Raw genomic sequence first — 121,896 nt, 5'->3', positions numbered from 1 at the left:
TTGTTTAAAATTCATTGTGAAATGTTTTAATATTCCATTCTGTCAAGTATTAATGGACCATAACTGTTGTTGTAAATTTATAATACGGGTTTCACACAAACAACTAAGGTGGCGTCACAGCTTGTGCCATCGTGAGCTGCCGTTCAAACAGGACACAACAAATTATATGTAGTTGCACGGCTTTCAATATGGCGTCAGTGGAAATCATATGGGTGTTATGAATGTTATAGAACAAGTTATGGCATTAAAACTTTGACAAGAGTAAAACGCAAGGAAGATGATACCCAAATGTTGGATCCGAAAAAGGATGTCGCGCAGGAATAAATCAGGGCCCACAAACACATTTATAAAAGAAATAACACTCGAGACGAAAATGCTGTCAGCTACGCCAAAGTAACCATAACCAACAGCTGTCAGGTGAATATCATCTGCAGACACGCCACTCTTCCAAGATTTTGGAATTCGTTGGTATAAGCATGTCGAACAACTAATTTTTAGTTTAACAGCTGTCACATCACTCTCAGGAGCTACCTATTTGTAATCCACAATTTATATAGGTCTTGGTCTCACTGATCACGAAGCGTATGCGACTCGCTTTTTAGGTTGCACATAGTTTATTTATTTATTCATCAAAAATTTAGGATACGTCATTGGTTTGCAAGTATCGTGCACACACACAAACACTGATGCAGATAATCAAATTTTTTTTTTTAGTTCTACAAATTGCGAAAGTGTACCTGCCGACTATTGATTTCAGTTCTTTTACTAATAAAAAGGAAACACAGTGAAATCGAATAAAGTACAGCAACAATTACTCCACGTTATCTGCGAGAGAATGCTCGTACTTCGAAATACTGCCACAGTGGGGCAATCAATGGTGGAAGGAAAGTGGAGTAACAAAGTACAACCAAGCTGAACTTTTTCTGACATGACAAAAGTTGCGTCTCTAAACCTGCGCAGTAGAAACTGGGAATTCACACATGCAAATACGTTACAACTGCAGTATGCCACTAGCTGTGCCAACACTTTGGTTGCGTGTGTGAACCCGGCTTTACACGATATGATTGTACTTGTGCTAGGTCATAAGTAAATGAGAAAAATAAAATAGAAGTATGCACAAGAAATACAATGCACGAATCACGAGAATTCGGTATTGCTTTCCTTAGCGGGTGGAAGGCTCTCGAAACGTCAATGTTGGTTGCACTGTAAAACATAACACAACACAGTCACTGTTTGAAATGTAAAGATTTATCTGGAGGTGTTGATAATTTAGTGAAGTGTTCTGTATATGTAGTGGTTGGATGTGGAATAAATGTTAATGTTTACTTATTGGTATTGTTAAAATACTGTGATTACCCTTAGATAAAGGCAGCAGAAATCACGGCAACTATGAAAAATGCAACGCTTCACTTGTAATCATCTAGGTGGGTTCGAAATTTGCCATCGAAGGAAAAATGGCACATCAGTGGTTATGAGTTGTAATTATGTCGTGTGTTGCATGCTTTTAAATGTTTTCCAGACGCAGCTGTTTTTCAAAGGAACATGTTGGAATGATTCTTTTCCTGTCAGTGTCGGCGACCTCTATTTGCCTGAAACGTACCAACTAGGTCTAATTTTTCAGTCAGCAAATGTAATGATCGTGACAATAGGAGCATGTAGGCTAACTGTAAATCAATATATTTAGTGCTACACACAGTTCAATATTTTTAAGGATACAGTTTTTTTCTGACCTGCGCAATATACGTTGTAAAAATTAACACCTCACACCCATTGTCATTCATATCGTGTTAAAGAACATAGGCCACACATCCTCAGAGAAAAATACCACTGTAACGATCGCCGCAGAGATACTCGTTATTTATTACTTGATACTGTCCTTGTGTTTACAAAGGATAGAGTACCATGAAGAGCTGCATCAAACCACTCCCTTCACTGAAAACAACAACAACCATCCTCGTAAATTGATTACATACAAAATTAGTGTTGTCAGTGTTAGTGGGATGTTGGGCTCAGGAAAGCGAAAGCAGTTAGTTCTGAATGTCACAAAAATCTGTGTCTGTGATATTGTGACATAATGGTCACAGAGTTTCCTAAATCCTTTTTAAAAAATGTCACAAAAATCTGGGTCTGTGATATTGTGGCATAATGGTCACAGAGTTTTTTAAATCCTTTTTAAAACTCGTATTTAGTGGCGTGTGTGTAATGTGTGATAACTTGTTCTGTCGTTGTATTGGCTGATGGACAGGAAAGGAAATATGACAGGTGATGGTGATTACACTGTGAGATCCTAACTTACGTTAGGAGAGGTGCTGATGCCTCTCATTTGGCTCTTTCAAAGTAATTTTTTTTTTACATTTTAGGGCTACATAATCTCACTACGTTTGAAATACTCTCTGTGCACTGTGATCCTATTCTCTTTATAGAACATAGCTAGTGAGTGCAATACATTGAAGTGCGCTGGCTGACTTTCATGTGAGGTGAGCCCCTTGAGAACAGTGTTCGACTCTTCCATGTTGAGGGCTCGCTTTATTTCACTCCCTGCTGCCATATACTCTTTGTCAGATTTATCTTGTTTCGTCTGTGTTCTTCCTTCTAAATAATACCTAATTGTGATGTAATCACCGAGTATGTAACAAGTTTGGAGCATAGCAGTCTGTATCTTTCTTGGTGAACAGTGAGCCAACTATACTGCCATTAAATAGTAGTAGAATTATATGAAGTTAATTTACGTATCCCGTGGATCATAATTGGAATCGCTCACTTTGATGTGGAACAAGCCAGTTTTACAATTATAATTTATAGTGACAATCTCAGTGGGAAATACAGCAAAATGCTGAAAAAATGGGGGATAAAGTTGTTTATACTTGATTTACTTAGTTTAAGTCACATCATATTCTTATCATCATCTGGTCTCTAGTACATTAGCAGGTCCTTTGCATATCTACCGGGTGGTAAAAAAATCAGTATAAATTTTAAAACTTAATAAACCACGGAATAATGTAGATAGAGAGGTAAAAATTGACACACATGCTTGGAATGACATGGGTTTTTATTAAATCCACCCCATATTGCTAGACACGTGAAAGATCTCTTGCGCGTGTTGTTTGGTGGTGATCGTGTGCTCAGCCGCCACTTTCGTCATGCTTGGCCTCCCAGGTCTCGAGACCTCAGTCCGTGCGATTATTGGCTTTGGGGTTACCTGAAGTCGCAACTGTATCATGATGACCGATATCTCTAGGGATGCTGAAATACAATATCTGACGCCAATGCCTTACCATACCTCCGGACATGCTTTACAGTGCTGTTCACAACATTATTCCTCGACTACAGCAATTATTGAGGAATGATGGTGGACATATTGAGCATTTCCTGTAAAGAACATCATATTTGCTTTGTCTTACTTTGTTATGCTAATTATTGCTATTCTGATCAGATGAAGCGCCATCTGTCGGACATTTTTTGAATGTTTGTATTTTTTTGGTTTTAATAAAACCCCATGTCATTCCAAGCGTGTGTGTCAATTTGTACCTCTCTATCTATTCAAATTTATACTGACTTTATGATCACCCGGTATTTCATGCGATCTATTGCTTCCTTCTGAATGCCGTTACGTGTGCTGCCATCTACCACATCATCCAGGACCTGAATTGTCTCTCTCCCTCACCTCCTCTGTCCTTCCACATACCCTTCTAAGACTGTTTTTATATGACCCTCCTCATTTTGTAATATAAGTCCAATCCAGTTTTGTTGCCTTCTTTTTATTACATTCAGTACATGTCTTTGATCTTCAACTCTTCTCAGTACCTCTTCATTTTTCAATCTGTCCATCCAGCTTACCCTTTCCACTTACTACCATGCCCACATTTCAGAAGTCTCCAGCCTTGCTGTATCTTCTTTTCACATTTCAGCACCGTATAGGAGGACACTCCATGCCAAATATTTAATTAGCGGATACCACTGAAGCTAAGGGAAAGATTCATGGAGTGAAAATAAATACAAAGGAAACAAGAATAATGACACTGGGAGGAAATAAAATGGTAAAGATAATTTTGAATGTAGAAGTATTAGAACACGGAGAGGCTTTAAATACTTTGGAAGCAATATAGAAACAGACTGGAAGAGCAGCACAGAAATAAAAGCCAGAATAACAATGGCAAAATAGGAATTTTATAAGAAAATAAGAATATTTGGCGGTAAAGATTATACCTTTTTTCATCTGGAAAATTGTTTATGGATCATCATCATAATCAGGATTTCCTTCCAGCGAGCCCGGTAGGAACTTTGTGAACGATATGCCTCCATTGGTTTCTGTCCTGGTATAGCTTTTCCCTCTCCACTGCATCCTTTGTGACTCCTCTTCTCTTGAGATCTTCATTAACGTGGTCTGTCCATATCTTTCTAGGCCACCTAATTGGCCTTCTTCCTGGTACCCCCATCTCCAAATACTGGGATGGAGTTCGGGTCAGGTGCATTCACTTCACATGACCGAACCACTTCAGTCAGAAAGCACTCATCCTCTCCTCTGTAGTCAATGTCACCTGCAAGTATCTCCTTACAAAATCATTCTTGACTCTTGTCTCCCCTAGTTTTTTGTAGAGATGACCTAAGGAACTTCATTTCACATGCTTGTATTTGACACTCTTCTTTCTTATTTGTGACACAGGCCTGTAGACTGTACATCATGATTGGCAGGAGGGAAGTTTTATACATGGTCTGTTCGGCTCCTTGAGGCACTTCCTTGTCCCAGGTTAGAGTTCATACTTGGTGGAAGAAGCTAGATCATTTTTTTATTCTGTTTAAGAATTCTAGTTTGGAAATTGCATTGCGTGATATGATGATACCCAGATAATTGAAGCTTTTCACAAATTCAACCTTCTTCCCCTCCGGTATGGTGTGACAAGGTGTGGGTGTCCTGCTCATCTTCATTGCCACTGTCTTGTTCCTACTTTATGGATCCGTCCATGTAAGATCAGTCAGTGATCCCAGATTTTGATCATTTTTGCACACTTATAGTAACAGTTGTTTGCATGAAAAATCCCGGTTTAAATTTTTTTGGTCCTTTCACTATTGAGCTAATAATTTTTAAAACTTCCAAAATGATGAAATTTTTGTTACAATTCAAAAACTTAAAATTACCATATCTCAAAAACTGTGTGAGTTAAAGACATTAAAGTTGTACCATTTTATTTAGTTTCTTATAAGCTTTAAAATTTTGTGCTAATTCGCGATATTCATAACAATGCTGAATTTTCCCTATTTGTATATTTTTTGTTAATGTGTGTGTGTGTGCGCGCCAAATTTCATGATGGTGTTCCAGTGAAAGCATATTAAAATAAATTTTATTTTGCTAGTAAGTGCAACACCTTATGCAGAAGCTGTAGCACTTTGGGCTTGTTACTAAGATGGAATATATCTCTAAAACCAAATAATGCTGTCAAGTCATTAGCTTTTATTTAGTACCAATCAGTTTATTACATTATTAGAATTATAGACTTAAACTTAAATTCACATGTGGCTTTCCCATGTTAACTGTGAAGATCACATACACAATAGCAGCTTATGCTTGAAACAGACTATGAATAATTTACGTAATTATACCTTCATTTTACAGACACATTAATATTAATCAATATCATTAGTTATACAAAGGTATAGCTGTTATTGTTTAACAATGTGTTATCATAGCACCGTGCAAAGAGAAATTTTTTACTCCTTTTCCAGTATAAAGAAAGAAAAAGCTGGCCGACGATGGTGTGTCAATAGATTTACTTATCCTTTTTCTTGAACTGAATGGACAGTATCTTCAAAGGAGAATATAAGATGAACATCAACAAAAGCAAAACGAGGATAATGGAATGTAGTCGAATTAAGTAGTGATGCTGAGGGTATTAGATTAGGAAATGAGACACTTAAAGTAGTGAAGGAGTTTGGCTATTTGGGGAGCAAAATAACTGCTGATGGTCGAAATAGAGAGGCTATAAAATGTAGACTGGCAATGGCAAGGAAAGTGTTTCTGAAGAAGAAAAATTTGTTAACATCGAGTATAGATTTAAGTGTCAGGAAGTTGTTTCGGAAAGTATTTGTATGGAGTGTAGCCATGTATGGAAGTGAAACATGGACAATAAATAGTTTGGGCAAGAAGAGAATAGAAGCTTTTGAAATGTGATGCTACAGAAGAATGCTGAAGATTAGATGGGTAGATCACATAACTAATGAGGAGGTATTGAATAGAATTGGGGAGAAGAGGAGTTTGTGGTACAACTTCACAAGAAGAACAGACCGGTTGGTAGGACATGTTCTGAGGCATCAAGGGATCACAAATTTAGCATTGTAGGGCAGTGTGGAGGGTAAAAACCATAGAGGGAGACCAAGGGATGAATACACTAAGCAGATTCAGAAGGATGTAGGTTGCAGTAAGTACTGGGAGATGAAGCAGTTCGCACAGGATAGAGTAGCATGGAGAGCTGCAGCAAACCAGTCTCAGGACTGAAGACCACCACAACAACAACAACAACATATCCTTTTTCATCTTTAGATAGCACAGAAGCCAGCCACCATTTGTTGTCATAGATGCAAGCAACAAGTCCTGTAATCTGTTCAAAAGCATGCAGCATCTGGATGTACTTGCATTTTATGAACATCAGAATCCTTACAATCAGAAACAATTTGTGATTTGCCTTTGACTTTACTCATTAGAATAAATACATGATACTTATGTGTCCCTGTGACTGTTGTTTCTTTATGAAAATATTTTGCCAATCTCCTTTTTTTATGCTGCATGCTCGTCGTTGCTTGCTGCGTCGTTTATGCTGCATGACCGATAGCATATATGCTTGATCGCACTCAAACAACTGGAATGAAATTAACCATGTTGTGATTCAATAACTGACTAACATGAGTGTTAAGAAAACCACTTTGACTATTATTTACTTGCATGTATTAGGCCACTGGCTTCATTCTATATGAACATCCTCAGGTGACAGAGTGGCACAAATGTGCCAGTGTCATGATTTAAAATGCTTGATTTCCCAGTAAAACATTGAACCACTCATGTCAGAATATGACAGGTACAATATTCCATTTCATTGGCTGTGCTTGGTACTTACATCGTACTCCAGCACGTGCCTTTCCAGATTTTATTGGGTGATTAAGCATTTTAAGTCATGACACCAGCATTTTTCTGTTGCTTTGTCCCCTGAGTGCATATGCTTGATGGGTAATATATGCACAGAGGTGACTAATTCACACCAGTGCTTTGCTAATTTTGTCACCTCATTTCTGCTGAACACGCGCGCGCACGCGCCCACACACACACACACACACACACACACACACACCCACACACACACACACACACACACACACACACACACACACACACACACAGAGTTCTATAAATATGAGCTACCACCATTGTAAATTAAAAGTTATATTAAATGGAAAATGTGCACTATCCCTTACATTATTTATGTTAATTCTTATATGGCATAGTTTAGTACAATTTTTAAATGATAAATGATACAGAAAAGTGTGTTAATTAGTGCTCAATAATTTCATTTTAACAAATCAATGGAGCCAGCTTACAAACCAAGTACAGTTGAGATGCAGTTGACAATACAAATAGCAGTAAAATAAAATTGTTTTCTGTATGTTCCCAGTGGAATAATATCATGAAATTCGGCATACACATTAACGGATTGTGTGTGACTAACACACATCTTTTTCAAAAGAAAACAACTCTTTATTTTGAATTTTTCAAAATTTAAAAATGTTTTGGTTTGATAAAATTTAGCATTTCAGTAAATTTGGTCAAGCAGCGCATATCTTTAAAACATTTGATAAACTGAATAAAATGGTATAAATTTCAGGACTGTACATCAAATACTTTTTGAGGTTTCAGAACTTGGTAAAAATCCCACTATTTCAGGAACTTTAAAAATTAGTGGCACAGAAATGAAGTGCCCAAAATGTTGTTAATTTTGCTTTTTATCTTAGTTTTATAGGTAGAATAAAATGACAAAAAAATTGGAAAATTCTAAACCATCAAGGCTCAAATTTATTTTTTATTGGTGAATTTCACATGGAATGAGCTTTATTCTTTGTGTGTTACCTACTGGTACATATTGAAAGAATGGAATATATAAAACTGCAGCCATAGTTTACATTTTATGCAATAGTACAAAGACAAAGCTCTTACAAATTGTGCCCCTTGTGACATGGATATCAACTGACACTTAAACTTGTACTCAAAGCAGCTGTGAGGTGGGTATGCTGGCTAAAGATGATAGTTTCCCTTCTTCCCCTGAAATATTGATTGTGGTAACGGATGATCTTTAGCATACATGGTTAGGGTCGAAGATGGCAGTTTGGGTATGTGTTGGCGAAACCAACAAAGTTTTATGTGAAATGAAGGCTGTGCTAAGAATTTGGTCAGTAGAATAGTCTGATGTCCACATTTGTGTCATATTTAGCATCTGCTTCATTTCAAAATTGAAAACTGCAAGGTAGGCTCCTAAAAGTTGTATTAATTAAAAAAAAAAAAAAAAACCATTGAGAATTTTGCTGCACATTATGCATGTGAAATGTATGTATGAAAATGGCAAGGGAGAGGGGGACTATGTAACTCTTACCAAATATGGGCACAATGTACCTTTATCTTAGCAAGTGTCGTTTAAGATTCTGGAATATTTACATCTATATTCTGCATACCACTGTAAAGTAATGGCAGAGGCTATTTCTCGTTGTACCAATATTTTAAGGCTTCTTCCTATTCCGCATGTGTATGAAGTGCGGGAAGAATGATTGGTTAAACACTTCTGTGCGCACTGTATCTATTCTGATCTTGTCTTTTGCAATCCCTATGGGAATAATATATAGTACATTGTAGTATATTCCTCGAGTCATAACTTAATACTGGTTCTTAAAGCTTACTAAATAGACTGCTTTCATGGGCTAGCTTACAGCTGTCTTCAAGAATTTGCCAGTTCAGTTCGTTCAACATATCTCTGTCACTCTCTTGTGGGTCAAACAAATGTGTAACCTTTCATGCTGAGATTTGTTTTTCATTCAGTATTTACTGTTAATCTTATTTTGTACTGGTCTCACATACTCAGACAATGTTATAGAATGAGTTGCATGAGTATTTTGTAAGGAATTTTTTTGTAGACTGATTGTATTTCCCTAGTATTCTGCTAATGAACAGAAGTATGTCACCTGCTTTACTTATATTTGAGCTATATTATCATTTCATTTCATATCCCAACAGCTGTTAACCCAGGTATTTGTATGAATGGGTTGATTCCAATTGTGAACTATTGATATTTTAGGCATAGGCTGTTCTGTTTTTGTGTTTAGTGAAATGCATGATTTTACTTCCTTTGCCTGCATGTTTAAATCAATTTCCCGATCTTGACACAACTTTGAAATCTTATCAAGACTTGGTTTGATATTTGTGTACTTTTTTTTCCCCAGGCGGCAGTTCATTATAGATCATTTGCAAAAAGTCTGAGACCCCAATACTGGTGCTTATAAGATGATTAATATACAACATGAAGAGCAGTAGTCCTGAACACTCCCCTAGGGCACATCTGAAGTTAGTTTTTTGTATGCAGACAACTCTCCAAAGTTAAATGTTTAGAGTCCCTTATTCAAATAAAACACAACTGCCACTTTATCTAGTTTACTGACCACTTAAATCTTTCTAGTTGTTTAGTTTCCATTTCTATCTTGGTTGTCACTGTTGCTATTACCCCCATTGTCACTGATATCAGATTAGACATGGATATCTTCAAAGAGGTCAGTTGTATTTGTTGCCATTAGATGGAATTTATTTCCACCAGGAGTGGGCTTCTGGAACCATCTATTGCAAGCAGAAGAGAAGACACTATTCTTTCTCAGGATGTCTTGTTGCTCCCATCATTTACAAAGCTGTAATTATTGCAATTGGTTGTTGGAAGATTAAAGTCTGCTCCATTGATAACAATGTGATTGGAGAACATTGTATAGAGACCTGAGGTTTTTACTGAAGTTTCAAGTTAAAACTAGGTGTGAATCTAGTGGATAATAGGGAGAGCCATACTAAGTTTGTGTCCACCCTTGATGTTGCCCAATTAATTTTGCAACTTGCTTCAGTTTTGACAGTTTCGAGGTTCTTGCCCACTTTGACAAATACAACACCTCAATTTCCCATTGGCCTATTTTTCGGCACACAGTTAAATTAGATCCAAAATCTCAGTGCTCTTATCTCCACACTTCAGCCAGCTTTCTGCACCTAGCACCTTGTGAGCTTCATAGCTTTTTAACAGCATTTCAAACAACAGCATTTGTTGCAAATGCCCTGGCAGTTGATTACTAGATAGTACAGGGAAAAAACTGATAGTGAACAAAATCAGAAACACAGAACTGCTTTTTATTTTAAAATTTTTCTTAACAAATGAAAATCCAGGAGTGAGTACATTTCTTTAGATCTCACACTAATACTTTAGAGTCTCATACAACTATCATTTTATGGACTGCATGGAGAACAAGTCTATTAATAATAATAATAATAATAATAATAATAATAATAATAAGTCCCTGATACATTTACACAAGGAATAACTTATCTGAAACCTAAAGATCAAGCAGACACAGAAAACCCAGCAAAATATCGCCCCATAACATGCCTACCAGCAATATGCAAAATATTAACTTCAGTCATTACACAGAAATTAATGACACATACAACACAGAACAAAATTATAAATGAAGAAATTTGAAACTCAAATACTGACTACAAAATATGGACAAATTGAGAGAGTTCCATTCTTTAAATACTTAGGCGAGGTCCTAGAACCCACAGGGGGAGAGAAAACTGCACAAAAAGTTCGACTGCAAAAACTGAAAAGAGCATACTGGAAAACCCACAACATCTACAATAAAAAGTGTCTCTCCATTCACTCAAAAATACGACACTACAATACAGTAATCAAGCCCGAAGCACTATATGCCAGCGAAACACTCACACTCCATAGAAAAGGCGACCTGGAAGGCATCCTGAAAGAGGAACGCAAAATTATCAGAAAGATTCTTGGCCCAAAAAGAACTGAAGATGGATACAGGTTACAGTCTCGGAAAAATACAGAAAAATTATCTAACCTCGCCGCAGACATCCGGAAAAGAAGACTAAAATTTTACGGTCATATCCACAGACTCCCAACACCCAGACTCTCCCACAAAATTTTAATATACATTGAAAAATTGAAAACCATACCCTGGATAAAAGAAACCAAAACAGATCTAGCAAATGCACAAATAAATTCTTCAGAAGTTATAAACAGAAATGTATACAGGCAAAAAATCAATAGTTGGAAAGTACAACCCGAGAATGAAGTTTGCAAGAGACAGGGGACAAAATGGACAGAGGAAAGAAAGAGAATTCATGGGGAAAGAATGAGAGAAGTTTGGAGAATTAAAAAATTGAATCGGAAAAGCTTTGCGTGATCCGTATGGGTCCAATCGCACATAATAATAATAATAAATAAATGAAGAACGAAAAGGCTGCTGCAAAGGAGCACGAGGATGTAAAGAGCAACTGACAACAGATGTAGAGGTGACATATCAAGCTAAAACTAAACAAAGGTCGCTACACTGCGCATACATTGATTACCAAAAAGCTTTTGATAGTGTACCCCACTCATGGTTACTACAAATTGGAAATATTCAAAGTAGATCCTAAATTGATACAGTTACTAAACATAGTAATGAAAAATTGGGAAACCACACTTAATATCCAAACAAATTCAAGTAATAGCACATCACAGCCAATACAGGTTAAGTGTGGAATATACCAAGGAGACTCATTAGGACCTTTCTGGTTCTGCCTTGCTCTGAACCCACTATCCAACATGCTATATAATACAAATTATGGATATAACATTACTGGAACATACCAACACAAAATCACACATTTGCTGTAAATGGATGATCTAAAACTACTGGCAGCAACAAATCAACAACTCAACCAATTACTAAAGATAACAGAAGTATTCAGCAATGATATAAATATGGCTCATTTGGAACAGACAAATGTAAGAAAAATAGCTAACACAGCCACACATCGATCAAAACTCATCCAACACATGGCTAAGAAATGGCAATGTATACAGTTAGACGGAAGGATTCATGATTGCAGTACAGGATCAAACAATAAAAACCAGATATTACAGCAAGCATATTATTAAAGATCCCAATACCACAACAGATAAATGCAGACTTTGCAAACAACAAATAGAAACAGTAGATCACATCACAAGCGGATGTTCAGTACTAGCAAATGCAGAATACACCAGAAGACATGACAATATAGCAAAAATAATACATCAACAACTTGCTATACAACATAAACTAATAAAACAACACGTTCTCACATACAAGTATGCACCACAAAATGTACTGGAGAATGATGAATACAGATTATACTGGAGCAGAACCATTATAACAGATAAAACATCACATAACAAACCTGACATCATACTCACCAAAAAAAGAAAAAATTAACACAACTAATCGAAATATCCATACCCAATACAACAAATATACAGAAGATAACAGAAGAAAAAATTGAAAAATACATCCAACTGGCTGAGGAAGTCAAGGACATGTTGCATCAGGATAAAGTTGACTTTATACCAATTATACTATCAACTACAGGAGTCATACCAATATCCACCATTACATTAACGCAATACAGCTACATCCAAACATATATATACAACTACAGAAATCTGTAATTTTTGATACGTGTTCAATTACCCAAACGTTCCTAAATGCAATGTAACATATACTGTACAGTTAAAAGGAAGTCACGCTTGATCCAGGTCCACGTCACTTTCCATTTTTAACCAGACATAATGTCTGAGAAAGGAAAGAAATAATAATAATAATTTGTGTGAACTCAACGCACATAGAAAGTTACCTGAGTAGCAACTTGTGATGTGTAGTGTACACCTGATCCAGTTAGGGAGACCCTAGAGTTCTCAGTCCTTTGGTGGAAGCCTAGACTGTGACAGCTTTGTTTGTCATTGAATCTTTTCTTGTTTGGTCCTTCTACATGGCTCCTACATGGCTCAGAAGCTGGGGTCACAGTTTTGAGGATAATCCTGCAGATTGTGAACTTCATTAAGGTTATGCAGCAAGGCTTGCCAGTCTGACCTCCACTGTCAGATGCTGGAAATATCAAAGTATGACCTCAAAGCCCACATGACAGGCATAATTCTCTCCAACATGTGTCAGCCCCATCAAGCTTCACAACTCTTTTGTATGTGCATGGGCCCACTGTTCAATGCAGTACTTCTTCCTGCAGGTCCAGGGGTTAGAATAGGCCCGAGGTATTCCTGACTGTCCCAAAGAACAAGCCAGTTGGGGAGGGGCACCTTACATGGTGCATAGTCTCCATCATGTGCTGAGACCCCTTGCATCCTTCATCGACATGGATCTGCACTTCTGCTAGTTCTCCAGCTGTTGATCGAGGTCACCCTCCTGGGTTCATTTTCCTCCACCCTCTGTGCAATATCGCATTCCGCGCTGTTGACAATAATGAACTTCTTAGCACGCTTGCACCTGATATCAAGCACAATAGCCAGTTTGTTGTGGTGGGGCCACCATGTACCCTGTTGGTTGTAGTCCCTTGACAAACTCCCCACATATGCGAAGGAGTAGATGCCCGTCACCCTGGGGATTGGTATTCCCGGCAGTGGCCATCCTGCCAGTGCCAGGCGGCCTTCGCTGTGGCTGGGTGGTGCTGTGGGGAGGGCCACTGGTTGGAGTGGGTGGCATCACGGCGGATGACACGGCATGGAGCGTAGTACATCATCTCTTGCTGGTGGCCAAGCACCAGCAGTTTCTAAGCGGTCAAGGTCTAACTTCAGTGCTAAGGAATACGACCCAAAATCGCTCCCCCCCTCTCCCCCCCCACCTGGCCACACCATGGGAGGAACGCCAGGCTAAGTATGGCAGCGAAGCTTATTCGCCCTGGTACCTCATATGTACAAGAGTTGATGAGGAATTTTTCTTGTCAATGAAACCTTAGTTTTTTTGTGAAGCATTTAGAGAACAAGTTTGGGGAGGTGGAGGGCTTGTCCAAAATGTGGTCAGGGCCTGTCTTGATCAAAACAGCATCCTCTGCCCAATCACGGGCACTACTTGCCTGTGGTAAGCTGGGGGATGTTTCTGTTTCCATCAGAGCTTAAATATGGTCCAGGGTATCATAATTTCGCAGGGGCCTTCTTTTGCAGTCTGACGATGAGCTGCGTGTCAATTTAGAGTGGTGAGGTGTCCATTTTGTCCGGCGCGTCCACTGGGGTCTGAGGGATAACCAGGTCGCCACTGGTGCCTTCATCTTGGCCTTCGAGGGTGACATTACCCGAGAAGGTCAAGGTGATGATCTACCGTTGTGACATAAAGCCATATATCCCTTCCCCGATCCGCTCGTTAAGTGCTGGAAGTTTGTCTTCCTGTTGTACTTCCAGTGTCACCTGTCGGGATTGTGGATGTCCTTCACATCCCAATACTCCCTTTTCCCCACCTCCCATCTGTGTCATCTGCAGAGAGCGCCATTCGCCTTGCTTATCAGACTGCAGGATTTATCAGAAAGAAAAAAAAATGGAATACAAGACCCTGGACCGACTGACCTACACTGAGGCTAAGAGAAAATATGAGAGGCATGTGCATATGACATCAACCTTTGCCGCCGCTATGACAACGGTTCTACCATCTTCCGTTCTGCCGTGTACAGTTGGCCCTCAGAGTTGTCAGACTCCACCTGTCACCTTGATGGTGAGGGCCACTTCCCTCCCTGTTGCTTCTGCACATCTTGCTTCAGGAGCAACACTCCCTCCCCCCTCCCCCAACCATCGGGGTCGTCGATCCCCACTTCTCAGCCGGAGTAGTGTAAGTCTTCTTCAGATCCTCTCGCCAGGAAGGGATTCCTTGAGTCACTCCCTTCCCAGGTTCCTACCAGTGACAGAGCTGACACCCACCAATGGCTGAAGCAACCACAGGTAGCTAGTCGTAGGGCTTCACGGTCCTCAGTCCATGAGACTGACTCAGTGAAGCCCTCCCAGCCGAACAAACCTAAGGAGCAGTGAGAGAAACCTAAAAAGAAAGACCCCAAGAACCAAAGCGCTGCGGTGGCACCAACAGCACCACTACCTACAAGCTCTGTGTCTGAGGATGAGGTGGAGATTCTGGTGTTCACTGAGGACCTAGATTTTGCTGGGCCCTCAGACACAATGGATGTCGATTGCACAGGTACTAATCTGGTGGCAGCAGGTGACCCTGAGGCATAGACTGCCTCATTGAATGTGTCATGTCTTCCCAGTCTCACAATCACGTAACCTTCCAGTGGAATTGCAGCAGTTTTTTCCACCACTTGGCTGAGCTACGACAACTGTTAAGATTTTCACCTATTTTCAGCATTGCCCTCCAGGAAACCTGGTTCCCGGCAATGTGGACCCCTGCCCTTCACGGCTATAAAGGGATATTACAGGAACTGTAGCGACTAAAATAGTGTCAGGTGCTTCTATGTATGTAGTGAATCTATGCCCCTTCAAACCCCTTTTGAATCTGTGGCTGTCAGGATAAGGACGACACAGGAAATAACTGTCTGCAATGTATATCTTCCTCCAGATGGTGCAGTATCCCTGAACATATTGGCTGCACCGATTGATCAACTCCCTAAATCTTTCCTACTTTTGGGAGATTTTAATGCGCATAACCCCTTGTGGGGTGACACCGTGCTTACTGGCCAAAGTAGGGAGGTCGAAAATTTACTGCCACAACTCGATCTCTGCCTCTTAAATACACGTGCGCCTTCCCCCCCCCCCCCCCCTCCCCACATTTCAGTGTGGCACATATTTGGCCATTGATCTCTCGGTTTGCAGCCCTGGCCTTCTCCCATCTATCCACTGGAGGGCACATGACGACCTGGACCTGTGTGGTAGTGGCCACTTCCCAATCTTCCTGTCACTCCCCTGGCATCATGCCCATGGACGACTACCCAGGTGGGCTTTAAAAAGACAGACTGGAAAGCCTGATCCTCTGCTGTCACCGCTGAATCTCCCCCACATGGTGCCATCTATGTTGTCGTTGAGCAGATCACTACAATGATCGTTTCTGCGACGGAATTCTTTAGGGTGCCCCTGTGAAAGACAGTTCCTTGGTGGTTGCCAGAAGTTGCTGAGGCAATTAAAGAGCGTTGGTGAGCTCTACAGCGACAGCCTTCCCTAGAGCACCTAATAGCCTTTAAGCGGCTCTCTGCCTGCGTACACCGGCTTATAAAACGATGGAAACAGGAGTGTTGGGAGAGGTATGTGTTGATCATTGCGTGCCATACGTCACCTACCTATGTCTGGACGAAGATCAGACGTCTTTTTGGGTACCACACCCCAACAGGTGTCCCTGGCATTAACATCAATGGCATGTTATCTACCAATGCAAACGCGCTTGCCGAGCTTTTTGCTGAGCACTGTGCTCGAGTCTCTACATCGGAGAACTACCCCCCAGCCTTTTGCATCCTCAAACAGTGGATGGAAATGAAAGTCTTCTCATTCAATACATGCTACAGTGAACCCTGTAACACCCCATTTACAGAGTGGGAGCTCCTGAGCGCCCTTGCACATTGCCCCAACACAGCTCCCAGGCCGGATCGGATCCACAGTCAGATGATTAAACATCTCTTGTCTGATTACAAGCGACATCTCCACTTCATCTTCAACCGGAACTGGTCTGTGGTTTCTGGTGCTCAAACCCAGTCAAAACCCACTTGATGTGGATAGCTACCGGCCCATCAACCTCACCAACTTTCTTTGTAAGCAGCTGGAATGTATGATGTGTCGGCGGTTGGGTTGAGTTCTGGAGTCATGTGGCCCACTTGCTCCATGTCAGGGTGGCTTCCGCCTGGGTTGCCCTACCACTGATAATCTTATGTCCCTCGAGTCTGCCATCCAGACAGCCTTTTTCAGACACCAACATTTGGTTGCCATCTTTTTTTACTTGCGTAAAGAACACAATACGACCTGTCAACATCGTATACTTGCCATATTGTATGAGTGGGGTCTCCGGGGCCCACTCCCAGTTTTTATCAAAAACTTCCTGTCGCTCCGCACTTTCTGTGTCCAGGTTGGTGCCTCTCATAGTTCCCCCCCCCCCCATATTCAGGAGAATGGCATTCCGCAGGGCTCTGTATTGAGTCTCTCTCTATTTTTTGTGGCTATTAGCAGTCTAGCAGGAGCTGTAGGGCTGTTGGTCTCACCTTCTCTGTATGCTGATGACTTCTGCATTTCGTAATTCTCCTCCAGTACGAGTGTTGCTGAGCCGCGCCTACAGGGAGCCATTCATAAGGTGCAGTGATGGACTCTAGCTCACAGCTTCCAGTCTTCAGCCGCGAAGTTGTGTGTCATGCATTTTTGTCGGTATCACATCGTTCATCCAGAACCAGAACTGTACCTTAATGATGATCCGCTCACTGTTATGGAGACATATCAATTCTTAGGACTGGTTTTCGACACTGGATTGACTTGGCTGCCTCACCTTTGTCAGCTTAAGCAGAAGTGCTGGCAGCACCTCAATGATCTCCGTTGCCTGAGCAACACCAATTGGGGTGCATATCGCTGAATGCTGCTGCAGCTCTAGAGAGCCCTTGTCCAATCCCGAATTGACTATGGGAGTGTAGTTTATGGTTCGGCAGCACCTTCTCATTGCATTTACTCGACCCTGTGCACCACTGTGGGGTTCGATTAGGGACAGGAGCTTTTAGGATGAGTCTGGTGATCAGCGTACTGGTGGAGGCTGTTGTCCCTCCACTGCAGATCAGACGTGCGCAACTGCTCGCTAGTTATGCAGCACACACTCATAGTTCCCCTGAGCATCCAAATTACAGTCTCCTTTTCCCGCCCGCAGCAGTCCATCTCCCGCATCGGCAGCCCAGATGGGGGCTAACGATTGCAGTTCGCATGTGGTCCCTTCTCTCTGAACTGGAGTCCTTCCCTTTACCACCTCTACTTGCAGTCTGTTCACGTATGCCTCCATGGTGTATGCCTCGGCCACAGCTTTGTCTGGACCTTTTGCATGGCCCTAAGAACTCTGTTAACCCCGCTGCTCTCCGCTGTCACTTCCTCTCGATTCTTGACGTGTTCGGGGCTCTGAAGTGGTTTACACTGACAGCTCAATGGCTGATGGTCACATAGGCTTCTCATATGTTCATGGAGGACATATTGAGCAGCACTCCTTGCCAGTTGGCTGCAGTGTTTTCACTGCGGATATGGCGGCCATATCTCATGCTCTTGAGTACATCCGTGTATGCCCTGGTCAGTCATTTCCCGTGTACTGACTCCTTGAGCAGCCTACGAGCTATCGACCAGTGCTACCCTCGCCACCCTCTGGTAGTGTCCAGTCGGGAGTCCATCTATGCCCTGCAACAGTCTCGCCATTCCGTGGTGTTTGTGTGAACCCCAAGACACGTCGGAATCCTCGGCAACAAACTTGCCGACAGGCTGGCCAAACAGGCAACGCGGAAACAGCTTTTGGAGATAGGCATCTCCGAAACTGACCTGCGTTCTGTCTTACACCACAGGGTTTTCCAGCTTTGGGAGACGGAATGGCATAATAGCACGCACAACAAACTGCGTGTCATTAAGGAGACTATGAATGTGTGTAAGTCTTCCATGCAGTCCTCTCACAGGGAATCAGTTGTCCTCTGCCGGCTCCGCATTGGCCATACGTGGCTAACACATGGTTACCTTCTCCATCGTGAGGACCCACCTCAGTGTCACTGTGGCTCACAAATGATGGTCGTCCACCTCTTGCTGGACTTCCCACTTCTAGCCGCTCTGCGGTGGACTTTTAACTTTCCCAGCATCCTACCTTTGGTGTTGGGCAACAATGCCTCAACAGCAAATTTTGTTTTACATTTTACTCATGAGGGTGGGTTTTATCATTTGATCTAAGTTTTAGCGCATGTCCTTTCTCCTCTTTGTGTCCTGCCCCTAGTGCTTTTAGGTTGGAGGTTTTAATGTGTTGCAGAGTGGCTGGCTTCTCCTTTTTATTCAGCCAGCCATGGTAATCTGTTCTCTTGTTTTGATCTTTTCTACATGTTTCTTTCTTCCCTCTGGTTTTCTTGTCCGATTTTGTCCATTTTAGTGTTTGTTGCCCTTCTGCCATTCTTGTGGTTTTCTCTTTTCTTCCAGCTGTGTTTTGTGTGTCTCAATTATTTTACTACACCCTTGTGGAATTATTTTAATCGGAATGAGGGACCGATGACCTAGCAGTTTGGTCCCCCCCCCCTTTTAAACCAACCAACTTTACTTACAGTTGATCTCTATTGATTTTGTTTGTGTATTATTTCAGTTTTAGCTAATGTGTGGGTCCCACACTCAGGTTTGATCTTCTTTTCAATAAATGGGCCATGTGGTGAAGGTCACCCAATAACCACAATGGTAGCCAGCCCATGTGGTGTGTTGTCAGGTACCCATTACAAAAGTAGTAGTCCCGGTAACTATAAAGGGAACTCATGATTGATATCTGACTTTTTACTTCCCTGCACATGCTGCCCATTTAGGATCACTCCGGGCAGTAACCATAAAACCAGGTGGCCATGGCTCTGTCTTAGAGACACCCTTAGGGAGAATAATTTTTTTGTATGTGGCATCAGAAATCTACAGACCAGTAACTGTATATCAGCCAGTGGGTGAAGGAGTCGTGCACTGCAAGCCACACCTCTTTAGCTCCTACCCTTGCAGCAGATAAGCCCGTCCATGTAGTTAAAGAGCTAAAGAGAAAAAGCAGAAATATCAGGACATGATAAAATCTCACAAATTTAAAGGCTGTCAATTTGACTAAGTTCCTAGAAAGTACAATTATGACCAACTTAAGTTGTAATGGTCACATAGATAATGTGTGGCGAAGGCAAGCCAAAGATTGTGTTTTATTAGCAGAGCACTTAGATAACACAATGGGTCTGCTAAAGAGACGTTATACAACACTTGTTCTTCTTCCACAAGAGTATTATTTTGCAGTTTGGGATCTTTACCATATAGAATTGGTAGAGGACATTTGAAAAGTTCAAAGGAGGACAGCCCATTTTGTATTATTGTGATCTTGGGGGGAGAGTGTCACGGATATGGCAAGCTAGTTGGGATGCCAATCATTAAAACAAAGTTGTTTTCATTGTGATGAGATCTTTTCACGAAATTTCAGTCACCAGCTTTCTTCTCTGTATTTGTTAATACTTTATTGCTGCCAGTCTACATAGGGAGAAACAATCATCATAATAAAAATCTGAGCTTGTGCAGGCAGACCTAAATTTTAATTTTAACCATGCGCTGATAGAGATTGGGACAGTAGAAAAATTGTCTGAAGGTGGTACAAAGAATCCTCTGCCAGGCATGTAAGTGTGAACTGCAGAACAGTCATGTAGCTGTGAATGTAGAAGGCTGTTAGATTGACCTCTGAGACACCAAATCCCTCGCACATTTGGAACCTAAATGTATGTTTGTCAACGTTGTTCCATACCTGACAGTGATCCTGGAAAGTGACCTGCCCTCTTGGCTGCTTCATACCTAACCAGGACACTTGTAACATACAAGTCAATGGAACTGCAAAAGATATTATTGTCACCTGCCAGAACTGCAACAAATAATCTCCTCGAGTTCTGCGGTCAGTGTTGCTCTCCAAGAAATGCATTTTACTGATGATTATCATCCAGTCCTTCGAGGTTACTGTGCATTGTGTCAGAAATGTGGTGGCCTTGAGAGAGCATCTGGAGGGGCACGTGTTGGTTCGCACAGATTCTGTTAGTGAGTGGAATTCCCTCTGTACCACAATGGAAGTAATAGCAGTAAGAGTGTGAACGATCCCAGCAGTCACTGTTTGCAACCTTCATTTACTTCCTGGCATGGCACTGACATACTTTAGAGATCATCATTTGAATCCAACAACACTCTGCCTCACCTGCCTCCCTCCCTTTTTCCTACTTTGATACTTCACTGCACCGCCACCCTCCTCTGGGCAAGTACCATTTTGTCTGGTATGGGCCTTCTTTTTGGCCTGTTTCTTTTTAATCTTGATCTCTGTCACCTCAGCGATGTTACCCCTACTCACTTCAGTGATACACATGACACTATTTCAGCTATTAACCTTAGGATTCGTGGTCACTATATGTCAGTTTTTGTGGTAGTGATCACTTTCTGGTGATCCTGTAATTCCTTGTCAATGTGCGATGGATTGGTTGGCATTTTGGGCTCTCCTGAGGACCAGTTGGCAGTTTTGTACCTTTGCCATTGTCTTGGTCCCTCCTCTCTCACATTGCACCAATGATAAATATTCATATCACTAATAGGTGGTACTTCTATATCTAATACATCTGATGTCAAAGAATTCACATTAATTCAATAAATTCCAACCAATGACTTCATGGGAGACTTCTCATTGTGATCCCTTGTGCCACTGAAACTGCTGTCACTCTCTACGGACTCCCTACATCAACAGTTGGTACCGTGGTGGCCCAAAGATATTGCAACAGCTATTCATAACCATCAAAGACCCCACGACATCTCAAATGAAATCCTTCACACACCACCATCATCACTTTTAAGCAGCTCCGTGCAAAGGCTTGCTGCTGTCAGGGGCTCGGCATTCATTTGCCAGGTACGGGCATGGCGACCCTGCGGTTCCTGAACTGGGGACTGGTAAGCACTGCCAGTCCTCTGTCATCGTAAGCTCTGGGCATGCTTCAGCTACTGCTGTGCGGCGCTGCAATGGAACATTGTGTTTCTCAGGGAATGGGGATCTAGGCTTGACTGCCCAGATTGCGAGGACGGAATAAACCTCTGTAAAAAAAAATCCTCAACATCAAGGTGTGCTGCGCACTGATGGGATGCATGGCTGTTGAGGTGAAACAGTCATTAATGGGCATCATCTGGGGAACCTGCCACACCTCAGTTGTATAAGGCATACTCGGGCACATGGGGCTCTGTCTGAGTGGACCCTTATTTCCCTAGCTGCTCATGGGACAAAAATGGATCCTCTGAAATTTTCTTTGCCCCCTCCCAGTGGAAAGGGTGGGCCACTGGAAGGTGCCGACACCCAGCCTAACAAGAGGGCTCATGTAGCCAGTCCTCCTGATTCAGTCACTAGTAACAGAATGCATGCTGTTTCGCAGAATGTGTTTCTTATAGCTAAAAGAAAAGAGGGGAGTTTTGAAAAAGTTTTGCCATTTTACATACAGAAAAGGTTAGAAGGCATTGCTGGCACCTTAAAATCTGTTAAGCACTTGCGCAATGGGACCCTGTTGGTTGAAACATCTATCTCCCAACGTGTCAAGAACCTTCAGAAAGCCCAATGCCTCAGAGAGTATGCGATAGAAACTGAATTGCAAAACACCTTGAACTACAGCAAAGGTGTTATGACTTGCTGGGCTCTAGTTGACTACTGAAAAGAACTGAAAGCCGAATGGCCCAGGAAGGCATTGTCGACATGCAACACTTTATGAAACTGGTAGATGGCGATCTCGTAAAGTCAGACTCTTTTATCATGAGGATAAAAGAGTCTGACTACCAGAGCATGTGAAGATAGGTTTCCTACGTCTCAGTGTACGACCGTATTACCCAAATCCAATGCGGTTTTTTAAATGCCAGCACTTTGGGCACACTACTGTGGGCTGTAAAGGAGAAGCCATTTGTGGGAAACGTGGTAAAGCCATCAATGAGGGAGTTGGTTGCTCCTCTGCTCCGAAGTATGTCAACTGCTCTGGGGATCACCCTGTGTGGAGCAGGGACTGCAGAGTTTTCCTTGAGGAGCGGAAGATCCAGGAGATCAAAACAACAAAGCACATCCCGTATGGTGAAGCCAAGAAGCTGTACAAATCCATGTAGCCACCCACATTTGCTGCATCCTTTTCTTCCATTCTGAAACAGCCAGTCCTAAAAACGGATGCTGCTATACAAACGGAGGTTGCTACTATCAGCCTTAGCACCTGCGTTTGTCAATGCACATGTGCTGCTGCAGTTCCTTTGAAGCCTTCTCCCCCCCTCCCCCCTCCCAAACGTCAGGCAAGGCCGTGGTTGTTGACATTGTGGACCTTCCTGCCCCTCCACTGCCCAGCACGGCTACACCCCCTACCACTTCTGAGGTAGTGGCTCCAAAGCTGTCTCAGACCAAAAAAATCAAAATTGAAGTCGAAGAGTCACCTGCTGAAGGAGACAGGCAGTACACAGTCCGCATGATGTCGATGTCATTCTATCTGATGTCTCTCGAATCTTCTTCAGAGGCGATAGAGGTTGATGTCGGGCTGGAGCAATCGTCTCACCCCAGAACTGAGGCTCCACCCATTGTGGGCTCCCTCCCTGGCATAAAGTCAGGATGAAAGTACTACCACCCTGATAGATGGCTCCCATTATACAGTGGAACATGAATGGATTTAGGACACATATGAAGGAACTGAAACTCCTAACACAGCAGCATCACCCGTGCTTATGTTTAGAGGAAACACATTTAAAAGTATCTGATGCTTCTGTACTAAGGGGCTGTACACTATATCGCAAGGATGACATGACTGGGGAAAGGGCCAAAGGAGGGGTTGCATGTTCGTCAATAATAGGCACCACTCCTCTGCTCTTCCCCGGATACTAACCTGCACACAGTTGCAGTTGAAATTCATGCACATCAGAGACTTACAGTTTGGTCTCTTTACTTACCTCCACTTAATGCAGTACACTCCGAGGCTCTCACAGATCTCATGGAACAACTCCTCTGGCCATTTCTCCTCTTGGGAGACTTCAATCCCCATCATGTCCCGTGGGGCTCAACCTCTACTCGCCCTCAGGGTCGAGTCTTGGAGAGCCTCCTTACATCTCGAGAGCTGTGCATCTACACTAGTACTCAGACTCATTTCTGTGTTGCTACTGGGTCATTTTCAGCCATTGACCTATCCTTTGCTCTCCAGTTTTCACTGCCTCTTTTCACTGCGATTTCATTGATGACCTCCATTCCAGTGACCACTTCCCCATCTGCATTCACCTACTGGATGGTGTGTTGTTGGAACAGAAGCCACCATCATGGAGTGCCTTAGCCACAGGTCTTGTAGAGCAGACAGGGCGCATCTCCTCCAGTTTTATCTGGTTTTTGTGCGTTCGCTGCTGGACTACAGGTGTACGGTGTATGGGTCAGCGAGGCCCACTTATTTGCGGATAATTGTTGCTGTCCAAAATGAGAGGATTCGGCTGGCCACAGGTGCTTATCAGACCAGTTCCATACCCAGTCTCTGTGCTGAGGCAGGGGAACTGCCCTTTACCATCTGGCACCAGCTCCTCATGGTGAGACACGTGTGTAAGTTCCTTGCAGCTCCAACGTCACCCGCACACCATGCTGTTGTTCGTCCACATCTGGAGCGCCTTCCACAAGTCACAATGCCATTTGGGGTCCGTGTGCAGTGTGTGCTGGAGTCACTCGGTGTGGTGCCAGTCTGACCTCAAATCCAGGGTTTTGACTGTCTGCAGCCCTGGTTACTGAAAAGGCCCAGAGTGATTTTAGATTTGGTGCAGTACTGGAGAGATAGCACTTCTGCTTTTGTTTTTAATACAGTATTTTCTGCCGTTTTATCTGAGCACTGCAACCATGTAGCTGTTTTTACGGATGGGTCTAACCAGGGTGACTCCATTGGTTGCTCTGTTGTTTTCCCGGATCGTGTCCTGAAGTCAGACTGCCTCCTGAATTTACCGTCTTCAACGCAGAATTATATGCAATCTTGCGGACACTGGAGCAGATGAGAAATTCTCCCAGTGTTAGATTTCTCGTCTGTTCAGATTCTTTGTATGCCCTTTACTCTCTTCAACGTTTGTACCAAGCAGAGAAAGTAATCCAGAATATCCAGGACTCCCTCCTCCAACTAAAGCAACTGGGGAAGGAGCTGTCTTTCTGCTGGGTAACAGGGCACGTGGGAATTGCGGGGAACGAAAGGGCAGATCGAGCAGCCAAGGAGGCGTGTCGTGATCGTCAGGTCTTTCGGTGTGCTATCCCACTGCATGCTCTCACCTCGCTGTTGAAGAATAAAGTCCTGTGTCAGTGGGAAGACAAGTGGCCAGAAGTGGCCGACAACAAGCCCACAACTCGGCCATGGAGTACTTCCTTCCAGCCATGTCGATAGGACGAGGTCCTTCTTACTCGTCTTCACATAGGCCACAGCCCTATGACACATGGATTTTTACTCCAGCCAGAGGACTTTCCAATGTGTGATGTTGTGACGTGCAGATACGGTGCGCCCATTGTATTGGACTGCATTTTATTTGCAGGCGGATCTGTAGTTTATTTTATGTAATGTGGTTCCTGTTTTAAAGTTTTGTGAATTGTCCAACATTTCTAACAAGATTTTGGGGAGATGTTTTTAATGTGTCAACAGACTGGCTGGCTCACCCAAGTTTTTTGTAAGTGGTCAGCCAGTCACATTTCGCTGTGCTTTTCTTTTAGCTCTTCTGTCTTTTATTTTCCCTCTATTTTAATTTCTTGATTAACTATCTTCCCTCCTCATTTGTCTTAGTGCACTTGAGACAGAGTAACTGTGTGGTCATTTCGAGTGCATGCATGTATGACAGTTTTAGTCCTTCTCTACAGTAATTTGTTTTAATAAGTGTTAGGACGCCGATAACCTCGCCGTTGGGTGCCCATAAGATCCCAAAAAGCGCGCGCGCGCGCCCACACCCACACCCACACCCACACCCACACCCACACCCACACCCACACACACACACACACACACACACACACACACACACACACACACACACACACACACACAGGCTTGCTACGTAATTAAAATGCAGTAAAAGGGAATACTGCGAGGACTAAGTCTTCCCCCTTGAGGATATGTGTCACTTCATACCAGGGCCAAATTACAAAGTCTATGGGGCCACCAAAGATCAACAGCTGTTTTGGGTCTCCTCCTTCATTGTGGTATTTCTAATAATGTGCAACAGACTTTGTCTATACCCCTTTTCATTGCAGGTGTAAAAAATACATGTAAGGCATATGACTTGACTCTGTGTCATCATATTTCACTTATTCTCCATGACTAGGGTTTTTGAGGCTCCCATCCTATGTTTAATCATCAGTTTTTATGACATCCACTTTTTTAGGTTAGAGTTGGTACTACTATGTTCAGCTTCAAATGGATCCCGGAGAACAATGTCCCTCCTGGCTCCGTGGGGGTATTCTGATTATTACACTTCATCATCTCCACCAACGGGCTGGTGCCTCTTTCGGACTAGTGCAGGGATGGCCAAGATTTCGGCTTGGGAGCCTTGCCTGGACACGAGTGCCAAATTGCACAGCCTTGCTTCACATTTCCCTCACCACCATGCCTTGCTGTCTGAGTGTGAGGAGGGGGAGAGAGGAAAACTGTGAATGTGCCACATCTAAATAGCTGTGCAGTCATACTGCATGCTTTTTGGTTTTTTATTTCACATTTCCAACAACATGGGTAAAAAATAAAGCGAGTTTTCAGTAGTATTTAATTATTTTTGGTGTGTTGAAGACATAATATAATTTTTGTCAGGTACAAACTGTCGGCATACGGGCAGACACAGGCAATTTCAGTGTGTTTCACACTCGAGTTACCACATAATCATGACTTATTTAGTTGCATGATCTGTTAAAGGTCTTTCACACAAATATGTCAATTGAAATTTCGTCACAGGGTTATTTGGCAACCGTGATAGCGTTACGGAGATGTTTAACAAACTCAAGTGGCAGACTCTGCAAGAGAGGCTCTCTGTATCGCGGTGTAGCTTGCTCGGCAGGTTTCGAGAGGGTGCGTTTCTGGATGAGGTATCGAATATATTGCTTCCCCCTACTTATACCTCCCGAGGAGATCACGAATGTAAAATTAGAGAGATTAGAACGCGCACAGAGGCTTTCAGACAGTCGTTCTTCCCGCGAACCATACGCGACTGGAACAGGAAAGGGAGGTAATGACAGTGGCACGTAAAGTGCCCTCCGCCACACACCGTTGGGTGGCTTGCGGTGTATAAATGTAGATGTAGATGTAGAAATATTGTAGCAATTTTGCAAGCTCTTTATGGAGACTTCGAAACTGTACCTGAGGAAAGCGATGTAGATGTCCTGGACAGTTTTAACATAAAAATATTTGTCATTAAAACTGGAATTACCTTGCAGGTCAATCAGTTACATTGGCATATGCACAGGGCCACTTTCAACTGAAATGTCAAATTATCTCAAAAACAGCGTGGAAACAGATGTAAGATTGACACTGTCCTCAAAATCATTATGAAACTATCATTGTAATTCTTTGAAGGCCACTGTGAATTCTTTGGACCTCATGTTTTCTTTTATGGCATTCTTTGTCAGAATGTGTCCCTTCTACTACATGATTTTCTTTTTAAATACATCCCCATCAAATTAGAAAGAAGTTACCTTGCAGTGTGTTACTGTGGGCAATTCCCAGTCAAGTCCACTTAAAATGCAAAATGTGCAGTCCATTTCAGATGTCCTAGTTTTCGTTCCTTCACTCCTTTTTCCTTCATAAATTCATTATAGCGAGTTTTAAATTGAAAAATCATTCCAGACATTCAATTTGCAGCAATATATGAAGTCTTCATACTCTTGATTCAGTTCCACTGAAAGTGACTGCAGCTGACAATGGAATAATGCGTATGAACTCAGAAATTTTACTATTAGTACAACCATTTTCTTCACCTACTCCAAGCCTGCGAATTTGGCACAGAGTGCTTCTTGATAAACAGAACAATGAATCCTGTCAGTCAGTCGTCATAATTTTTTGCTCTTCCATTGTCATCTAAAAGTTTACATTCATTCTGCATGGTTCTATAATGTCCTTTCGTAGCAAATAAGCAGTACCCATCACTTAGACGAATTGCTCTCGTACCTCCCTTCTGACACTCCCATTCATTTTGAATGACTGTGACGATAGATTGCTAAGCTGCCTCTTTTTGTGCAAACAGCCATTCGACCTGTGAACACTCTTTGTACCACGAAGAAATAGCAGAGGTTGAATAGTGCTGACAGCACAATTCTGACAAACTTGGAGAGCTGTGCCATCTGAAAAATTTCGCAGTGCAGTGCTACCTGAAATTTAGTGCTGTTCTTGGTACTTATGAGAAACAGGCAGGGTCTTGGCCTGCCCGCAACCCGCTCCTGCTGCACTTGTGACCGGCCCTGGACTAATGATTACTATCGAGCTGTATGTTGATAACTTTCACATTTTTTTTATAGCTTCCAATCTGTATTTGTTGTGCCGTGGTTCGTATTGACCCAAAACTCCAGGATACCCAGAGCATAGATGTTTTTGTGCAGTCCCTTCCGCTTTTTGGGGCTCCTCTTTGATAAAATTCTGAAATAGCTGTGTACATTTGTCTATATAAAACTAGCTGCATGCAAAAGCTAAATCTCTCAGCTTCCTTGCACGCACCTCTTGAGATGTGAATTGCACTACTTTATCTAATATTTGCTGGGCCCTCATTTCATCCCGACTGGACCCTCATTGCCAGGTTTATTGTTCAGTGGCACCTTTGTCTTCGAAATTATTATACACGGTACATCAAGGAGTAAACTGGTGACTGGCTCCTTCCAGACTAGTCCTGTAAACAGTCTCCTTACCTCTTCGTTCCTGATGATACTAACTCCTTCTCACTTGTGCAGTTGCCACACAACAATTTCTGTATCGTATGACTTACTGATAGCTTTTTTCGTACAGAGATGTTGACCCTGATGCTTTTTTCATACAGGTGTGTCGACCCTTTGATGCTCCCTCTCAGTACCCCCTTAAAATAAGCTCCCCATGTATTGTTATGCACTTCTCTTTGTTTAGCATGCCATCCATGAATTAGAATTATCTACTCCAAGGATCAAAGGGGGCAGTCACCTGCACGAACTTTTATCCTCTGTTCCTCTCAGTTCTCCAGAAGTATCGGGAAGCTCCTGTCATTTACACTGATGATTCTAAAATTGTGCATAATATAGGATATTCCCGTACATCACGTGCTAATCAGAAACAGTATTTTTTGCTAGGAGCATACAGCGTTTTTTCTGCAGAGCTGATAGCCATTGACAGAACCGTATGTTGTATTACACAGATCTCTCTCAACTGTGTTTTAATTTGTAATGACACAGTGAGCAATGTCTATGCTATAGATCAATGTTACTCTTGTCGCCATGTGATATTTGCTACTCGTGATCTTCTTCTGACCTTAGTCGTACTATCTGCTGAGTTGTCTTTCTTTGGGTTCCAAGTTGTGAGTATCCCAGGGAATGTACTGACATATGACTACAGCAGTGATTAATCACACAGTATTCACTTTAACGATCTCAGGAGCAGGTTAAAGGATGCAAATAAGACCTGTTCACTGAAGAAATTAAACAGCACCTGTGGGTTACTGCTGTCTTTAATAAACTCTGCACCATCAAAGAGTCTAGGGCTGCAATGCACTCCTTCCATTCCTCCCAGAAGGTGTTCACCATTCTTTTTTATTACCTCCACATTGGTCATACCTGGTTATCTACAGTTTTATTGTATGTAATGAACCACCTTCACATTGTGATTGTGAAGCATTACAGACAGTAGCTCAGGTCGTGATGGAATGCCCCTCTTCCTGGCTCTCCACACCAAGCATAGTCTTTTGGATTCTTTGCTTACAGTGTTGGTGGACAAAGTAAGGACAGTTGAATGGGACCTTTGTTTACTCCAAGAAATTGATTTCTACTCTCAAATCTAGCATTTAAACAGCTATTGGAACTTCTGCCAACTGTCCTTTACTCTGTTTTACTTACTTTCGATGCAGTTAACCCCTTTTTTTGGCACCTGGTTTCTATTCCCATGTTTAACACTTTGAATATAATGGATCGGGGGTGAGAAAGTTGTGGAAGGGATGCCCTCCACCATATGCTGAGCCCCAGGGGACACTCGACTGTGCACACTCTCTTATTGACATGGCTATTTGTCTCACCTTTGCTCTCTGACATTCAAACTGACCTGACTATTGTACTTTCATCTCCCTTTACATTATTCGTCATCTCCAGTGTCAATATTGCTTTCAGTGCCTTGTTTTACCTCTCCTGAATACTACCACAATTCAATAAAATTTCTGGTTCATGTCACTAACTCCAGAAGGACAACACCTTGAAAGATGGACTGATGAGATTTCTGTTTAGTCCCAACCGACCACCCATCTACCCACTCACCCACCCAGTATGTATCACAATCTGTTGTTAATTGCACGTTGTGCCCTCAGATGCTGCTGGAGCAGCCTCTTCAACATGTTGAATGAGGCCTGTGGCATACGGACAGATAGTACAGCATAATCCTTCCTATCGCCTGCTGCCATTGCCTTAAGTGGTACCTTTATTCCCCATACATTTGAACAACTGACAATCAACTGACTTTAACCTTTCTGTGCCACAGGACATAGCAGGTGTACCTTCAAGTGAAGTGTGTTTCACTGGCTCAGTTTCATTGTAAGACATCTTCTCATACTTGTTAGGTGGTTGAGTGTAATATCATGAGTTCTCCATGAGCCTTGTACAATCGAGACCCATGAAGAATTCATTTTGTCTGCCCTGCCTCCCAGTGACACACCACTCACTGTCAAATGAATGTGTGTTGATAGATCCTGTACTTCTTGCACAGGAGACAGTATCCATAGCAGAGGGCAGTTCTTTAGGTAACTTTGCTGTGGGACAAAGCAAGTTTACCGTCAAATGAAATGTTACGTTGGCTCAGATTCAGTGGAAGACAACTTCTTATACCTGTAATTTTTTTTTTTTAACAAGAAACAAATAACTTTCAGCTAAGCTTGTTGTTTATCTTTTAATTTCTCCATCTCTTATGCAACAAGGGAATGTATATGGGGAACACTCAGTTGTATGCCTTCACTTTGTCATTGAAGCAGCATGAAATGTAGCTTGAGAAGTAGCCAATTTCTGATCTCATTTTATGGAAAGAGCAGATTTGTCTGTTGCAAAAGATAAGTTGTAAATTGTTACAGTGTGAGGTGTGTTGAAGTCTCTTTAATTCAGTGAAGGAATGAGTATACAATGACATTTGTGTATTCAGAGTATTTCATGATCTACACTGTAATGCATGAAAACTACGTATTACGAGGATGTAGGGTAGCATGAAGCAAGGGGGCAGTTATTTGTTATGAATAACTATCTTCATAGAAAGATAAAAAAGAACACAGAATTAGTATCACAACTAAATACAGAGGTGCATTCTGCGTGTTGTGACCTGCTAAGAAAAACAAATGTCTGTTTCTACAAAGTTATCATCATACTTATATGTTTACTATAATATAATCGACTGTTCTTGATGAGAAATAATTTATGAAAAAACAAGTCATACATTTTAGGAGTAAAATACCCATTTTTAAGTGTTCAGTTAAATCAGCTATTTGGCATATCTGTCATGTGCTGCGGGAGCTTCTTGGAATGAACAGTGCACTTCGTTCTGTTTGTGAATTCTTGACAGAGTACACTTACCACTGAACTCACAAAGTTAACAGCAGTGTGAAACCACTTCTCGTAAGACAATATTTGGTACATATAATATTGGAAGCTCATTTGCAGACTGACAGTGTGTAATAAGACTACCGATCCCTGCCGATCTCTGGTATTATTAGTAAAAATTTAGCTTTTTGCTACACTTGGTATATTTCAATGATGATGAGAGTGATTAAGTAATAATGATGTTTTTCCAGGTTACCGTACTTAACTATAACCTTCATTAGTTTCTTACCTGCTTGTGAGACTTGCTGCAAAATGTCAGAGCCGAAATTGGAAGAGGAACTGGAAACTGACTGGAGAGATAAGCCAGACAGTGGAAACAAGAAACATACACTTGATTCTGATGAAGATGATGATGACATTGAAGAAAGTACTTATGATGTCATGGCAGAAGATGATATTGAAGGTTGAGTATACATAGTTTCACATATCTCTATAGCTTGCATGTTTAGTTGCTTACTTTTAAATGTTGTATGGCATGTAGTTTTTTTGGGTATAAAACTAATTTCAGTAGAAAAGGGAGGGGCACACTGTTATTTAATTTTTCCACTTCTTTAAAAAACCTTACATAAAACATTATTTAAATAACACCCTAAGTCAGTATGAAAATTGATACTTAAATGAACTGAACCTTTCTGACTACTATAACTTATTAAATGTTACTTTACTGATGTGTTTAACAGAACAAAATGCTGTGGTGATGTCTTAGAAGTATCTTTCAATAAAAGCTAAGTGTTTCATACCCTTAAAGTTTGTAGATGATGTTAAATGTCAGCTCTAAAAGTGCACTTAAAAATGAAATTTTGGTTGCGGCAAATTCACTATTTGTAAAGGATGCTGCAGTTCTCCTTGAAGTCATATTTCGTTGACTGATGTGTCACACGGTTTATAAATCACTACCTGAGCATAGAATTTCAAATAATACTGTGGTCTGTGAATGTAATACTGTGTGCAGGTCAGGAAGAAGGAACAGCGACATTTGATGGAGATGTGCGCATTACACCTTTCAACATGAAAGAAGAGTTAGAAGAGGGACATTTTGATACACAAGGAAATTATCACTGGAAGAAGGAGGGAAAGGTGATACGTGACAGCTGGTTGGATAATATTGACTGGGTCAAGGTATTGTGATGAAGTTGTTAATAATAATTGAAATCTCTTAAATATTTCTGCCAAGAATTTTCTCACTGTTTTGTTCTAATCGTTTAAATTAATGTGACATGTAGTGCAGCTCTTCTTCCACTGCAGTGTTGTTTTGAAAGAGATAAAGCTGTACCAAACTTACCACGTATTGCTCTTTCTTTTGCAATGTGTATGTGTTTTTATGTTTTTTTATTTATTTTTGGCCAGGAAGGGCATTATAAAATTTCTTAATTAGCTTTGTGGTTATAATAATGAAGAGTATGAATGTTGACTGTTAGGACCAACTTCAGAAAAATACTTTTTATGTTTTCCAAAACCAGAACACTAGACTTGCATTTGTGAGGATGACAGTTTAAATCTGCGTCCAAGCATCCAAATTTTCAGTTTCTGCGATTTCCCTAAGTCACTTTGGGCAAGTACTGGGGATAGTGCATTTGAAAGGGTGCACCTGATTTCCTTCCCCATATTTGAAACAATCCGAACTTGTGCTCCATCTCTAATGACCTCATTGTTGATGGAATGTTGAACCCTGATTTTTCTTTTTATTTACAAAACATGTTTTAGCACTGGTGTAGCATCACCAGTGGTATTTCTGTTATTAGGTCCGGTAATTCATGGTAGAACTTTCAGCTTTTGTGAGTTTACATTTATATGTCATTGGCATGATTCTCTAAACTGTTATGGCATTATTTGGAACATTGAACATTTACTAGGTTATTAATGTACACATAGGTGCAGCAATCACCTGCAGACAAGATTATATTTTTATTGTGGGTTCTGTACAGAAAGTGTTCCTAAAAAAAAAGGTTGTTTTTACTTCCATAGCTAAAGCTGCATATGCCTTACTATTATCTATGTTGCAACTGTGGTGACATTTGTATTTCGCCGCAAAGCAACAACCAGAGAAGTAAGAGTAGTGTGTTATGGTGTCAAGGAACTTGTACTTTTGGTGAAGAGCTTTTGTTGTTCATTCCTTGGTTGTTTAGTTGTTACTATGCCTTAAAGAAAGTACCATACTAGATTATATCATTCTGGTTATTCTGACTAATTGTGACAACCAAAGTGGTGACCCAGACATGATTTGTCATAAACGAATATTTTGTTTTTGTGGCCTCTTTTTTATTCCTTTTCTTTTTTTGACCTTCTGTAGTTGCACACATACAAGTTGAATAGGCTAATTGCCATATTTAGCAACTGTAATAAAAGACTTCTATTGCAGTTGCTAAAAAATGGTAATTGACCTATTCAACCTATATATTTTTTCTCCAAGAGAATGAATGAATGATACACTGCACAAACAACTCCAATAGTAGTCAAAGTGGAACTTATTTGTCAAGCTGAAAGTTCGATGAATCATCTGGGGCATGTCAAGCTTCCGCCATTGTGGACCGACTGCCCAACAACTGGGTTTATGCATGTTGAGCATCTCTTCCAACAGCATGGCGTACTTACAAACAAATAAGTGCATCATCACGATGAAACATTTAGAAGGCACCGTGATAGAGTAAATAGATGACGTCCTATTGCAGCATTGACACACAGCATCAAAGGAGGCACTCATGCAATGATATACGTTGTTCCTGGAACTCAGACTACAGAAGCCTTTAACGATGAACCAGTGAGTAACCGATCTCCGTTTCAAGTGATGTGGGCCTTACATGCATTTGCAGGGCCAGATTTGTTACCTGAACAGTCATTGTGCATGCTTCGGCTATGCAAGTTGACTGTGAACATTCACACAACAATAGTCACGTATCAAAGTTTGTTGCTATGAGAGCTAGCGGAGAAGGCAGATGTCATAGTGAATAGCTTGATGGAAGTTTCCCCATCCACCACTGTCAGAAACAAAAGTAATAATGATCAAGGAAGAGGCACAGAATTGACACAAGCCATCAGCAAGTCATGCGGACAGCATACAGAGGAGCCGATGCAAAAACAAAGAGTAGAACAGTTGGAGGAACAAATAGCACTCATGAATCTAAAATTATTGGAATAGCAGTACAAGGTACAATGCCATTATGAGCACACACTCGAGAAGCGGACTGTGCACAAGAAAGATGAGTAATGCACATCCGAGATGGTTATGGATCAATATTGTTTGTATCAAAGGCATTTTGGGGAAGTCGCGGATTACTGTACTACAAACTGCAGTTCCCCAAACGCCATGGGCGTATGTTAAATGATGCCAATGTCAGACACCAGCAGCTTGGGCGTCCACAGAAGAAGGTGCAAAGACTGTTGACAAATGCAGCATTGACGCAGGGGTAAATCACAGACATTATTTGTAAATGACCACATTTCCAGCAAGAAATTTTTGGTGGATTCTGGTTCTGATGTGGATGTCTGTCTAAAAGGGCTAAATGTCAAGCCTATCATATTGACGCAATATGGACACACAACAGTAAATGAGACGGCCATCAAAACCTGTGGAGAATAGAGATAGACACTGGACTTCAGCTTTTCATTCAAGCCCACATGGACATTCTTTGTTGCAAATGTCACTGACCTCATACTTTGTCACATTTTGACCTGTTGCCGGATCTAGTCAACAGGTGGTTAATTATGAGTACATTGAATCGCAGTTCAGATCCAGCAAACATGTTGACACAATACAATGTCTGACGGATTGAAGGCTTTTTGCATACTGCAGCATATGCGGATGAGCACTTTGATGGGATAATCCAAGAGTTCCCATCACTCGCCTGCAAATTCACTACCAAGAGGGGATTCAGACAGTCAGCAAGGCACTACATCCGCATGATGCCAGACCAGCCCATTGCAGATAGTCCAAGGAGACATCCACCAGACAAATTAACGGTGGCACAGGCTGGGTTTGAAGAGCTCTGAAAGCAGATAGAAAGTAGGTAGATCAGACAGGCCTTGAATATCTCCCTTACACATGATGGGAAAGAAAGATGGAGCATGACGATTGTGCAGATACTATAGAGCACTCAGTATGTGGACAATACCTGGCTCTTGCCTGGTGCAAAACATAACAGACTTCAACAGTGCTGTCGCCCAAGATCAGTTGTTTAGCGTAGTTGACTGTACAAAGGCCTATTCGCAAATTCTGATATCAGCTGGTGATATACCAAAAATCAAAGTAAAAAACATTTCAGGCTTGTTCAGTACAGATTTTTCCCTTTTGGGTTGAGAAACACTGCACAAATATGGCAGCATTTTATACACAAAGTATTAAAGGGACTGCCATTTTTCTACTGTTACGTGGATGATATTTTCATGTTTGCATCAACAGCCAAAGAACATGCATTCCCTTTGTGGCAGCTTTTTCAGCCTCTGCAAGAATTTGGCATAATAGTTAATCCTGATAAGTGTGTATTCTGAAATGAGAAGTGCACTTCCTAGGGTACGTCATCTCTTCAGCCGGGATGGTACTGCTGCCGGTATGGGTCAAGGCAGTAAAGAATATGCCCCTACTGACAACTTATAAGGAATTACATCGATTTTTAGGGATGGTAAAATTCTATTGATGACACGTTCTGGGGCTGGCAAGATAGCAGAAACTGTTTACCATGTTGCTTGCAGGCAAACACATGGCTGGCATTGGAAAGTATCTTGCTTGCCGGCAAGTGAAGTTGCATTTCTCACAATCGAGCATTGTATGGCGCAAGTGGCACAATTGGCTCATCCATGAATTAACACTCTATTGGCCATCATGGTTCATGGTGTGGGTTCCTGTAGTCATGTCCTAGCTCATGAACCACGGCAACGTATGAGTGGCCAAGTAAGTGGTCCTGACAGTCGGGATACCAGTTACTTTGGAATAAGGCTGGGCATCTCGGACATATTCTGAGTAGTGGTCACATTTGTGCTTATACGGCAAAGACTACCAAATCCACCAGTTAGTCCATTAGGGGTAAAACCCAATGGGACTCGGGGCAAGTAAGGCTAGCAATCTGCTTTCCTGGTACTTTAAATATGATGCTGGCAACAATCAGAGCAAAATGCCTCGGACCTTTGGAGGTGACGGAGTCCCATCTCTAACTGACAAACCAGGGACTCCTAAGAGACTTGGCAAACAAATGGTAATGAGATGGGGAGCTATTAATATCAATGGGGGCTACTCTGGGAAGAAGGTAGAGCTGGCAGAGGCTGCAAGTAAGATGGGGCTGGACGTTTTAGCTGTTAGTGACATTTGGGTAAGGGGTGAGAAAGAAGAGGAAGAGGGAGAATAAAAGCTCTACCTGTCAGGAGTCAAAGCAGGAATAGCACAATGGGGTGTAGGGCTTTACATCAGGAAAGAAATGGAACCCAGCGTAGTTGCAATAAGGTATGTAAACGAATGACTGATGTGGATAGATTTGACAGTGTCTAGCGAGAAAATTAGGATTTTGTCAGTATATTCGCATTGTGAAGGGACAGATCAAGATAAGATGGATAGTTTTTATGAGGCACTCAGTGATGTAGTTGTTAAACTAAAGGACAAGGACAGTGTTCTGCTCATGGGTGATTTTAACGCCAGGATTGGAAATCGAACAGAAGGGTATGAAAAGGTTATGGGTAAATTTGGAGAGGATATGGAGGCCAACAGGAACGGGAAACAACTCTTGGATCTCTGTGCCAGTATGGGCTTAGTAATCACTAACTCCTTTTTTAAACATAAGAACATTCACCGGTATACTTGGGAAGGCAGGGGAACCAGATCTGTCATTGACTATATAATAACAGATCAGGAATTCAGGAAGGCTGTGAGGGACACACGTGTATTCAGGGGATTCTTTGATGACACTGATCATTATTTAATCTGCAGTGAAATTGGTATTGTGAGGCCGAAAGTGCAGGAGGTCAGGTCCATATGTAGGAGGATAAGAGTGGAGAAACTTTAGGATAAGGAAATCAGGCACAAGTACATAACAGCGATCTCAGAAAGGTACCAGTTAGTTGAATGTAGTCAATTACAGTCATTGGAAAAGAATAGACAAGGTACAGGGACACAGTACTAGAAGTGGCTAAAGAATGTCTTGGAACAGTAGTGTGTAAAAGTAGGATGAAGGAAACAGCTTGGTGGAATGACACAGTCAAGGCAGCCTGTAAAAGGAAAAAGAAGGCGTATCAAAAATGGCTACATATTAGAACTCAGGTAGACAGAGAAAGTTATGTTGAAGAAAGAAACAAAACCAAACAGATAATTGCAGCATCCAAGAAGAAATCTTGGGAAGACTTTTGAAACAGGTTGGAGACTATGGGTCAAGCTGCTGGAAAACCATTCTGGAGTGTAACTAGCAGTCTTCGAAAGGGAGGTAAGAAGGAAATGACAAGTATTTTGGACAGGTCAGGATAACTGCTGGTGAATCCTGTGGATGCCTTGGGCAGATGGAGGGAATATTTTGAAGAGTTGCTCAATGTAGGTGAAAATACGATCAGTAACGTTTCAGATTTCGAGGTAGAATGGGATAGGAATGATGATGGAAATAGGATCACATTTGAGGAAGTGGAGAAAATGGTCAGTAGATTGCAGTGCAATAAAGCAGCTGGGGTGGATGAAATTAAGTCGGAACTCATCAAATACAGTGGAATGTCAGGTCTTAAATGGCTACACAGGATAATTGAAATGGCCTGGGAGTCGGGACAGGTTCCATCGGACTGGACAAAAGCAGTAATCACACCAATCTTTAAACATGGAAACAGAAAAGATTGTAACAACAACAGAGGTATCTCTTTAATCAGCGTTGTGGGTAAAATCTTCTCAGGTATTGTTGAAAGGAAAGTGCGAGTATTAGTTGAGGACCAATTGGATGAAAATCAGTGTGGGTTTAGGCCTCTTAGAGGTTGTCAGGACCAGATCTTTAGCTTACGGCAAATAATGGAGAAGTGTTATGAGCGGAACAGGGAATTGTATCTATGCTTTATAGATCTAGAAAAGGCATATGACTGGGTTCCTAGGAGGAAGTTGTTGTCTGTTCTACAAGATTATGGAATAGGAGGCAAACTTTTGCAAGCAATTAAAGGTCTTTACATGGATAGTCAGGCAGCAGTTAGAGTTGACAGTAAATTGAGTTCATGGTTCAGAGGAGTTTCAGGGGTAAGACAAGGCTGCAACCTGTCTCCACTGTTGTTCATATTATTCATGGATCATATGTTGAAAACAATAGACTGGCTGGGTGAGATTAAGATATGTGAACACAAAATAAGCAGTCTTGCATATGCGGATGACTTAGTTGTGATGGCAGATTCGATTGAAAGTTTGCAAAGTAATATTTCAGAGCTAGATCAGAAATGTAAGGACTATGGTATGAAGATTAGCATCTCCAAAACGAAAGTAATGTCAGTGGGAAAGAAATATAAACGGATTGAGTGCCAAATAGGAGGAACAAAGTTAGAACAGGTGGACGGTTTCAAGTACTTAGGATGCATATTCTCACAGGATGGCAACATAGTGAAAGAACTGGAAGCGAGGTGTAGCAAAGCTAATGCAGTGAGTGCTCAGCTATGATCTACTCTCTTCTGCAAGAAGGCAGTCAGTACCAAGACTAAGTTATCTGTGCACCGTTCAATCTTTCGACCAACTTTGTTGTATGGGAGCGAAAGCTGGGTGGATTCAGGTTACCTTATCAATAAAATTGAGGTTACGGATATGAAAGTAGCTAGGATGATTGCAGGTACTAGTAGATGGGAACAATGGCAGGAGGGTGTCCACAATGAGGAAATCAAAGAAAAACTGGGAATGAACTCTATAGATGTAGCAGTCAGGGCGAACAGGCTTAGGATGGTGGGGTCATGTTACACGCATGGGAAAAGCAAGGTTACCCAAGAGACTCATGGGTTCAGCAGTAGAGGGTAGGAGGAGTCGGGGCAGACCAAGGAGAAGGTACCTGGATTCGCTTAAGAATGATTTTGAAGTAATAGGTTTAACATCAGAAGAGGCACCAATGTTAGCACTGAATAGGGGATCATGGAGGAATTTTATAAGGGGACTATGCTCCAGACTGAACGCTGAAAGGCATAATCAGTCTTAAATGATGATGGTGATGATGATGGCCATCATGGTGGATGCAAGTCAAAGTATCATAGGAGCTGTGTTGCAGCAAAAGATGGAATGCAGGTGGCAAACACTCGCCTTTTATTCACATAGTCTCATGCTGCAACAAAAAGAATGGATTGCCATTGATTGGAAATTGGCAATCTACATGCCCATTAAACACTTTCAACCATCAGTAGAAAGCAGATATTTTACGATCCCCGCAGTTTACAAACCATTAATGTCCTTCTTCCAACATGCCACAGATCATGACTCACCACAACAGTTCAGACAAGCAGAGTATATAGCACAATATACGAGGGCTGTTTTTTTCAACCTCGAATCGTCCATCTAAACAAGTAAGAGGTAGGGAGGGGCCAGACCTGCGCGTCATGCGATTGTGCAGCTCCCCTACCACAACCTCTGCCGTTTTCAGCTGCAGTGTGTCAGTCGTAGCCGAGCTACGTCTGTGTAAACATGGCTGTTATGCTCGATGCTCCCGCCAAATGTGAGTTACGAAGTGTAATCCGTTTTCTGCAAGCAGAAGGATGTAGTGCTGCGGAAATCCATCGCAGAATGAGCAACGTGTATGGTAACAACGTTATGAGTGATGGTAGTGTTCGGGAATGGTGTCGAAAATTTAAAGGACGACGAACAGACGTCCATGATGAAGGTGGACAAGGCCGCAAGTGTCGCCACTGTAGGCCTCATTGAGCGTGTTGATCAGGCGGTGAGATGCAAATGAAGGTTTACAATTAGCGAACTGTCTGATGAATTTCCAGACATTTCAAGGTCTGCTTTGTACACAACTGTGACTCAAGACCTAGGCTATCGGAAATTATGTGCATTTGGATCCCAAAAATGCTGAGTACCGACCGCAAAATGCAAAGGATGGCGTCAGCATTATTGTTTCTCACACGTTATGCCAATGAGGGAAACGTTTTTTTGAAGTCGATTGTTACTGGCGATGAAACGTGGGTCCTCTATGACAATCCTGAAACAAAGGAACTATCAAAGCAGTGGATGCACACAGCTTCGACAAGCAAGCCAAAAAAGTTTAAACATCCACTGACGAAAAGAAAAACAATGGCCACTGTGTTTTGGGACCATAAAAGAGTGCTGCTGGTGGACTTTATGGAGCAAGCTACGACGATAACCAAGGAAGTTTATTGTGAAACTTTACGTCGTCTCCGCAGAGCCATTCAAAACAAACACAGAGGAATGCTTTCATCTGGCGTTGTTTTGATCCATGACAACGCCCGACCACACAGTGCCAACATGACAAAAGACCACCTCAAAAAGTTTAAATGGGAAGTTTTTGAACATCCTCCGTACAGCCCGGACCTAGCACCAAGTGATTATCACATGTTCCGAGAACTGAAGTCATGGTTAGGTGGGCAGTGCTTTGCTACTAACAAAGAACTTCAGGACGCTGTCAAGACTTACCTGTCCTCACTGGCGGCAACATTCTTCGAGGAAGGCAGCGAAAAGCTTGTGTCACGGTATGACAAATGCCTCAATCGTTTTGGCGATTATGTAGAAAAATAAGTTAAGACTTTACTGTACTTTTGGTAATAAAATTATTATTTTCTGTACATTTTTCTTTTATTTACAGCCAATCGGAGATTGAAAAAAGACAGCCCTCGTACAACCGATTTGCGCCTTTCCAGCAAGGATTGTAGTCGATTGTCTATCTTGGATTTGTGCTAGTCTACAAGCAGTACCTTGGGTGGAGAGCAGCGAGATGATACAGTTCTAAATGACTTGTGCACCAGGGAACTTACATCTACAGAAGGACTGGAGAATTTGAGCATGCTCATGGCTCGAGTGCTGTCGCAGCAAAGTTTGTCGACAAGCTTTTACACCAGTTACGCTGTTACTAACACCATTGATCAGATTTTCCCACATACAAATGGCTATTGTTATCTGATTAGTCATAGATCAGGTCTTGATATGCCAGAGGCTAGTTCTGTACCAGACATCTCAGGGGAGACACTGGGGAAGGCGTTAGTGACTGGACGGTTTTGAGATTTGGTATTTCTCACTCAGTTACAACGGATCATGGACATCAGTTTGAATCACATCTTTTTGCAGAAATGCTATAGCTATGTGATTGCAACAATCTGTGCACTACTAGCTGTCACCCGGAGAGTAATGGGATGGTGGAAAGTCTGCACTGATGTTTTCTTCATCTACATGTTGGAGGCACTACCGCTGGTATTGCTGGTTGTGCACATACAATCAATGGTTATTTACAGTGCTCAGCAGCTCAAATTGTCCACGGGGAGCAGTTGAGAATGCTGGGGAAGCTCATAAGCCTGCCAACAGTTCAGACCTCAACACCAGAATTAACAAATGGCAGCTCAGCACATACATAAGATGTTTGTGTGCAAACCCACCAGTCGGAGATGGATAAAGATGGATTTTCATTCCCAAGGATATACATACTGCATCACACACCAATCTGTGAGATGATACAGTTCGCCTGCCATTACACCAACCATATACTGGGACTACGAGGTACTTTCGAGGGACACAAACACTTCAAATTGACCAGGACAGTCGACACGACAAGTCTCTGTAGACCAATTGAAGCTGTCGTATCTAGCATGGAGGAACTGCCACAACACCGATTCATCAATTCTACATTGACACAAGACAATCCGACAGCACCGAGTGACGCAGAGGGTTTCGCATTGACTCCAGAAGTGTTACCATGCCAGAACCTCTTTGGGCTGTCGTTACGAGGGTTGGACACCAAATCAAGCACCAGTACCCCAACATCACTCCTGGGGCACTGGGCTTTGAAAAATGGGGGGGGGGGGGGGGTTAGCTGGTGTGGCGACATTGGTATTTCACCACAAAGTAGCTATCAAAGAAGTGATAGTAGTACATTACAGTGTCAAGGAACTTGTATATTTGATGAACAGCTTTTGTTGTTTATTCCTTGGTTTTTCAGTTGTTACTGGTTGCGTAAATACAGTAGCATACTAGATTATCTCATTTCTCGTTATTCTGGCTAATTGTAATTGGAAGACAGTAATCACCAAACTTTTTTAAATTGTTTACTGCTCTTCTTACAGAACTGGCTTTTTGTTCCTGTGAACAAATCTTTTACGCAAACACAAGTATTTTTTGCTTTCTGTTTCCTTAGCGCTGCACGCAGTTTCAAGGTGTATATGCCGAGGGATAACTGGGAAATCTGGGGAAAACCTGGGAATTATTTAGTATTCTGGGAACTTTTGTATTGTTTTAGTTTTCAGTTAATTTTTTGTAGTTTTGACTGGTGAGAACAGACACTCTAACAAAAAATTGCACTTTAGCCCACTACAAATGAGAAAATAACATCAAAATAAAACTTTAGTTGCAAAGAGGATGCACCATTTATAACAACAAAATACAGTGCACAAACAAGTGTCTGCCGACAACAAAATGTGTCAGAGGCCTTAGGACGAAGACTATGCAGCCACTTTGAAAAATTTCGGGCCCAGAAGACCAACCATTTATGCCATTATTTAAAATTTTATTGCCACATTTGTGTTTGATAAGCTGAGGTGACAAAAGTCATGGGATACCTCCTAATATCATATTGGATTCCCTTTTGCCTGGCATAGTGCAGCAGCTCGATGTGTCGTGGACTCAACAAGTTGTTGCAAGTGCCATGCAGAAATATTGAGCTATGTTACCTCTGTAGCCGTCCATAAATGTGAAAGTGTTGCCAGTGCAGGAACCGACCTCTCGATTATGTCCCATAAGTGTTCGATGGTATTCATGTCGAGTCATCTGGGTGGCCACGTCATTTGCTCGAACTGTCCAGAATGTTCTTCAAACCATTCACGAACAGTTGTGGCCTGGTGACATGATGTCAGGAAACGTAGCTGCAAATGGTTCCAAGTAGCCGAACACAACCATTTCCTGTCAATGATTGGTTCACTTGGACCAGTGGCCCCAATCCATACCATGTAAACACAGCCCACACCATTATGGAACCAGCACCAGCTTGCACAGTGCATTGTTGACAAATTGGATCCATGGCTTTGTGGGCATCTGTACCATACTCGAACCCTGCCGTCAGCTCTCACCAATGGAAATCAGGACTCACCTGACCATATCACAGCTTTCCAGTCTTCTAGGGTCTCTACCGACGTGGTCATGAGCCCGGGAGAGGTGCTGCAGACAATGTTGTGTTGATAGAAAAGCCACTTGCATCGGTTGTATGCTGCCATAGCCCATTAGCACTGAATTTCGCCACACTATCCTAACTGATATGTTTGTCATATGTCCCACACTGATTTCATTAGTTATTTCATGCAGTGTTACTTGTCTGTTAGCACTGACAATTCTACTCAAATGCCACTGCTCTCAGTCGTTAAGTGAAGGCCTTTGGCTACTACATTGTCCATTGTGAGAGGCAATCCCTGAAATTCGGTGTCCTCAGTGCACTCTTGACTCTGTGGATCTCGGAACATTGAGTTCTGTAAAGATTTCCGAATTGGAATGTCCCATGTGTCCAGCTCCAAGTACCATTCTCTGTTCAAAGTCTGTTGGTTCCCATCATGTGGCCATAATCACTTTGGAAACTTTTTCACATGAATTACCTGAGTAAAAATGACAGCTTGCCGGCATTTTGGTCTGACTGCCAGAGATGGCGGACATGTGTGCATGAGGTGTGCATGAGGTGTGCATGCTTGTGTGTGTGTGTGTGTGTGTGTGTGTGTGTGTGTGTGCGTGTTTTCTCTTTTTATGATCAAGGGTGTGGCCGAAAGCTAAGTGTAAGTGTCTTTTGATCATACCTGTCTGCAGCTTAATATGTCATCTCTACAGTAAGTAGCAGCCTATCGTTTTCCTTCATTGTTACTAAGATTTAAAGTTTTACTAATGAGAGTTTATTGGCTTCTGGAAGTATTTAAATGTTATTCTCCATGTACTAAAATAATTTAATGGATTTGGTGAGCAGCAATCTGCGTCTGTTTGCTGACTGTGCTGTAGTGTACAGGAAAGTGTTAGCGTTGAGTTACTGCAGGGAGATTGTTCGTGTAATGTTGGAATACAGTATTAGTGACGTGCTGCTTGGCAGTCATTTCTATTAAATATCTAGGTGTAACATTCAAAGTAACATGAAATGGACACAGCTTTTTATATGCCCCATCGATCAACAACACTAGATGAACTAAAAAACGAAGTTACAGTTGTGGTAAACTAGGTGACGCAGGACATCTTGCATTTTTGTGGAATGTATTCAGCTACCTTGTGATTATTAACTGTGCAGTTCTTGGAGACTGTATTTAAAATATATAAACTTTGATGTGAATAGTCAAATTTAAGTAATGTCATTCTTATACACTATGTGATGAAAGGTATCCGGACACATGGCTGAAAATGACTTAAAAGTTCGTGGCGCCCTCCATCGGTAATGCTGGAATTCAATATGGTGTTGGTCCACCCTTCACCTTGATGACAGCTTCCACTCTCACAGGCAAACATTCAATCAGTTGCTGGAAGGTTTCTTGGGAAGTGGCAGCCCATTCTTCACGGAGTGCTGCACTGAGGAGTGGTATCGATGTCAGTTGGTGAGGCCTGGCACAAAGTCGGCATTCCAAAACATCCCAAAGGTGTTCAGGTCAGGACTCTGTGCAGGCCAGTCCATTACAGGGATGTTGTTGTCATGTAACTACTTGCCACAGGCCGTGCATTATGATCAGGTGCTTGATCGTGTTGAAAGATGCAGTTGCCATCCCTGAATTGCTCTTCAACAGTGAGAAACAAGAGGGTGCTTAAAACATCAATGTAGGCCTGTGCTGTGATAGTGCCACACAAAACAACAAGGGTTGCAAGCCCCCTCCATGAAAAACACGACCACACCACACCACCGCCTCCAAATTTTACTGTTGGCACTACACGCACTGGCAGATGACGTTCACCAGGCACTTGCCATACCCACATGTTGCCATCGGATCGCCACATCGTGCACCGTGATTCGTTACTCCACACAGTGTTTTTGCACTGTTCAATTGTCCAATGTTTATGCTCCTTACACAAAACGAGGCATTGTTTGGCATTTATCGGCCTGATGTGTGGCTTATGAGCAACCGCACCACCATGAAATTCAAGTTTTCTCGCCTCCCGCCTCACTGTCATAGTACTTGAAATGGATCCTGATGCAGTTTGGAATTGCTGTGTGATGGTCTGGTTAGATATCTGCCTATTACACATTACGACCCTCTTCAACTGTCAAAGGTCTCTATTAGTCAACAGACGCGGTCGGCCTGTACACTTTCATGCTGTACGTGTTCCTTCACGTCTCCCACTTCACTATCACGTTGGAAACAGTGGGTCTAGGGATGTTCAGGAGTGTAGAAATCTTGTGTACAGACATATGACACGAGTGACATCCAATCACCTGACCACATCCGAAGTCCTTGAGTTCTGCGGAGTGCCCCATTCTGCTCTCCCATGATGTATAATGACTACTGAGGTCACTGATATGGAGTACCTGGCAGTAGGTGGCATCACAATGCAGCTAATATGAAAAACATATGTTTTTGGGTGTGTCCAGATACTTTTGATCACATAGTGTACTAATGTTTGTAAAAAGATGAAGTATTTTGAATCACCTAGTAAATATTAAGTTTTTATTTTTGTTTCATCATCATTTTCTAATGCAGTTGTAGTGTGGCTAATGAAGTCTGTCATTCCCTAGTTCGACATATTGTTGTATATGTACATAGTGTTAGCCATTCGCAATGTTTCTTTAGTCAGTTCACTACATTTTAGCCTAATTTCTCCTTCATTTCCCTTTGTGGGTGTTTCTTACAAGATGCAAAACATGAATTGCATATCTCTTTTGGCTGTGTAACCTACTCGATCTGCCTTCTTGCATTGTACTTGAATTTGACATGTTCCTTTCTTTCATATCAAGTGAATTAAAACATATTAATATGCTATGATCGGAAATAATGATAGTCCAAACCTAACCAGCAATGTATCACATGTAAACTGTCTGTATCAGAAAGCTGTAGTTTTAACTGGGCAGGGGTGTATGGATCTAGTGTGCAGCAGACCTACCTTCTTGGTTTTGCATCTTTGAAGTCCCACTGCAGCATCCACACCTTTCAGACTTGTCTGATTGTATCTACAGAACAGCTAACAACACACACACTAGCGTAACTTCTGAAAATGAATGTGCTACAGAAATAATTATCTGGGGAAGTTGTTACACCTGTAAATCACAGATAATTCTGGTAAAAGCTTAATATATTTTGGAGGCCCACTGTCCTCCATTTTTTAGATGTACTTTCATTATAGCAATACAGATGCTTCAATCAGAATTCACTGTGTTGTTGTGAATGTAACTGTTGACTCTCAACTCAACACTACTGACTTTTGAAAGAAAGTTACATGCACGAGAATGCACAGTCCGAGTCTCCCATAGTTCTACTATGCTTTGACTCCTGTGCCTGCTACATGGGTGTTTTTACTACACTGCCAGGATAGTTTAGTAGATGCTGCCACTTTCTCAATGTTTAAGTCTGCAACTTTGTCAGTGCTCAGAAATTCTTATCATCATTAGTGGCCTATACTTCTTAACAGAAGATTCAAGTAGCATCACACAGGCATTTTCTTTGGCGACTCAGAAGTCCAGTGGGAGAGTCCACATGTCGCCAAGATGTGGTGGGGCAAGTGTATACCACGCTAAAAGAGTGGTTCATCAGAGGCACCTGTCTACATGCTCAATTCCCGGCTAATTTATTGAGATGGGCTCTGCCGTGGAACTTGCTGACGTCCTTGATGAGTTTCTTCCGTCTGCTGTGTTCTTTGGCAAGCTCCACCCATTTTCACAGCCAATGTTAAATGTGTGCATATTGCACTTGATGCAGTCTTTAAAGTGCAAAGCATATCATCTCTTGGCACGTGCTATATCACTACGTAGTGTGCGTCGGGGAAGATGGGAGTGGTCCATATGATATAAGTGTCCTAGCCACCACAGGTGACGTTCCTTGAGTGTGGTGGTGATACACAGTAGATTTGCAGCATGCAGGACAATATCATTTATCACATGGTCCCTCCGTGTTATGCCTAGAATGTTTTGTAAGCACTGTAGATGGAAGGTGTTCCGAACTTCTGCTCTTGCTTGTCATACAGTGTCCTGGTTTCAGCACAAGACTGCTCAGCACATGCCCTATAGTTGAGCATTTTTTATGGTCACCATAAGGTGTTTGGTGTCCCATACTCTTGTGTGGAGCTTTTTGAAAGTTTTCACCGCTTTGCACGTGTTTGCATTTATTTCATAGTCTGGAGAAAGATCTTCAGACACTGAGGTAGCAGAATTGGTCTACTTCATTCAACAAGGAGCCTTCTAATCTTATGGCAGGCATATTGTGTATTCTTGCACCATAATCACTGTCTTCTTTATAGTCACAAACATGGGAAAGAGCTTGCATGCAGCAGCAGATTTGTCCCTAAGCCTTTGAAGGTTGTCTTGAATACGCACTATGAATGCTGCATTGTCAGTGGATAAAAGGTTACTTATAAATAAGTCCTCATGATAGCGCTTGGATCTGAGCAATGAGATGCTGTCTTCACCAGCAGACCTGGTATGTAGATGGATGCCCAGGTTTGTTTCGCCGAAAGCAACTTAGAGGAGTAATGGGAAGAATGTGCCAAACAAGGTAGGGGCGAGTGCACAGCCTTGACGAACCCCTCTTTGCATAAGAAAAGGATCTGATGTGCTACCTCCAATATTACAGCACCCTCCATATTGTTGTGAAAAGCCCTGATTATCTTCAAGAGTTTTGGAAGACACCCTGCCTTCACTATTAAAGATTCAGTCCCTCCCTACTGACTGTGTCAAATCCCTTATTTAGCTCGATAAAAGCAATGAACAGTGGGACCTTATGTTTGTGGCATTTTTCCTGAATTTGCCAGTGTGTGAAGACCATACCAATAGAAGATTGGTGTGGCTCAAAACCCACATTGAAAATCTGGGTACACATGCTTGGCAAGCTCCTCCATTCTGCCCAGCATCATATGGTCAAATGCTTTTCCAAATGATTTTGAGCAGTGAAATTCCATGGTAGCGATTGCAATCACCATGACTGCCTTTATCTTTGTATAGAGCAGAGTCCTCTTGGGTAAAATAGTCCCCCGTTCGGATCTCCGGGCGGGGACTATTCAAGAGGATGTTGTTATCAGGAGAAAGAAAACTGGCGTTCTACAGATCGGAGTGTGGAATGTCAAATCCCTTAATCGGGCAGGTAGGTTAGAAAATTTAAAAAGGGAAATGGATAGGTTAAAGTTAGATATAGTGGGAATTAGTGAAGTTCGGTAGCAGGAGGAACAAGACTTTGGGCAGGTGAATACAGGGTTATAAATACAAACTCAAATAGGGGTAATGCAGGAGTAGGTTTAATAATGAATAAAGAAATAGGAGTGCGGGTAAGCTGCTACAAACAGCATAGTGAACGCATTATTGTGGCCAAGGTGGACACGAAGCCCACGCCTACTACAATAGTACCAGTTTATATGCCAACTAGCTCTGCAGATGATGAAGAAATTGATGAAATGTATATGATGAGATAAAAGAAATTATTCAGGTAGTGAAGGGAGACGAAAATTTAATACTCATGGGTGACTGGAATTCAAGAGTAGGAAAAGGGAGAGAAGGAAACATAGAAGGTGAATATGGATTGAGGGTAAGAAATGAAAGAGGAAGCTGTAGAATTTTGCACAGAGCATAACTTAATCATAGTTAACACTTGGTTCAAGAATCATAAAAGAAGGTTGTATACATGAAAGAATCCTGGAGTTACTAGAAGGTATCAGATAGGTTATATAATGGTAAGACAGATTTAGGAACCAGTTTTTAAATTGTAAGACATTTCCAGGGGCAGATGTGGACTCTGACCACAATCTATTGCAGGGCCAGCCAAACGCTGCACAGTGTGCAGATGTGCGGAAGTGATGCACATGCGCGACAGCGAGCGACAGCGACATCTGTTATTAGACATGTGTCCTAAACGAACGGCGACGGCTCCACTTCCCAGTTTATGTGGTACAAGCAAGAGCACAACATACCCAGTCTCGTTTACCCCTGGTAACCGTAACCTTAACAGAGAAGTACTGTGAAAAAGCAAAGGACGTCGTTTAAAAATGACTGGGAAATGCAATTCTTTTTTGTAGCCGTTGCTGAAAACTCACAATGTTTGCTGTGCCGCCGAATAATAGGCGGCCAGCGTAAGTTTTAAATTGAAAGACACTACAATACATATCACAAAGACGAGTGTAGTGTACTCATCCGTGAAGAAGGCAAGCAAAATTAAATGTCCTTAAGAAAATGGATGAGACACATCAAATCGGTTATCATTTCTCATGACCATTGATAAATGTGTTTGGATTTATTCCTTTCATAATTAAAAATTATTGTTTACTAACTGTGCAGTATTGCCTCATTCTGCTCAATGTTACATTATTATCAGGAAAGTTGGTCATTAAACCGATTGTTCCAATGTATACTTACATTTAGGGTTTTTTTTTTTACTGTGTGAAGAGCTACGCTCAGCTGAAGTCGATAAAACATAACATTCATCTAATTGTCGGTTATTATGCAGATTTCAGACGTAACTGATGAGAGACATAGCAATAATGGTATTGAAATAACAGGTGATCATTGAGAGGTCTGCGGTCATCATTCTGTTCAGAGGTCAATGAGACAGAAATTATGTGGGTGTAACTGAGGGCACCGAGAATTAGTTATAGGAAACCTTGCATTAGTTTAATGTTATTTGAAATCATGAATAAGTTTCGTTGGAAGTCTCTAACTGCTCTCTTTCTTAAATACTAGATCAAAAACATTACGCGTATTTACCTGCTGTCAGTCAAGCTGCATTAATAAAAACCTACCGTTATTAACTGTATTACTTGTCTTACTGGGTTAAGCTGTTGACATAAAAGTAGACGTCTCAATGAGTAGACTGTGACAGTATTTTAAATGTTTAATACGCGAAATACCTTCCCATGGTTGGCGGCAAGCTCTGAAAAGAGCACTAGAATACACCGGTACATCAAATGGATAAAGCGACACCTGTGCGTAAAAACATGTACTACATGAACGCTGACGGCTGCGGCGTGCACACTGTGACCCGGAAGTTGCACGTGTGCAGGAGCACTGCACGCGTGCAGAATTTCTGGCCGGCCCTGATCTATTGGTTATGAACTGTAGATTAAAACTGAAGAAACTGCGAAAAGGTGGGAATTTAAGGAGATGGGACATGGATAAACTGACTAAACCAGGGGTTGTACAGAGTTTCAGGGAGAGCCTAAGGGGACAATTGACAGGAATGGGGGAAAGAAATACAGTAGAAGACGAATGGTTAGCTCTGAGGGTTAAAGTAGTGAAGGCAGCAGAGGATCAAGTAGGTAAAAAGACGAGGGCTAGTGGAAATCCATGGGTAACAGAAGAATATTGAATTTAGTTGATGAAAGGAGAAAATATAAAAATGCTGTAAATGAAGCAGACAAAAAAGAACACAAACGTCTCAAAAATGAGATTGACAGGAAGTGCAAAATGGCTAAGTAGGGATGGCTAGAGGACAAATGTAAGGCTGTAGAGGCTTATCTCACTAGGGGTAAGATAGATACTGCCTACAGGAAAATTAAAGAGACCTTTGTAGAAAAGGGAACCACTTGTATGAATATCAAGAGCTCAGATGGAAACCCAGTTCTAAGCAAAGAAGGGAAAGCAGAAAGGTGGAAGGAGTATATAGAGGGTCTATACAGGGGCGATGTACTTGAGGACAATATTATGGAAATGGAAGAGGATGTAGATGAAGATGAAATGGGAGATATGATACTGTCTGAAGAGTTTGACAGAGCACTGAAAGACCCGAGTCGGAACAAGGCCCCGGGAGTAGACAACATAGCATTAGGACTACTGACGGCCTTGGGAGAGCCAGTCCTGACAAAACTCTACCATCTGGTGAGCAAGATGTATGAGACAGGCGAAATACCCTCAGACTTCAAGAAGAATATAATAATTCCAATCCCAAAGAAAGCATGTGTTGACAGATGCGAAAATTACTGAACATCAGTTTAATAAGTCACAGCTGCAAAATACTAATGCGAAATCTTTATAGACGAATGGAAAAACTGGTAGAAGCTGACCTCGGCGAAGATCAGTTTGGATTCCGTAGAAATATTGGAACATGTGAGGCAGTACTGACCTTATGACTTACCTTAGAAGAAAGATTGAGGAAAGGCAAACCTACATTTCTAGCATTTGTAGACTTAGAGAAAGCTTTTGACAGTATTGACTGGAGTACTCTCTTTCAAATTCTAAAGGTGGCAGGGGTAAAATACAGGGAGCGGAAGGCTATTTACAATTTGTACAGAAACCTTTTCCTTGGAAAGTTTGGCTATGTCTGCTTTGTATGTTGTTGTTTTTAATGTCAGGCAGGATTCCAGGTTCTTGTCAATAAGGTGGTTTGTCAGTTTACTTTTTATGATGTTCGTGATTGAAAATGATTGTTCTCATGAGTTTGTGTAGCTGAAATGTGACAGAACAGCAAATGCTAGTTCTTTTAACAGATGGAATGAGTCTGTAACACTTTTTCAGGTGTTAAAAATTACCACGTCTTCCTCCTCTAGGTCTGTCAGAGCAGACCATTTGTACCGTGAACTAATATCACATTTTTGTCTCTCTAACTGTGCCAAATCAGCATTAAGACACTCAGATTTGGAGCTCAATTATTCCTTGCTTTTTAGCTCTAGCAGTTGCATTTCAAAAGTGCCAATTTCAGTATCAAAGGGAGCACTGAGTGGATTTTTAACAAAGGCTAATGACCCTTTGTTTTTGCTGAACTCCTGAAACCTCTGCAGGAAAGTCTCTCTCATGTTTGTCATTTTCTTTCCGATATTTCAGAATACTTGGGAAATGAATTAATGTTCCTCTCTCCGAATCTTGTGCCAGAGAGACAATTTATTTTCAAATTAAGTTATGTCTTCTAACTCTGAAAAGACTGTTTTTACATTCCCTTGTAGTTTACGTTTCGGCTCATTTAGATGAGCTGTAATGTCTATCATAAAACAGAATTTTTGGATCCAATGCACTTGTGTTAGTACAGGATAGTCAATTCCCTTTTCTAGGAGAATATTTTAAGTTCTGGTAATAGGAAGTGAAACACTAAAATGTATCCTCTTGTAAACCAGCATACCTTCCATTATTATGTTGACCATCTCAATGACTAGGTCCATAACACTGCCAATTTCTTCTGGGAATGTCTGGGCACAAACCACTTATTGACAGATGATGCAATGATAAACTAATATCTCGTGGCTTATTCCTTCCTTGAAAAGAGAAGCAAATCATTTTCTCACTCCCGCATACTTTTTGCCCCGCCTGTTGCAATTGAAACAATTTTATCGAAGTTCAAGCATACAATGACACAATTTGCAGTATCCTCACCACATGTTTGACCTTTGAGTAGCAGCAATCCTAAAAGCTATTATTTAGGATCTACAGGTGAAATAAACTACACATAAAGTGAAATTTTTCCTTGTTCTTACAATTATGGAACAACTCTTTGGATGCATTTAAAAAACAACTTTTTATGTATTCACTGCCTGTGTATGGTTTTCCTCTCTTAGCAATCTCTTGACTTATACCAAAGTTGCAAGATTAGTACTCTTGAAAGATTGTGCTCAGTTATTAAATATCGAACTTGATTTTTCTTCATTCATTTGAAGTTCCTGAACAGCTTTTTCTTATATCACTAGCGGAATATTTTACTCCCAAACTACACATGTTTGGTTGTTAAGTGCCTCTCCAAATTTGATTCTTCTCATGTGCCAGTTTTTCTTAACAAATGAGACAGGTTGGAAGACTATTTGAGTTTCGTATGATGATCACCTATCCAACCGCTATCCAAGCCCGACAGCGCTTTAAATTTGGTGGTCTGACGGTAACCGGTGCTACCACTGCGGCAAGGCTGGCGGCTCATCTCTGCCTTAATGACTTGTATTGTCTCTGCCAATACTGCTCCACTCTGCGACAGTGATAGAGACTGTTCACTTTTGTCACACATGAATTGAGATCGATCAGGTGAATTAACACTTCAATATGTCATGATCCACTACTCTGATCACATTGCAGTTTTCACCACAATTATTCTAATTAACTACTCTGTACAGCTAGACATGCTTATACTTGCTCAGTTCTTTCTTTAATTATTTTAATTTATCCAATTGTGAACAAAGTGTACCATGAGCATGGCTAGTGGATGGACATATCTCTGCCACACATCAACTGCATTACACAAAGAATTCAGAATCTATTTGTGCTGTGCCACTTTGCTCCGTAAAGCAATACATTTACATCTACATCCATACTCTGCAAAACCCTGTGAAGCATATGGCAGAGGGTACTTTCAGTTGTCCCAGTAATCAGAGCTTTTTCCCCGCTCCGTTCATGTGTTTAGTGCAGAAAGAATTATTGCTTAAACTCCTCTAGGCATGTTGTAATTAATCTAATCTTATTTTCAGAATCCATATGGGAGCGATACATTGAGGGATATAGTGCATTCTTTGACTCATCAGTTAATACTGGTCCTGATTAGGCTTTCACGGGATAGTTTGTAACTACGTTCAACCATTTACCAGTCCAGTTATTTGAGTGTCTCCGTGACGCTCTCCCATTTGTCAAATAAACCTGTGACCATTTATATTGAGAATTTCCATTCCCCCACTATATTACGGTGGCTTACATGAGGATTTTGTAAGCAGTCTTCTTTGCATACTAACTGCATTTCTATAGTATTCTGCCAATGAGTTAGTCTTCCACATTCTTTACATATGGCAGAGCCTATGTGATCATTCCATTGTAGGCATAGAAAACTATATTTTTTCATTTACTGCTGCTGTTATTGAATAAATTACTTAGCATTCAAATTATTTTCGTTGTTAAGATAATAAGTACAAAACAGTCAGTTTCAAATACCCGAAAATTGGCTTCATTGTTAGTCGAACTTACTTTTTGACGTTGGCAAGCAGTATCTGACACATACAACTTGTTATTCTAAAATTAGTTTATTATTATTATTATTATTATTATTATTATTATTATTATTATTATTATTATTCACAAATGGGTGAGGTACAATCAGTCAGTGTTGCTTTGGTGGTTGGCTTTCCTTTGTGTCCAATTTTGTTTCATCCTTTCAGAATGAAGTATCTTTCATCAGACCAAGGTGTTCCAGTCCGTTTTCTAATTTCCCACTTACCAAGTTTCCGATCACATATCTTTTGTCTGAATGTTTTTCTGTCTCTAATGTCTGCCTGAGTTATACTGGCTACTTTACAATCCTCCTTAATTACAGGAATCCATTTAATTGGCTCAGTTTTGGCCTTTCTTCTGTTTTCATAGAATTCTACTATTTGTTTTGTCAACCTAGTGGGTGCCATTCTTTTAATGTGCCCGTAAAATTTAAGTCTTTGTTGTCTCATGTCACCTTGTATATCTGTGTATTCTTCTGTTTCCTTATTACTTTTCAGCCTATAAGTTTCTCCACCAGTAATTTTGGGGCCTTATATTTTCCTAATAATCTTTCTTTCTTTCTTTTGAATTTCTTCAATATCCCACTTTCTATTTAAAATTAAAGTTTACACTCCATAAAGACATTCAGATTTGAATACGGTGCTGTAATGCCCAAGTTTATTGAATTTAGAAAGTTAATTTTGTATTATAAATATCTTGTGTTGATCTTAACGCAGTTGCCATTTTTTGACAGCGAACTTTGTTTGCAGCTTTTTCCAGACCGTTTTCTTGTACGATTTCTCCCAAGTATTTAAATTGAGAAACCCTTTTCATTTTTCCATATTAAATGTTCAAAAACATTGGTGCTTGTTTGTTTCATGTCGTATATTCCGTTTCTTTTTAATAAAATTTGTAACACTACTTTTTCTGTAACTCCTTTAAGAATTTCAATTTGATTTTGAGCTGTTGTAATATCACTAGTTAAAATTGCCAGATCATCTGTTAAGGTGAGGCTGTCTACTCTAATATCACTTCTAACTAACTTGGTATATAACTTGATTGATTGAACTATATTTTGACTCTACTTTTGCTCTCACCATTCTGTAATTGCCTTTTCCAAAACACAGTTAAACAGTAATGGGGAGTGTCCCTCTCTCTGTCTAACACCATTCTTTATATCAAATGGTTCAGAAATTTCCCCCATGAATTTAACTTCAGATCTAGTTTTGGTTAACGTTTCCTTAATCAGTGTTATAGTTTTAATATCTAGTTCTTGTTCCTCTAAAATTTGGAGAAGAGATTAACGATCAACCAAGTCGTAGGCTCTTCTAAAATCCACAAATGTATGTACAATATTGTTACTAGAAGTCCTTTGGCACCTAAGGATTAGTTTTAAATTAAGAATTTGTTCTGAACAATATCCGTTTGGTCTAAAGCCTGCTTGGTATTTACCAGTTTTAGGTTCTAACTGTGCTTGGGTTCGATCAAGTAAACATTGTGAGAGAATTTTGTATGTGATCGGGAGAGAGAGATTCCTTGGTAATTATTAACATCAGTTCTATCCCCTTTTCTTATGCAGTGGATTAATTAGGCTAGTTTTCCAGTCCTCGTGTATTTTCTCAGTTTGCCAGATATGTCCTATTAGTTAAGTGATCTCTGTTACAGCGTTAGGACCAGCTGATTTTAGTAGTTCTGCAATTATGCCATCTTCTCCAGATACTTTATTGTTTTAAGTCTCTTAATTTGTTTAGTCATTTCAGTTTCATGAGGTTATTTAGAGTTAGGTTTGGTGTTATTAGTTTGCTGTGCTTGGAATTTATTCACTGGTTCTGGACAGTTTAACAGTTTTTCAAAAAATTTAAAACAATTAATTAATTAATACTAAAATCAAATTGGGCAGTCAAGTCTGAGCTGCCGAAATTGGCAGTCTTGTTTGCATGAGATTTGCTTGCTTGTGTGTATGACTTGTGTGTGTTTCTCTTTTGCCGATGAAGGCTGTGGCAAAAAGTGTTATGTAAGTGTCTTTCAGTTGTACCTGTCTGCAACTTAACGTGTCTTCTTCACGGTAAGTAGCAGTCTCTCTTTCCCTATGTTGTTGAGATTCCTGTCTGGAGTTTCCATTATTTAAAATCAACATAACTTTTATAAAGTGATTTTTCATCGCCTTACAGTGTATAATAACCATCGTTTTACCAACTTTGTGTTTTGTCCCAATAGCCGACATATTTGTCCCGAGAGAATCAGCAGGTGTATTCAGATGTAAAATAATTCTCATTTTTTTCAGGTTCAGTTGCACATTTTAATTACATGTTTACAATTTAATTAAAATGAGCAACTAGACGGAAACATAAATTATATGTTTTCTTTTTTTTCCATCAGAAAAAATATTCCCCTTTGTCTTAGCTTTGATAATCATCCTACTTGCAGATAAAAGAGGCAGACAAGCCTGCAGAAGCAGAGCCCGAGAGTGACAGTGACGTATCCAGTGTAGCATTTGATCAGATTCCGGTTTATCGGAAAATGCTAGAGTATATGAAACCTGGAGAGACAGTTGCCAAGTCACTGAGAAGATTGGGTAAGTGAAGCTCCAAAACATAGGTTTGTAAGAATGAAGACAAGTTTATTTAAATGTAATTTGTATTATTCTGGAGTTTGTTATGAGGTAGTATAACTTAACCAATTAACGTGAACTTCAAAGAAGTCTAGATCAAAACCATGAACTGTTAAGTGTGTTGGTATATTTTACCGATTTCTTGAGCACATTAGCAACAGTTAAGAATAGCAGTTTGTTTGCTTAATGTAAGAAAGCATTTTTTTTTAACATAATACACAAGAAAGTGACAGTGATGTATCCATTGTAGCATTTGATCAGATTCCGGTTTATCGGAAAATGCTAGAGTATATGAAACCTGAAGAGACAGTTGCCAAGTCACTGAGAAGATTGGGTAAGTGAATCAGGTTACGGGTTTGGAGTTGTGGGTGTTTAGGAAGGATTCCTCCAGATGGCCCAGGAATAATACGAGTGCCCATAGATGTACCCCGGATTTGTAAGTGTTAAGTATTGTGATGACCCATTGAATTTTGAAACAGTTATTTTATGTACAAAATTTTTAAGGTAAGGTCTTACCAAACAATGGAAAATCCAGGATGGAATGTAACAATATTACAAAAAGGATATTTGCTACTCACCATATAATGGAGAGGCCGAGTCTCAGATAGGCACAACAAAGTGTCAGAAAGTGAGCTTTCGTCCAACTAGGCCTTTGTCGAAAATAAACAGTACACACACACACACACACACACACACACACACACACACAAACACAAACACAAACACACATGACCACAGTCTCTGGCTGTTGAAGCCAGACTGTGAGCAGCAGTGCATGATGGAGTAAGGAGGAAGCTGTGGTGGGGGTGGGGTGGGGAGAGAGAGAGAGAGAGAGAGAGAGAGAGAGAGAGAGAGAGAGGTGGGGGACAGTAAAGTGCAGTTTGTGGGAGCATACAGGTGGGGAGAGGAAGGGCAGCTAGGTGCAGTTGGGATGGTTGGGAGGTTAGGCAGAGGTCTGGGGGTTAGCAGAAAAGGACAGAAGTAAAAAGACTGGGGGTGCATTGGGTGACTTTGTAGTGCTGGAAAGGGAACAAGGAAGGGGCTAGACGGGTAAAGACAATGACTAATGAAGGTTGAGGCCAGGAGGGTTACAGGAACATAGGATATATATTGCGGGGAGACTTCCCACCTGCGCAATTCAGAAAAGCTGGTGTTGGTTGGAAGGATCAAAATGACATGGAAATGAAGAAAGTTGTGTTGGGCAGTGTGCTCAGCCACATGGTGGTCCAGTTGTTCCTTGGCCACAGTCTGTCAGAGGCCATTCTTGTGGACAGACAGCTTGTTGGTTGTCATGCCCCCATAAAATGCAACACATTGGTTGGAGATTATGCTATAGATCATATAACTGGTTCCACAGGTGCCTTGCTTTCGATGGGATAGTTGGTTGTGACTGGACTGTTGTAGATGGTGGTGGTGGGAGGTGTATGGGATAGATCTTGCATCCAGGTCTATTACAGGGATATGAGCTATGCTGCAAGGGGTTAGGAACAGGAGTTGTGTAGAGATGGGCAAGGATATTGTGTAGGTCTGATGGGCAGCAAATATCACTGTGGGGGAGGGGTGGGAAAGGTAGTGGGTATGATGCTCTTCATTTGAGGGCACAACGAGAGGGTGTTGAAACCCCGATGGAGAATGTGGTTCAGTTGCTCCAGTTGTGGGTGGGAATGAGTCATGAGGGGAATGCTCCTCTATGGCCGGACAGTGGTAATTTGGTAGGTGGTGGGTGGCTGGAGAGATACGGCATGGGAGATCTGTTTTTGTACAAGGTTGGGAGGGTTATTACAGTGTGTGAAGGCCTCACTGATGCACTTGGTATGTTTTGAGAGGAACTGCTTGTCACTGCAGATGCGACAGCCACAAGTGGATAGGCTGTATGGAAGAGACTTCTTGGTACGGAATGGGTGGCAGGTGTCAAAGTGGATGCATTGCTGGGGGTTGGTAGGTTTGATATGGACAGAGATACTGATTTGACCATCTTTGAGGTGGAGTTCAATATCGAGGATGGTGGATTGTTTGGTTGAGTAGGACCAAGTGAATGGGGGAATGTGGATTGGATGTTCTCACCCTCGATCCAGATCATGAAGACATCATTAATGAATCTGAATCAGGTTACGGGTTTGGAGTTGTGGGTGTTTAGGAAGGATTCCTCCAGATGGCACAGGAATAAATTGGCATGGGATGGTGCAATACGAGTGCCCATAGATGTACCCCGGATTTGTTGATAGGTAATGCCTTCAGAGGAGAGGTAATTGTGGGTGAGAATATAGTTGGTAACGGTGATTAGGGAGGAGATTGTTGATTTGGAATCCACCGGGTGTTTGAAAGGCAGTGTTCAATAGCAGTAAGGCGATGAGTAGGGATGTCAGTGTAAAGAGAGGTGCCATCAATAGTGACAAGCGGAGCATCCTGTGTTAAAGGAACAGGAACTGTGGAGAATCAGTTGAGAAAATGGTTGAAGGAAGATTGCGGCTCATAGGCTGAAGGTGTTGGTTTACAAGAGCAGAGATTCTCTCTCTGGGGGCACAGTAACCTGCCACAAATGGGGTGTCCTGGGTGGTTGGGTTTAAGGACTTTAGGAAGCATGTAGAAGGCAGCAGTGCAGGCAGTGGTTGCAGTGAGGAGAGAGATGGTCTGCGGGGAGAGGTTTTGGGGTGGGCGTAAGGATTTGAGGAGAGACTGGAGGTCCTGCTTGACCTCTGTAATGGGGTCAGTGTGGCAGGGTTTGTAGGTGGATGAATCTGACAGCTGGTGGAGTCCTTCTGCCAGGTAAGCCTTGTGGTTCAAAACCACAGTTGTGGAGTTTTGTCAGAAGATAGCATTAAAAGGTCGGGATCAGTTTTAAGTGGTGGATTGCATTTCTTTCTGCGAATATAAGGTTAGTTTGCATGTTGAGGGATTTGGGGAATTATGCTGAGACTGAGGCTGAGGCAAGGTTCGAGGTTAAGAAATTCTGGAAAGTTAACAGGGGGAGATTTGGGGACAGTGGGAGTGGATCACGGTTGGATGAAGGAGTGAACTGAGTCAGGCATGGGTCAACACTGGTCTTTGGTTGAGTCTGATCGGTAGGGTTGGTGGTGAAAAAGTGTTTCCACTTTTGGGACCGGGAGAAGGAGAGAAGGCCTTTAACAAGGCCTGCATGATGGAATTTGGAAGTGGGGCAAAAAGAGGACTTTGGAAAGGAGTGACACATCTACTAAGGTCTACATTTTACAGTAGTTTGTATCAAATTGTGTGTTCACCAAACGAGGGAGATATGATGTTCATTTTCTGAAACTGCTGCCTTCAACAGAATGATCTCCTGTGATTCAGTAGGCTTTCTACATAGTGGATGAAGAAAGAAAAGACTTGTAATGGGCAAGAGTCAATCTGTACGAACATTATGATACATATTCAGTGTTATTTTTGGTTAAGTGTTGACAGTAGCATGTGAATTAATGTGGTAAGGCAGTAAAAGCAGCTATGGACCATCCAGTGTGATTTCACTCACTCTGTCCACTCAGTATTTTAAAATGTGATTTATAATAGGTTCCTGCAGTAACAGCTGAAGGTAGAGAGTTTGCAATGATTGTCAAGTTGACATCTTGGTTCAGGATATGTATGGTCTCATGTATTTACTTTTGCTACCGTGTCATCTCTTACTGAGGAGAGCAACCAGCTGTTAAGGCTGGATAGGTTAATGTGTGTTCGTGATTTACACTAGCTTATATATTTTGTGTTTGAGGTGGGTCACACACTATTACATATTTGCTCGCAGCTGTCTCTGAAAATGAAACTGATTTCGCAAGTGACCATGTGCGGGAAACAAACTGGAGTCAGACTAGTTTATCAATTTAAATAATGATTTGAATGACTGCAATACATGAAGATCAATGATAATAGAGTCATGCAAAATGATGGCCCCTATCAGTGCATTCAGCCATTATAAATTATCTTGCCTGAATGTTGTACCTTGACTCATTTTGCAGTGAAGATAGTATGGAAATGATGTCACTTTATTTCAAGGAATAGTAAAGTTTACTGATCATCATGTTCCTTCATAACAATATCCCAGAACTTAGACTGAAGTACATTTTTAAACCTGTTGCTACTGATAGAGCCTTGGATTTGCATTCTTGAGATGGAAGCAGATGGTGACTTGCCATTTGTTGTCCTAAACAAACCCATAAAAGAATACCCTGGTCAGTGTGATAATTGAAACACTTCAGGGCATTTATAAAAAGAAAGGTTCTGACTACAGGTAAACTGCATCTGTACAAGTGCTTGAATTGCATGTTATCCTCACTGAATTCTTCACCACATTTTCCATAGTGATGGAGAAGAGATGTATGACATTACACATTGTGCATGAAATATTTGCAAAATTTATATTAAAATCACCACACAGTATGATCTCCCTACCTTTGTATTTGTAAAAATCATTACACTCTCTAGCCCATTTGGAAACTGGTATATGTTGACATCAGTCATGCAGTACATACAGACAGTTAGTACATTGGGCTGCTTGATCTCAAAGCACAATATTAAAAGTGATTATAATATGTAAGTGGCCAGTTTTGTTGCATGTGCTGAATTCTGTGCCCTCCTAGATAACTTTTAGGAAACAATGTCCCTACTCCTCTTATTAGAGCTTTAAAAACTGCCTCCAACTGCATAATTTGAAAAGTTAATGAACAATACGTTTTCAGTTGGGAGTCAGTACTGAGAGAAACAAATAACATCAATCTTGAAACTAGTGGCTGACAAGTAGGCTTCAGCTTCCAATTGCTTGTTATGTGTTGACTGTATATTCTGATAACATGTAATGAAAGCTGAGTCAGACATCCGGAAACGTTAGTTTAGGTAATTTAAATTGTAAGTTTCTTTTTGTGACAGGTTTGTGCTTTCATTTTGGTTTGACATTCTAAGCACACTAGTACTCACTTCATTTAATGTGAGTTGGTGTTTACTACATTGTTATTTACATTTGTCCTCGTAATATTATCAGCTCTCTCTCTCTTGTTACAGACAGCAGTTTTTTACCTCATATATAGATTTGTATGTCTGTATTTTGTTCATGAGGCTTCTGTCATTGTTGGGTCTGTTTCTGCAGGAATTCATGTGCTTTAGTAGTTTCCCATTGGAGGACCACCTAGCATAAGTACAGACTTGCTTTTACTTTCATTTTCTTGGAATATTTTCTGTAGAAGCTGATTTATTTCTGAGGACAGTCCCCTATTTTGATGCTGATATAGGTGCATGTCATGTTTAGTGAAATGACTTCTTCATGGCATAAATGTGTTTTAGTTGTTTGTTGGTTAATCTAATTTTTTTGTTTGCGCAAGACCAATATGGTAGGTTGTACCTGAGGAACAAAGTTGGTACAGAAATAACAGTAAATTTTGAAATTTGCACCATTGTGATAAGTTTCATAAGAAAGCTGTTAGTTCATTTTTACAGATGTTTTCACTCCTATCAAAATAATGCTGTCATTTTTTTGAAGGTTGGAACATTTATACTTAGACCTTTGTCAAATTTAGCTCAGAGTTAAACACGTACATTGTTTCTGGTACAGCTAGTCATCAGATTAGAAATGTTTCATGCATTATTAAAACCAAACAATTTTACCTTTTTTTTTGCAGTTGCATTTTAATGTCAGTATTCTTTGTAAAATACTTTGCACTTATTACCACTTTTAGCTTCAATTTTATTACAACCTTTTTCAGGTACAACATTTTCTGGCACCAATTTTGAAATCATTATCTAAACTTGAGTGTTTTATTTTTGCAGACAGTAGCATAATTTTGAAGTTACTCACAGTTTAGTATGCCCATACTTTAGTGTCATAGGGGACAGTGTACCCAAGATCTTTTAGTATCAGCCCCCCCCCCCTCTCACTTTTCTTTTATTGATTTTTAATTTGTGCATTTAATTTGAAAGAAATGGTGAATACTAACTTATTTTCGAAATATTTAAGGTTATATAAAATGTGTTGTATTTTACTTTACAGGAGGCAATAAGACAATGTCGGCATCTGAGCGGTGGCGCCGAAAAAAAGCAGGTCTGCAGGATGATTCTGGCAACAGTCAGCATGTGACAGATCTCACAGCAATGGCGAATCAACTGTTGTCAGAGACAGGCAACATGGATATCTACCAAGAGAGCTATGAGCACATAACCTCCATTGTAAGGATAAATGTTGTCTCCTTTATGTAATAAAATGGCTTTGTTTGCCCCTCTCAGTTTACTAAGATGCTTCAGTATATCAAATCATATAGCATACTTTTTTTAAATATGTTGCTGGGGTTTAGTGTGTTAGGAAATACTGAGTCTGTAGAGGGTAATGTATGTAAAATTTGTCTTTGTGCTAAAACCAACATTCATACTGCAACTTTGAGTCACCCCTTCCTTTAGAAACTGAGATTGCAATACGTGTAATGAAAATGACTGAAGTACTATTTTTACCAGACACTAGCTTTTCAAACATATTCATGATGGTCACTATCTTAAGTGTTGAAATGGTTGCCAAGTTGTTGTATCCCACATGTAAACACTTGCATCCACAGATATTTGTGCTCAAGTCAGTTCTAGTGAGAAACTTGTGCGAGCAGTAATACAGCTTGTACTAAATCAGTGCCCTTATTCTCAGCATACAATGAATGCAGAAAGTGATGATAAACTGGTTGAAATCAATGAGGATTATGTGACACTGAAATAAAGGAAATACTGAGACATATAAGTAAGTATCAAACGAAAATCCTGTGGTCTTGACAGAATGAAGCTGAAGAATCACTTCTGAAGTGTTTGGACTTATTAGGGATATCTGTACAGCTGAAAAATAGTTCTCCAATAGCACAGCTTCTGTAATGTTGTTAGATGCAGTTCCCTGCCAGGGTGATAAGACAGTCAGGCCAAATGCAAATACATGAGAAAACAATGGAGACAGCTTTCAATGATGGGGTGGGACTTACTCTGGTGTTTAACATGTAAGGTTTTACTGATGAAGGGCCACAAAGTATCTGTGTATATGTTAGATGATTAGGTTGAAGCAATTGAAATTACACCAGATTACATCATCCTATACTAAACTTAAATTTGTGAGATAGTGGACAGTGGGCAAAATAGTTTTGTGAGAAAACAGACTGAAACACAAGCACTATAAACATTATTAACAAGTTCTTAATTGACTGCTTTCCTATGATGTCAAATAGAATGTAAAAAGGAAATTCATCAACACTTCTTTTCTGGGGAACTTGTAACACTTCGGATCTGTCCATCGTATTTTGGTACTACGACCCCAGGATGGCAAGTGAAGTCTACACTACAAAGTATGATTAATATCTGTGTTTGAAGTGTGATAATCCTGTCCTTTGCTGATTTACTATTATTGCCAAGCATATCTTGTGCTAATTGAGTTCAACACTGTTTTTTGTTCTAATCTTAGTGTTGCAATATAACATACTAAATTCATGAACTGGTTTAGTTTCTGAATTAAGATCAAAATTTATCTTCAGTCAGTGACATTTATACAGTTGGCCTTTATGCTTCTTTTTCTTCATTTAGGTCACAATTAATTTCCTCCCCATCCTTATCCTTCTCTACTCAGAGTCATGTATTGAACAGATACTTTCTTTATTGACTCTACACGGCAGCTAGAGTCATCAATACTCCTTTTGTTCCAGCACTTGTAGTGATGAACTCCAGTGTAGTGCATGCATGTTGATGCAATGACATTATCAGTTGCTACAAATTTTGACTGCTCAGCAATACCTTGACACTGAAAGGAAGGTGTGGAGACTGAAAGCTGCACAGATTCTGCAGCATACTTCTGATACTGCATTACTAGATGATTCTCAAGCACTTGTTGCCTCGAATCTGTAGGTCTCTTCCACAATTCATAGTTGCTTCTTTTTCTTTCATCTTCTTTCCCTAGACATCCTAGAAAGTGAATGTGTATGGCTGATGATATGGAGCCCTGTCTGAAAAATTCATTTGAATTTTTTTTTTGGTTCAGTGGTACAATGGTACAAAATTCTTATGTTGTGGGAGTAGTAAGAGCTTGTGACATGAAATGAGTATTAATAATTTATTGATATTATTATTCATAGTTTGGATGTAAACGTTACATCCACAGCAATTGAATGTATGGCAGTTAAAACAGTATGTTTCAATAATTTATTCATCTTTTTAAATGGTATAGAATCTACCTAATTTTTGGTTTATTTTTGCATCTGGAGAATTGTACATTTTATTTCACAGTTCATAATCACCTTAGGATCAGAAAAATGGTGAAATATTACAGAAAAATTAGTGAGAACACTGAATTTGTGTTGTATTGTAAATCTGCTTATACATTTTCTTTGTGCCATCCCAGCCATACAGAAATTTGCGTACAGGCAGTAAAACGTTCGCAGTGTCTTATGACAAACACAATACATAGCTATTATGACTGTGTATCTGACCATGGTGTCATTGTGCTTCAGCTTACATTAAGTTTAGTGAATATCACGTTCCTACTAAACCCAATTCTTTCATTATAAATATAGTTATTAAATTTTTTTAAAATATGAAAAATTGTATCCTCACTATCAGTAGTAGTACTATTGTGTTATATAAAATCTTTCTGCTATTAGCTGTTAATTAAAAGAAAATTCAATAAAAATGCAGATCTTCACACACAGGCATAATATTCAACATGAGGGAGTCACCTCAATGCTTGAAAATGGATATAAAATTTGAAAAAAAGGTGTAGTAATCTTTCTGTCTTCTGAATCTATATTTACACAGTTGTAGACTTTCATCACTATTTGTTATGAGCTAAATAGAGTGAAATGTTTCTACTCAGCCAACATTTTTTACTCTTGGTCAGGTTGAAGCAGCAGATATGAAAGCAAAGGCTGAGGAATCTGCCAAGAAGTCAGCTGCACGGGCATATGATGATGCACTGGACATGTATGCTGATGATTTTGATGAGAAAGAGAAAGCAAGACTTGATGAAAAGAAGCAGAAACATGATGATGGAAGTGAAACTGGAGAACCTGCATCCAAAAGACAAAAGATTCAAGATTCTCAGGAAGGATCAAATGCAAACAGTAGCTCATCTTCTGGTGCTATTTCAGGTAAAACAGTCTAAAAATTGTTAAGGAGGGAATGTTCAAGCTTGATTATAGTTTGGCATGAACCAACACTGAGTGAAACAATTTCCCATCTCTGTTAGTCAGAGGCACCCCATCACCACCCACCCTCCCATCAAAAAATCCTCACAGCTAGAAATATTTTACATATATTAAACCTGCTCACAAAATCACTGGCAGCCTTTTCACAGTGTTTATAAAGTTTAGTTTGTGTATGCTGTGTGAAGTTTAATTGCTACATTTATTGATTATGAGATAAAACATTGGGAAGAGTAGCCTACAGTGAGACTACAACAAATATAAAAGAGAAATACTGTTGATTTGCAGCAGTAATAGAGCACCCAGACTGTACTTGGAAAAGGAGAGAGAAAGAATTAGAGGAGAAACCCACTTAGGTCACGTGGACGATAGCACGATAGTATGAGAATGTTATAAAACAGGCTGATTTTATGTAAAAGAAAAATTGTATATAAAAAGGTAAAAAAAATACTTGTGAACTGTAAAAGAACAACACAGCCAGTACTTAGCTTTAGGAGACCAAATTCCAAATACTGCCATTAGACACACATGAAAGTACAGAAAAATGATATATAGCTTTTGGAACTGATAGTTTCTTCCTCTGATAGGAAAAGGGGATAGGTTTGGAGAAATTGTATAAATGGCGATAGATCGCTTAGACCTCTGGTTGAAGAGGAACTTCCCCTTAGTAATGAAGAGGGAAGCACATATGAAGGGGAAAGCATGAGGGAGAGAGAAGTCCAGAGATGATAGGACAGGGTGAAAAATAAAGAAAAATTAAGAAGGTCCATGAACCATGGACCTTGCTGTTGGTGGGGAGGCTTGCGTGCCTCAACGATACAAATAGCCGTACCATAGGTGCAACCACAACGGAGGGGTATCTGTTGAGAGGCCAGACAAATGCGTGGTTCCTGAAGAGGGGCAGCAGCCTTTTCAGTAGTTGCAGGGGCAACAGTCTCGATGATTGACTGATCTGGCCTTGTAACACTAACCAAAACGGCCTTGCTGTGCTGGTACTGTGAACGGTTGAAAGCAAGGGGAAACTACAGCCGTAATTTTTCCCGAGGGCATGTAGCTTTACTGTATGGTTAATGATGATGGCGTCCTCTTGGTTAAAATATTCCGGAGGTAAAATAGTCCCCCATTCGGATCTCCAGGCGGGGACTACTCAAGAGGACGTCATTATCAGGAGAAAGAAAACTGGTGTTCTACGGATCGGAGCGTGGAATGCAGATCCCTTAATCGGGCAGGTAGGTTAGAAAATTTAAAAAGGGAAATGGATAGGTTGAAGTTAGATATAGTGGGAATTAGTGAAGTTCGGTGGCAGGAGGAACAAGACTTTTGGTCAGGCGAATAGAGGGTTATAAATACAAACTCAAATAGGGGTAATGCAGGAGTAGGTTTAATAATGAATAAAAAAATAGGAATGCGGGTAAGCTACTACAAACAGCATAGAGAACGCATTATTGTGGCCAAGATAGACACGAAGCCCACGCCTACTACAGTAGTACAAGTTTATATGCCAACTAGCTCTGCAGATGACGAAGAAATTGAAGAAATGTATGATGAGATAAAAGAAATTATTCAGGTAGTGAAGGGAGACGAAAATTTAATAGTCATGGGTGACTGGAATTCGGTAGTAGGAAAAGGGAGAGAAGGAAACTTAGTAGGTGAATATGGATTGGGGGAAAGAAATGAAAGAGTAAGCCGCCTGGTAGAATTTTGTACAGAGCACAACTTAATCATAGCTAACACTTGGTTCAAGAATTATAAAAGAAGGTTGTATACATGGAAGAACCCTGGGGATACTGACAGATTTCAGATAGATTATGTAATGGTAAGACAGAGATTTAGGAACCAGGTTTTAAATTGTAAAACATTTCCAGGGGCAGATGTGGACTCCGACCACAATCTATTGGTTATGAACTGTAGATTAAAACTGAAGAAACTGCAAAAAGGTGGGAATTTAAGGAGATGGGACCTGGATAAACTGACTGAACCAGAGGTTGTACAGAGTTACAGGGAGAGCGTAAGGGAACAAATGGCAGGAATGGGGGAAAGAAATACAGTAGAAGAAGAATGGGTAGCTTTGAGGGATGAAGTAGTGAAGGCAGCAGAGGATCAAGTAGGTAAAAAGACTAGGGCTAGTAGAAATCCTTGGGTAACAGAAGAAATATTGAATTTAATTGATGAAAGGAGAAAATATAAAAATACTGTAAATGAAGCAGGCAAAAAAGAATACCAACGTCTCAAAAATGAGATTGACAGGAAGTGCAAAATGGCTAAGCAGGGATGGCTAGAGGATAAATGTAAGGATGTAGAGGCTTATCTCACTAGTGGTAAGATAGATACTGCCTACAGGAAAATTAAAGAGACCTTTGGAGAAAAGAGAACCACTTGTATGAATATCAAGAGCTCAGATGGAAACCCAGTTCTAAGCAAAGAAGGGAAAGTAGAAAGATGGAAGGAGTATATAGAGGGTCTATACAACGGCGATGTACTTGAGGACAATATTATGGAAATGGAAGAGGATGTAGATGAAGATGAAATGGGAGATATGATACTGCGTGAGTAGTTAGACGGAGCACTGAAAGACCTGAGTCGAAACAAGGCCCTGGGAGTAGACAACATTCCATTGGAACTACTGATGGCCTTGGGAGAGCCAGTCCTGACAAAACTCTACCATCTGGTGAGCAAGATGTATGAGACAGGCGAAATACCATCAGACTTCAAGAAGAATATAATATTTCCAATCCCAAAGAAAGCAGGTGTTGACAGTTGTGAAAATTATCGAACTATCAGTTTAATAAGTCACGGCTGCAAAATACTAACGCGAATTCTTTACAGACGAATGGAAAAACTAGTATAAGCTGACCTTGGGGAAGATCAGTTTGGATTCCGTAGAAATATTGGAACACGTGAGGCAATACTGACCCTACGACTTATCTTAGAAGCTAGATTAAGGAAAGACAAACCTACGTTTCTAGCATTAGTAGACTTAGAGAAAGCTTTTGACAATGTTGACTGGAATACTCTCTTTCAAATTCTGAAGGTGGCAGGGGTAAAATATAGGGAGCGAAAGGCTATTTACAATTTGTATAGAAACCAAATGGCAGTTATAAGAGTTGAGGGGCATGAAAGGGAAGCAGTGGTTGGGAAGGAAGTGAGGGAGGGTTGTAGCCTCTCCCCAATGTTATTCAATCTGTACATTGAGCAAGCAGTGAAGGAAACAAAAGAAAAATTCGGAGTAGGTATTAAAATTCATGGAGAAGAAATAAAAACTTTGAGGTTCGCCGATGATATTGTAATTCTGTCAGAGACAGCAAAGGACTTGGAAGAGCAGTTGAACGGAATGGACAGTGTCTTGAAAGGAGGGTATAAGATGAACATCAACAAAAGCAAAATGAGGATAATGGAATGCAGTCGAATTAAATAGGGTGGTGCTGAGGGAATTAGATTAGGAAATGAGACACTTAAAGTAGTAAAGGAGCTTTGTTATTTGGGGAGCAAAATAACTGATGATGGTCGAAGTAGAGAGGATATAAAATGTAGACTGGCAATGGCAAGGAAAGCGTTTCTGAAGAAGAGAACTTTGTTAACATAGAGTATAGCGTCAGGAAGTTGTTTCTGAAAGTATTTGTATGGAGTGTAGCCATGTATGGAAGTGAAACATGGACAATAAATAGTTTGGACAAGAAGAGAATAGAAGCTTTCGAAATGTGGTGCTACAGAAGAATGCTGAAGATTAGATGGGTAGAACACATAACTAATGAGGAGGTATTGAATAGAATTGGAGAGAAGAGAAATTTGTGGCACAATTTGACTAGAAGAAGGGATCGGTTGGTAGGGCATGTTCTGAGGCATCAAGGGATCACCAGTTTAGTATTGGAGGGCAGCGTGGAGGGTAAAAATCTTAGAGGGAGACCAAGAGATGAATACATCAAGCAGATTTAGAAGGATGTAGGTTGCAGTAGTTACTGGGAGATGATGAAGCTTGCACAGGATAGAGTAGCATGGAGAGCTGCATCAAACCAGTCTCAGGACTGAAGACCACAACAACAACAACAACGAGAGTGAGATAAAGGATAACTGGAGTGATTTGTGCAATTGTGAGGAGAGCAGAAAAGCAGATTCTTTTTCTTTTTTATGTATTTTTTTTTTCGGGGGGGGGGGGGGGGGGGGGGACCTTGGAGACAGAGAGGAAAGTGATAAAGACAAAAAGTTGTAGAATAAACAAAGTTTTTTTCCCTGTTGGTAGGTCCCATATTAGTCTTGGTGTGTCACAGTTCTGTGGGAAAGTCTCTCTCTGTACAGTGTACTTTGTATACTGAAGATGAAGTTTTATGGGGAGACAAGATCTTCATAGGCACAGATTTCACTCTTTCATTTTGATATAAATATTACAGGTGGAGATTGTGACCCATGAGATAGTGAATTGTGCCATTCTTGGGTTTTGTCTGATTACATTTTTACAAGAAGGCAAAAAACACTGCTCTGGCTGGAGAAATCTTTTTATTTAAATCAAGACCAGTTTCACACCAGTTTAGGTGCGTCCTCAGGTAATCTAAGCAGGGATAAGAAAGGAAGTATTTTACAATCTCTCTTTTTATACTAGCTAAGTAAATATTGTTAAATGGAGTAGCATAGTCCTGTGCAATAGGTACTTACATAAACTGTGTCAACAACATTATTTTACACTTTCCTGAAGCCTCGCCCCGACTCTCTGTGAGGTTAGTGTTGTTTAGTTCTCAGATGCTTTACGATGTAGTGTACTCTGTAATCTTGCTGTTATTCTTCCACCCACCAGATCTCAGTTGTTTATTAATCGTTATCAGACTTAAGACTTCACATCGGTTGATGTGGCACACTGGGGCCACTATATTGTGTCATGGTATTCTACCAATATGTCTAAAATGTGAATCCCAGGCATTGGCAGTAGTACTTTTACTGGGGTACTTTCAGAACTTCTGATAAGCCCTGGGAGCATACCTTTTCACTAACTGTAAGGTAATCTGGTGCTACTTAGTTATGTGCCCAAATACTGACCATGATAACATTCAGTCCCAGCTACCTGCAGTAGCCTTGTGCACATTTTTGCTGCTATTCTGTGCTCCAGTCTTTGTTAGTTCTGAAAGGTTAAGTTATTGTATAACAGCCTAGTAGGATTGTCAGATTCCTGTTGTGTGGTAACGTCCTCTTAAGCATTAGATGTGTAGTTTTATGAGCAGCAGTTTTTTAGGTTATTACATATGCACCACTGCTAATTTTGAGCAAGGTATAACAGTTGTTAAGATAGTAATGTTATGTTTGTGAGAGTGTAGCTTGAATCCTCATCCAGTGAGAGAGATTTAAATTTCCTTGGTTTCACTAAATATCTGATTTCAACTCTTCTTCCTGTCCAGTTAAGTTATATTCCCTCTCCAGTTGCCTTGTCATTGGTAGGACTTCTACCCCAATATTCCTCCCATTCTTTAACCAAGCCCTGGAGGCTGTATATTGTCTGCTTGTGGCACCACCATCTTTCTACATAGGTATTTTACCAATGTGGCAGGGGTTGGGACTGGTCATGGCTTAGGGAAGGACTGGGATATCATGTAGGTTGGGTGGGCAGTGGAATACCACTTTAGGAAGGGCAGGAAGGATTGTGAGTAGACTGTCCCTCATAACTGAGCATGATGGTATTCGAAACGCTGGCAAAGAACATTGTTCATTTGTTCCAGTACAGGATGATATTGGGTGATGCGAGATTAGTGGTGTATCAGACTATGGAATGGAAAATTGTTTGCGGACTAGGTTTGGGGGATAGTGCTTTTCTGCAATGCTCCTAGTGAGACTATGACCGTACTGGGCCAGGGAATTCTTGAATTCTCATCACTGCAGATGCGTTGTCCGCGGAATGGCAATATTATAAGGGACGATGGCTGCCAAAACGCAGATCTGTTAATGGTTAGTGGGCTTCATATGGAAAGAAGTATGGATGGAACGAAGCATAAAACATTACATTGTTGCTCTTTTTGCAAGGTGTATACTTTGAACTTTTAAAATACTTATTTATGGCAGTTCCTGTGCTTTCAATGTTGCAAGCTTTTTTTATTTATTTTCCTCGTATTTTTTATTGACCGATTTGAGGCCAGAAAGGAATAGTGTTGAATCATTCTATTTTAATTACCATGAAGCACTTCAGGCAACGTGGGCAGAGATGGCCCACATACCTCTTGTTCAACTGACTCAGTGCTGTGATGGTGTTGACAGCACGAGGATGTGAAAATTGAAAGCTGCTGGATTTCTTTAATTGTCTTATGATTGAGTCATTGTTTTGTGCTGTTTGATCCCCCTGACTTCACCAACACTTTTGAAATATGCATTTTAATTCTTGGTCAATTGAAAACTAGAATACAACAGTGCAGACACCAGTTTCCAACAGCTTCATGTACTCTGTGCAGAAACTTCCTTGATTTCAGAGTATAAAGTGTGTCTTAAGTAGTTCCTCTCTCATAATGAAGGTATAATGCAGCAGAATGGATTGAAATTGAGACGTAAAATGTTATGTCAGTTGTCTTTTACATTCTTCGTACTTTGTTTTCTGTATTTTTCTGTATCAGTGTGTTCCGGGTCTCTACTATCAGGGCTAAAAATGAACAACTTTCCATTACTGCATATGCATTGACAATTAGAAAAAAAAAACAAAATTAAGTGGAAGAAGTGCAAAAAATTATAATTCAAGTGAGGACTGATCACAATCGTAACTAGGCACAGTAATGAATTAATGTGTTGCAAATTTGTCCAAAACTATGCCACTGTTTAAACTTTTTCCCGTTTTTTATGTAATCAGGTGACAATAGTGGGTTTTATTTTTACAAATGCTGATTTCATCTGTGACCTACAGAAATGTTCTATTCATTGTTGCAACATAAGAAGCCCTGTAACACAAAATTTCATGCATTGTCAAGGCAGTGAATGCACATTTATGTTACAGGACTTCTTATACTGCAATACTGATCTGAAGATGGCGTTAGATCCTTGATGTCAGTTTGTTGAACAATAGTAGAACATACTCTGAGCTCAAACATAGTGAGGTATCTTGTGACTTCTCTCTGCCGACAAGCTTAGCCTGTGAAAACATCGATCATTCAAAACTCAACTTACACTTCTGTCACGACACACTGAGAGCTTTGGATAAGTCAGGTAGCTACAGTATTTCTTGATTTCCAAAAAGTGTTTGACTCAGTACATCTAAACTTATTGTCAGAAGTATGATCATATGGTGTATCAAATTAAATTTATGACTGTATATCTAAAAACAAAGATGATGTGACTTACTAAAAGAAAACGCTGGCATGTCGATAGATACATAAACAAACACAAACATACACACAAAATTCAAGCTTTCGCAACCAACGGTTGCTTCATCAGGAAAGAAGGAAGGAGAGGGAAAGACGAAAGGATGTGGGTTTTAAGGGAGACTGGATTGAAGATTTTTTGATAGGGAGGGCGCAGCATGTTACATTGGGTGGGGAGTCATCATCAGTTGTAAAAGTAATTTTGAGTGTGCTCCAGGGAAGAGTGTTAGGTCCCTTGCTGTTCATGTTGTATATTAATGATGTGGACTATATTACTAGTAACTTTCAGACTTTTTGCAGATGATGACAGTTATCTGTAATGAAGTACTGTCTGAAAGAAGCTGCATAAATGTTCAGTCAGATCTTGATAACATTTCAGAGGGGTGCAAAGATTGGCAGTTTGCTTTAAACATTCACAAACGTAAAATTGTGCATTTAACAAAACAAAAATATCCTATGACTTTAATATCAATAGACACAGTTGGAATCAGCCAACTCGTACGAATACCTGGGTGTAGCACTTTGTAGGAAAATAAAATGGAATGATCACATAGACTCAGTCGTGGATAAAACAGGTGGTAGACTTTCAGTTTATTGGTAGAATACTGCAAGGAAGGAACGAACATTGAGTTTAATGTCCCGTCAACATCGAGGTCATTAGAGATGAAGCACATGCCCAGATTGTGTCAAGAATGGGGAAGGAAATCGGCCGTGCCCTTTGAAAGGAACCATCCCAACATTTGCCTGGAGAGATTTAGGGAAGTCACAGAAAACCTAAATCTGGAAGGCCAGGCAAGGGTTTGAACCGTAGTCCTCCCAAATCCGAGTCCCATATGCTAACCACTGTGCCACCTCACTCTGTACAGTACTGGTACAATACTGGAGAAGTGCAATCAGCCTACAACGGAAATTGCTTACAATCACTTGTGCAACCCATTCTAGAATATTGCTTAAGTGTGTGGGATATTGAACATGTACAGATAATGGCAGCACAAATGGTCACTGGTTTGTTTGGCCTGTGAGAGAGTGTCACAGAGATGCTGAAGAAACTGAAGTGGCAAACTGTTGAAGGTAGATGTAAACTATCCCAAGAAAGCCTACTAAAAGAGTTTCAAGGACCAGCTTGAAACGGTGACTCTAGGAATGTACTACAACCCTCTACGTATCGCCCACCTACAGATTGTGAGGACAAAATTAGATTAATTACAAAACACACAGGCATTTAAACAATTATTCTTTGCACACTCCATATGTGAATGAAATGGGAAGAAATCCTAATAACTGGTACAGTGGACTGTACCACTGTACATTGGACTGTACCACTGCCATGCGTTCAGTGGTAGATCACATTTGAAACTAGCTATTGTAAGAGTAAAACTAGAGATTTTCATGGCTTAGTAAAATCCAATAAAGCCTCTCTACAGGTTTAATAAATGACCTAATATGCAGAATACAAAATGTGAATCAGTTCTGTAAGTAACATTGTGTTTTCATGTTTACATGAGAATGACTAAAATGTAAGTGGTGATAATTTTTATTTGTTTATTTACTAATCATTGTCACAATTGATAAGTTCGGTTTTTCTCTAAATACTTCGGCATGCTCTACACACTTTTACCAGGAAGTCAGAAGCTTGAACATTCCTTGTTCACAAAAAGTGTGGGGTATGTCCTCAACCAGTTGTGCACACACTCCTTGATGTCTTCATTGTTTACAAATCGTTTCCCTCCAAGTGATTCCTTAATGGATGCAAACAGAAAATAGTCAGGTGGGACTGTAGGGAGGGTGTTAAGGGTTTCTTAGTGGATGCCCTCCACAGTCTCCTTGTCAAATTTGTGGTGTGGGGCTTAGTATTGTCATGGAGAAGGGTGACATCTGCACGTACCTCAACTTTTGTTTCTGTCAGTGGCTTTTTCTGACATAAACAACTGGTGTTAGTAAGCTGCATTCACCAATGTCATTCATGAAGAGAATCAATGAGTTACACAGTAGTAAAAGAAATGCAGCCATAAGAACTTTTCCAGATGATCTTTATTGGGTACCACTCTTTACTTGTCATTTTGGGTTCTGGTGCATAATGATGGTCCCGTGTGTCATCATGTGATAGTACACTTCAAAAAATCCTCCCCTTCTTGCCGTAACCAATTCAGAAGTCTCACAGATCTCCAACTTGACCTGATTTACTGTTCTGTTAACAAATTTGGAACTCATTGAGCTCTGATTTTTCTAAAGCCAAGCTGTTCACTGTTAGTGATCTGAGCACTCCCAGTGCTGATACCCACTTTTGCTGTGATTTCTTCAACAGTGTACCAGCGATCACTTTCAGTAAGCTATCAAACAGCACAAATGTTGTCATTTGTGATACTTGATCCTAGATGGTGTGTCTGACTTCATTTTCTATAATTGCCCTTAAATTGTCTGGCTTAAATAAACACAAAGTTGGGGGACGTGCACAGCACCCTCAAACTATGCCTTCAAAAGAGTGAATATCTCTGAGGGTTTAACCCATCATAGGTTTAAAATTTTGTGGTAATACATTGCGAAACGTGTGTCTTTATTTCTTCGTTGAAATAGAATTTGAGTTACGAAACAGTTACCAATTTCACCCTATAACAAAAGATACTATCTAGGAATAGTCCAAATAAATTAGAAAATCAATTACGTACATAAAACTAAGCACAAAATTAGATCTTGTGTTATATTCTTTAAAACTGAGGGCCGGCCTTTCTCTCTTTAAAAAATGCAGATTATTGTCACATATGTTAATGGTAATTAATTCAAAAATGAATTTTAAGGAGGCAGATGGCATAACAAGAGAAGTAAAAATATCCCAGCTTGCTTTGTCACAGACAGAGGTATCTCTTGTTCACTCATGGCTGTACTAAGCCCAGCACATGGCTGTACTGAGGCCAGAATAGAGTGCAGCAGCAAACCGAGCCTGTTTCCCCTTTCTGACCTTCAGCCCTCCACTCCACCATCCTTCTCAGAACTGCTTGTACAATACATTGGAGCAGTTGCTGTTTATATTTGAGTCATCTTCATATATCGGTTCTCAAGAAGACTCTGTGACCTAGAATTATGAATTCTATATAGGCCCTTTAGTGCTTCAACTATGTATTGTTGACTGTCATTACAAAGGGAGAGGTAAGTCAAGTGCCTAAATTTTTTTTAGTAGTTGTAGGAGAGAAATTCAATGACACGATAACATCCAGCTAGCAATGTGCTGTAAGGTTAGGAGACAATATTTGTTACAAAGTAGGATGGAAGTAAGGGGGTTGGACAAAAATATGGCAACACCAAAAACATGACAAACTGCAATGCCTAATATGGTTTAGGAAAAGCACCCATCTCAGAATGGATAAATATTGGTCTTGTTTGGTTTTCAAGGGCATCTTGTACCATTCTTCCTGCAAAATAGTGGCAAGTTCAGGTAACGACAATAGAGGCAGATAGCGATCACGCACCCTCTCTGCAAAGTAGACCACAAAGATTCGATGATATTGAGATCTGGTGACTGTGGGGTCAGGGGAGATGTGTCAATAATTAATCCTTGTACTCACATGAAAGTCCTGGACAATGTGAGCTGCGTGAACAGGAGCCCTGTCGCCTTGGAACACAGCATCACCCCTGCACAACAAACATTGTATCGAGGAATGGACCTCGTCAGCCAAAATAGTCACATAATCCTTGGCAGTAATGTGACCTTGCAGAGCAATTAGGGGGCCCCATGACCACAATATGGCTGCCTAAATCATCACTGAACCCTGCCATGTTCCACTCTTGGGACAAAAATGCAGCCAGAAGTTTGAATTAGTGTGAAACAAGACCCATTTGCCCACATGAATTTCTTCCGTTGCTCCATAGTCCATGTTTCGTGGCTTCAGCACCACGTTTTCTTGTTACGGGTATTTGTATCATCTTGTGTGGTTTTGGACTTCCAGCTTGCTGTGCATGTGTAGCTTTTTTCTTGTTGTTTTGGTGCTGACAGTGTTCATGAGTGTGACATTCAGTTCTGCAGTGACTGTTGCAGATGTTATACTCGTATTTTTGATCTGAACCCTCTTCAGCGACCTTCCATCACGTTCTCTCATCGCACTTTGGTCTGTGTTGTGACTTTCCCTGTATGCGGTATAAATCTGTGGTACATTGCCTCTCAAAACACCAGATACATTGACTGCCTCGGCCACAGAAGCACCCTCCATACGAGCACCAACAACCTGCTCACATTCATCTTAACTTAGCTCCAACATAATGCACTCACAATACACAGAACAGTGTTCTGCCCATGACCGACTCTTGCAATGTATTGAGGATATTGCACACGTGCCATTCATTGTCAAATGCAGTAGCGCAACCTGCAGGCTTGGTTAGTATCTGCATCTATGTTCAGGCATGTATTTCTTATGTTTCCATATTTTTGTCTCAATGCTGGCTGTGTGTGTGTGTGTGTGTGTGTGTGTGTGTGTGTGTGTGTGTGTGTTTGTTTGTTTGTTTCTTTCCTATTTCCATAAATTATCTTTTAACTCAGACATTACTGTAAAAAAACAGGCAGGAGAGTTGAAACAAGTTAATCTTTTGATGATTTATTTTTCTCCACCATTGTGTATCGCAAGCCAATAACATTTTACTAAGAATACTGGTATCTTCTGAGTACCAGTAAGGAAACAGACTGGAACAGGATTAGGTAAGTGTGATTTTGGATGCTTGGAGAATGTATGAAGAAAAATGCATCAGTTGTGCTAGTAGTTATATAGTGAGTAGCTGTGGTTCTTGGAATGCCCAGGTGTTTAGGCCGTTTACTACTAAGTACTGTGTCAGATCTGGCTTTGATGGGGATAATGTGGAATCCTTTATTGGAATTACATTTCAGACATAATCCATTGCAGTGGGGAATTTCATTTTGGGGGCATTTCCACCTCAACCACTTTGTAACTACTTTTAATAGTTACTACAGTTCTTCAGTGCATCTCCATTTTCAGAAGAGAAGTCCATGTGGTTGGCACAGCAGATACAGCTGATAACTGATGGTGGAGAGCTACATCCTCTCTTTTGCATTAATTGGATTTAGGCCCTTGGAAAGTGAAGAGAGGATGAATTAATCTCCAACGTCATTTATATATTTCTTTTACTTTCTGTTCAGTGATGGCGTCACCACTAATGTGAAATACACTCAAGAAATGAAATGATTTTTCAGGTGGTGAACTGATGTGGGAGTACAAATTGGAAGAGAATGCCACAGAGATCAATGGCCCTCACACCACATCTCAGATGCTGCAGTGGATTAAAAGTGGGCATTTTAAAGGTGACGTGTGGGTGCGCAAGTGTGGCCAGGATGGACAATTTTACACTTCGAGGCGGGTGGACTTTGAACTGTATCTATAATAGTTCCTTGTATAACACAGTACAGAATTTTATTAGTTCAAACACTGTTACGTAATCAGTCAAGAAGTTCATTGCATAGGCTTTAATGTATTACTACATTTAGTAAACAGCAGTGGGTTTTTAATTACTGTATACTTATTTTTTCGTTTCTGAAACACTGAGTAAAGTACTGTGAAGACGACGAATTCAGGTTACACTGAATTTTTTGCGATCATGAAACAGATTGATATTGTTTCATAAAATTATGTAATATTTTTGGAAAACTTTTGTTTTCTGTTGAGTTAATGTAATTATTGTATATAGGGAGACTATATATAATTTGATTCTGTAAAGTAAAAATATCCTGTATGTATTTTATTGTGGGACAAGGAAAACCCTCGGTCTCGTGATTGATAATTGTAGGACTGATTCGATTGCATATTTACAAATTGTACAAAATGTACATTAAGCTACATTACAGCTGATTTTTGTCTTTTAAGTATAAGTTTTGCAACAGTCAGAGAAATTAATTAAAATTGTTGTGCTGCTTAATGTAATCTGTAGTGTATGATTTGAAATTCTGAGACACTGAAATGTATGATAGTAACAGAAAATTGAATGATTGCAGTTATCTTACTATAATTAGAAATCATTTAATAGGTAGCTGTACATTGTTACTCAATTACATGTTTTATTGTGCATTGCGCCTGCCTTTCTAATGTCATGTTTCTGATGTGGTAATGTTATTTCCTTTACTGCCATATCCATGCTGTGATGACTGTGATATTATGCACAACACTATGTAGTGTGACACAATTGTTGTTGATACAAGCAGATTCTATCATATTTGTATGGGACTTATTCTTCAAAAACTAATTAAATGAATTAAGATCTAGAAATACTCCTGCTTGTGACCTGCCTCTACTCCTTGCTTTTCAGAAAATATTTTAGGCACTTATTGTGTACAGTACACTTGATTCACTTATGAAATAAACAGGCATTTGCTAATGTTGGATGGGAATTATTTCCTTTTGTCAGTAAAAGAGTACCAAGTTGGTGGGTAGATACAACTCAGATTTCTTTGAAACTCTGTTAGTTTTTCAGTTTGTTAACTTGATAAAGCAAGAATTGCAAATGTGCACAGTATTTTTTAAAACACATCATGTATGCAGAACCACAGAGAAAAAGTAACAAACAGCAAGAAATTTATGCCACATTTGAAGGATTTTATATTTGTACCAATATTAATGCTTCAGACCAGAAAGTGATATTTTGTGAATTTGTGTAGTCCTACCAAGTGACACACTACCCTAGCTTTCAGAAATGTTGGTTCCTTCCCTGGCAAGGAGAGAGGGATGTGTTGGAGAATGTTGAAAAGGGAGGCCACATCACCCAAATTGTAGGATGAGAAAGACTCATCTCTACAGGGAATGTATGTGCAGTTGCATATATTGACGAGTCTGTGCTGGACTGAAACTTGAACCTGGGTTTCCCACTTATCCAAGTGACACACTACCCTAGCTTTCAGAAATGTTGGTTCCTTCCCTGGCAAGGAGAGAGGGATGTGTTGGGGAATGTTGAAAAGGGAGGCCACATCACCCAAATTGTAGGATGAGAAAGACTCATCTCTACAGGGAATGTATGTGCAGTTGCATATATTGACGAGTCTGTGCTGGACTGAAACTTGAACCTGGGTTTCCCACTTATCGCAAGTGGTCACCTTACCATTGGGCTATCCAAGCACAACTCACAGCCATATCTAAACTTCCATATGCCATCAACCATGTGTCTACAACCTGCACTTGTACATTCATTATGTATATTCCTCTATGAGGGAGACTTTTAATCGAAAGTCACTTGCCCATTATTGATGAATAAATATGACATTGTAGTGCCTGTGTGGTTCAGGAGTACAATACAAAGTTCCTTCGGATATGCATGCACGTCTGAAGGAACTTTGCATTGTACTTCTGAACCACACAGGCACTACAATTTCGTATTTGTCCATCAATAATGGGCAAGTGACTTTCAATTAAAATGTGTTCCCCATACAGGAATATATATAATGAATGTACGAGTGCAGGTCGTAGACACATGGGTGAGGCATATGGAATTTTGGGTCTGACCATGAGTCATGCTCGGATAGCCTAATGGTAAGGTTACTGCTCATGGGTAACTGGAAAATACGGATTCAAGTCCCAGTCCAGCACAGATTTTCATTGTTGTCATTCCATTATACCACTCATGTTTTGTCAATATTTGCAGCTGTGAATACATCAAGTGTTTCTTAATGGCTATAGTAACTGCAGTGCCTGTTCCTTCAGTCTGAAGGAACTTTGCATCCTACTTCTGAACACAGGCGCTGCAATATTGTAAGATTCGGGGTCCTTTCATCCAGGACACTGTGTGACATGCCTTTCCTTTACAACTTGTTATTGTTTAACAATGCCAGAATTTGAAATCATCACCATATTCGGTTGATCAAAATTGCTGTGCTGTAGCCATAGTAGGGTATAACGTTGGTGCACTTTATAATTTTCGAATCAGTGATTCATGACCTGAAAATGTAGTATCTGTTTTTGGTGAAATAACGAGGGTGGTTTGAAAATTTTTTGATACAGAATAGAAATAAAGTACTTAAATCACTGAAACTTTTTTTTATTTTTCAGTGTAGTCTCCTTTTAGATTAATGCACTTGATCCGATGTTCCAGTACCTTGATCCCATCTCGAAAATGAGTTTCCTCCAGGCCTGCAAAATAGTTGTAAACTCCGGCTATCAATTCTTCGTTTGAAGTGAATCTTTGTCCACCAAGAAAAATTTTCAGTCTTGGGAAGAGATGGAAGTCTGATGGAGCCATATCAGGTGAATAAAGCGGGTGTGGCAACAATTAATACCTTAGTTAGTGGTATTTTGCCATGGCGATGGCATGTGTGTGCAGGCGCCCATTGTCTTGATGGAAGATGACTTTCTTCCTTGCTAAACCTGGCCTTTTTCGTGTATCTTTTATTGCAATTTGTCCAGGAGGTTAGCATAGTATTCTCCAGCAATTGTTTACTCAGTGGGGAGCTAATGTACAAACAGAATCCCTTTCGCATCCCAGAACACTGATGCCAAGACCTTTCCCGCCAAAGGAATTTTCTTTGGTGGCAGAGAATCAGCATGTTTCAACTACTTTGACTGCTGTTTTATCCCTGGGGTATAGTAGGGCACCCAAGTTTCATCTGTGGTCACAAACCAGTGCAAAAAAGCTTTTTCGTTTCTCCTAAAATGGGCCAAACATTGTTCTGATATGTTCATTTTCATGCGTTTTTGATCCAGTGTCAAGAGTTGGGGTGCCCATCTTGCAGATAATTTTTTTTTTTATTTTATAATGTGATATACCCTTTCAGATGACATCTGGCAAGCATGAGCAATTTCGTGCACTTTCAATCGGTGATCCTCCATGACCATTTTGTGCACTTTTGCAATGATTTCTGGAGTAGTGACACATCTTGGCCGACCACTGTGTGGATCATCATCTAAACTCTCCCAACCAAATTTAAATTCATTTGTCCACTTGGCAACAGTGGAATATAAAGGAGCACAGTCCCCCAGTGTGTTCTGGAAATCGACATGAATGTCCTTTGCTTTCATACCTTTCTTTACGAAGTACTCAATCACTGCTCGAATCTCGATCTCCCCCCCCCCCCCCCCCCCCCTCTCCTTCCATCTTTGCAAATCACTATGTGGGAACAACAACAGAGCCACGTCACCACCACAGCTCTCTTCCAAGAGAACTGACGTGGCACGTGTTTACAGCCAACAGTCCAATGAATATCACATGAACAACTTGTTGCGCTAGCACTGACCTCTCGTGGTGATTGCAAGAACTTTTCAAACCATCCTTATTAAATCTAACTTTTTTGTTTTTCAATGATTAGAAGTACAAATTAAAAAGGTTGTCATGCTATGTGCCTGAAGACAAAGCCTTAGTGCATTGAAATTGACTCTTTATACATCAAAGAAAAATAGTGATTGGGAGCTTCTTGACTGTAATGTCTGCTTTTGCAAAACTTTGACAGAATGGTTTCTTCTAGCTCTGTTTAAGCTTCCAACAAATGACTGATATGTTGAGAATCAACAGCATTTTCGTCCATCTTGGTAGCTGTGGCGTCAGTGTAGCAGATTGCTAACCGAAAGGTCCCTGGTTTGATTCCTATCTGGGTTGGAGATTTTCTCTGCTCAGCAACTGGGTGTTGGCCATATCTTCGTACCTTCATAACTGACATGGAAATTGCCTGCACAGTGTCACTGACTAGTCTAAGCCTCTGTAACTTCGTACCAGCGTATGACTTGACACTAATGAATGCTCTGAATTGTCGTAACACGCTGTTGTTTCGTCTTTCCACGGTATAGATGGCTGTATGTCCCAAAAGCCAATACTTATAATAATGAAAAAGAAACCTCATTTTCACGCTGTTGAAGAAAGTGCTTCTCTGATTTAAGGTGTTTCTCAACATTATTTTTCTTTCCTCACCCAAGTCAGTAATTACAAAATTGGCAGAAAATTGATTTCAACCTTTCATGGCCAGTCACAGCCACCCCACCTTACTTAACAAGACTACAGTCAGACCTGACAGAGTACTTACCATAGAAGTAGAAGCAAAAATAACCCTGTTTGCACATTACAGGAAGAATTTTGGTGTTGTCAAAGTAAGTTGACAGGTTTTGTTTTCCAGTTGGTATAGTGCAGACACTATAAACTGGCAATCAGCTGCAAGTGTAAACTAGAACTAAGATTGCCAGAGGGGATGGACATTTGGATTGCCAATCTCTTCTGGTGTTTTGAGGGCCACATTTGAATTCTTTGATGTACCAGGATTAGTCTTTTCATTCATTCCAAAATGAGAAGGGAAAACAACGAGCAATGCACAACACAAAGCATTCGCTAACGGGTGCCATGCAGTTGCTTGCTGAGGTTGGCAGTGTTGTAAATGAGGTACCATGGTTGAAGCCCGAACTCTCTGTGTATCTTGTCCGTGTTCACTATATTTATGCGGAGCTCCCAAAACCGGATTTTGTAAACTGATTTCCTAGTTCCTCTTGTGGTTGGTCACACAAAACACTCCAATATTGATTCTGAAAATTCGGTTCTAGTTGTTGGACTTAGATTTCCACAGTAAATTTTCGCTCTCGTGTAATTGCATGTAACCATTTTTGAAAAATGTTTGGGTTCTCAGGTTACATCTTGTTGGTAAAAATTTTCGACTAATGTAGATGGAGTGACACACTGTACAGTGAAGCAGTAGGTATATTACACTGAGTATGAAATTGTCTACCTCTAATATTTAATTTAAGAGAATCATCCATTATGCTGACTCATTCAGAAAGCAGAACAGATGATTTCCAAACGTAATATTTGACTGATCTAGCTAAACCATTTCAGCCCTTAACATTAAACATGACAGCAAAAAACTGTTGCTGAAATTTGGTTTTTGTCTTCCGGAAGTTAAGTCAAATGATCATACCAACTTTTGAACTTTAGCCGACAGACAGATGTATGTATTTCTTTGTTCTAGATTCCACAGCTGAGTCCTATGTTGCATTATGCAGAGTGTAGAGAGACCATTCAACAATCCACAACCGATGTGGTACCAGAGCATTGAGTACACAGATTTGTTATTGCCTTTGCACAATTTTTGTTTTTCAAACACATTTTTGTAGTTCAGTAATAATTGTTGCTAAAACTGTGTCATGGTCACTGATATCAGTATTAAAGTGACTGAGTCATTCCAAATATTTACCATGCAAATCTTCAAACTAAGTATACTTAAATTAATAAGTTAGTCTTATACAGCAAAAGAAACTTAAGGTGTTACCACCAGTCAAACTAGTGTACTTAGCGTACTTGACTTAGTAGATTACAAATTGAATCCATAAAAATGATACATACATCACCTTCAGTATATGTACTAGCTATATACTTACTCAGCATGGCATCTCCATAATTCAACAGCTTATAATGACCCTTAAAACAACAGCCCCAAAACAAACTGAACAGCAATGTAATTCTTTTAGTTTACACCTTGCCACCATCCAGTGTATTCAGATCTGCCTCAACAACTGTAAGAGGAACAAAACTATACAAATAAACTGTAAACAATGTGTACCAATGAAGCTTTAGAAATTTTAACATTACTTGACAGGACTATGAATGAGCAAATGCTGGGTGTAAGTAAAGGCCTCCAAAGATGCTGCAGCATACTTGGTTGGAACCTCACAATGCATAGGTATACAGTTTAGGGCCACACATGCAATATATTGTGTAGGATTTGAGCAGGGAAAACTGCTAGGTATTGGCAGTCAGCCAAGAATACATGATGGAGAAGCAACTTTGCGAGAACAGCATTGTTAATTCAGTATTTGTATCGTATTTATTATTTATTCATCATTGCCGTTGTCTTCGGCGAAGTGAAAGACAGCAGAGGAAATGGTGGATCTGTCATACACCAAATGACAAGTCAACTAAAGTTTATTCTCCAATTTAAGGAACTAAAGGTATATCCTGTGAAGTGTTGTCAAATGTCCGCCAGTTCATTCAAAAAACTGCTTTCTTTGGTGAGAACTGACATTTCTAAAACAAATACAGGGAATGTGTGTGCAGAAGGTACGCTAGCAATTACTATAAACTGAGTTTTATTGACACTCTAGAAAGAATTTAATCACAATATTTGTTATACTGAGATTTATCATATTAAAAAACTGAAAATCCCACATTACTTTCAGCTGTGGATTTTTTTTTCTTTTTTACTGGTGTTTGACTGAAACATGAAAGAAGGTTAACAAAGGTGACATGAAGTTGTGCTGGGGCATTTGAGGATCTTTCTGAATGAGAACCAATTGCAAAAATTTCATTTCAAAACTAATTTGTCTGAATTTCTTTGGCACTGGAATGTATGACAGTAGAAACATTTAATTGAGATCTGCATTCTGGTAAGATCGTCCTACATTATTTTTAATTACATTGAGATTTCGTGTTCTAAAGGGTCTTGAGTAAGTTTCCTTTTTCTTGACTCTTATGGAACCTTTGAAAGATGCAGACAAAGGTTCAGTAGAATTAACAGGCAATGGAGCATTTTCTTTCATTGTCGGAACTGACTCGTCACCCAGGGTTCCCATATGATGGTTTGTACAGTGGGGGGTGGGGGGTTGGACCTGGGATATGGAGTATTTTTATTTTTTTGGGAAGATGAATGGCAACTTGTACATAGCCATAAATAAGTTCCAGTTGTGACCATTTAAAACCTGGTTCTAAAATAATTTTCTTGAGATAAAAATGCCTGACTACATTATATATATATATATATATTTTTTTCCTTTCCCTAAGAGCTAGGGGAGGGAGGGGCCACAGACACCCCAGCCCCCCTTGGCCCCAGATGTGGGCACCCTTGCTTCTCAGTGCCCTGCAAAAATCTTTTTTCAGTGTTGCAGAGATTAAAAGTACTGGAACATTTGAGATACATTTTTAATATGTCTGACTTACTCACACTCTCAATTGAAGACATGTCCCAAGAAAGAGCATTTGCTTGTAATTTGGATAAGGCTTTTTAATTTTTGCGACATCTCCACTTCTACATTTCTGTATTTTTAAGGTTTGCAGATAGCTATCCTTTATGCTTTTCCAACATTTCTGTATCTTCTTACCTAAAATAACATATATATCAATTACAGTATACTTCTTATAATTCCCAATTAATTTTTGGGTATCTAGACTCCTGAAACTCATTCCGTGTACTCCATTTCGAGTTTGTACTTGGCTGTTCCTCAGTTGTAAGTGTTGTTCATGATATGAGGGTTGCCATGTGTGATACTCAGAAGAGTTCATGAGACAACCAACAACTGAAGACTGGATAGAAGTCAATCAAATGTTAGAGATTAAGGCCAATTTTCCTCATTGTGTGGAGCTTATTGATGGGAAAAACTTCAGAATTACAGACCATTTAGGGTGAGTGAATTTTTCAACTATGAAAAGTTCTTTCTGATTGTTGTAGTAATTGTGGCACATAACAATTACCGTTTCAGATACATTGATGTGGGAGGTTACATGCATGAAGTGGATTCAAATTTGTTTGAAACAACTGGCCTAGGGAAAAGAATTTACCCGCTGTCATTAAATTTACCAGAGTCGAAATCTGTTCCAAGCTGTCCCAGTGATACACCCCTTACATTGTATTTGTGGCTGATAAGAGACTCGGCCTATGTGGAAACCTCGTAAGATTTTTTCCAGCAAAAGGCTTGAATTTTTTTTTTTTTAGAAAGAAGAAATGTTTTCATCTACAGAATTTGGCATTTTAGCCAATAAATGGAGGATTTTGGACTGGCTAACTTGTGAATGTTGACTTTATTAACACTATTGTTTGAACATCTGTATGCCAAAATTATTTGAGGATTGTTGCTCATTACAACTTTGAGGACACACTAACATGTCAGTTGACAAGTATGCCTGCATGCAGAACTAGAGGCAAAACAAGTGGATAATTTGTCAGAGATCACTTTGCAGTCTATTTCTGTCCCAGTCATGGTTCAATGTCTTGACTAAACTGGTGCACAGAGCAAATCATAAATGGTTGTTCTGACTGGTAACTGAAGAAGTTTCCTGTAAATATGTGTGAACTAAAAAATTAAACTTTTTTACATAGTTTTTGTGCTTAACAACTTTTAATTCTTCCATTTTCCCCCAACAAGTGCTATGGCAATTGCTTGCCATGACTTGCTCATCAGACTCCTGTTTCTATAGTCTGAGCATCTTATGCCACACGTTGTAATGGAACTGAAATGATGGTGGGCTGACAGTAATTTGGAGCCCGCGCGTCGGAAACGGGCGCGCTCGTGTGAGACTGCCAGGGAGTGCACCCTGATGCCATCTATTGGCGAAACTGGGAATTAGTGCTACCTGTCAGACAATGCACTAAGCTCTCGGAGTCAAATGTATTCTTTTTCTTGGTAATTATAAGTTATTACTGTATAATTTAATGTTGTAAAGCGCTAGTAGTAAATCATTATGACTGGTATGAACTCCAGGGTAGTAAATATAAATAGTCTTAAATACTAAATGATTTCGGTAAAAAGGTGGTAGGGGAACGCCCCCACTCTTGGTGATACGAGCGTAGCTAGAGGTAGCTGGAGACACAAGGACTGAACAATGGAATGGCCTGGGGAGTGTTGACGTGATCGGACGTGCGTAACTGTGCTCACGCAAAAGTGATTGTGCAACAGAGAAGAGGCGAATATCGTCGCCGTTTTTGGAGTAAAACGCGACGACTGGTTGTTGAAGCCGCCTCTATGCCACTGGGGCTGATTGTAAGAGTTCCTGCGCCCAGATTTTATGGCGGACGTGCAGTAGCTTATACGAGTGCTACAGCTCGTAGTTCCAGCCGCCATTAAGGGCATGAGGCGTGAAGAGCTGCGTTAGCCACATGCATCTCACCACCAGCACAGACACGTCTACCCAAGGCAAGACTGTTTGCAATTGTTAAGTCGAACTTTGTATACATGTAAAAGGAGAATACCAGTTTTCTTTTATGCAAGTGCAAAGGACAGAATATTGTAATGAGTAAAATTACGACGCATGTTGTTCATTGTAAAGTGTAGTAACCTCAAACAAAGTATAGTGAAATCAGACTGAGGCCACCATCGCCTCTTTCATTTACAATTCTTTTGGTTGTAGAATACTTTAGCGTATAAGAATGTTGAAAAGAGCAATGGTCACACCAGAATGAGTCGCCTATTTATAGTTACTTAAATTTTTCTGAGTAACCTTTCAAGTAAAGTCACTTAACTAATTCTGTATCAATTGTCCAAAGAGTAATATCCAAAATCATTAAATAAGTTGAAGGATAGAATTTTGTTAACCCAAGTTGCATAAACTGTCTTGGTAGTAATTACCAAGCCAACTCACAGAAATTGAGAGTGTATTTGCTTTGTAGAATCATCTAGAATGATCAGAAATAGTAATATTCAGAATTAAGTTTAAATTCAACTCAAGCCATTTCACTTTGAAACGAGCCAAAAATTGATTTATTCTTTTGCTCCTTCAGAGCTGGCGACCGTAGTTATAAGTATTTTCAGGAGGATTCGACGGTAAGTCTGCTGCTCTCGTCGTGCTGATAGGATTATCCACTGCTGCTAGCAGTGGTGATTGGATACATAAGCTCACTACCAAGTTAAGTGGGTCAGGTAGGCAGTGTTACCGTGTGAACTGTAGGGCACTGTAGGCCGTGGATCGAACCCGTTCAATCATCACAGCTCTTAGGGAAATAGTCCGGTTAAGAGTGTACTAATCATTAGGTAAATACTGGCGAGTAACGGTCAAAAATGTATACGCAAGTGAATTTAGCAAGGTCCATGTAGCACCTAGTTAATGTGGTGCAATGGCTAGGGTAGGAGTGGAGTAAAAGTGAGCTGAGCTTGTGGCAGCTGTGCTGTATTCAAATATTAACAACGTGAATTCACTACTACCTCTTACCATTAGGACTGAGCTATTTACAGTTAAAATACGTAGCAGTAAGCGCAAAGGCGTGACAGCTACAAGTCCGTATTGGTTTTATACATACGGAATTAGGAAGCGGGTCATTCCGTCAGTGGAGGGGTTAAAACAACCGAGTCTGTTGAGAACATACCCCATTTACTGATGGAAAGATTCGGCGGTTCGGTCGCAACGTACACAATATTTTTGCACATACATAATTTACAGCTCACTGTCCACATAATCTATGTTGGACACCATTACTGAAATGTCCTGATCAGGACTATGTGACAGATTGAGCATTGTGTGAAAAACTGCTCATGTAACCACTGCAGCTGGAATTCCTGCAGAGAAATAGCCCGATGCATGTTCTGCTAGGGGTAACCTCGAGCGGTGTGCCAGTGCAGCAGTGGCATATATTCCAGTGGTGCGGGGCCAGCCTCACTTAAAAATTGCAGTTCTATTTCTGACAGTTTTTCCAGCTCAAATCCCTCTGGAAAATGGCATTTGTAACTATTAGTTTTAAGAGATCAGAAAATCACACTAGGATTGTAGCTTCCACTCTGTCTTTTACGTATGTACAAACACACAATGATTCACAAAAGCAGTGTGTGTGTGTGTGTGTGTGTGTGTGTGTGTGTGTGTGTGAGTGTACAGGGAGGAGCTGAGCGAGGAACACTTAGGAGGGCAGAGTAGAGAATTTGGGATAAAGCTGTGGAAATGAAGAGATTGTGTGAGGATACATTGGATTGGATTGAGTGAGGTTACCCCGATGCTTGAAAGCATAAGGGAATTTGAGAAAATGAACATTTTTAAAACTATATCTCTGACTGGTTTGATTGGGTATATCACACCATGCATGCCAGGTACATCTCCGATTATTTTTGCTTTGTACTGGTAATTATAATATTTCCACCACAGATAGTTACTGGGCACCTGATGATATATATTGTGAAAATCCTAAACAGTTTGAACAACAGCTATTAACATGTATACATTTTCGGCCTTGTAAAATTGTGCTGCACTATACTTTGACCTGTAATGAAAGAGTTGTCAGTACACTACGCATACACAATGAGTCTACCAATTCAATTTTGTTCAAATTTTATGTGGGACATCCAGAAGCTAAATGCAGTGAGCGCACTAGAACATTTTTTTTTCAGGATACAAAACACTTCTTACTTACTTCATATGGCAGATATTCGAAATTCCTTTTCAGCAGAGATTTATGTTTACCTAAGGAGTACATTTCTGACAATTCTTGAAATATTTGGCTTTTATTTTGGTAGTTATTACCTAAAATAATTTGGATTCACCGAGTTTTGCCGCTGTCCCCAGGGATCTATAGAGTTATGCTTGTGTAGAGATCAATGTGCATATATTATCATAACATAAAAATAAAGAAACACCTTAATAAAAGATTTAATGACTAAAACTGAATGTGATTACAAAGTATGTGACATTAAACAACAGTTTGAAAGTAGTTAAGACGTCACAAGCTTTCAAGTCCTGTTCCGTCTTCTCTAAATTACACTAGCAACTCATTGTCCTATGGATGAATTTCAAAGTCTGAATCTTCATCTGCACTGTTCCCAACTGTCTGAAAATGGATTACATTCTTGTAGAAAGCAAGATTTTTGTTTCTTTCCCAAATGCGCCCGAAATGCTTTTTGAGCAGGAATTCAATATCCCTCACTTTAACTTCCTTTGAGGCTCTTCCAATTCTGATAATGCTTGGCTCCATGGACGAGTAGGCTTAGCCTCATCTGCATATCCCTCTTCCTTCACCAGCATCCATTCTATAAACCACTTCACCTCTTACTAGTGCATTTCTTTGTTTACTTCTGGTGATCACAAACCCATTTTACAGGGGCAAATCTGAAGTGCCATTGACGAGGTGGCTTAATGACATCAGCAACTGCATCCTTCCAACACAGATTGTTGACATCTACTCCTAATTGCGAAACTATTCCGTGATCCTCAAACACTCCATTGTACACAGTTGGTGAGGTAATTGTGACTTTAGACCTGAGAACCTTTTCTATTCGGCCAAAAATTCTGTTGGGTGGTAGAAACGAATGTCCGACCATTGACCATCGGATAGAATATCTTCACTCATTTCATGTTGACAGGAGCTTCTTGTGCTAGCCAATAGCACAGCATACCCAACATGTCTCGTTTTTGTTTTGCCCTCCACAACTCTCTGACATCAGTCGGATGGTATGGATGTCAGTTAGGTCTGTAGATGTTAACCTGTGATGTACACAAGACAATTTTGTTGGATCCCTTTGGAAAGTCTGTTTCTTTCCATGTGTATAAAAATGTGTTCCCCTTGTTTTGCTGTGAACCAGACAGTCCTTGACAGATAGTAAAATTATACACATACATTTGAAGTGTAGAATAAGCACTTTGATCTTGCAGTCTAGGCAGTGGAAGGTTTTTCTGGCAGTCAAATGTCAGGGTTATTTCACCATTGTCCTCAACTTTCAGTATATCATAAAAAGCATTTGCCTTAGCTTTGTGTAAAGCAAGTTGTGATGTCAATTCTTGTTTCTTCACCACTTCTTCAGTTGTTTGAGTTAATTGCTTTATTTTTTGTTCGAAACTGACGCACACTGAGCAACAGTCGGTTGCTGGGGAAGCAAAACTGATATTATAATCAGATACAAAAATAGATCTGAAAAAACTCGTATGTAACTTTATCCACAGTTTTTTCTGAATCTGCATTAAATATTTTCCAAAGCTTTGCAATCGATAATTCACTGGACATAAAGAGTCTACTGATGTTTTTTCCATGACAGTGTGATTGCACTGGTTTCAGCTTCTTAATAAACTCCTTAACTGCACCTCGTTTTCCTTGATGAATATTCGCCATTCGGTCTCCCCCTCGTCTTTCAATTGGAGCTTCTCCTGTCTGTAAGTACCGTCTACAGATTTTATGTATTCTCACTGTTGATATGCCAAGAACACTAGTAAACACCTTTTGGCCCATGCGCGATTGCTGAGTTTGGTTTACGGCTTTCAGATGAGGCAAATAATATCTGACTGAAGTATTTATGTTTTCCCTGGGATCTGCTGCTTCAATCCGATGCCTCCTCGGAGATTCAACTGATGTGTGTATTATTATAAACTCGTCCTCTTTAATTTTGTCTGCAACTTTATAAAAGGCCTGATATGATCTCCTTATATCCTGCATTGATGCTCTTGGACACTGGTGTACTGATGACGCTACATGCTTGAAATGGGGACGAACTGAAAACCCACTTGCGGAATATCTATCAAAGAACAGTACTGATAAAGAGAAAGCTAGGATAACACACTTAAAAATCATATACCGTACTATGTTTTCCTAAACAAATGATTATAAAATCAATGATGCACTGTTCATTCAAGGAAATCGTTCCTAACTGCAGCGATATGAAATCATCGTAATTTATATTAACATACACCTAAAACATCACAGTGTAACTTACTGTTTTCAGAAATGTTGTTAATGAAGTTCTTATTATGTCCAAGCAGTGAAATAGCACAAAATACTAGGGTTGAGGACTAAATCTTACCTCATGCGTTTTGCTTTGTTCCTCTTCCAGTCAGACGGATTGGCCGATTTTAAACAGCCTTTTCCTTTTGGAAATGATTGTACATGTCTTCCATCAGTAACATCCATGATTATGGAGGACATGATAAAGCACTCTTCGTATTTTATCCAACAACAATACCACAAACGCTCCCCATGCACTGACAAACAAGCCAAGCCAAGAAAAATGTGCCAATATGGCTAGGTAACAGTTGACGAGCTACTGATTTTTGTTTCACATTAGTCTGAAGCAGGGACAAATTGCCACCCATAGGCTCAAAAGTAAAGTTTAGGAAGTAATAAGCTGGGAAGGCTGTGTTGTTCGAACAAAATACGTAATGTGTACAAAGCGAGTTTTGCATCTTCAAACATTTTTAATAATGGTGTTTGCTAATGATACATCAAGTTCTGCTTCTTTATCATACAATGGATTCACTCAGTTTTGCTTTGCAACCAGAAGTGGAAAGACAGAGTTTTGCATCTGTCGACTGTTTTCGAGGTACATTTTAGGGCACAAAAAAGCTGTTTTGTTCGTGTTTTAAGAGCGTTATCAATAGATGGCAGCAACAAAATGGTGGCACCAACTCATTTTTGAGAAGAAGTGGATTTACAGCAGTTTGCATTTGGATGCCTCATGTGGAGTTTTGGCACAGTTGCAGTCCTAATGGAAAGTATTATATATGCTGGAATCTGGCTATAATTTTTTGCAGAAGTTAGTGTTAATAAGTGAAGGCAGTGGGGGTAAAAGAACTTGAAGTTAGTTTTGCATCAATTTCTTTAATTACAGAATGATAAACAATATACAAGAGACTGTCATCCTGTACTGTGTACTGACAATACCCTAATGCAATAATACTGAAAACGACAATAGGAAATAATTTTTACTCATAACAATTACTTTATACCAGTTGAGCCCAAACCCATAGATCCTCGCTCTGTGTCATCCAGCTCCTACAGAAAAGAAAAAGCTACATTTACTCCCAGTTTAATATAGTATGAACAGAGATTGTGTAATCCTGGTGGTAATTATCCAACTAAATAGGTCACCCAGCACCATTTGCAGGCTGTCCAGATGACATTCAAGAGGAAACAAACATCTGATTTTCAGTATTTCATATAACTACTGACCAAATGTAAAATGCTGCCAAATCTAGTCATTAAGAGTTATAATCTTATGTTAAAGGTTTAACATAATAAGACAAATTACAAACTGTGTACTACATCTTGAGGCAGTGCAATTCACATCGTGCAAATTACACAGATTATATCCATCAAGTATTTCAGAATGAGAGCATTTTCCAACAATCTTTACACAATTTCAATCATATACGAGTTTATTGCTTACTAAATTTTTATTGTTCATGCAGTAAAACTTCACCATTAGGCAGGAAGTTTTAATTATTTTTTCTTTACTACAAGCTTATTCATAATACATTTTGCAGACACTATTCACAGATATCACTGAATATACCTGCAAAATTATATAATTGTACAACACAGTTAGGGGGAAATGATGTCTTAAACCAAACATCCTACATGCTTAACACAATATATTTAACTCACCTGTAAAGCAATAAAACATTAGAGATAGTTTTATGCATGGGAGCATGGTTCTGGGGGAACTGGTATCAACAGTAAACCTGAAATGTTATCTCTTGTGTGTATAAAAGAAAATGTTGATTATGAATATTTTAGTAAAATGGCACCATTACAATAATTTAGAGTAGGAGATACTCAGTTGCTTTTTTGACTGGTTTTATCATTTACTTTCTGTGGCTTCTAAATCATAACCCAGGGGCATATTCGTCTGCTTGATACGTGTTACCTTCATATATATATATATATATCCTTTTTTCCCAGTTTCCTTGTGAAGGAGACACTATACTATAAGATTAAGCTGCAATAGTCTCAACTGTTGTATGTAACTTTCAGCAATGAGTTAGTTCACTCAATTTAGATGGTGATTAAACGAGTTTTCTTCCTTTATTAATATTGGGAACAGACATCTGCTGTGTATTTTGGTTCATGGATGTTTCAGCTGCTGAAAAATCGCTGGTTGTAAGGAATGAGTACAGTGGAATCTTTTATTGTTTCCACACATCTTTGCAGTGTCTGTGATTGGAAACATTATTTGTAAAAATTTAGCTGTTGTAGACAGACCAGCTGTTGTAGATACATACTTGTGACAAAAGTAAAATTAATACATGCACACATCTGGCAGTGGAAAAGGTGTGAACTGTCAGCACCAGTAAATTTATTTTATTTATTCAGATTCTGTTGGCAAATTGTGAACATGAAAACAAGTTATAAAAAAAAGTCCAACATTTAAATTAATTACTACTATTTTTTTTAAAAAATATTTTATTTCAGATAATAGACATTAATGTGAACCATACAATATCTTTTAAAATAGATGTGCACCCTCCCCACACACACACGTGTGCGCAAAATGACACAATTTCAGAGATTTGAGTGGTCTCATATGATTTTATGCATACAGACTGAAGTGGTGAGTGAAAATTTGTATCACGGCCAGGAATCGAATTCGGGTTTCCACCATCTAAGCCATCTGGGCAAAGCAGTTCACCAACTGTGCAGATTACTCTGGCACACCTGCCTCTTCAATCCAAATTCTCACTGCTGCCCCACTCTACTTTTAATTCCCCCTTTGTAAGAGGGAATTTAAAGTAGACTACGGCAGCAGTGAGAATTTGGATCAAGGAGGGTGGCATGCCATGGTAATTCATGCCGTCTGGACTAACAGTGTCAATGCTGTATTTCGGCTGGTGGAGTAGTGTCTGATGGAGGGGGTGGACAGAGAGGGACTGGGGGGTGGGTGGCTAACAGCTCGGAGGGAGACAATCGGTAAGCCTACTAAGAACATGAGAGGGAGGGTAGCAGGAATATGTGCTAGGCATGTATCACAGTAGCTGGTGGGGAGTGACTCACACTGAAGGTGATGTGAACTGGGATGGGGTGACAGGACTAAGGAAGGAGAAACTGTTGAGTGGTTGAGTGAAGGCTGCAGACACAGTGTGTTATCCGAGACTGAGGCCAGGATGATTATGGGAGTGGAAGATGTGTTGTAAGGATAACTCCCATCTGCATAGTTTAGAGAAGCTGGTGGTGGAGGGAAGGATGCAGGTGGCCCAGGTTGTGAAATAGCCATTGAAATTGAGCATGTTGTGCTCAGCTGCACGTTGTGCCCACTGGGTCATCAATTTTGTTTTTGGCGATAGGGTGGTAATGGCCGTTCATCTTGGTGGACAGCTGTTGGTTGTAATGCTGACATAAAGAGCTGTGCAGTGTTTTCAGCAGAATTGGTATATGACATGGCTGCTTTGACAGGGGTAGTATAAGCCTATGACGGGACTGAAGTAGGAGGTGCTCGGTGAGTGGATTGGGCACATCTTGAACCTTGGGTGGCAATGGGGCTGGTAGTAGGAGTTGCATAGGGATGGACTAGGATGTTTTGTATGTTGGGAGGGTGACGGTGCACAAATTGAATAGGAATGGGAAGGATCTTGGATAGGATGCCCCTTATAGGGCAGGATGAGAGATAATCAAAGCTCTGACGGAGCTCTCCTGCATTCCTACTTCCTCTCTCTTAGTCCCTCTTCCTGCCTCCCTCTCCTTCCATCCACCCCACCTGACACTATCCCCACCACAACCAGTCCACCTGCTGAAACACAGCTTTGGCACCATGTAGGTGCCTAGACATGTGTTTCTGTGTGTATTTTTACTTTAGTTCGACAAATAATAACAGCAAAAGCAAGCAAGTTTTCTTTCTTTTGTGTGTGCCTTTCAGCAACTCAACACTTTCACTTTCTGTGACTGGTCTTCTTCAATCCAAAGGTATTTAGTTCTACTAGATCTTTTCTCTAACAAAGAACTGCAACATACAAAATTTTAAACAGATTTGTGGGGTAGGTGGCAGTTAACGAGCCAAATATGAAACAGGGGGAGAACTTACGATACCCATAGAAAACAAACAAACAAGAAAAATTGACAAAGGAACTATAAAATCTAGGCAGTGTTATGACTTTTAGTTTTTGTGAGTGTACCTGTGATACTATACATTTTGCCTCCTGACAGTAAACACTAGGCAGCAACTCTATATCACAGTCCAACTTTTCCCAAATGGACCACACCTATGTAACTACACTCGTGTCACATAACCATTACAGGGTTTAACAAAATGACCACATTGATTTGAGCAATTTTTACAACTATCTGTGTAATATATTCCATGATGCTTTTTACACTGGCAGGACAACCATAATGCTTTCAGCAAACAAAAGTGTGCAGGAATATGTGTGCATTGATGACACATACTACATTGTATCAGAAAATATACTTGCAGGGACTCCACGACCTGTTTTATTAGATGCAGCTTGCTCTCCAACATATATTTGGTCCCACCACATGTAATGCTAATGTGTGCTTCTGTTTACCTCATTTTGCTTTTTCCTCATCTATCCACTAGTAATGTGGCTTACTCCCATTGACCTTTCTTAATTTACCTCACAGTTTGAATTTTTATAACAGGAAGTGTTCCAAATACAGAGAGAACTTAGATATCAGACTACACTACAGTTCAACTTGTTACCACAATATTTATTTTGTATTTACATTCATATTCGAAGCCTATGACAACTCACATCTAAACTATCACTTTGTCACCTTTCAACCTAACCTAGACCACGGGATATATTACTGATCAGCCTGTCATCACAACCTACATTCAAAAAAATAATATATAATTTATAAATTAACAAGAAAATTGTAAATAAACCTGAATTAAAGGAAAGAAAATTCTAAAAATCCTGGTACAAACCAAGGAAAGTTTGGAATTGGACAAAATAGTTAATATTTGTGCAAATAACTCAGATGGTAGAAACAGGAAGGTAATAAAGAACAGAGAGAAATTACTGGTGAAGCAACAACACACTGGCTGGATTACAGTGGCCTGCCACATTCACCTACCTGTACTTCCTCCAATTCTGGATATAGTATCTGCTCACAAATTAACTGTGCTATGCGATCACCTCGTTTCACAACAAATTCCTTGTCAGAATGGTTGAACAGTACCACACCAATATTACCACGATAATCTTCATCAATAACACCTGCTGTGGAAGCAATAATACAGAGCATAAATAGCATACATATTGTAAGAGATCACTTATCAACCTGGGAGGTAGGGAAACCTGAAATGCACGAGAATTTTCCATTGCTTCCATAACAAAACTCTCATAAGTATCAGAGAAAGTCATTTACCTCCGATATCAATGTGATAGTTTAGTGCAATGCCTGATCTCGGTGCAATTCTACCATAACATCCCTCAGGAAGCTGTACCTTAATGTCTATTTTCACTAGTTCCTTCCCGTGCGGTGGCACACAAAGATCGTAAGCGCTGCAATTAAAATAATAAAAATAAGTATAGGGCGCTTCTTTTGTGACAATCTTTATTTGTTTATAAAAGACTACTCAGCCAAATGGTGCTTAACTAATGTGCGGTGTAGGATTTTAATTGGTAGCAAGTAAGTGAGAGATGCACCTCCTGAGATCATAACCCGCAGATTTGGGTGAAAGTTTTATCGGCGAAAATGCGTTCTCTGTCAGTTTCACAAATTTCAATATTGCATTCCTCCGTCCTGCCATTTTATATACCAACAACTGTCGGCAGTTAACGATTAAAACAGTAGGTGTGTGTTCGGCTATAAATCCATTGAGAAAAGGGGGCTTATATTACGTGAATGTAACAGCAAGAATATTCATGCGTAACCAAGTTTTTAAAGCTTTCTTCCTATCGCATTTAATGCACACATCTCCTACTTCTTACGTCACAGCCCAGCATTTATTATTCTATTACGACAACGAACCCATACTGTTTGAGTGTTTGGATAGCATAACTTCACGATTTCGCTAGTGCTGCGCTGCCAGAAGCGGATAAAATAAACACGGAACAAGAAAAAAGAGAAACGCAACTCCCGTCTTAAAAGTGGGAAACACAGACCGACAGCTGCGCCTCAAGTGGTATGGAGATGGACTAAAATGGAAAAAACATTGCGGGTTGCATTCCCCCCCGCCACCGGTTTACTTACGTTGTAGGTTTTCATTTTTCTTTTAATTCTATTAACTTATTTTTCTGGGCGTGCTATGTAATTATTTTCAGTCTATTTTTGACGTTTGCGTCTAACAGACAAAAAAACATGATAGGAGCGGCGACTGTCAGGCACAAACGTCAAAAATTAAATTGACATGCTTATATTGTTATCTATCAACATGTAAAAGCTCCAGCATGTTTTATGGTTCATAAGAACTAGATGCAACACTTGAAACTGAGAGTAAGTCAAAACAAGCTTGTAGTGTAAATAATTGAAGCAAAAGAAAAATAACATTGCAGCAGCTAAACTGGACTGCAAATATTCCTGAATAATGCCATAATTTTTACGTCATACAAAATGCTGTATCAATGGAGAAAAAAATGCCTATTATTAAGAGAATAAGCAGCAGTTAAAGAGATTCAATTAAGAAATACTTATCACAGTATTAATTAATGAAGAATTCTAAAATTTGTTACAACTATGTTTCAGGACTATGAGTTCTGAGTAACTGCCTGGCAAACTTGCACTACTGACCATTAATTTCTTAAAGGTTGCTACATCTTACTACTGTAAATGCTTCAACACAAAAAAGAAAACATCAATATCAAGTACCAAAAGCAGGACCGGCCGGAGTGACCGTGCAGTTCTAGGCACTACAGTCTGGAACTGAGTGACCGCTACGGTCGCAGGTTCGAATCCTGCCTCGGGCATGGATGTGTGTGATGTCCTTAGGTTAGTTAGGTTTAATTAGTTCTAAGTTCTAGGCGACTGATGACCTCATATGTTAAGTTGCATAGTGCTCAGAGCCATTTGAACCATTTTGAACCAAAAGCAGGAAAGGTGGATAAAAACAGTGAAATGAAAACAAAACTTACTTTTTATTTCTCAAGCACACAAGAAAAATTTGCTTTTAACTGTTCATTAACACCAGTTTCACCTCTGGTAGTAGCACCTTTAAAATGAACAGTTGCCATAGCACCACTACTGCTTAGTAGGCCCAATTCACTATTAACATCAGTGTCACCTGATTCACTACCGATTTTGGCAATTTCACAAGCAACACATGTCACATGTTTTGGAAACACACCCCTGTTTAGCCTATGCCTACTTTTATTCATAAAATCTTCTTCGAAAAAATGATCTTCATAAACAAAATAAGAAGCACAGTTCACATCTGATGACAGTTTATAAACACTCTTCCACTTTAGAAGCAACTCTTGAGGTTGTTTTGGAAACCTGTAGAAATGCTTGTTTCAAATTTCCTCCATTGAACCCACATACTAGTCAGATGAACAGCCAGGGAACTTGCAAGAGTGTTTCAACGTCAATCTGTTGTGTTGAATATTCTGAAGAAACATAAAAGTCTTCATTAAATAAAACAGCTACAGACATATCAAAGTTATTTAAATAAACAAACGGAAACCACACTGCTTAATTCACTATAGAAGAGAATAAATTTCATTTATAGGCTACGAGATTACTTAATGAAAAATTAAATGTTTTACCTTACAATTAATTGTGGACATTTTTCAGTAGGGAATCTCTTCAATTCCATGGTGAACTTCATGAATTTAAATTAAAAAATTAGTTTATAATGAATATGAGTAGTATGTAAATATGAAACAAATACAAAGTCGACTGTAACCGAGGACCACAGACGTCAGTGCAGAGCAAGACGATAGAATATTTCAAAATAACCATCACTGAAGTTTAGACAGCTCTCATTGGTCAATGACAGCTTCGTTTGACCTCTAGCGCCTCTAGTGGTCTGGAATGGAACTACGTGGCTTGTTGCCTCTTTGCCCATAAAACTTTCACCCCCGTGATGAGAGCTGTCTAAACTCCAATGGTGGTTGTTTTGAAATATTCTATCGTCTTGCTCTGCACTGACGTCTGTGGTCTCATCGGATTAGGGAAGGAAATCGACCATGCCCTTTCAAAGGAACCAACCCGGCAATTGCCTGGAGCGATTTAGGGAAATCATGGAAAACCTAAATCAGGATGACCGGACGCGGGATTCAACCGTCGTCCTCCCGAATGCGAGTCCAGTGTGCTAACCACTGGGCCACCTCGCTCGGTCTGAGCGGTTCTAGGCGCTACAGTCTGGAACCACGCGAACGCTACGGTCGCAGGTTCGAATCCTGCCTGGGGCATGGATATGTGTGATGTCCTTAGGTTGGTTAGGTTTAAGTAGTTCTAAGTTCTAGGGGACTGATGACCTCAGAAGTTAAGTCCCATAGTGCTCAGAGACATTTGAACCATTTAGTCCATCTCAATACCACTTGAGGCGCCGCTGTCGGTCTGTGTTTCCCACATTTAAGACGGGAGTTGCGTTTCTCTTTTTTCTTGTTCTGTGGCTCTCATTGGTCAATGCCAGCTTCATTTGACCCCTAGTGCCTCTAGTGGTCTGGAATGGAACTACGTGGCTTGTTGCCTCTTCACCCATAAAGCTTTCACCCCCATGAAAATAAGGACTATTTGAAAGATATTCATTTGTCAGCAAGCAGTGTTAACATAATCTATACCATATTATCATAGAGTATATATATATATATATATATATATATATATATATATATATATATATATATATATATATATATATATATATATACAGATATGTGTACAGTGTATACTAAATTAATTGTTCAGCAATGTGATGAACTATTATTATTTTAATAAAGCATGTCAGAACCAAGTTACTTAATTTAATAATAAATTTAATTTTTATTGTGTATATACACATATATATATTTTCACATATTTGTGGTTTTATTGATCAGATTACAAATGAACAAATTTTGAGATGATCATCAGAATGCAATGTAAGATTGGTTGTGTGAAAAGCATGATAGTTTTTAGTTAACTCCAAACCACTGGAATGGTTGATGCTGTGCTTTGTTGAGGGTCATGCTGTAAGTCACCTTTCTGGCAAACCAACTTTCAATTTGAAGCAGCGTAATGACATTATTGTAATATTCAACGAATTTAAAAATTCAGAAGAAAAATTACAGTTTCATTTTCATTAGTCATGGTGTCGATCGACAAGCAAATTTTCTCTGCCACAGAATCATTTCTTGAATGGTCTAGTTGATGTCACTGACAATTTCGTTTTTCGTTGCTAGAATAACTTGCTTGCATAAGCATTCTGATTGGTATAATATTCGACGATATTTGATATATTTTGCTTATGAGTTCTTCGTGTTTTTCAATGACATCACAGAGTTCATTTATTGGCATGATTTAGTCAGAATTTTCGTCTATTTGATCGGTACCTTCTCCAATTCTTGGCAAATTCTTGTGCTGTTGCATCTCCCAAAATTTGTATTCTCATATTTATTGCACTTTTTTGTGGAAACATAATGAAACGTCTTAAGTTCTAAATTGTGGATTTTATATACTGTAATTCCTTGATATTCATGTATAGTGGCTATTTTACTGGTTGTCTGGGGAGAACAATATTTATTCATATGGAATTACGAACAGTGCGGTGAATTAAGACTTTTGCTATTCTTGGAAGACATATGTAAAAATGTAAGAAAAACCATTTATCATTCAATGTAAAAATATCTATTTTTATGTATATTATTCTTTGCTCTAAGTTAAAAATATTTGTAACTGTGAAACAACCGAATATTTTATGTAATTACTTACTCTGATCCTCAGGAATTCTGTTCTCCTTCCACACCACCCTCAGCACTCTGTATAGCCACTGGGTTCCTACTTCTCCTGCTGCTCGTATCATATCCACTGTTACTTCGTCCCAACCTGGTGCCTTGCCCCCTTTCATCCTCTTTATGGCTTCTTCCACTTCATTCCAAGTTAGATCATCAATTTCCCCACTATTATAATCGTCTGCTGCCTTAGGCTCTCCATCGCTGTTAGTTACCCGCTTGGCGGCATTCAACAGATCTTCAAAGTACTCCTTCCAAATCTTTTTGAGCTCATGCATTTCCTTCACAACTCTTCCATTATTATCCAAGATCCTCAGGCACTCGCTTCTGTCGTTCCTCTTATTTCTTACCATGGTGTAAAGTACTTTTTTGTTCCCTTCACTGTCCTCTTCTAACATTCTTGTCCATTTTTCCAACCACTTCTTCTTCTCCGCCCTTACTATGGTCTGTGCCGCTTTCTTGCTTTCCTTATATTTTACCCTAGCTTCCTCTGTTCGGGTCTGGAACCATTCTCTGAAGGCTTTGTTCTTTCGAAGTACTGCCTCTTTACATATGTTGTTCCACCATGGGTTTTCCCTACTTCTCCTCTTTGTGCTAGTTCTTCCGCACACAGTCTCAGCTGCCTCAACTAGAGCCCTCTTAAAATCTCCCCATTCTTCTTCCACTGTTCTCTGATCTTCCTTTGGCAGCTTCTTCCTGATCAGTGTCTGGTACTGGGTCCTCCGTTCATCCTCTTTCAGCATCCATGTCCTCAACCTTTTCTCCTGTATTTCTGTTGCCCTCCTATCTTTTTTCTCTCTCAGGGTGGCTACCAACAGCCGATGGTCACTGTCTAAGGCCTCAGATGGAATGACCTTAACATCTGTGAGGCTGGTCATCATCTGCCTATCCACTAGTATATAGTCTACTACTAAAGTTTGGGACCAGTCTCCACTGTACCAAGTTATTTTGTGACTACTTCTCTTCTTGTACCAGGAATTTGCGATCGCCAGCCCATTCCTCTTGCAGAATTCCAGCAACAATTTTCCTTCTCTATTTCGGTTCCCCCAGCCCTCTGGTCCCATTATCTCCTCGAATCCTTTCCTGTCTGTGCCAACATGTGCATTGAGGTCCCCTATTATAATCTGATTTCCTCCATTTAGCTGCTTTTGCATGTCATCTTCAAATTCCTCCTTCTCCTTTTTTGTACACCCCACCTGTGGGGCATATGCTTGGATGATTTCAATGCTTTTTCCTTTCATCCGTACTCTGGCTTTTATCATTCGATCATTGATACCTTCCACCTCCTCCTGCAGACTCTCTCTAACCACTATTGCCACTCCATTTCTTCCCCTCTCATTCCCTATCCAGTACAGTTTACATCCTTTACTTAGTGGTTTTTCACCAACTCCTCTCCACCTAGTCTCAGCAAGTCCCAAGATGTCCAATTTCCTCCTTTCCATCATTTCTACAATTTCTTCTAACTTCCCAGTTCGAGTCCTTACGTTTAGGGTGCCCAGTCGTAAACCATCTCGTAATCCTTTTCCAGTGCTTGGTCGGTTTCCTTTAGATCCGTTCCGTGATCCGAGGCATGTTCCCTTTTTTAAAAGCAGTTGATTTATCCACTACTGGCTTGCTAGGCCTATTGCAGGATTGGAAGAAAGGAATTATAGTCCCGATCTTCAAGAAAGGTGATGTGAGAACTACAGAGGAATCACCCTGCTATGCCACTGTGGAAAAATCTATGAAAAGATCCTGGAGAAGAGAATAAGAAGCAGTATTGAAAGTAGACTGCAAGAGGAGCAGTACGGTTTCAGACCGGGAAGATCAACAACGGACCCCATATTTGCGGTAAGGCAACTGCAGGAGAGGCACTATGAGTACAGGAAGGACTTAATCATGGCCTTTTTGGATATTGAGAAGGCGTATGACAGTATCTGTAGGGACAAGCTCTGGGATGTGCTGAACGCAAAAGGGATAGATGAAGAGATAACACGAAAAGTCAGAAAAATGTATGAGGGAAGTGAGAGTTGTGTGAAAGTGGGGAGGGAACGTACTGCATGGTTCAAGGTGGAAAATGGGCTGCGACAGGGAAGTGCACTTTCGCCTTTATTGTTTATTATTGTTATGGATGAAATCCTACAGCAAGTATCAGATGCAATTGGAGATCATAATAATGAAAGCAGTGCTTTTTGCCGATGACCTGATGTTATGGGGAAATTACGAGAAGGAGGTGCAAGAGCAGTTAGATGCATGGGAGGCAACGGCAGCACAATATGGAATACATTTCTCTGCAAAGAAAAGTGAAATAATCGTCACAACAAGGAAGAAGAATAGGCCAAATGTGGATATAACTTGTGGAGGGGAAAAACTACAAGTGGTAGAGAACTTCAAGTACCTGGGAAGCATGATTGAAAGTAAGGGGGGAAACGCAATGGAAATAAATGAAAGGTGCAGAAAAGCAGGGCAGTTCTACAAATGCATTAGGGGGCTTATTTGGAGCAAGGAGGTGCCACAGAAATCCAAGGGAATTATATATCGAACCTACTTTGTCCCCATATTGGCATACGGAAGCGAGACATGGGCAATGCATGAAAGCGACAAAAGTAGAATACAGGCTAGTGAAATGAAGTTCCAGAGGAGCAGGCTGGGTGTAACAAGACGAGACAGATTGCGAAATGTGTATGTGAGGGAAAGACTAAAGGAGGAACCAGTGCAGGACAGGATAGAAAAATCAAGACTGCAGTGGTATGGACACATGAAGAGAATGGATGAGGGGCCGGCCGAAGTGGCCATGCGGTTAAAGGCGCTGCAGTCTGGAACCGCCAGACCACTACGGTCGCAGGTTCGAATCCTGCCTCGGGCATGGATGTTTGTGATGTCCTTAGGTTAGTTAGGTTTAACTAGTTCTAAGTTCTAGGGGACTAATGACCTCAGCAGTTGAGTCCCATAGTGCTCAGAGCCATTTGAACCATTTGAATGGATGAGGGAAGAATTCCAAAGAGGATGTTTGATCTGCAACTGGAGGGGAAGAGGCCCAGAGGAAGACCAAGGGATAGATGGGTGAAGGGAGTAAAGGAATGTGTGATGAGAAGAGGAGAACTGGACGAAGGTGGAAGAGGGGGAATGGTGGAAAGACAGAACACGATGGAGAGGCTTGTGTTCCCGACAGACCCAGCCAGTGGCTGGAAACTGTCCAAGATGATGATGATGATTTACTCTGATCTTGATCTTGGATGATGATAGACGTGAGAGACATTGTTAGTGTATTTACGTTGCATTTCGGCTAAGTATAGGTGTTTATTTGCTCTTAAAACCTTTATTTACGTACATGTAGCATCCCTACATGTAAATAAACTAACGACTTATTTTTCCAGAGTACCAGAACGCACAATACAGTGCAAGCCTTTGACTGATTGTTGTCGGTCATTTGGACGGTCGTAATGTTTTAGTTGAATATCGCCAATATTAAACAGCACAGAGCAATGGAAATAACTTACAAAGTTCGCATTTTAATTGTATTATTTAACTTCAGTATCATTTTAATTCATTTGCAAATATTATAGCAGTTTTCATTAAATTTTTGTGGTTGCTGCATAATAGCTATCTTTTCTCTTAGCTACATATATCCACAGAAATTAACTTACCCAGACATGATCAGTGATAAGTATGCCACATAATAATATTTCTCTATACAATCCCACGACACTTCAGCACTATTAATTTCAATGAAACTGCAATGAAAAAAGTACCTAAGATATTTTGGTAACATAAGAGCTAGTACAGTGCTTCACGCTGCTCTTTATGTGTTTCATATTGAGGACATTAAGCTTTTAATTACATTTCCATAAAAAAAGACTGTGTAATTTGGCTGTGGTAAGTTGTGTTGTCACTAATGTGCGAGTGGCGTCATTTGATGTGTAACTATATTTATAAATGTCTATAAATCACACGGTTTGATGAATTGCATATTGTATGCACAATTAAAGCTCACCACTTGATGTACGGAGCAGAACACAACAACATACCGGTACATACTGAAAACAACATACTATTCTTTCTCTATTTTGTTTGTTTGCCCTTTGACAGTGATTAGCTGATTCACAGTTTCTAATTGCACCTACTCTAATTTGTGTCTCTTCAGTAGTGTTTGCCTTTTGTTATTCACATCGCCTTTCTCTTATTATGAAATTATGTAAACAATACCTTACACGTCATATATTTTGTAACAACTACTTTGAATAATAAATTAATAAATAAAAGTAAATCATTAGTAGTAAACAATAAAAGTAAAAAAAAAACAGTTTATACTCACTTGGATAATAATTTTAAGAAAACAAGTGAACATTTGTCACAAGAAAAATTTTTTTTCCGAGTTTACTTCACAATTTGAATATTCAAAACATTTTTTTCGAAATCACTTTACCATTTGAATATTCACTTTGTACTTTTTTGGTAGCTTTTCTCATTAATCCTCTCTTGACCGTTATGAAAATGTGACTGAGGAAAACGCACTCAGCTGCAATTTATATCGATGATCCAAATTTTATATATATTCGCTTTCGATATTGTACATGTGAATATAATCGATTTCGGAAATTAAAGTAATTTCGCGAGAATTTAGCTTTATATATGTTTCAGAATGGAAATCTAAAGATTTTGTGAATATTTTAGAGTTTTCTGTGAAAGTAAATTTTGGAACTCGTTACAAATTCTCAGACAGCAACATCAATCTGCAAAGGTTTTGAAACTTTCTGGAAAACTCCAGTTCAAAAGACACTTTCTAGAAAATTCCGAATAAATGTCTGTCCTTCAATGACACAGAAATGTCACTCAAAACATTTTAAACACACTCACCCACCTCCATCCAGTGTGACCAGACTCCCTTACTAAAAGCAGAAGACCAAGGGCTGTCTACCACCACAACAGTGAGTGGTTGGCCGTGGATGATCATACAGAAAAGTGTGTCCTTATATACACACACTTGCCTTATATACATGAAGTGGCCAAAGAAACTGGTACACCTGCCTAATATCATGTAGAGGCCCTGTGAGCGCACAGAAGTGCCATTATAAGACGTGGATTGTAGTCACTAATGTCTGAAGTAGTGCTGGAGGGAAGTGACACCATGAATTCTGCAGGACTGTCCATAAACCTGTAAAAGTATGAGGGGGGTAGAGATCTCTTCGGAACAACAAGTTCCAAGGCATTGGAGATATGCTCAGTAATGTTCATGTCTGGGGAGTTTGATGGCCATTGGAAGTGGTTAAACTCAGAAGGATGGAGCCACTCTGTAGCAATTCTGGACGTGTGGGGTGTCACATTGTCCTGCTGGAATTGCCCTAGTCCATCGGAATGCACAATGGACATGAATGGATGCAGATGATCAGACAGGATTCTTACATATGTATCACCTGTCAGAGTCGTATCGAGCCATATCAGGGGTCTCATATCACTCCAACTGCACATGCTGCACACCATTACAGAGTCTCACCCAGCTTGAACAGTCCCCTGCTGACATGCAGGTTCCATGGATTCATACACATCCATCTGCCCTATACAATTTGAAACGGTACTCTTTCGACCAGGCAACATGTTTCCACTCATCAACAGTCCAATATCGGTGTTGATGGGCCCAGACGAGGTGTAAAGCTTTGTGTCGTCCACTCATGAAGGGTACACGAGGGGCCTTCAGCTCTGAAAGCCCATATCGATAATGTTTCGTTGAATGGTTCACATGCTGACACTTGTTGATGGCCCAGCATTGAAATCTGCAGCAATTTCCGGAACAGTTCCCCTCTGGCACGCTGAACAATTCTCTTCAGTCTTCGGTGGTCTCGTTCTTGCAGGATCTTTTTCCAGCCACAGCGATGTCGAAGATTGTTGTTTTATATAGACGTTGCCGACCACTGCGCCGTATTCTGCCGATTTACATATCTATGTATTTGAATACACATGCCTATATCAGTTTTTTTGGCGCTTCAGTGAATATACAGGGTGAGTCACTAATTATTGCCACCTAGAATAACTCCGAAAATATGATAGTAGCTTAAAAGTTTGTGGTACAAATGTTGCATGGGACAACGGGGGCCATAATATGAGGTTGGTTTTTCGTTGCTAAGTGGTGTCGCGTCAGAGATATGAAGGTCAACTTTTGTTTTTTTAAATGGGATGCTATGGTTTGGTACTTATTTTCTGACAGCGGCTATCGAGGCGAATCCAGTGATGTGTAACAGTAAGGTCTTTGAAGGTCAACGAAGGTCGAAAAGGTGGCATGAACGTCCATTTACAGAAGGTGTTCGAAGTCATGACCACTGGTTTCAATGCAGTTCTGCAATCTTCTTATCATCGATTCAGTGGTGTTCCTTATCACTTCAACACATGTCGAAGCACATTCTCTGACAATTCTCTCCTGCGTATCGTGCAAATAGTAAATATTCGCCGAATACAGCGTATCCATCTAACGTGCCGTTGACATGTAAACGCTATTCGATGGTTTCGCTATACAACACTAACAGGAAAGGTAAGACTAGTATCGTCGAAGCAAGCGAATGTGAAAGATGTATTCCTTCAAAGAACAACTCGATATGCTTCTCATTTACGGAGAATGCCAACGAAGTTCAGTGAGGGCTACAGACTTATACGCTGGAAGATATCCTTAACGTACTCACCCCACATCCACATGGATGTTTAACGTATTGGAAACTAATCCGGCAAAGGAAAGTTACTAAGGAGGAAACGGAAATTGGTACTCTCGTCACTGTGGTTGGAGATCCTTGTGTTAGTTCACGTCAAATCGCATGGGTATCTGGCATGAGCCAGAGTAGTGTTGTTCGTGTTCTGCATCGCCATAAAAATCAATATCAGTCTCCACCAAGCATTAACTGGTAAGCGTTGTATGCGTCGCATTGAATTCTGCCGATGGGCTCAACTTCAGATTCAGAGGGATGACACAGTTATTAATTTGATTTCATTTATTGATGCTTCATTCACGAACCATGGAAATGTTAATTTGCATAAGATGCATTATTGGGCAACTGAAAACCCAAGTTGGCTACAGCAAGTTACATACCAAAAACTGCGGTCGGCGAATGTATGGTGTGGGATTCTGGAGGACAGAATTATAGGAGCCTATTTCATCAAAGGAAATCTTAATGGTAGGAAGTACACCACATTCCTGCATGAAACAGTAGGTCTGCTATTGGAAGAAATACCTTTAGGAACAAGGAACAGAATGTGGTATCAACACAATGAGTGTCCAGCACATTTTTCGCTGATGGCTAGAAATGAGTTACAGAGAGATTTACCAAAGCGTTGGATTGGATGCAGAGGAGATGTGTCGTGGCCGGCTCGTTCGCAGGCCCCCACAACCCCACGACTGGTCGACTGTGAAGAGTGGACAAATTGAATAGCTGGGCGGCGGCCATTAGAGTGGTAAACTGACGCGTGGAGTTCAAATGTTTATACATCGCTTTTGGTTATAAAATGCCTTCCCTTGAGTTACGTCACAAACATAATGCCTCATTTAAATACGTTACTACAATATACTTTTTAATTTATGAACAAACAGCAACTAGTCACTGTTTATGAATTTATCTTGCGTACTACATGAAATCTGCCGTAGCTAAAAGTTATGTACTGGACCCCTAGCATTTTTCGTAGTTCATTTACGATAGATGTACGCAAAATGCATCAAGATACTCGAAGATTTGCCCACTATATTAATAGATATTTTCTGACTCTACCTTGCTTTAGATTTTATGACGAGAAGTGCGTTATATATGGCATGGTGCTTTGGCAACTCACGACCAAATTATCAAGTTTCAACCTAATCTAGACCATGAAAACACTACCGATCAGCCAACTTTCTTCAAAATGATCAGAACATATAAAATGGTATTCTGTCGGTCGGAAATCTTGCCTATTGACAGCGTGTAATCATTTTTGTAACAGCTGTGGGTTTGAGAAAGGAAACCTGCAAATAGATGCACATACATTACGCTAATACCGTGTTACAAAAACATTTATTAAGCAAATGCACTGACATACAAAACAACTTAAAATATTCACATATCTGTGAAATGTAATATTCGTTCCTTTCTCGAATTTATTTGTACAATTAATCGCTGCACAACTCTTCACCATTGTACTACTTTTGATTGGAACATACAGACAGTAGAATTACGAGTAACAAATATTGTATGTACGCCCCAACAAATATACAAAGTTGAATCAGGGTCTTCATAAACAACAATACTACACAACACATCAGACTACAACCACTATAATGGCGTCCAGCCAAAGGTTCAAATTATCCTGCGACTGCAGTGCCATCAGTGGGTCTAGTTATTTTTTACAAGGTCTTTGCTCGTTCGCCAGAGTTGACGTCTCTGGATTTTTTCTTGTGGGGAATCGTAAAAGGATTCATTTATAAAGACATTCCAACTTCACTTGAAGAAATGCGAGAGAGAGTTGTCAGAGCACGTACTTCGATAAGTGCCTATGTGATAAGGAATATCACTCAATCCATGATAAGAAGATTGCAGCACTGCACTGATACCAATGGTCATCACTTCGAACACCTTCTGTAAATGGACGTTTATGCCGCTTTTATGACCTTCGTCGACCTTCAAAGATCTTACTGTTACACATTATTGGATTCGTCTCGATAGCTGCTATCAGAAAATACGGACCAAACTATAGCATCCCATTTTAAAAAAACAAACAAAGTTGACTTTTATATCTCTGAAGTGACCCTACCTAGCAACAAAAAACCAACGTCATATTATGGCCCCCATTGCCCCATGCAAGTTTTGTTCCACAAACTTTTCAGCTCCTATCACACTTTCGTAGTTATTCTTTGTGACAATAGTTAGTGACTAACCCTGTATATTCTAGTTACTCATTAGAAGTATTCCACAATAAATTATTGAGAGCAGTTTTGCAGTAGGTGTGCAGTAGATCTTGCCAGTGAGCAGTGTTTGTGAAGCTACTGCTTGTGGCAGGTGACGATGGTAGAAGTTCAGAATTTCAAAGAACCGAAGGAGCTCACGATAATTCTGGCGAGTGGGAAAGCTGCCTAACGTTGTTGGCTTGGTTTGGTGCCTGCAGTGCTAACTGTGCTCCTGAGGAGGGTAACTTCTGCCTTCCGTATCTGAGATTTGCCCTCGATTACCACCCCCAAGTGACAACTTGTTTATGATGTCGGTTGTGGTCTTTGGGCATAGGGGGGGACAAAGAAAATTACGATATTGCAGTGCCTGCGTTATTCTGATTACGATGCAAAGTTCCTTTGGAGATGAATGCATGTCCAAAGGAACAAGCACTGCAGTGACTAGAGGCCTTATGAAATACTTTAAATGTATTTGCAATTGCGAATAAGGAGAACCCTCAACTGTAGAATGGAATGACGACAGTGAAAATTTGTGCCAGACTGGGACTCGAACCCGGATTTCCCGCTTATCGCGAGCGGTCGCCTTACCATTTGGCTATCGGTGCACAGCACATGGCCACACACAAACTGCCATTTGTCGTCAAACATGCCCCTACAACCTGTACTCGTACATCCATTATGTATATTCCTGCACAGGTCAAATGTTGTACTTGAAAGTCGCTTGCCCGAATTGGCAGAGAAATCTGATATTACAGTGCCTCTGTTGACATATGGAAGTTTGAATCTGGCTGTGGGTCGTGCATGGATAGCCAAATGGTAAAGTGACCTCTCGCAATAAGTAGGAAATCCGGGTTAGAGTCCCGGTCCAGCACAAATTTTCATTGTCGTCATTCCATTCTACAGTTGATGGTTGTCCTTATTCACAATTGCGAGTACATTTAACGTATAAAAATGAGGATGTCATTCAAATAGGCATAGCATAAAGCCAACCGAAAAAGTATCCACTTAATGAAGCAATGCCACGTCTGAGCTGCGTTATTCAACCTGTATAGCACAAGAAGATATTCAAAGAGATCGAACGGTGTGATAATCGTGGTCTTTGTGATATCGTCTTTGTGCATAGGGCTTTGTAGGTAAGTTTTTTTTACAGACAGGCTCACGGAATATAGTTGCGTATGCTAGCAAGTGCTTGAAATCTTGTACATTGGGTACTTGGTACGAAGGGGTGTTAATAACTCTATAGTCGCCCATAGTCTCAGAGTCTCATCTTTTTTCGTACTAATTTAGTTGGTGTCACTATAGGGCTATCAGATGGGTGACCTATGCCTGGCTGTTACAGTTCGTCAGTCACCGCCTTCGCAGCATGTGAGTTAGCTGGGGTCAGTCGGCATTCTTTGTGACCTACTGGCAGTTGTCATTATATGTTGCACCGACTTGCAGCTTTGTGCAAAGGTCAGTAGAGGGTGGTGAGGGCTATGTCCAAGGTGCTGGATGTCGAGGCAGAGTGTACAGTGATATCCTTTGTGGTGTGCTGTGCACTCAGGGTCGTTGGCCCTGAGGGTGCTGGATGTGTGGGTGGATGGGCGTAGTTGTTTGGCGAGGGTGAGGCTGTGCCCACACTCATTGGAGCAGTGGGCATGTGAGATGACCTTGAGGGGCTCGTGCACTAGTACAGCAGATGTGTCTTCCATGACGTAGGAGAGACGTGTTCTCAGCATGAAGTGTGTCGGAAGCTGCACAACAGTTATAACGATCATGTGCCAACAATAGTTTTTATGCCATCGTCACAACTCCCTAAGTGAATTGACCTATGCAAAATCGTCCTGCTGCTGGATGGGGTTGTTAGGGCGAATAGCCCTGGGATGCAGTGGCTTATATTGTGGTGCAGGAGTGAAGCATGTTGTAAGTCTGGAGAAGCTGGAAGTGATGCAGGAAGTCGATAGCCACTCAGTAGTAAACATCTATGTGTGTAAAACATGCACGTGAGTTGGTGATGAAGGAGCAGTTGTAACATGTGTATGATAGATCTGTGCACCATAATCTTTGAATTATTTGCCACATGAAGATGTAGGGCTGATGTTTTGTCGACTGTTGATTTTCTCTGTAATGGTGTTAAGGTAATTTTGGATCCAGTGCCTACCAAAAAGTGATTGAATTAAAATTGGAGATGTAGAGTCGAGCTCCCACATTTGTGTTCATGTGTGTGTGTGTGGGGGGGGGGGGGGGGTTTAATCATCATAGTGACGGTCGGCGACTTGGCAGCATGACGCAAGCTAGAGTGACTGCAGTGGAACCTCGCATAGCGAGTGTAGTTCATTCCAGAATCTTACTTGTAGTGCAAAACACTCGTTAAGCAGAATTATTTATCCCACATAAATTAATGTAAAATACAATAATGCGTTCCATGCAGAAAAAGTACTACAAGTTTTATCTTATTCATGCCACTTGTTTGAAGAAAATTATATTTACAGTATTATGTACTTAATTATTCACGATACATAACGTTAAAACATAAAGTCAACGCCAGCACGCCAGTCGTGAATGACAGGGAAGAGAAGGCCGTGAGAAGAAGTCAGCCAATCACACACTCACCGATCTCCCTTACAGGACGACAATGAGACAGCAGCGGCCCCGACGTGAAAAGGACATAAGCGCCGCGCCCGACTGGTTGCAGCCTACTTCGATAGCAGCTTCACTGTAAGTCAATTCCTTAGCTCTCTCTACGTAGCGCAGACTTGGGTTTGACTATTCTGAAGAAGACTGATTATTTTGTACGTTGCCTTTGCTTGCGACACATACCAAAGTTAAGTATTGTATCTTATCTTTTGTAGTAAAACTCATTAATATGAGTTGTTTGTTTGTTTGTCTAGCAAACAAAGTGTGTAGTAATTCTAAACACAACACATAACTAATTCTTTCTTTACTAGGAAACTATATATAGTCATTTGTTTCTGCCAATGCTTTAACACTTGACAAAAAATGACACAGCGTTATCCTCAAATAAATTTGTAGTGTGCGTAGCCACTGCTTTATTTGGATGATGATTTTCAATGTACAGTGGAACAATACCCATGTTTTCAGAATTTCTCTTTTTGCATCAGAAGATTGCTGCTTTGCTGTTACCACCTCTCCACAATGTCCTGTCGTTAAACACATTACAACTCCATAAGCTCTCTGGCAGTCATTTCTTGACTTATCTTCCACAAGATCATCGATACCACTTCTAGTCCCATGGTCTTGGCCAAAGACACAATCTCGTTGACTAGATGCTCTACAGGTACTGACTCAAGGTCTCAGTCACGTTTTACAATGCACTCTGATCAACGCTTCTTCCAAGCAGAAGTAAGTGTTGTCTTGGTAACCCCTTCCTACACCTTTTCGATCACCTTGATACAGGCAATAATGTTGAAGTGATATTTCCAGAACTCTCTGTGAGTGAGATCAGCAGCTTCAGTCAACTCAAAGCAGTGCTCAAAGAGTGCTTCACTGTGGTACTTCTTGAAGTTAGAAACATTCTGATCGTCCATAGACTGGAGTAACAGAGTGGAGCTGCGAGGTAGAAATTTGATCTTGATGAACTGATTTCTTCAAGGAGGTGGTCTTTTAGGCCTGGAGAATGGTCAGGAGTGTTGTCCATAACAACCAAGACATGGAGTGTCAGACTCATCTAAAGCAATTATTTTTTCACCAAAGAATCAAACACTTCATTGACCTATTCATAAAAAAGATCATGTGTCATCCAAGCCTTGTTGATTGACTTCCACATCACATTTAACCAGCTCTTCTGGACTTTACACTTCTTGAATGCTCATGGAGTTCCTGAATGGTAAACAAGCAGCAGTTTAATTTTCAGATCGCCACTTGCATTGGCACAGAATAGCAGTGTGAGACGGTCTATTATTGGCTTGTGACCAGGCAATGAATTCTGCTCTGCTGTTATAAGCCAGCCACGGTGGCCGTGCGGTTCTAGGCGCTTCAGTCTTGAACCACACGACTGCTATGGTCACAGGTTCGAATCCTGCCTCGGGCATGGATATGTGTGATGTCCTTAGGTTAGTTAGGTTTAAGTAGTTCTAAGTTCTAGGGGACTGATGACCTCAGATGTTAAGTCCCATAGTGCTTTTTCCAGAATCGACCCGTCTCGTCACAGTTGCGGCAGATAACTCTCAGAATCTATGAGCATCTTGAAATTGCTGGTGAAGTTCTCTGCTGCCTTTGTGTCAGAGATAGCTGCTTCACCATACCTCACAGCACTGTGGATGCCGGTTCTTCTCTTAAACTTCTCGCACCACCCACGTCTTCCCTTAAACACTTCTTCAGCTGCTGATGATCCTGGCGTCTTCTTAACAAGGTCAGCGAAAATCATTCTTGCCTTCTCACAAATGATTATCTCGTTAGCAGTGTCTCCTTGTAATTTCTTTTCATTTGTCCCTATAACAACGAGCAACCCTTCAACATCGTCCAGAATTCGAAATCATTGTTTCGATACTCTTGTCACTCCCTTTGAAGCATCTATCTCCTTAACCTTGTCGTTGTTCTTGAAGATAGTGCAAATAGTTGATGTAGACCAATCATATGTGTGCGCTAAATCAGCAACGATCACAAAAAGTTCCCTTTTTTTAAAATGACTATTTTTCATTCCTAAGGTCATTTTCTTTCACTTATAGTCGTCGTCTTGCGGCTTTATCTTCGCTCATTAAAACCTGCACACAAAAAAACACAAGCTTAGAAAAATGGGTGATCAAAAGCTTCACTAAGATGGTAGCAGAAAGAATGCAGTATGTAATAAAGGCACTATTCATATGCAGCTGCCGACAATGAAAGGTGTTCATATTATTGAACGTTTCCTCCGCCGCTCGTGGACGGCTGGTAGCGTCACACTAAATCGTCGTCACTCGTTGTGTCAAAGAACGCTCGTAAAGCGAGTCATTTTCTTTTGCAACTTGGTTTCCTCATTATGCGAATAGCGCGTTATGGGAGGTGCTCGTTAAGCGAGGTTCCACTGTTTTTCGTCCTGCATCTGGAATTTGGGAATGCACACATGACAGTTACGTGTGATGGTACCAAACAAACAACACTTCCAGCATAGCTGCGACCTTAAGGTGTCCGCAATGCCTGTGGTCTTGTTGCCAAGTTACGCTGACATGATGTGTGGGGTGTTCATTGCTCCTTGCAGGTGGGGGAACGCTGACGTCCTCTTCGTGCGTAATCGTGAGGGATCAGTCGTCTGGATGCTTGGCAATAGGTGAATGCTGTGTGGTGTGGAATTATTCACGTCTTTAATTTTATGGTGGTGCAGTGGAACCGTAAACATTCTGTCTGCCGGTGATACCACTGCCAGTTGTAGTTGTGACAGAAGTTCAACATTCCATAGTGTGTGAACGGCAGCATCCGGTATGAATTTAACGTCAAGTGTAGTTCGGAGTTGTCACCAGAGCTGAGATGACATTCTGTCAGCCAACTGTTCGTCATAGACAGCTTGTTTTAACTGTTGTTCAGGTGTCTGTGAGCCGTTGTAACAGTGTAGATTTGGCTGTGTCATGCTGGTTGTGGTTAGGCGATGCTAATATGACATCACTCATTATGTTGGCGTATTCTGCCACAACGAATCTGGTGTCATCTGAAATGCCTAATGAACTAAATACACATTCAGTAGTGGTGAACTACAAAGCAGGTTGTTCTGGTTAAAACAGTGCAGTTTAGGCTTGGTGCTGAGTGTGTGAGGTATGAAATGGCTGTGATGAGACTCAGTGGTGGTCGGCCAAGCAAGTATGGCAAAAGACCTTGCTGACATCGCAGTGCAAGAGTAAATGTGGCTCCCGAGCAGTCACAGTACCCAGCTAGCTGTGTAGGTAGGTGTGAAGGATGTGAGTGGCCAGTATCATTATGCATCATGGCCGCTGTGGTTGACTCATGAAGCATATCCCAGTTTGAAATAAGTTCTACTTGCTAATAATGTGCACACCATTGTGAATTTGTGGTACATTTCTGTTAAAAGTCCAGCATCAAATCGTCTATTGGCTGCTAACATTACTGCATAACAGGAGTCGTGTTCAGTATCACTGCACTCATTCTAGTTTTAAACTTGTGTTTTATCACAGGTCAATGATCCACACAATGACTGGACTGTTGGTACACTACAGTCATATTAATCCTAGATGTGATGTTCCTGGAGCTGGCAAAACTGTATCCAAAACAAAATATGGCCACATTGTTGATGTGAATTAAAACGGTTCAGACAAAAATTTGCTTGAAGCGTTTTGCAGTTGTTGTGGGGTCACCACTATGGAATTTCCCTACCAAGTAACAGGGAATGTCACAGTAACAGAGGAATGTCCCGAAAACAGAGTTGATTCAGTTGGTAGCAAATGTACTTTATTCACAAAATGCAATGCATCAACATGTCTGCATCATATCATGACTAAGAATGCACTGCTGTCTTTGACTCAGCCAGAGATATCCCACTGGCCAGTGATGCGGTTTCCCACAATGTACTGCATAGACTTAACACATAAGTAAAAAGTGGTGTGTTTTTGTTATAAATATTAATTATTATTATCATTTAGTAAACAACATTTTTCAGGTACAAGACAATTACTGTGTCACAGGATGTACAAACAGTTACTGTTACAGTGGTGATAAGAGGTACACACTGATATTGCTGTTCTCAACAGGTACAGATATGCACAGAAAATTCTGTGGGGAGGCTAGATAATTTCCAAGGTATCCATTGCCTATGCCAAGCATTTTGGAGAGTACAAAAAACAACTCATACTTTAAAATATAGACGAAGAAATGAGAAACATACGTATGAGGAGGAGCAAAATAACGTGAAAGGGCGATTCCAAAATTTTTTCCAGATCTACATTATTTAAGTAAGCCAAGTAAATCTGACTCTGGAGAAGGTCTAGATGAAAGACGATAGAGGCGATAAGATTTCCATAAGAGAAACAAAGAATGAGTTGCAGAAAATGCAGGAAAGCTTATAGGATGTGACAATTGGCACCATTTCGTAATATACGACTCATTATGTTTCTAGAGATTATCAGTGAACTCAAACAATGGAAAATGGAGGATGGAATTATGACAATATTATGTAAAGGATAGATTACTACTCATCATGTACAGGAGATGAGTCACAGCCAGACACTACAAAAATATTGCTATACATTTGAGCTTCGAGCAAAGGAGGGAAGTGGAGGAGGGTAAAAAGACTAGTGTTTGCGTAAGTGCAATAGAAGGCTGTATAGTGCTGGAATTGGAGCCAGGAAAGGGCTAGGGGGGTGAAGGGCAGGGACTAGCGATGGCTGGAATGGAGTGAATGGTGATGGATCACACACCACGACCTACTATAGTACAGTCACAGGCATAATCTACTCATCAATCAAGGACAGAGTTGCCTGTGAAAGCAGTCACGTGACCTACAAAATACGCTGCAATCAATTTGCTGCTTTCTGCATGGGCATGACAACCAACAAGCTGTCTGTCCACATGAATGGCTACTGACAAACTCTGACCATGAGAAAGCTTGACCACCCAGTTGCTAAACATGTTGACCAACACTAAGTGCCTCACTTCAATAACTGCGTCGCAGCCTATCCCAACTGGATCCTTCCTACCAACACCAGCTTTTCCAAACTGCACAGGTGGGAACGTTCCTTGCAGCATAATCCTACGTTCCTGTAAACCCTCTGACCTCAACTTTCGCTAGTCCCTGTCCTTCACCCGCCTGTTCTCATTCTGGCTCTCAATCCAGCACTACAGAACTTTCAATTCCACCTACATACCTCGTGGACTACTTCTCCTCCTCTACTTCTCTCCCTTTCCACTCCCCTTCCAACCAACCTCCCAACTGCACTAACGGCCGTGTCCTATCCCTAAAACGAACCCGCATGCTCTAATAACTTTTTGCTTCTTTATACATTTTACCTAAAAAGAATACCAATAAACCTGTATTCAAGTAGTTTCGTTATTTATTCTTATATATCTGATTCTAGTTTCTATCTGTTGGTTTGGCTAATTAAGAAACTATGGTAATAAAACAAAATAAAGTATAGTTGACCTACATACAAAATTCAAAAAACACTCTTCAAACGTTACCCTCTCACAGAACTTTTAAAACCATTACTTAAAGAGAAGTTGTGTTCACATTTGGCATTTTCTTCCACTTTCCCTAATGTCTGAGATTTCCTTTTGCGAAATTGGTTCTGAATGCACAAGCACCAATGGATCTAGCAAAAAGATCATCAGGAATGCATTGTTTGTCGAACTACATGTCGTCTTACATATTACTGTTTATATGGCTGAAACTGAAATTCTCAAACTAAGCGACTGTATAAAAACGTTAGAAACGACTTGGTGCAAGTTACACTTAGTACATGCTAGTGAGTTCCTATCATCTTTTACATTTGTTGGTAAAGAAAATTTTTTGTACATTATGTTTGTGTATACCATTCATGCTACCATTTACTTAATAGTTTTACGACATTTTATTTTAGTGTACAATAATTTTCGTTATTTGCTAAAAATTCCATACTTAACTATTTAAAAGGAAACAGCAGTATCACTGTTTCTGTCATCTGCACGTGTGTTAACCATCGCATTGCGCTTATCTGTGTGCATATGTCATGACCTGCCATGTACTTGACGTCTAAACAATGTTCCGTTTTCGTGTGCAATGATTTCCGACACTTGTTAAAATTCCATTTGCTGCTATGTAAGTGGGAAGATATCAGTAATTCATTTTTGTGTGCATGTGTTAAACGTACAAACGCATGTATCAGAGTATAAAATAGCTGCGTTTTTAAACGTGCGAGACATAAATTCTGGAAATCTGGCCATCTATTCAACAGCTGTGCAACATTGTTGTCGGAATCAGTGTACTTAGAATAAACTGACTTGAGAATACTGATTAAACGACGTGAGAGGATTGCGCTTGACAGGAAACTCTTTATTAAATGAGCACGAGGCTTATTGAACACTATCTCAGATTAACAGTACATCATCAAAAACATGGAACGTAAAAATAGAGGAATAAACATGGAGACGGCACAAGCAAACGCGAAAAATAAATACTCAGCGTTCCTGGTGGCTGGGCGCGGAAATCTGACAGCCGTGATTCACACGCGAAAACACAGCGCCTCTGGCGCCCGGCGTGGAACTACGGTAACACTTGACAGCCGCGATTCAACTGAATAACACGATAACGCGCTATTTACACGCACTGCGTGAACACTTTCTCACACTAGCGCGTAAGGCTATCGTTTTAGACTCTATATCAGCTCCTCCTTATAGGAAGTGGAGCGTCAGTATTGAGGAATCAGTCAGGGAAGTGGACATGGCGTCTGGAGCGAGTCGTCCGCGTCGGTGTAAGTTCTGTGGGCGCCTGCGGGTGGTTGATGCGTATGTCTGGGCGTCTTGTTCAGGCACGTTCTACTGTCTCCGTCGGGCGGCAAGCTGTGATCGGTCTTTAAAAATATAAGCAGACTTGACTGTTAGGGGAAACGGTCGTTAACTTGCCGTTCATCATCGTCTTCGTCGCCTGCCTACTTCTCCGAAACACACGGTATGGGTGGTTTTACGTCGCCGGTGCTGAGCTTGGCATGCGAGCAGTTATCCAGGTACTGATGCATGCAACAAAGTGGCGTGGTTCTGGGTCTTCTCTGCCAAGGAAACGTTTTTGCAGACCAGGTATGTGAGGGACAGGGACTGGGAGAATCTGAAAAAGTGAAGGTCATTGTGAAACCTTTATGCTTTGCCCATAGGGAGAGGGGGGGGGGGTCATGGTTTAGGCATTGTAGGACTGGCTTTTAGCCAGGGAAAGGGATACTCTTCTGATGTTCCGAATGTTAAAAATTAATTTCTTTACATGGTCTGCTTAGAATCTACTTTCAGCCACAATATTGCTGTTTCCTCTGAACTTCAGTCTTAGCAACTGGGTCTGAAAAGTAGGCATCTTTGAACCTTGGGTCCAGTAATGTACTAAGGGCAAGGATTGACACTCCAT

At 40.5% G+C, this 121,896-nt stretch overlaps 2 protein-coding genes and 1 long non-coding RNA gene across 3 annotated transcripts; 1 reads left to right on the top strand and 2 right to left on the bottom strand.

Moving 5' to 3' along the window:
* Positions 1-1,200: 1,200 nt before the first annotated feature.
* On the top strand, positions 1,201-80,159 carry LOC126100654 (CD2 antigen cytoplasmic tail-binding protein 2 homolog). The gene is made up of 7 exons (XM_049911280.1): positions 1,201-1,424; positions 31,758-31,969; positions 32,519-32,685; positions 57,138-57,285; positions 63,308-63,483; positions 66,167-66,416; positions 78,984-80,159. The coding sequence occupies exons 2-7, from the start codon at positions 31,819-31,821 to the stop codon at positions 79,169-79,171; spliced, it is 1,080 nt and encodes a 359-aa protein (XP_049767237.1). The 5' UTR covers positions 1,201-1,424; positions 31,758-31,818; the 3' UTR covers positions 79,172-80,159.
* LOC126100655 (uncharacterized) lies at positions 79,435-81,790 on the bottom strand. The gene is made up of 2 exons (XR_007522196.1): positions 80,854-81,790; positions 79,435-80,645 (listed from the first exon to the last, which is right to left on the bottom strand). It is a non-coding gene; the product is annotated as an uncharacterized LOC126100655 (long non-coding RNA).
* A 12,200-nt stretch (positions 81,791-93,990) lies between these two features.
* On the bottom strand, positions 93,991-99,221 carry LOC126100995 (deoxyuridine 5'-triphosphate nucleotidohydrolase-like). The gene is made up of 4 exons (XM_049911662.1): positions 98,795-99,221; positions 98,514-98,650; positions 98,220-98,365; positions 93,991-94,184 (listed from the first exon to the last, which is right to left on the bottom strand). The coding sequence occupies exons 1-4, from the start codon at positions 98,896-98,898 to the stop codon at positions 94,128-94,130; spliced, it is 444 nt and encodes a 147-aa protein (XP_049767619.1). The 5' UTR covers positions 98,899-99,221; the 3' UTR covers positions 93,991-94,127.
* Positions 99,222-121,896: the final 22,675 nt, after the last annotated feature.

The sequence above is a fragment of the Schistocerca cancellata genome, chromosome 9, assembly GCF_023864275.1.
Source record: "Schistocerca cancellata isolate TAMUIC-IGC-003103 chromosome 9, iqSchCanc2.1, whole genome shotgun sequence".
NCBI lineage: Eukaryota > Metazoa > Arthropoda > Insecta > Orthoptera > Acrididae > Schistocerca > Schistocerca cancellata.
Note: the sequence above shows the minus strand (reverse complement) of the source record. Positions and strands in the feature narration are given on the sequence as shown.

Coding starts and splice junctions, on each gene's coding strand:
- LOC126100654 (XM_049911280.1), top strand. CDS start 31,819: ATGTCAGAGCCGAAATTGGAAGAGGAACTGGAAACTGACTGGAGAGAT. Junction 31,970..32,518: donor GGCAGAAGATGATATTGAAG/GTTGAGTATACA, acceptor TACTGTGTGCAG/GTCAGGAAGAAGGAACAGCG. Junction 63,484..66,166: donor ATGAGCACATAACCTCCATT/GTAAGGATAAAT, acceptor ACTCTTGGTCAG/GTTGAAGCAGCAGATATGAA.
- LOC126100995 (XM_049911662.1), bottom strand. CDS start 98,898: ATGGCAGGACGGAGGAATGCAATATTGAAATTTGTGAAACTGACAGAG. Junction 98,651..98,794: donor GCGGGTTATGATCTCAGGAG/GTGCATCTCTCA, acceptor TTTTAATTGCAG/CGCTTACGATCTTTGTGTGC. Junction 94,185..98,219: donor CAGAATTGGAGGAAGTACAG/GTAGGTGAATGT, acceptor TCTTTTCTGTAG/GAGCTGGATGACACAGAGCG.